At 46.2% G+C, this 143629-nt stretch overlaps 2 protein-coding genes across 3 annotated transcripts; one reads left to right on the top strand and one right to left on the bottom strand.

The window, feature by feature from the left end:
- The first annotated feature begins 475 nt into the window (after positions 1-475).
- Positions 476-54419, top strand: VANGL1 (VANGL planar cell polarity protein 1). 2 transcript variants are annotated; one of them, XM_030869137.2, is made up of 8 exons: positions 476-573; positions 9643-9849; positions 17776-17908; positions 21881-22488; positions 40223-40356; positions 41805-41937; positions 43128-43362; positions 47336-54419. In XM_030869137.2, exons 2-8 carry the CDS (start codon positions 9779-9781, stop codon positions 47594-47596), a joined length of 1575 nt encoding a protein of 524 aa, XP_030724997.1. In that variant the 5' UTR covers positions 476-573; positions 9643-9778; the 3' UTR covers positions 47597-54419. The 2 variants fall into 2 exon arrangements, with proteins under 2 accessions (XP_030724997.1, XP_030724996.1); XM_030869136.2 differs by lacking the exon at positions 476-573 and adding an exon at positions 7781-7866.
- Positions 54420-66848: 12429 nt separating this feature from the next.
- On the bottom strand, positions 66849-130484 carry CASQ2 (calsequestrin 2). Its single transcript, XM_030869352.2, has 11 exons — positions 129967-130484; positions 108643-108727; positions 104860-104960; positions 103291-103402; positions 96237-96310; positions 89951-90081; positions 88510-88555; positions 81763-81817; positions 71206-71306; positions 68862-68936; positions 66849-67891 (listed from the first exon to the last, which is right to left on the bottom strand). The coding sequence occupies exons 1-11, from the start codon at positions 130198-130200 to the stop codon at positions 67682-67684; spliced, it is 1224 nt and encodes a 407-aa protein (XP_030725212.1). The 5' UTR covers positions 130201-130484; the 3' UTR covers positions 66849-67681.
- Positions 130485-143629: the final 13145 nt, after the last annotated feature.

Raw genomic sequence — 143629 nt, 5'->3', positions numbered from 1 at the left:
AGTCCCTGGGCTGCTGGGCAAATGTGTTTTGGGGCTCCATTGGGGGCAGACAGGCTTGAATTTTGTGCATGATTGTGAGTCTGTGTGTGCATGAGTGTGTAAGTTTGAGCGTGCAAGTATGTTGGGGTGCTGGGGGGGTTAATCCCTGACCATGTGTTTGTGATGTGTGGATGAGTGTGTGTGTGGTCAGCCCCTAGGGTCTGTGTGGGTACGAGTGTGCCTGAATAGGTGTGTGAGTCGGTGTGTGTGTTTGAGTGTGTGTGCGTGTGTGTCCGGGGCGCGTTGAGCCTGGGGGTTGGGGGGAGACGCCGGCGGGCCCCGCCCTGCGCTGCAGGTGGGCCGGGCCCTCGGTTGGGCCGGCCGCGCTCGCTGCTCTTGGCTCGCGGCCGCGCCGGGCTCGCAGGGCTGGGCTCGGGCTGCGGGGCGGCGCCGGGACAGGAAGCGGAAAGCAGCAGTGCGGCGGCGGCGGCGGCGGCGGGGCTCTGCCTCTACAGGAGCCCAGTGCAGGCCGCAGAGTCGGGGCCGCTGCGAGCCGAGACCGCGGGCCGCGGAGCCCGCACGGCCGGCGCGGAGGTGAGTCCCGCCGCAGGCCGGGCGCGGCGGGGCGGCGGGCGCGGGGTGCAGACCTCCCGCGGGGAGACGCCCCCACCCGGACCCGCGACCCCGCGAGCCCCTGGGTCCTCCTCCCGCAGCCCCACCCCGGACTCAGACCCCGGTTCACTGCCCTTCTCCCGCCTCTGGTCGGGAGCCTCCCTCCCTCCCGCGGTCCATAGCCCGAGCCGTGCTTCCCGGGACCCCACTCCTCTCCCATCCCCGCGAGGTGCGCCCCTCCCGCCCCGGGGCCGCACTCCCCGCGCACCCCACTTCCTCGGTCCGGGCATTTCCTCCCCACGCCTCGGACGCTCGCTTCTACCGTGCCTGCACTTTGGGGTGCGCGCCCCGGCCGGCAGGGAGTGGCCGAGCGTTCCTGCAGGCACCCGCGCTGAGGCACCGGCCCTGCGGGGCTGGGGCCGGACCGCCCTGCGCACCCCGGGAGCCGGGCGCGCTCCGTGGTTCCCACCCCGCCGTGGGGCTCGACCCGGGAACAGCCCGCGCCCGGGGACCCGCCCGACCCTGGGCCAGAAACCGGCACAGAGCTGGCCTGTGTTCCCACCTCGCTTACAGAAGGGAGCTGGCCCTGGAGGCGGGCGGGGGGCGAGTCCGGTTGCGCATCGGAGAGCGCAACAGGCAGGTAGGAGTTTACTTTCAAAAACGCCGGGGTGGAGCAGCAGGCGTCCGGCTAGTCTCTGCCCGAGGCGTCCCGGGTGGAGGCAATCTCACCGCTTCGGGGCAGCCTTCGCCACGGGCAGGACCTCATTTCCTCCTGCAGGCTTTAAACTGCCCCAAGCAAACGTGTCCGGGGAAGTGTGAAGCTTTATAAAAATTTAAACGCGTCGGTGGCGGAGGCAGGAGTGGGGCGGAGCCGCGGCCTGGCGGCCCGGAGATGAGCTAGTGAGACTTGGAGCCGAGAAGCCTGTGGCTCAGTTTTCACAGCTTCAAACCAGGTATAAAGCCCACCCCGCGAAGGTGTTGTGAGCTCGTTTAGCCGCTTGTTAAGAGATGTTAGAGCTCTTTATTATGATGATTTTGTGGCTGGCACGTGCATTTTGTTAAACCCCTTTTGGGGGGCTGTGATTGGAAATACATGTATTTTTAGACATCTATTCCAAAAGCTAGCGAGCTGTAAAGAATCTGGCATTTTCACTGATGTGTTTATAAATTTTACAGGGTTGCTGGAAAAATATTATAACTTGTGTCACCAATCAACAATGCTAATTAGCGTTCTCCTTCCAGTGGGTGGGTTGTTTGATTACACAGCTCCTAGGCTCTTTAAATGAGATGGCAGAAACTGTCTGAATCCAGGGAGATGTAATTAGTCATTTTATGTAACCACTAATTAGAGTTTTTAGAGTTGAATTAAATCAATGTGATATAGTTGGGGGTTGATTTCTGGGAGGAAACTGTTTATTCTCCAGTTCAAGTAAATAACACTCTTCACCTCTCCATAAGCATTTAGCATTCCCAGACTTTGGTGTCTCTCAATATAATTACTGAAACAGCTAGGGTGAAATTTTCACTGTTACAGTGTTGGCAGCGTGACTTGGTTGCAACTTAATTTGTAAGTAAAATGGGAGAATTTTGAGAATGGCGTGTTTGTAAGGACTGCTTGCCAGGTAACACATTTTCATTGCCTTGTGTACTTGAGCAAAAGGATGAAACCGTAAAGGAAGGTTTCCTGACCAAGAAGCAATGCCAGGTCACCCTGGTCCACTGGAGAATAAACAAATGTTGAGTGAGGAAGGTATTCTCCCCTCCAGCCCCCAACACACACAAACACACACCCTGTTTGTTATCCCAGACCTCAGCAGCATTTGGGTTGAGTGGGCACTTATCACATTGTATTTTAATAGGCAGGTTCTACCTTTAAGCTGTGAGCTCCTTGGAGTTAGAACTATTTCAGATTCATTTCTTTTCTTTTGGACTCCCCACAATGCTTGGGACACTGAACCTGTGAGTAGGAGTTGAAATTGCAGAATTCTTTGTGGATTCTGTGTGGTTTGGGACAATTTGTGATGGTTGCCTCCCCTCCTCCCTGTAAATAAACGAGTTTGGTAATTGCTACATTGTTATATAGTTTCCATAGTCAAGAGCACAGGTTCTGGAATTAGACTCTCAGAGTTCAAGGCCCAGCTCCAGCACTTACCAGGTTTGCCACCTTGGTTTTCTTAACTGTAACGTGAAATTCATATTTTTTCTCCCATATAAGACGTGTTCTGAGGATTAAGTGAGATATTATATGCAAATGACTTAAAACAGTTCCTAATACATATGAAGCACTCGATTAACTGTGAGCCATTAGATTATTATGGTCCTTCTCTCTCTATAAAGTGAACTAGCTGTGGCTAGGGGACTAGCTGTGTATGGGCATCGTGCTGTGCCATTTTCCAGAAGGTGGACAAGGCAGGATTAGGTGGACGTGGGGTTGGACCATGTTTCTAGTAGTGGCTTTGGTCTCACCTGAAGCCTGATGAAAAGGTGCATGTATGTTCAGCTGAGCTCTGTCTCCATTGGTGTCCTTCTGAATACCGCTTTATTGGACAGCAGTCATTGGACCCTGCATCATGGAATTTACAGGGGAGGTAGTATTTTCGAAATTACTTTTCCGAAGCTTAAGAATCTGGCAGGGGACAAGGGGCGGGGGTCACTTGAGAACAAATATACATCGTCAGAACTCCAGACACATTAACCATTCACAGCTTTTGGAAATCTATACCCAGCTGTTAAGGGTGTTTCAGAGGTAATTGATGACTGGAACCAAGAGGAGATATTCTGGGAAGGTGAGTTGAAATCATTGGTAAAATGAGGTTGACATTTTCTTTTCTTATGAATAGTGGCCTGGAATCACTCATTTAGAAGAGCACTGTTGAAAGAATCACTGGGTTTGTTGCAAATGCCACAATCCTTCTGATCCCCACATCAGTGGCCTGGATGATGTGTTATGGTTTATAGACCACAAGTTCAGCAAAATACTTCTTCCCATCCTCCCTTACAGCCCTGAGGTCCTCCAGATAAACCCAATAAAACACACAGAGCTTTCTCTGATACTTCTAAGCTGGGGACAGTAAAAGAAGGCCTGCAAGGAAAAGAATGGAAATCAATAAATTAGTTAACTATAGCTAATGGGATTCATTAAAGTAGACTCACATAGACCAAAAAAAGTACATAAGTTTAATGAAAATGATACATAAGTCATGTGCCTTACAAAGGTATTCTTTCCAATGGAAGGAATTTAACTTTACTAAGTAGTAATAATGCTTACCGTGTGCTAGGCTTTAGTCTGAATGATTATGAATGATCTCATTTAACCCACCTTGAGCCTATAAGGTAAGTAAAATATAATTCTGTTGTTATAATTAGGGAAACAGGCACAGAAGGGTTAAGTAATTAATCTGAGGTCACACAGCTGATAAGTAGCAGAGCCAGGATTTGAACAGTGACAATCTAACTTCAAAACCTGTGCTCATTGCTTGTCCCCTGTAGAAGAAAAGTTGACTAAACAAAATTATCTAAATTATCCTTTTCCCCTTGAGTGCCACGTAATTAAAAACGGGTACCTTGAGAAAAATGTTAGCTTGAAAACAATAAAAATAATAAATGGTGTAAACCCTTTAGAATTATATATATGATAAAAATCAAATATGCAAAGCGATGTGCACAGTATATATAAACACAGTTGCTTCCCTTGGAAGTATATCCACTGCAGAAGGAGTAGAATGGCTCTTTAAATTCAGCGTGTGTCTCTGTACCCCTTGCAAGGTAACTTTCTACCCTCCAACCCAAGTTCACTTAATAGCTCTAGGCAGAGCTGTTGACATTTTTATAATTTCCTTTTCTGAGAAGGTTAGCTTATGTTTACCACAGTCATTACCATAACATATTATTTCCCTCATATGATTTTCTGAACACTGTGTTTTCCTTTCAAGTAGGAGTCAGATATATTTTGTGAGTGAATGTGACTTTAGGGGCGGATTCTCTTCAAGGCCTCTGATCCCCACTTTGCTTTTAATAAAGGTGGGGGCGGGGAGGAGGTTCTCTGACATTTTTGTTGGGGAATTCCAGATTTAAGATGCTGCCACTTAGTCAAAAGTGCTCTTGAACCTGTCTCAACACTGCCCTCTGACCTTCATGAGATGTGATTTGACAAGCTCTAGCCCTATCCTGGTGTTTGCTTGCAGCCCGGAAGGGATAAATGACAGGAGGACAGGGGGAGGCAGAGACTGATGCCAGTTCTTACTGTGTCTGGCATATAACCTTTGCCGCTGAGTAAGACTAGTGCAAGCAGCAGAGCAGCTCCACTCTTGGTGGTTCGGATGTCACTGTGGAATGTAATCGCTGCATCTTTTTCTTCGGTTGTAAAACCGAGGATTTAAAATAGGCGACCTCTAAGGTTTCTTCCACAGTGAACCTATGGGCTCCACGTCCCGACACGTGCCACCTAAACCCTTCCTTCATTCAGCACACATTTACAGAGAGCCTGTTGTGCTCCAGGAGCTGCAGAGAGAGTAATGAAAGAGGCCCCTGCCCTCGTGGAGCTTACTGTCTCTGCAGGAGCCAGTCCCTGTGTAATTGGAAATTGGGATATCAAGAAGTACAGGGAGGTGGGAAAGGGCCAGGTGAGGCCGGAGGACCGGAAAGGCCCTTGAGAGAAGCTGTATTTCAGCTGAGAGGGATGAGTAGGAATTGGGCAAAATGAGGTGGGTGAAGAGTGAGTAGAGCAGATGTACTGAGGCTGCAGAGAGCCGGGTGCCTTAGAGAACCTCGGGTAGAGAAGGAAAGCCCAGCTGGAGAGGTAGGCAGGGCCTGGCAGACCAAGTGAAGGATTTTGAGTTTTATTTGAAGTGCAGCGGAACACCGTGGAGGGGTTTTAAGCAGGGAAGCGACGTCCACGTCGTGATTTGAAAGATCACTCTGGCAGCTGTCCAACCAGAGCCAGGCACAGTCTGGGTCATGTCAGGGGTCAGTGTGATAGATAGATAGTTCCAGATTCCAGGATCCACATTTACACCTTTATGTGACCCTATCCTATTCAAGCCAGTGCAGCAGCCTATCACTTTATTACCCAGAGAACCTGATTCCTTTTCTTTACTTTATTATCTTCCTGATAAGGCCTCCCTCTGACCTTATCTGAGTTCTGCTAATTTCTTGTGCATACAAGGGAACTATCTTGTAAATGTACTGCTGCAATGATAAGCTTCAGGATGTGTTTTTCTGTTAAGGATGTCGAAACCCTTCCATTGGCTTTTGAGATGAGTTCGCTCTGGATTTTGTCCGTCTGCCTCTGGTTGCTGCTTCTTAATCCTCACTGAGATCTGGGACAAGAATTGATAGCTCTGGTAGAGACAGCGTGACGCAGAAGGGGCCCGAACTCTCGAGAGACTGGATTCTGTGAGGAAACCTGCAGGCTTTGGAATAGTTTAGCCCTGTGTCCGTGGAGCCTGGAGGAAGTGGGTGGCCTGAGAACTGGGAGAGTGAGGGGTGGATAACAGGGGACAGAGGGCACTTAGGGACAGTAGAATGTGTGGGCTGAAGCAGGGAGAGAGTTGTGAAAATGGTGCTGGGTTGGCTCTATAGGGTCAGTAGGATGTTTGCATGGCGCCAGTGGAGGAAATTGAAAAGAACAGTCTGGGGCACCGGAGAGCATCGCGGGGGTGATGGGAATCCCAAGCGGAGCAAGAGGCATCTGAGTAGGAAATGTGCATTGGGGATTTATCCTTTCAGTAAGTATTTGTTGGGTACCTCTTACGTTCAGTGTATCCTGGGGTAGGTAAACAGTAGCTTCTGTCTCCATGGAGCTTATCCTAGAGTAAATCCATGGACGGAGGAGAATAATGGGTGAGTTTTGAGTCTTAAAAGATAACTTGATGGGGGAGAGGGAGAGGACTGTTGGAGGAGGAGTAGCACAAACACCATCAAATCGGAGGAGGACAGACAGCAGAGAGCTCCGCGAGGGCAGCCGTGTGCTGTGTGCCATTGTCATTGCTGTAACCTAGCATCGCCTAGCAGGTCTCTCATAGCCCCACTAAACGTGGAGGCAGATGAATGAATACATGGGTTAAGAAGGTCTGGGGGGAAGGAGGACAAGGGTGGGACCTTTGGATTTGGCTCCTGGCAATCTGGCCAACTTAGCGCTGTTTCAATGGAGCATCAAAGATGGAGGATTGGGGTGACAAGAGGGAGGGAATGGCAGCATATGCAAACCACCCCTTTGATAAATATAGTTAGGAATTGTGAGAGAGAAACCAGACAAGGGCAGCTGGTAGAGTGGAGGTAAAGCTTTCCCCCAAACAGCACTTGGGAGCCCATGATTTCCTTTGAGGGGCATGCCTGGAGTTGCCTTAACGGATGGCCGGAGGTTTTAATGAGGACTAAGGATGACGTCCTCTTGCAGTAGGGGAATGAAATTTGCATTAGCATGTGCCAGAGGCTTTATTTTGGGAGCTTCCTTTAACGCCTAAAAGCAACCCTAGGAAGAGATCATATTAAATGGCCTCATTTTACAGAGGTGTCGGGGGCAGGGGTGGGAGGGTGGGGAGATAAGCTCACAGAGGTAAGTGTCTGCCCCTCGGTGTCACGGCCGGGGAGCCTGAATAGGATCAGCCCAGGTCTTCGGGGCCTGGGCCACCTGCCTCTGAGACACCCCAGCAGCATTTAGCCGGAAATAGCTAGAAGCTGGGATGGAAAAGAGAATCGAGAGTTAATGGGTTGGAGGGCAGAAAAAAGTATAAACGTTGTGGATGGTCAATTCTGGGTGTAGAAGACAGCAGTCAGGTTTCTGGGCCAGGCAGCCGGGTGTTGGAACCTGCAGGTCAGCAGAGAGCTGGGTGAAGGACCTTTGGGGAAAGAGGCTCATTCAGGGCAGGTCTGGAGATCTTGGCTCACCTCCTGAGGCTGGCATCTGCCAGGTATGGAGAAGAACAAGCAGCATAGCCCAGAGCAGAAAGGAAGTGAGAGTCTAAGGTGCTGAAAGCTCATTGAAATTGCTAGTGAACATGCTGGGAAGAAGAGTAGGGAGAAAAAAAAAAAGATGAGCTTGTTCTTAAAGTCTTCTAGAAAAGTGGGGGAAGGTCCAAGAGCAAAACTAACATGTTTTTAAAATGCCCACAGTGGGTTTTTTTTTCCACATTTGATGTTTTACAGTCACCCCACGAAATAGGCTGCCTTATTTCCATTTTACGGATGAGGACACCAGAGGCTCCGAGGGGGACGCAGCTAGTTAGCAAGCCCTGGACTGCACTGGGATGCAAGCCCAGCGCTGTCTGGCCGCAGGTGAGCCTCAGGTGGGAAGGCGAGCATGGGCACCCACTCTGTCTTGCTCCTTTCCGTGTCTTTCTCTTACTGAGAGAGACAAGGAGAGCCTCTAGGTTGGGGACTGGTCGCGGGAGTCTTGATAACCCCAAATGCCCCTTCTCCAGCGTATCGGAGCCGGTGCTGGGAGTGGTCACAGTTGTAGCTTGTTTGTTTCTCGCATGAGCCCTTTTATTCACCTTTTACAGATGTGGGTTCAGAGAGATTTAATAATTTGACTGAGGTCGTATAGCTAACAGGTGAGTAAAGCCTGGGATTGGAAGCCAGCTCCTAATACTGTATCAGCTCATATCTCCAGGTCAACCCTGTGAAGTCCATGGCTAGTGGGTTTATCCCCATTTGACAGATGAGGAAATCGAGGCTCAAGAAGGCAGGTGACTTATCCCAGGTGGTACTTGACAGTGAGCAGCCCTGGCTAGACCCCGGGTCTCCCCACTGCTCACCTTGGGCTCATGCAGGAGAGCAGACATGAAATAATGAGTCAGGACATCAGGAAAAGGGAGGCTAGCTAGCCCTAGGTGACAGACCCTAGGGAATGAATGATAAGGGCAAACAACCTAGGTGGTACTGAGGCTCGGACTGTGTTGGCCAGTGGTGGTTTGTGGGTGATTCCCTCCAGGCTGGCAGGTCATTCATTGCTCAGGAGCCTTGGCCTTCTCCCAGTGGGGGTAGAGGTATGGCATCTGCGGCTTCTTTGTTTTTTCTTCACACTGATCTCCCTGGCTCTGTTTGCAGTGTCAGCTTCCAGGGGCGCTGGAAGGAGGAGCCCTGTGGGGTGGAGACCAGCTCCGGGGTGAGGGGTGCAGAACTCCTTTCTCTCGAAGTAAAGGTTTAGCATGTGGGGCTCAGGAATGTACTTGGAAACATTTCCAATTTATTTTTATTGCATAGCAATATTTAATGAAAATGTGGGAAAAGACCCAGGAACCTGCAGCTAATAAATCACCTGCTTTCATTTTCTGATGTTCTGTCATCCTTGTCCTTACGTAAGTGATTGTAATTTCAGTGAGTGATTGTAGATTTCAGCGTCTATCTGCAGTGCTGTATGTAGCCTGCTTTTTAAATTTATCACTATATCATACAAATTTCTGTTCTTCGTAATTATCATTTTAAACAGCTCTATGATATTTCTTTGGGTGAATGAATCATGTTTCCCTGACCTAGTCCTCTGTTTGGGGGGCATTGAGAGTGTTTCTTGCTTTTCACTATTTTAGACAGTGTGCTAATAGTAGTTTTTCGTTTAAAAAAGGAGATTAGTTCCCTGAGATAAATTCTCAGGAGTTTGGATTCCTGGATTAAAGAGATTGAGAACCTTTTTTTTTTTTTTCCCCAGTGGTTTCGGAAACTCTGAGCAAATCCCTGAAAAGCTGCTTCCCTGGGTATTGTTTTGTAACCAGCACACTGGCAGTGGGAGCTGGGCACGGTGTCTAGGACTGGGATGCCAGGAAGGCCGGCTGTGTCTGGGAGATGGCCAAGGGCCAGGTCTCTCCCACCTCCGGATTCCCCGCTGCTGCGGGGCGGGGGTTGGGCTTTGCCCGGCACCACCCGTCCCCCTCCCAGACACCTGGGCAAGCTGGCTGCTGCCTGAGTGGAGCACTTAGCACTCAGGAGCCTCACCCTTGCTCACTTGTTCCATCATAGAGACCCCAGAGAGGAGCTTGCTACTGTCACTTATCTTCTCGCCCCTCGGGTTTGGCTTTGAAGGTTGATATCCTTTTTTTTTTCCTGTTTTCCCAGAATTCGTTCCTGCCGAAGAGTAAGTCCTTGATTCCCAGGCCTTTTGAGGTCTGAGGAGGAATCCAGTAGGTGAGATTCTCTACCTCTAAGGAGAAACAGTACCTGCTCCTTCAGCAAGAGCAAGCTCTCCGTTGCTATGGATACCGAATCCACGTATTCTGGATACTCTTACTATTCTAGTCATTCGAAAAAATCTCACAGACAAGGGTATGTAAGCTACTGCTTGTTCCACTTTTCCTTTGGGGGAAACTTGCAGGTTGCTCAGGCTGCCTGGGCTCACTTTCAAACAGTCCCCCCGCAGGGCAGTGGACGCCGGAGGTTCAGTCCAAGAGCATTTAACGGGCATTGGGAGGAACTACACCACCAATTTACATTTTATAGCCACCATTACAGTTGGTGACTTTTAAGTTCTCACAGTTGATTTTAAATTAAAGTTTCTCCCTTCAGTGGAAATGTTTTTCATTTCTAAGTACTTTTCATAGATGACAGTTCTCTCAAAGCTTTACCAAGAATGCGAGTGAAAGTTCCAAAATAAAAAAAGTGTTAATTTGTTGCTTCTCACCCAAAGCTGCTGACTCATCCATTATGCATTTGCCTGAGGCGTATCCACTGAAGTGGCAGGATTGGCCTAGTGCCTTATTTATTTCTCTCTGACTAGTCTTCCCAGTGCGCAGGCCTGGGTTTTGAAAACTCCAACCTCGGTGATGGGGCCAAATTTCCTCTCCTCTGTGAGGAATGAACAGGTCTGCACTGGTATTCATAAGGCCTGCAGTATTACAGACCTGCAGAACGGTGAGGAGAGAAACGAGGAAATGAATGAATGAAGAGGTGGTACTGTACTGGTGAAGAGTGCAGTTGATGAAATTGCAATGCTGCCTCTTCCTTAGAGCCCTCCTTTGTAAAATGGGTATAGCAGGGCTGTTGAGAGGATTAAATGAGATTATGCTTGTGAAGCATTTAACACAGCACATAGTAGGTCACTAACCAGTGGCTGTATTAATGCTATCAATGGCCTTGGCATTTCAGCACCAGACTCAAAGGCCCACCTGTGGTCACAGCCCTGCCATGGCTGGGAATGGTGATTATAGTGGTGTTTCCCCGACTGAGCAGTTCCCCATACAAGCAGCTGAATGCAGAGCAGGATTTTGTTTTGTAAAACAGCAGTAAGATATGGATATCTAATTGATCTATTCGTTTGTTAGCATGTACGGATGTACACACGCAGAAAGGGGTCTGGAAGGATAGTGTCGGAGCTGCCCAGAGCGGTCATCCACCGGGAAGGGGTCCACACAGGATGGTGACTGATGGGAACTTTCATTTGTGCTTTATCTTTCTGCACTTGTTCAGTCTTTTACAAGTGTGTATCTTGTGATTAAAAGTAGAAATGGAATGAGTGTAAAAGAAGGACTTTCAAAGATTATTTAATGACATGGGAAAATACATATGATGCCACGTTACTAAAAAACAAGATTCAAAACTTTGTACCTATAATGGTTATATACTCTTATGATACAATGAATGGTAACAGATTGACCATGCCTATCTCTAGGTGTGCAACTCTTGGGATTATAGTTGTGTGTGTGTGTGTGTTTAACTTTCCTTATTTTCTAAATTTCATGTATTGCTCGTATAATCATAACAATCTGGGGGAAAGAGGTAAATGAGCTTGTGCTGGAGCCCAGGCAAGGCTTTCTAGTCAGCATGGGAAACAGCAAGGAGGGCTGCTGAGTGAGGCGTAAAGTGACATGCCAGAACCCAGATCCTGAGAAAGTCAGGAACCCTCTGGTGAGAAACATTTAATCACAAATTTCAATCAGTGGGTAAACATATCAGATTTGTTCTAAAATACTAGAAACAGCTGTGTAAAAATGTCCAATCTTTGAACTTAACTGGAAAAAGCAATTCCCTTGTCAGTGTGCCAAGCTTCCCCATCCTACAGTGTGATGAGTGGAGTGGGAATTTGGGGTTCTCTTGGTGCTTGGGGGTGAGTAGAGAGGGACGCCTTGCAGTGTTCAGAGGAGGAACCATCTCTGGCCTCCTTTATCTAGACTCGTGTCCCGACTGTCATTGCTCTGCACTGCTGTTTCCTCAGGCCCCTTGGGGCCCCGAGAAATTGATACTGCAGTGCTCTCGTGGTAACTTTAGGAGACTGTAACTTTCAATGAAAACAGCAGGCAGAACTCTGAGGGCCTTCTTGGACCCCTGCGGAAAGTACTTGGCAAATAATACAAGCTGAGACCTTTAATAATTTAACCAAGGGTGTTGCTGAATGCCTACTCAGAAGAGCTCGGGGTGAGAGATTCAAGATTTATAGGTGAACTTCCTGGCATCTTTAGAAAAGTTGGATTCCCTGACAGGCAGCCCTCTAGGGCATAGTGACTGTGGGGCAGAGGTTGTAATCCATAGAGAGTAGGTGCCGGGAGTCCTTTGTCGGGGTGGGTGCCCTGGACCCAGCAGAGGGTCTCTATCACCGGGAGTGTCCCTGTGAGGGCTGCTTTGCTCAGGGATTTGTTGGGAATTTGAGTGGCAGAGTAGGAAAGGAGAGGGAGCTTGTTTGCTCTTTAGGAATCTTGGTAGAACTGTCAGCGGGGAATAACGAAGGGCAGCAAACTTGATATTCCTGATGACACCGAGATCATCTTTGGAGGACTGGCTGGGTTCTAAGCAGATGACAAGTGACTCTTTTCTAACAAAGAGGTTAGTGGTCTGGTTTTGTGATACCTGCCATCTCCAGAGGGTATCCAGTTAACTTGCTGGGAAAACGGCACAGACTCCAGCCGACCTCGCCTAACCTTTGGGTTTTGGAGTACCAGTTCCCCGAGTTCAATACAGCGGCTGCCAGTACTGTTCATGACCAGTTTGAGAGTGCCTGTTAGGACCCTTGGTCATTATCCCCCATCCTCACAGCAGTCCCAGAACGGTGGGAGGTGGGACCCCCGTTCAACAGGTGATACAATTGAGACTCAGAGAGAGCACTATTTGCCTGAAGTTATGAGGTTGGTAGAGACCCTCAGGTTTAAGGCCCCGTTTAGTCCTCCTCTGGAAGCCGTGCTTTCCTCCCTGGGCTGTGCTGGGTGGAGAGCGGCAGAGTAACTGATAGGGAAGAAAGGGAGTGGAGGGTAAGCCATGTGACTAATGTACTATAAAATGCATTGTCCACAAGAGGCTGCCTGAGCGGTAGGGCGATCTGTGCTTTTGTTCCGAGGCCGCTTCCAAGTCAGTTTGTCCTGTGCCCAGCCCTCGCACCCGAGGCAGTGCCGAGAGGAAGCAGCCAGGCCCCGGCAGTCGCAGTTGGTGGAGAAAGGACAGGTGGTGGGTGGTGGTAGAGAAGGAAAGGGAAGAGTAACCGGTGGGGCTGGCTTTCCCCAAGTAGAAATAGACAAACAACAGAAAGAGGGCAAAATCATCTTCCCAGGAAATGCTGACTGTAAGTGGGAACGGTCTAGGAATCGACGGGGATTCTGGTCAGAGTGAGACGGGCTTTACAGCAGCACCCCCAGGGCTCAGCTCTGGAATCGCCTGAATACAAGCATTTACACACTCACACACGTGCGGGTACAGACACATGCCCAGGCCTCCAGCATGTTACTGCTTGCCCCCGACTCCTGACTTATCTTTACTCATACGGGCACATGATGCATGGAGACAGGCTCAGAGATAAAGATACGAGGATTCCTGTGGCTGGCACACCTGCCCAGCAAAGATGCCTAGGTGATCCAGACAACTCGGGTGGAGTTGGAGAAACACCAAGTGCGCGTGTGTTTGAAAAATCCTTTCAGTGGTTTGGTAGCCTACTCCCTGTCTCCTGTTTCTCTTAGACACCGTGGACTGGTGGTCTTCACCACTGGCGGGCCCTCTCCTGGAGGGTACTTAGCACGTCCTTGACATCACGGCAGTTGGAGCTCTGGGGATGAACGTTTGGGTACCGATGCAGTGAAGCGACAGCCATACTGGGCTCATAGCTCTGCATGCTGGAAAGCACTGGGAAGGCAGCCTTTTTTGTTGGACTTCTCTATGTAGTCCGGGCTCAGACAGTAATTTAGGACCAGTGATTTTTATAAAAGCTGTACAACAGGTCTTTCTCCCTTGACAAGGACCAGCACGACATGCAGCCCACGTTGAGTTGATAGGGTGAGCTTTCTGTCAGCCCCTTACTTGACAGTGAATGGAAAACTTTCCCCCATTGCTTATTGTTTCTCACAGTGAGTCCTTTTGAAGTGGTTGTCTTTGGCAGCCCAGAGTGTTGGGTGCACTGCTTTGTGTTCTCCAAGGTCAGGGTCAAGTCATGACTTCTAGCAGTAGCTTCAAAGGCAGATCTGGGCCTGATGCACGCTGTCCTGAGTCCTGCTCCCAGCCTCATGCACTTAATGCTGTTTTAGTATAGAAGCCACACTGTACACTGCAACATTGTGTAGCTGAGCGCTGCACTCACAGCTCCCATTATCGAGCCCCCGCTGTATACAGGGCATTTTACAAACAGGGAAACTTCTGAGTAGTCGCTCCAACAACCTCCTCCCCCAGGAGCATTTGGGTGGGAGAGCCTTGGGCAGAGTTTCCTGGACCACCTGCCTTCTAATCACCTGGGGTGCTGATGAAAAGGGCGGATTCCTGGTGTCTCTCCTCTCCAGACTATTTCTCTGGGGATGGGGCCAGTGAATCTGTACTTCATCTGCACCCCAGGTGGCTTGTCTGCACATTCACGTGTGAGAAGCAGTGGTTTAGGGTTTTGGGCTTGGAGGATGAGAAACCTTCCTGGAGTTGTCAGGTAGTGGGCTCTTATCTGGTTTACCTCTGATGTTACCAGGGGAACTGTAGAGATCGCGTCTCCTTTGGGGACTGTCGGGCCCTTTAAGGGCCAGGCTGGGCCAGTTGGGGTCGGGTCGAGGAAGGGCTGGCCCCTGAGAGACTGTTTCCAGCCCTGGGTGTTTCCCTACCCGCTCCGGCCCTGGTAGTGTTCAGCCTGCAGGAACTGGCACTCGGTGGAAGAATTTTGATTTCCAGTGGAATTTGTGCTGTCACAGGATTTGACCCGTGGGACTAGTGAAGAGATTGATGGGTTAGGGGAGCACGTGACTTGGCAGATGGCAGGACAGTGATAGATGTGAGAGCAGTTGGGGAAAGTGGAAACACAGTAAGAGGAGCAGTGCCTCCGTCTGGCCTGGCCAAGGTGGGGGTCCTGGGGAACAGTGATTCCAGACTTAGTCTAAACAGCTAAGACTGATCAGACACATGGGAAAACTTTCCCCCATTGCTTATTGTTTCTCACAGTGAGTCCTTTTGAAGTGGTTGTCTTTGGCAGCCCAGAGTGTTGGGTGCACTGCTTTGTGTTCTCCAAGGTCAGGGTCAAGTCATGACTTCTAGCAGTAGCTTCAAAGGCAGATTCCATAGCTCTGGTAAGTTCATCAAGTTCGGGGTGTGGGAATGAGCATAAGGAATACTTATGCTACAAAATCTTCCAGTTGCTCTTCAAATCAGTGCCGCAGAGCGGGTCTGAATCGAGGCAGTCGGTTCACATCCTGCTCTGCCACTTGCTGTGACTTTGGGGAGTCACTTAACCTCTGTGAGCCTCCGTTTCCTCATTTATAAAATGCAGACAATAATACCACATAGGGTCATTGTTAGGATTGAACAAGATTAACATAAGAAAGCACTTGGTAAAGTGCTCTTTAAATTGGGGTGGGCAGTGGAGTGATTGGCAGTGAGACACACCCCTGGATAAACAAACAACATCTCTTTGCTGTTTCCTTAGTTGCCCAGTTAAAACAAAACACCAGAGTTGACCAGAACACATCTATTTCTGGACTCTAATTTAACAATAGATTGTAGTGATAAATTACGCTACAGGGATTAGAGATGGTATCACTGAAAGCGTCTCTGGGACAACTGAAGCCTCCCTGCCCTTTGAAGGAATTAACCAGGGCTTATCCTAGGGAGATATTGATAAAGCAGAAGTTTGACCACAGAAAGTCTGCATGTGGTTTTGTTAGCTAAGTAGTAGGTTAATAGGAGGGATGCTGTGCAGGGGGAGGGGGTTTGATTGTGTGTTAAAAGCTTCTTTTTCATCTGTCTCCGAGGAACACGTACTCTGCTTCACCAAGTCAAGCCACCATTCTTTGCCATGTGTGGGTAGTAATAGCAGTAATAATAGCCACAGTGTATTATTTCACATCCCTGTGTCTATGTGGTGAGATCGTTATCCCCATTGCATAGATGATGAAACTGAGGTTTTTCAGAGGCTTGTCAACTGAAGTAAAACACAACATGAGAGCTGTGAGGTCACTTTTATTTGGGGCTTCCTGAAGACTAAAGCCTGGGAGACAGCCTCTCACATGGCTCTGAGGAACTGCTCTGAAGAGGTAGTGGGGGAGGTCAGCATATATACGACTTGACGAAAGGGGTACATGCAAGCAGGCACACATCTTGGTAGAAGGTTGCTGCTGGTCACGAGGAGCAGACGTCTCCTTTAATGATTTTAGTGCTTTTCTAGGTGTGAGAAGATGGGAGAAATTGGGTTCGTAACATTTTCTCCTGAAAATGTCTAACTGTCTGAAAGGCTGTTCTGCCAGTGTTCCCAGAGCACAGAGTGCCTCCTTCCTGATCTCTGCCCTGAACTCCTTTCAGGGTGTGTCGAAGGTCAGCAACAGCAGGGGCTAGCAACTTCATCCTTTTAGAGCCACTGGTGAGCGACATTCTTTAATTGGCAGGTTCAGTAACGTGTGCAGGCTCACACATCAGGTAGGGGCAGAACCCAAACGTGACCGTCTGTCTCTGTAGTGTGTGTGTGCGCGACGCTTCTGTCCTGCCTGGGAGACCTTGGGGAGGAGGGCGCGTGGGTGAAGGAAGGAGGACTGATGTCAGGGCGGCCTGCGGGACGGAGTTTGAGGGAACTTATTCTTGGCCACTGAGGGGCTCCTTTGGAGGGGCTCCTGGGTTGACTCTTCACAGTTGGGGGTAGGGGTGCCAGTCTCCATAGGTGGTTAATGGCCAGGTCATGACCCCTGGGCTTTGCACAGTGGTTGATTCCTAATTTCAGCATTGACCCACAGCAGGGTGCGCTCATCGTCACCCTGGAAGACCACCCAGGAAGTTCATCTGGGGTAAAATGGTGCAACAGCCTGCTTTCCTTAGGGGGCCTGAAAACGTACACACATGCACACACACACACACCCATGTGTGTACCTCTTGGGGTCATTTGCTCTCACTTTTGCCTGTTTCTGTGGGTGCTTTAAGTTCATCTAGAATCTATGGGAATGACTTAGTTTTGAATTTGTAGTAATGGGAAGTAACTGATTCTCTGTATTGGTTTAGGGTTTCCTTTCTTCTCTTCTTGTCCAAAGGTGTAGGGTGACAGTGTGTCCCAGATTTTTTTGGACAGACCAAAGCTTAAGTATTTTGCTGTGTTGTCCCAATAGAAAAAAGTCCTAGAAAATAAGTTTAGGCGAATTATGATCAACTCAAGTCAGTGATTTTACAATGAAATGTGCCTTAGCTACAGAAATTCTAAAGTTCACAGTATTAGGCTTTGAAAAAATATGATCACTGTTGATAGAGAAGAAATGACAGTCTTTTTTTGGGTCTTGGAGTGGCAGGAAGAAAATAGTAAGTAGGGAGTAAAGATCAGCTTACTCTTTGCCGGGGGGTGGGGTGGGTGTGTGTGTGTGTGTGTGTGTGTGTGTGTGTGTGTGTGTGTGTGTAGAAGTTTCTTAAATTCAAAATGAAATTTATAACATGTTTTTTTTAACAATATTTTTTTTAATTTAATTAATTTATTTTTGGCTGCGTTGGGTCTTCGTTGTTGCACACGGGCTTTCTCTACTTGCGGCGAGCAGGGGTACACTTTGTTGCAGTGCGCAGGCTTTTCATTGCGGTGGCTTCTCGTTGCAGAGCACAGGCTCTAGGTGCACGGGCTTCAGTAGTTGTGGCACGTAGTCTCAGTAGTTGTGGTGCACGGGCTTAGTTGCTCAGCGGTATGTGGGATCTTCCCGGACCAGGGCTTGAACCCGTGTCCCCTGTGTTGGTGGGTGGATTCTTAACCACTGCACCACCAAGGAAGTCCTATAACATGTTTTGATGAGGGTTAATTAACGTGGCATAAATGTGCTAGCGGATTTATCTTTTATTATTTTTTTTCAGGGAAAGAAATAGAGAGAGGCACAAATCACCCCGGAATAAAGATGGCAGAGGGTCAGAAAAATCTGTCACCATTCAAGCTCCCACCGGAGAGCCCTTGTTGGCAAATGATTCTACTCGGACGGAGGAAGCTCAGGTGAGGATCAAAGGCAGTCTGTAAGTACACTGGTACTTGATCAAGCCTCTTTTCTGTAAATGTTTTCCTAAGTCTTGTTGTAATAGGTTCTCTTGGGTTTTTATCTTTATTTTTCTAGCATGTTAATTAGTTTATCTATATCCTGTGGTTTCTTGTTGGTCTAAGGACAGCCTGACCTACCATTGGCTAGCTTGAGGATTCTTCTGAAGTGTGATTGGTTCACCTCCTTTGAATGGTGTTGAAAGGAAGCCAGCAAGGCTGACGACAGAGCAGAGAAGGGAAAGTTGCAGGCTGCAGGCTCTGGGGACTCATTCCAAAGTAGAACAGTGTAAGAGAGAAGGAAACTCGCTCTCCAGAGACCCTAAGTCATGTAGGGAAGAAGAGCTGAGAGGTTAGGACAGCCCAGACGAAGCCTCACTAAACCTGGAGCTGTACACTTAGATGCCTGCTAGGGAAACATAGGTGAGTGAAATAGACCCTGGGTTACACAGAAGAGGCAAAAATATATCAGGCTAGCTTGGGAGTAAATAGCAATCTGTGTGGCATGTCAGTGTCAGGGCTGTGGCATGGAGTGATGGAATCTGGCACCTGGAGAATGCATTTCCTCTGTCAAGGAAGCAACAGGAATGCAGGAATTAAGTGTTCCTGGGTCTTGCAATATTTAAGAAAAGCTGGAAGTTAGGATTTTCTGTGAAATCACCCAATTTTAAAATATGGACTATTAATTTTTTTAAAATATCGTGTGTGTTCTTCTCTCTGGGTCCCAGCTGTCTCACAGTCTACTTGATTTGAATAACCATCTGAGCTATACTCAGAAACATGTTTGCACAGCCCCTTGAAGTATATGCATGTCTAGCCTTAGCCCCAAATAAACTGATGTGTGCCCACACAGCTGTAAAGATATAGATAAGCATGCATCTGTGTGTACCTATGGGTACAGACAGATGTGCATTTATAAGCAGATATATGGACTGAAGTTGGAATTCCTCAGAGCATGCAAGATGCTCGTAGAAGCCAAAGCTGCAGTTGTGGTTGAATGTGGGGTTTGTTCAGTGGTAAGTAAATGCCTTTAGTCCTTACTGTTGCACAGCCTGCCTTGGCTCTGGGGCAGTCATAGGGATGGAGAGCCAGAGGGCCAGAGGAATGGTTGGATGGATGGGGCCAGTCCTAAGACTGGGCCACCCTTAAGTGCTGCAGGGGTCAGTTTCCTCCTGGATGTGAATTCAGAGGTGCTGGTGGCCCACTGTGAAAGCATTTCGTCTGTCATCTTCTCTACATCTTGTAGCTCACTAGGAAGCTACGTTAGGAAGCTGTTGGTGTTTACACCAGGGAAAAGCATTGAAGTGGGCATCTGGAGGCTGTACTTCTCAGCGGCTGTGTGACTTGACTTTGGGCATTCACAACCTTTGTGGGCCTCAGTTTCTTCATTGAAAATCCAGGGGATTGAGATAGAAGATCTAAGATCCTTTCTCTTCTAAGAACCTCAGTCTTGGGAAGATTGTTGGACATCTTCATTTTTTAGGCACAGATGTGCACATATTCTTAAAATGGACAGGGGATTTAGTTAGCAACTCTTTGGCAGGAAAAAGGGTGAGTAGCTAAATCAGCTACATAACAAAATGACCATAATACTAGTGATCATTATTTCAACACTGCTCATCAACTGAATATCAGGCCCAATACAAAACATGGAATCCAATATTTGCCTTCACGAAGAGTGTTACAAAGTAACTTTACTGATCTGTAAACTCACCTTATGTTAAAGCAAGTTGTCCATCTTCGGATGTTTAGCTGTTTCTTCTTGTGCTTATGTTTTTTTCTTTTTCAAAATTGAAGTAAATTCGCACAGAGAAATGAACAGATCTTAAGTGTACAGTTTGAAAAGTTGTAATAGCTGAATAAACCCATATAACCCACACTCCTATCAAGATATATTTCTTTCACTCTAGAAAGTTTTCTTATGCTTTCCCAGTCAATCCCTGCCCCCAAACCCCTGCCCTCTAAGGCAAGCCCTGCTTTGATTTCTATCACTGTAGATTAGTTTTGCCTGTTTTAGAATTTAATATAATTGGAATCATATTCTTTTGTTTTGGACTTTTTTTCACTCAGCATAATAACTTTGAGATTCATCCATGTTTTGCTCTGTTTCAGCAATTCATTCTTTTTTATTTTTGCTGAGTAGTGTTCTAGTGTATGAATATACCACAATTTGTTATCCATTCTCCCGGTGGATAGACATTTGGGTTGCATCGTTTTTGGCATGAAAATAAAGATGTTAAGAACATTCTGGTTCAAATCTTTTTGTGGACATATGTTTTCATTTATTTGGGGTAAAAATCTGGGAGTAGAATTGCTGGGCCATACAGTTAAGTGTAAATCTACATTTATATGAAACTACCAGACCAGTTTTCACGAGTGATTGTACCATTTTAAACTTCTACCAGCAGTGAGAGTAGCGGTTGCTTCTGGCTGTTATCTTAACCAGTAATTTCCCTCATAGTACTTGATACTTGTAACTTTCCGAGTTGAAGACCTATTGTTCGCAGGTCGAGACCTTCCTTGCCGCCACCACTATTTCTTGTCATAGCTTATACGTTTCATGAATCCTAATTTTTTTGATTGTTACTAGATTTGAGGTTATCGTTTGGCTGTGAGATCTCTATCTTGCTGATTCAGCTATTAACTTAGATTTTTCTAAATTGGTATCTTACGCATTAATTGCACCCAACTTACCACCGTGGCTGACTGTTTTTTCCGAGTTAAGTCACGTACACAAATTTCTGAGGCAAAAACCTCTTTGGACCCAATGTGGCTTTTCATTGTCTTCTCGGTCTGTTGTTGCTTTGGAACGACATCGTAGTTGCTAGAGAAGTAAAGAAATTGTTTAAAACACTGGCAACCGGATCATGTTAAATGAAGAGACAATCACTCCAAACTACCTCAGACTTTAAAAAGCAAGAGAAAGTGAGACAGTGAAAGTAAGAATGTAAAAGGCACACATTTTAGTAATCTCAGTTTTTTGTTTTTTGGTGATTTTTTTTTTTGCGGTACGCGGGCCTCTCACTGTTGTGGCCTCTCCCGTTGCGGAGCACAGGCTTCCAGACGCGCAGGCTCAGCGGCCATGGCTCACGGGCCCAGCCGCTCCGCGGCATGTGGGATCTTCCCGGACCGGGGCACGCACCCGTGTCCCCTGCATCGGCAGGCGGACTCTCAACCACTGCGCCACCAGGGAAGCCCAATCTCAGTATTTTTATGCTCTTGATGTTTAGTTTGCCATGAGGACATGTGTTTAGGGAGGAATGTTTGAGCTCTCCTGGCCAGAGATACTTGCATCTGCTTAGCTTGTTCAACGAGAAATGTTGTCAGATTGCTTGATACTTACGGAAGACATCATGGAGTTTTACAAAATGTGCGTACGAACTACAGGTGGCTTTTGATATGTATGTAGCCATGTAAGTTTCCCTCCTGTGCAAGATCTTCCCTCCTCAGAGCTCCTGGAGGGCGTAGTAATGCTCCCCACTCAGGGGTTGGGCTTTAAAGTAAGCCTTTATCGCCCAGCCATGAATCAAGAAGGAAGCGCAAAGGGTTCTCTCCTTAGGCGGTAGGTGCGCTCGCACACGTTAGTCTGACAGCAGGATTTGTCTATCCCCGAGCCTCTCAGGGACGCCAACACAGTGGATGATAATCACTGTTGTAGTCACGAATCACCCAAACACACAAACAGGTCAAATTATGTTTTCTCTGTTTGAAAAGGTAGATATATAATACATTTTGAAAAATTTCAGTGAAAATTGTTAAAGTTAAAAAATTCCTCTATTTGAAGAGCTAAGCCTCCATTTCCCAGGAAGCCCGCTCATGTGGGTTGGTTGAAGGAGGTGGGCCCTCCCTGTCCCCCGTGCCCCCGCGGGCTTTGTGGCTTTCACACGTGACCTGCCATGTGGCTCTTCATCCTCACTGTTCTCTCCCTGTCAGGATGACAACTGGGGGGAGACCACCACGGCCATCACAGGCACGTCGGAGCACAGCATCTCGCAGGAGGACATCGCCCGCATCAGCAAGGACATGGAGGACAGCGTGGGGCTGGACTGCAGGCGCTACCTGGGCCTCACCGTCGCCACGGTGCTCGGACTCCTGGTCTTCCTCACCCCCATCGCCTTCATCCTGCTGCCGCCCATCCTGTGGCGGGAGGAGCTGGAGCCTTGTGGCACCATCTGCGAGGGACTCTTCATCTCCATGGCGTTCAAGCTCCTGATTCTGCTCATCGGGACCTGGGCGCTGTTCTTCCGCAAGCAGAGAGCCGACGTGCCGCGGATCCTCGTGTTCCGTGCGCTCTTGCTGGTCCTCATCTTCCTCTTCGTGGTCTCCTATTGGCTTTTTTACGGGGTCCGCATTTTGGACTCTCGGGACCGAAATTACCAGGGCATCGTGCAATACGCCGTCTCCCTCGTGGACGCCCTCCTCTTCATCCACTACCTGGCCGTTGTCCTGCTGGAGCTCAGACAGCTGCAGCCCATGTTCACGCTGCAGGTGGTCCGCTCCACTGATGGCGAGTCCCGCTTCTACAGCTTTGGACACCTGAGGTGAGGGGGATCGTCTCGGTGCAGAAGGACCCCAGATGTCTTGCTAGAAGACAGCTAGTCTTCAACAAGTGAGGGGTGACGGCAGGTGCCAAGAGCCAGGACCGGGCTCTGAGTCTTTTTTTCAGGTTTTGGGAGGGGTGTGTGTGTGTGTGTGTGGCTGTGTGTGGCTGTGTGTGTGTGTGTCTGTGTGTATGGCAGGGTGGAGGTGGGGTTGTTCGTGTGCATTGACTTTCCTGATGTTTACATGGGGTGGCACAGGTACTGGCTCTCTTCCAGCTTGGAGTTGTGTTGGGCCTATTTCCAAAGTTGTTGGCAGCTCTTAAAAATGATGGAGAAAGGAAGCCTTAGTGACGGCTGCTGACCTTGCCCCGGAAATTGGCCTATGAACGATAGAGTCATCAGCGGTTCCATTTTGTTCATAATGGTACATCTGGTTTACCCCATTGTCCCAGTGGAATTATTAATCATTCCTTTTCTCCCCACTCTCAGAAGTGTCCTGGTTTGGGCAATAACTTACATGGTCACCTTAGTGATCCTCCAGGAAAGACTCAAAGTACAGATTTGGAAGAGTTGAGTGTTTTAAAAGTGTATGCGTGTGAGAAGAAGTTAGAAATACATTAAGATGTCATATTTTAAATCTGTGCATAAAATCGGTTATTTTGTGGTTAAACGAAAAGAGTGATCATCATTATTTATTTTATTTTGTTTTTATTTACCCCGAGGTAAGCACTGTATAGATTGTCTTCACAGAACTCTTTGGGGTGGGTACTATTAATCCCTATATTACAGATGAAGAGATGGGGGTTTAGGGAATTTAAGTAATTTATACAAAAGAACATGACTAGCTTTGTTCAGGATCCACTAGATGCCATGAAGCCAGACCTAAGTTAATGCCCCCATTATGGCATCTCTCACTTGGTGTCATTGGCCTATTTTTCTGTGTTTTCTTCCACGAACTGTGGGCTCCCTGAGGACAGGTGCTGTGTCTTACTCTTCTTTGCATCTTCAGTGCCTGGCCTAGAGCCTAGCACATGGTGGGCACTCAGATGGTTACCGGATGAGAGAATGACCTGGGATGTGTGACACTGTCCTCTCCTAGGGCTCTCCTCCCTCCTCTGCATCAACATGTACGTCGACGCGTGTAACCTGCTTGGCGTATGGTAAGCACTTTGTTGGTTGTAGCTATTACTGCTGTGATACTGCAAAGCAGCCAGGATGGCAAGGGCACCTTAGTGGGCTTTGTCATATTTTTGGCTGGGGCCCGGGGAGGTGGCCCAACCCCGGTTTGGAGTCAGTGATACTGCCAAACCATCTCGGTGTTGGCACGAATCTTCTTTCGTTCCTCTGGCTCAGATGTACCGCCTGAGGACTGGGTGGTTTAGCATTCAAGGCCTGTGCCACTTTGACCGATCCTTGGAGGGAATCAGCATCTGATTCACAGGCTCTACGCAGTGAAATCAGATGTATTGAGTCCTTTGCAGAGATGCCAGAGGGGCTGTGAAGGCAGGTAAGTCTCTGCTGCTTATTCATCTCAGGCAGCTTTCTTTCCCCATATTTTACATTGGAGAATGACCAGCAGACTTGTATTAAACGTCTGCTGCGTACAGAGCCCGGACCTGGGGGCTCCAGAGACACAGCGTGGCTGCCTCCAAAGCTGTATCCCAGAACTCCTTGCGGGGGGACCATTGCCACACTGTGCAGTGCACAGTTGCAGACACAGGCCTTGGAATGGGCGACGGGAACACAGGAGGACGGGGTGGACTTCAGGCAGTGACAGAGATAAAGCCCGGCCACACATCTATCTCAGGACTGGACAGGTTTTGCTAAAGGTCAGGAGGGTGGAGAGAAATCCAGCTCTGGTCACGGAGAGATGAGTGACATTTGGGACTCAGTAAATGTAAGTAGTTAATACACTGGCCCGTAGCGAGGCCTGCCGTGGTTTTGTGTTTTGGCTCAGCTCTAGTTGTGTGAATCCCACCTGCAGAGGTGGAAAAGGGAAGGGAGTCTTCCCACTTTAGGTAGTCCAGGCAGTGGGGCTGACTCCCTCCGTGGGCTCCCGTGTCCCTCCTCCCTCTAGGACTGCTTGCTCCGCGTGCTGGATCAGGGTGGAGGTGGGGAGGGGACACACAAAACAGCCCCAGGGCAGTGTGCCACGGTATGTTCAGAAAATTGTGGGTCATCCCGGTTCCTCACCATATGGCTGCACCAGCCAGGGGTAGACCTGGGCAGGAGACGCAGGGCCCACAGTGCCGTGTGGCCCAGGGTTTGCCGCGGACCCCTCGGGGTTGTCCTCACCGTGACCAAACAGCTGCGTAGTCCTTAACTTGCTGTCCCTGAAGCCACTCACCCTAGCTCCCCAGGGAGACGGAAGGCGTCCCGGGGGTGGCCCCATCTCTTCCTTCCAGCCCCTCTGCAGGACCATTTGTTTTCCTCCTCTCCTGCCTTCATAAGGCCCCTCTTGCCCCTCACATGGAGACCCTGGTTGTGGGATGGAAAGATGGCCAGGGAAGGAGAGGTGCCTTTACTCCCAGAGCCCTCGGGCAGGGCCAGCCACCCATGCGACAGCCAGGCTGCGAGATCTGGGACGGGCTCGGGATCCACCTCTCCCTGCTGGCCCCCGTAGGCCTGTCGCCCGCCGAGCCTTGGGCTAATTCTGGTCTAAATCCATCGGTGGCTGGAAGAGTCGCTGGATCGGAAATAGAACTTCTAAGCCCTTTTGTAAAATTGGAATAGACACAAAGCAGGTCCCGGGGATCAGAAGAGCAGGTCATCCCCAGACCCTCCCAGAATCAGGCCAGTCTACTCTCCCGTTATGTAAGGCCCTCCCCGGAGCAGCAGCCTACTGGGCTGAGATGCAGAGCGATGGCGAGTTCTTTTGTTGTTTTGTTTTCAAAGGTGATTTTATAAAGTCAACTGAGCTATTTTTGAGAATAGTCAGAAAAATATCTATTCTTTAGTGTCTTAAAATACGTTTTTCCTTAGCTCTCATAAAAGGTACTTGCAGGGACCTTGCTTGTTGGCAGGAATGGGAGTTTGGGCTTATTTGAAAACTTTCAGAAATGTAAAAGGTTCCAGTTGTACAAAGTGAGACCCCAAAGTAGATTAAGATACATCGTAACCTTTGCCCAGTGCCGTAGGGATTACCAGGGCTCTTAGGGATGTCTCCCTTTCCCCTCCTCGCTGCTGTCAGGGGTGGGGGCAGGTGCTGTAGTGGTGTCGCCCCTTTACCATTGAGGGCCCCGAGCCATAGGTTCAGGGACCTGCTTGAGACCGCAAGGAACCAGCGCCTTCCTGTGCATCACACTCCGTCCCTGTGTTCTCCGCAGCATCCTGGGGTCTCGGCACATTGGGTTCGTAATTCTCCACACATACCTCGTGTGTCACTTTTCTTGGCCAAGTTCTCGCAATGAGTTGCTAACTTTTCCAGGATTTCACCAAGCACTAGGTTTTGATCTGATTGTATCTGGGGAGAAACCCAGAAGAAAAAAGAGACTTAAAATGACATTTAATGATCCTCATTAATAATTTCTCAGTTTTGAAATCTTTAAAGGTAAATCCTGTAAATATTGGAGCATAGCAGCCAGTGTAATTGACTGACTGAATCCAAGATGCAGAACAAAGCAACAACAATGGAAACCTTACCAGTTAACACTGACGTAGACCTTAACACGTGCCAGGCACCTTCTAAGCTCTTAGTATGTAGCTCATTGAATCATCACAGCAATCCTGTGAGGTAGGCACTGTTACCTTCATTTTCAGGTGAGGAAACTGAGGCTTGGAGGAGTTATGTAGGTTGTCTATGGCCACACAGTTTGTAATTGTGGGAGCCAGGATCTGAGCCCAGGCTGGTTCCAGAATGATCTTAACCGTTTCACCATGGTGCCCCTGAACAGATGTGTTCATGTTCATGTCACTGCTTTAAGAACGCATGAGTGGACTTGTAAGCAATTTTTGAGCGCTTACCATGAACCAGGCTGGGTGCTAGATATTTTTGTACACTTTATTCTATCTCATTTAAATCATAGCTTCAGGGCTGGAAAGGAGTGTGTGAAGAGGATTTTCAGAGATGGCTGGCTCCCACTCTACGGTCGTTCCTTAGCTCCATTGGCTCTTTTATTCAGTCGCTCAGCAAACAAAGCCTCTGCCTTATAACCACAGTAGTAAGTAGGTTTGAGCCTTTGCCTGGTCAAACTTTTTTTTCTTAATTTATTTTTGGCTGCGTTGGGTCTTCATTGCTGCACGCAGGCTTTCTCTAGTTGCGGCGAGCGGGGGCTAGTCTTTGTTGCGGTGCAGGGGCTTCCTGTTGCGGTGGCTTCTCTTGTGGAGCACGGACTCTAGGCACACAGGCTTCAGTAGTTGTGGCGCGCGGGCTTAGTAGTTGTGGCGCGCAGGCTCTAGAGCACAGGCTCAGTAGTTGTGGCGCATGGGCTGAGTTGCTCTGTGGCATGTGGGATCTTCCCATACCAGGGCTTGAACCTGTGTCCCCTGCATTGGCAGGCGGATTCTTAACCACTGTGCCACCAGGGAAGTCCCCTGGTCAAACATTTTTAACTTTCTGTTTGTCACATGTCCTGAAGAATAGTGGTCCCCAACCTTTTTGGCACCAGGGACCGGTTTCATGGAAGACAATTTTTCCACGGATGTGAGCAGTCGTGGGGGGGGGAGGTGGTCAGGAGGTAATGCGAACAATGGGGAGCGATGGGGAGCAGCAGATGGAGCTTTGCTCGTTCGTCCGCTGCTCACCTCCTGCTGTGTGGCCCGGTTCCTAACAGGCCAAGGACCGCTACTGGTCCGTGGCCTGGGGGTTGGGGGCCCCTGCCAAAGAAGACCTCTTTTAACTATGGCTGTTAAAACCACCCCAAAACTTAGTAGTTAGGGCAACATTATTATCATTTCTCATGGTTCTGTGGGCTGGGCTCAGCTGGGAGGTTCTTTGGCTGGTCTGGCCAGTGGTCCCTGTGCAGTCATGTGGTGAATCCGCTGGGATTTCGCTGCTTTCTTGTCCAAGGTATTCTGTGGTTCTCTCCTTCCCCAGAGGGCCTTCCCTCTGGGGGAGTAGTGTCTTCATTAGTGTAGCTAGACAACTTCTCAGGACTCCTAAGAACACACAAGCAGAGCTCTCAAAGCTCTCTTTTAAGGCTTAGGCCTGCAACTCGCCCAGTACTGCTTGCACTGCATCCTCTTCTTAGAGCAAGTCAGAGCCCCAGCCCAGATTTAAGGGGCAAAGACTGCACCGGGGGGGGGGGGATATTGGAAGCATTGGTTCATTGGGGTTCACTGTGTGGCAGGCTCCCACAACAACCTCAGGCCCTCATTCTCAGAGCCTGCATATTCTTATAGTTCTAAAAAATTTAATTATTGACTTTGAGATCTCCAAGAGTCCAGAAGTAACATATTTCAAGTCAAGGAAAGAGCTGCTCTTAAGGAGGTACATGAACATCAATGAAGGGTGATAGCTGGTAGTCATCAGCAAGGACACAAACCACAAAAGCAGATTTAACTCTCGTCTCAGTCCTCTGGGAAACTTGTCTATTCACAGTGACCCATCCTGTAAGATACTCATATTGCTGAAGCTCCACTGTACCTAATTCAGCCAGCAGGTTTTTTAACTCAATGCTTCATTCATTGAGACTAAAAGTATCTTACAAATTGGCATTGACTGTGGACCATTTAATCAAAGTTCTGATTACTGATCACAGAACCACCCATGCTTTAGAAGAAATGATTCTTGGATTGCTTTTCAAACAGTGGAAATTTATGATCATGTATGATTGTAGCATTGTGTTGAAAAGGAACTAATACAGACCGAATGTGTTCCTTGAAAAATTCATAGCTAGAAATGAGGAAACAAGGAACATGTTATTGGATGATGGAGAAAAGGTGACCTTTGTAATAAAATGGCAAAGAACTTGGTGGGATTATGTTTTGCAGGAAGGACATGAATTTGGGGGGAACCAGAGGTGGAATGTTACCCCAAATTCATTGGTTGAAGCTCTAAACCCCAGTGTGGCGATGTTTGGATATAGGACCTCTAAAGAAGTAATTAAGGTTAAGGGAGTTCATAGATCTTCTAAAATTAGTGGCCTTGGAAGGAGAGACACCAGAGAGCTTGCCTGCACGCTCTCTCCCCTGGTGCACACGCACTGGGGAAATACCATGTGAGGGCACAGTGAGAAGGCAGCCGTCTGCAAGCCAGGGAGAGAGTCCTCAGCAGAGACTGAGCTGGCCAGACCTTGGGCTTGGACTTCTAGGCTCCAGAACTGTAGGAAAAGTCGCTTCTGTTGTTAAAACCACTCAGTCTCTGGTATTTTGTTATGGCAGCCCGAGCTAAGACAGGAACGTTAGGCACCCTGGTGACCTTTGACCCTGAAGCCCCAGGAAACCACGGATCAATGAACGGAGCTTAACCCCATGAAACAGAGCTCCTATTGTCCTGTCTCCAGCTCTGGCCTGCACCTTCCCAGCTTGAGTGGGGGCCTTGTTTCTCTCAATGGCACTTTGGTTTCCTAGTTAGAAGTGAGAAAAGGAGAGTCTCCTGGGGAGGTTAAGGTTACGCCAGTAACGCCAGGATATATCCAGCTCCACTGGAAATCTTGCGTCTGTGATTCTGGGTCAAATGATATCAAAGCTGGTGACTACCCCACTGATCAGGCTTGGCTGTCACGCTGGGCTGTGGGCCCCTCCCTCCCACGTTCAAGACCGGCACCAACTGTCGCGGGAGGGCCTGGCTCCATCGCCTGCGAAGTGAGGGCGTGTTTTAAAATGACCGCCAAAGGTCTCGGTTCATGTTTTTTATGATCGTGGTTTCCCATGCAGTCTCAGCTTTGGAAATGTGCCTTCTTGCGTAGCTGCTTTTCAGTAAAGATATTAGCAGTCCCCACCCCCACTCCCTAAGGAAACAAAGGATGAAAATGAGTAAGAGCTAAAGAGGAGCGTGTGCAGAGTTTTGCTCAGGCTCTGCTCTCCTGTGGGAGAATTTCGAAGGCGGGCTCAGAGCTGCCGTTTGTGGTTTGGCCCCGTGGTCCCTGTTAAAAGTGGCTTTAATGAGAGTGGAAGGTGCCGGACACTGCGGGCCTGTGTTTGCTCAGCTGCCTACTGGCAGCAGCCACAGCTAGGAAGGCTGCCCTCGCACGGCGTCTGCCCACAGACCCTCTCTCCGAGGCAGAGAGTACGGGACGGAGCCCTGGACGTGAACCTGGTTTCCATGGTGCCGTCCCCACAGCCCCGCCCCTGGCGGCGGGCGGGTGGTGGATGCGCACTGGAGTGGTGTGTGGTCTGTTTTCCCAAGGACTCGCCCCTCAGCCTGCCTGGCTTTCTGCACGCTCCCGCACGGATTGATGGGTGTGATTTGGTTCAGTGTGTGTGGTACACTAACACTCAAGAGGGCAAGTGAACAGGGTCCCCTTTCCCTGTCCTGCCCCGTATTGGCCTCACTTGGTCTCTGTGAGCAGAGATCCGTTGGCTAGACTGGTTGCCCTTGGCCTCCAGACCTTTCCATTTGGGTGCCTGCGGTTCCTCCCAGGGCCAGAGGTACCCGCGTCGAGAGGATGTGAGGCTGGATAAGAGCAGGCCAGCCGAGCATCTTGGGTGGGTCTGGGGCTGCTCTTGGTCCCGATCTAAATCTGCTTTTCAAGGCACCCAGAGCAGGTGGTTGTCTTTGATGTTCATCTGGTGTGATTTAGTTCAGTGATTTAAAGCTTGGAAGGCCGATTTCCCATTGCAGGCATGGCAGGTGCAGCCCAGGTTGGATCCTGTGGGAGGGGCCCGTGCCCTGGCCTGGAAGTGGGCTGCGAGCTCTCTGGGCAGATGTGGCCGTAGCCAAACCTGCCACTTGAGGGGAAGCACATCTCGTAGGTCCCCCCAGTGCAAGGGGTCTGCCACATCTTTCTGTTATGGGACAGCCAGCTATGACTGGATCATCCCCTAGGTGGGGGCTTTCTCATCAGTGTCGTCAGCGCGCTCAGAACCACCCAGTGGTCTCTCCGTGTTGCAGCCTAGAGGAATGACACACCTCTCGTTGTTCAGTTGCTGCGACCAGGAGGACCAGGGCGTTGCATGTAGCTGTTGGCCACTTCTGTGCTCACAGACTCCTGGTGCTGGCAACGTGGTCTCCTCCCAGTGTGACTTTGCTTGTTTTATTAGAGAGGGTGTTTCCCAGGTTACACTTTCTTAGCAGGAACTTAAAGCGGGACAGCAAAGGGCCTGGAGAAGTTCCCTGTGTGCCCCGCCAGACAGCACATTTCACCTCCTTCCCCCATAGGACTATGCGGCTTCTGGTCTCAGTTTGCTATCTTTCAATGGGGATCCCCTGCAGCGCTTGTCTGCAGCTGGTGTTCAAAGCCTCGTCCAGGGAGACCTGCCAGTTTTCGAATCTCGATTCAGAGAACTTGTTCGCTGAAGCTGAGGAGCCGGCACGCCTGGGTCCCTGGAGAATCCATGTGGCCTGGAGAAGGGCCTCCCCAGCAGGACAGGGACGCTGGCCACTGTCGCCTCTCAGGATGGGCGTCGCATCTCAAGATCTCAGGCAGCCACGTGTCCCCCCCACCCCGCCCCAGTCTGTCAGGAGAAGGTCCCGGAACATCCTGCCTTCCTCCCAGATCTTCCTGCATCCTAACCAGACCTGTCAGTAAACGGGAGCCGATTCCAGTTTTTGCCACTCCCTGTCCTCAGGTTCCCAGGTGATCACTGCCTGTTATCTATGCGGGACTTGTGTAAGCTACTGCCCCCAATGCAGCTGTGACACAAACATTTTGACTGAAGGACAGGAGGGCCAGGAGGTATGAACACTCGTGTGTCCGGTTCTCAGCAGAGGAGGTGGCAGCAACGTTCAGGGCCTAATTATATGTGCGTCTCTGGGACTCACACGCATGTTACTGCAAATGCTCCTGACTCTCGGTCACAAAGTCAGTTTATCTCCAAGTCCAGGGAGCAGTGAAGCCCACACATTCAGGAAGATGTAACCCTTGTTGACTCTCCTGGAGAGAAGTAGCAGTCAGGTGAAACCTAGGGCATCAAGCTCTCTCCCAGGGTGGGAATTTTCCCAAGAAGCTGAGTCAACTTTCATTTTGGATCCTGCATTTTCAAGTTGTCTCAAAGACCTGGGTTCCAGCCTAAAATTCACCTACTGGGTAGGCATGCCTTAAAGAGCAAGAGATGCGGTGGCCGTGGTACCCCGGCTCCTTTACGGCCGTTGTCCTCTGGGTCTTCTCAGCTGGCTCACCCTCTCTGCTACCCCCCATGCCCCCACCGACCTTTCCCTCCCTCGTCCTCTCTCCTCACCCTCTCCCCTTTGCCATTCATGCAGTGCCTCGGCCACCTAACCTTAGCTCAGCCTTGCCCTCTACCTGCCTCCATCCTGCTTTCCCTAAATACAAGTGTATTCTCTTCCTGCAGCTGCTGGCAAAGGACCACAAACTGAGTGACTTGAACCAATTTTCTGAGTTTTGAAGGTTAGAAGTCCGAAATCTAAGGCTTCCCTGGTGGCGCAGTGGTTGAGAGTCCACCTGCCAATGCAGGGGACACGGGTTCGTGCCCCGGTCCAGGAAGATCCCTCATGCGGTGGAGCAGCTGGGCCCGTGAGCCATGGCCGCTGAGCCTGCGCGTCCGGAGCCTGTGCTCCGCAACGGGAGAGGCCGCAACAGCGAGAGGCCCGCGTACCGCAAAGAAGTCTGAAATCTAGGTGTTGGTAGGGCCGTGTTCCCTTGCTCCTCCTTGCTTCTGGCCACTGCCTGCAATCCTTGGGGCTCCTTGGCTTGTAGCCGCATCCCTCCAATCTCAGCTCCGTCATCACACGGCCTTCTCTGTGTGTCCTATTTTCTTCTTATATAGACACCAGTATGACCTTCTCTTACTAACTAATTGTAATTACATCTGCAAAGACCAATAAGGTCACATTCTGAGTTTCTGGGTAGATGCAGATTTTGGGGAGATGCTCCTCAACCCACCCCATCAGGGTTCTCAGAGCTGTCCTAGGACTCAGCACTGTGACCCCCATTGCTCTTGTTGTAACCATTTAGGTGGATTGTTGAACACCAGCCTGTGTCTGCCTACGTTGCTTCCTCTGCCTGGAATTGGCTTTATAGGCTGTCGTCCACATGGTGTGACCATCATTCATCTTTTGAGACTCAGCTTTGCCTCCACTTTGGATCTTCACCTGAAGCTCCCCACCCCCACTCACATGCCCTGTCTTGGCCCCCAGGTCACTCAGCTGTACTTCCCTGTTTGGGTGGTTGTCACCGACGGGAGTCTGAGCCCCTTGTGGTGTCATTCACATCCATCCCAGCACTTGGGACTTAGCAGGACTTAGCAGGTGCTCCTAATTCCTACTTGCCTTTGGATGGAGTGGTCAAGGCTGGTCATTAGAATCTTTCTGAATGTTGGCATCCTTAGTTGACTGGCAGGATAATGAACACTAACCCTGAAGGGGGGCCTTTGCAGATTTCATTCTGTGACCAGCACACGGTCTCTCCAGAGCTTTCCTGTCAGCACATACCCGGGCCGTCAGAATAAAGGCAGCTAGCTAGTGTTTATGTGGGGCTTGGGTATGTAGGAAATGCTCGCTCATTTTTCACACAGTGGGAAAGCCGTTTTTCTTGACAGAGCTCAAGGGCTCAATTAACATTTGAAAAGAAGTGGCTAAAACCTGAACGAGGCTTCCCCACCTGGCCCTATCTCACCTTTTCTCCCTGCTCTGGGAGAACTTAAAGCTGCGGAGTGTGAGGCCTCTGACTGGGTGAGCTCCTACAGCCTTAATATTTCTGATTTTAATAGCATGTGCTAGTTTAATTGCAGAAGCCACAATCGGATCCGAGGAAAGTGAATGAATAGGAAATAAACAACTCTGTATGGGGGGGCGGGGTGGTGTGCACATACTTTTTTAGGCCTCGGGGCTCTTATCTGCAAAATAGGAAGGTTAAAAGGGAGGAGGTTTATGTCCACAGTTGTTTTCTCCAAGTATATGATGGGCTTTCACAAGAAAGAGGGGCTTGGTGCAGAAGGAAGCTGTGGGTGGACCAATGGGTAGAACTTAAAATAAGGTCATTTCAGTACAAAGTGAGAGCATATTTTCTTTTCAAGCAGAGGCTGAATGATTTCTGGGGTGTTTTAAAGAGTTGGTGCTTGGATTGCGAGTTGGGACTAGATGGACTCTGATTGCTTCTTGAGTCTATGCTTGGGAGAACACTAAAACTCTCTTCATTTCAAGAATTTTCTGATTTAATATAAGTGAAGGGACTTCCCTGGTGGCACAGTGGTTAAGAATCCGCCTGCCGATGCAGGGGACTCGGGTTCGAGCCCTGGTCCGGGAAGATCCCACATGCCGCGGGGCAGCCAAGCCCGTGCGCCACAACTACTGAGCCTGCGCTGTAGAGCCCGCAAGCCACAACTACTGAGCCTGTGTGCCACAACTACTGAAGCCCGCACGCCTAGAGCCCATGCTCTGCAACAAGAGAAGCCACCCAAGTGAGAAGCCTGCACATCGCAACGAAGAGTAGCGCCTGCTTGCCGCAACCAGAGAAGAGCCCGTGCGCAGCAACGAAGACCCAACGCAGCCAAAAATAAAATAAATTAATTTTTTTTTAAAAAAAAATATATATATATAAGTGGAGATTGGGTCATGCTTCTATGTCCAGGAACTCTGAATATCTTAGCCAACAACCAACCCCATCCCTTGCTACAAAATGCTCAGACGCGTTAGTAATGTGATACTATTTTATATTTGTATAATCCTGTAAGTTTATAAATGTTTTCACTGGCAGTATTTCATTTGCTCTTCTCGACAACCAGATGCAGTAGTTGGTATTCCCTCTCTATCATCAGCCAAGACACAGGGCCCAGAAAGGGGAAGTAACTTATATGGTTTACAGAGTAGCAGGAATCCAGGCCTTCTGACTCCAAGGCAGTGCTTTTTCTACTTTTTGTACCACAGATGCCTCTCGGTAGCTACAGGTTTGATTTTTCAGGAGGCTGAGAGTTGGCAGCAAATACTGCATAAAAACAGAGAGTAGCATGACTTTATGGTCTAAGTCCCTAAGGAAAGCAATGATCCTGGCTCATTTCCTGTAGTAGTTCCCTCGTGGTAGCCCTTGGTGGGGAGGGCAGTACAGGTACACATAGGGGACAGATTGGCCTCCCCAACAGACACAGATGCGTAAGCTCACGGTGCTACCATTCATAAGCCATTTGCTTTGGGTCAGACACTTTAAAATATATTACCTCATTTAATCTTTAACAAAAACCTAAACCAGGCAGGCAGCTTCTCCTTGGGAAATAGGAAGTAGAGGGTGGACTCCTGAGTCTCCAGTATTTTTCCTGGCCTCAGTGCCAACTGTTGAAGTCTCAGAAAGTCATTGAATTTGGAATTGTCCCCATTAACATTTAAGCTCATGAGACAACTACCACGGGTGACTCAGACCTCAGCCCAAACCTGTATATTTGGGTCTTGCAGTCTGTCACTAGATTTTCTGACCAGCTACCTGCACCGGGCTGGCCCAAGTCACTTCATTAACCTTTTAGTAGTACATTTATACAGCTGACTCTTTTGAAGCCCACTTACCGTGTTATAGCAGGGTTTTCTGTGTTGTTATATTCTCATCTTACAGATGAAGAATCTGAGCTTTGGAGAAATGAGTTAACTCGTTCAAGGTCAGAGAATAAATGGAAGAGTCAAGGGTCATGCTCTCTGAGCCCTGAGCCTGCACCATTTACAGTGTGCATCCTAAACCCACAGTCAGAGAGAGTGGAGAGGCTGTGGGGGTCCACATACGTAGGGCATTAGTTTGGTTTTGTTTTTCAGAATTTATTTTTCAAAGACACATCTTTCAGAGTTTTATGAACTAAAATTTGAACTGTGTTCAGAGGTGCTTCTCTCCAAATGTGTTTTAGAAATGTAGCACGAGGGTGAGCCCTCTCCTCCATTGCCATGGCAGTTTTGTATGACAGTTGTCACTGACCCTGGAAGATGTTTTGTAGCTGATTAGACGTAGCATTTCACATTGCACCCTCTTTGTCCTGAAAAGAAAATAGACCAGTAAGGCAACATGGTCAAGGGTGCGTTTCAGATTCAGCCGTGGCTGTTGAATTCCCTCAGACATTTGTGCTGATCCATTGCTGCCCTGTCTCATCCACGAGCTCAAGTTTGGACCAAGTAGAGTTGAGGGGGTTACTTTCCCACTGGGAACAGCATCAACTTCTTCTGGTCCTGATCGTGGCTAGTCCATCATCCATGTTGTCCTTTTCTAGGCGTATCTGGGATTCCTATACTTGTGTTTTTATGTGCAGGTCTCAAGTGAATTTCTGTTATGAGCTATGCGTATCCATGCGCTGTTTTCCACAAATATATGTGGTCTGTGAAAAGGGCTATTTCCCTGGGAGGGTGTAATTATTGAGCTCAGAGTTCCGTATCTTGGGAAAGTGCTCCTCGCATGGGTTTTTGGTGTGGCCATGTCCACAATCGGTCTGGACATCAGGCTCCGCCTGCCTGTATACGGGGTTTCTGCATGAGGACCGTTTAGTCAGGTTACTGTCTTTTGTCTATGACTGTGGTAGTCATAAGAGAGGCAGCAAATGTCTCACCAGCTCAGTTTTTCTTGCCTCCCTCCTTCCCCAGAGGCAGTCTGGTCCGGAGACTGGGGCTAGTTGAAGGGTTTGCTTTTGTTCATCTCTGAGGCCCCTCTGCCTCTGAAACTCCATGGTTTTAGGAAATACGTGCTCAGAACTGATCCTATACTTGTGACAATTACTAGGGTTTCCTAAATGGGCAGGTTGAGCCAACGAGTACTGTGCACCGTGGGAAGCCACCGCAGGTGTCCCCGTGCGTGGGGGACTTTCCCGGGGCTTGTTGGAGAGCGAGCCTCGCCCGTGTGACTCCCCTGACAGGTCAGTGGGGACCGGAGGGTTGGAAAAGGCTTCCTGAAAGAAATCAGCCCTGCTTTGGCCCTGTGAGATGCCATATTTGGAAGATGCCAAGGAGCAGAGGCAGGGGGCTTCTGAACCCCAACACTGGCTGAGGACAGGGGTGCTCCTGCATCCTGGCATTGTGGAGCCGTAACTTAGGCTGATGCTAGGGTGCCCTGCAGGGTGGGGTCCCCTCAGTAGATGCCAAATGATATAGTAGTTGTAGATTTCTTTTATCCTGAAGTTATCTAACAAACTCAGCCAGTCCAGAGCATGAATCAGGAGCCAGAATGGAAATGAGAAAGCCCTTAGACTTGGGATTGAAATGGACATCGGACTGCCGTACTGGAGCGGATATCACTTAGCCCAAGCAGAGTGCCTCACTCCGGTGCCGCAAAGCCCATTTTCTCTATTTATACCAGGGTTGAAGATGTACAAGAACAGAGGATCATTGCCTGAGGCAGCGAGGTTGACAGCAGCTAGGAATGACTTCGGTAGCCAGTAGTGAAAGAGAACATGGTGAAGAATGAGAAGAAACGGCTGTGAGTACCCAAGGTGACTGCAGCATGGGCGCCAGGAGGAAGCCCGGCCGCCTAAGGGCTCTGACACCCCCCTCTGATGCATACGAAGCACAGCGCAGTCCCTGATTGGGGCTGGTGATCACCCTGACTCACCAGCAAGACTTACGTCATGTATTACAGTCTGCTCTCTTCAGAAAGGTGAAGAGGCCTTCCCCGGTGGCACAGTGGTTGAGAGTCCGCCTGCCGATGCAGGGGACACGGGTTCGTGCCCCGGTCCGGGAGGATCCCATATGCCGCGGAGCGGCTGGGCCCGTGAGCCATGGCCGCTGAGCCTGCGCGTCCGGAGCCTGTGCTCCGCAACGGGAGAGGCCACGACAGTGAGAGGCCCGAATACAGCAAAAAAATTAAAAAAAGTTGAAGAAAGGCAGATTGGATTTTAATCCAAATCTCAACTTTTTTTTATTATTATTTTTTTTAGCTCCTGTGTTAGCTTGTCAGCCTGTGGAGGCGGGCAGGTCCACAGCTGATTCTGGGGCTTTCTGGTGCCTCTCTGTTGAGATGGGGCTGAAGGAAGAAAACATCACCCGAGCCCTGCCCCTTGTTTGGTTTTCTGAGCAAAGGCTCCCGAGCCTGGGGAGGCTCCTGTCCAGTCCTTGAGCCCTCCCCAGGCCGCCCAGGGCTCTGGCATCATGCTGACTGTGGACTTGCCCAGTTTGGAGAGCAAGGCTCCTGCCAGAGCTGGGTGTGGACAGACACCCCTTCTCTGGGCAGCATGGTGGCTTTGGGGGTAGAGAGGTTGGGAAACAGGGCCGCCAGGCTCCGGTCCAGCCGTTCCCTCTCTGCCTTGCAGGCCCCGGCCGAGGTAGTGTGGTGCCCTGGGCCCCTCCTTGCGGGCTGGCTGAACAGAAAAGCCAAACCCCACAACCACAAGAGGGTTTGCTTTGAAGATGGGCCTGAGCATAACCTCTGAGTTGCCTTTTTAAGTTTTAAATCTTGATCAGGGAAATACTTCTCTGCTGGAATCCAGGCCCCTTGAGATGTGTCCATGTCAGCACAGGAGCCTGGGATGAAGTAGCCTGCGTGCGGCAAGTCTGTGCACATGAACAGACCTCCTTCTGTGTAGAGAGGCTCCTCATCTCCAAGAAGCCCAGAGACTTTGGAAAAGCAGTGCCTGGGCAGGCGGGTGGAGGTGCGTAGGAGGGAGCGTTCGTGTGTGATCAGCGAGCAGGCAGAGGCCGCCGTCAGCCTCAGGATGGAGCAGGAGGTGGAGAAGCAGCACGTGCCCCGCCCGTGGGAGAATGTCACGGACACAGGGACAGAGCCGAGGCTGGCCATGCTGAGCCGGGGTCCGCCGGGCAGGGTGTCTGTGGAAGCCAAGAGGACTTCTGCACAAAGATCTATGACACACAGATCTCAACTCAAGGGCCACTTCACTTCCTCAGGAAGCTGCTCTTATGCCTACCCAAGTCCTAGATGCTTAGAAGCCCCCCTCTGCGCTTCCTCAGCCCCTGCGTATTCCAGTTCGTGGTCACAGAGCTTCTGTTCCACATAACGCCGGCAAGGAGAAGCTCCTCCCACCCTATCTTTGCATTCCCAGAACTTGGCTGACATAGGTTCTTAAATATGAGGGTGGTGAGTGGGCGACTGGAAGACTAAATGACTAGGGCTTTTGAATGTGAATTTGCTCTTAGGAATCTTACACTTCTGTTATTGGAAGTTGGTCTTCCCAGATTTCCCCAGCCCCGCATGAGTGTGCATATCTAGGTTGATTCTAAGCCCCAACTGAATGCGGATCACGGATCGAGGCACTGCGGGGATATGAGTAAGAAAGCATTGCCATGACTCTGCTCTCAAGGAGATGAGCTGATTGACTTCTAGATTGTTTTTCGACTCCATGTTAAACTCTGGGGGCACAGCTGCAAGGGGAGCTGAGGACTGGGTTGGCAGAGTGTCAAGCTGATGGGTTAGCGGCTGTCTTGTCTTGGTGTGAAGAACCCTGAGCCACTCGGTGAGCTGTAGAAGGCAGTGTGGTCATCCAGGAATCGAAGGCAGCCCTATCCTGGTGCCCAGGCTATTGTAAATAATCCTTATAAGCTCACCTACTTAGCAGGGAAACAGGAAGAAAAATATAAAGGGCAAGATCCAAATAACCATGTGGAGTTTAGCCGACTGGTGGTTGGTGAACATCTAAGAGACCTGGAGAGGTCGGTGCATACGTACACTGTCCTACAGTGGCCACACATCTGGGAGGAGGAACAGATTGGAGTTCCAGCTCTGCTGTTTGGTAGATGTGTCCTGTTTGCAGGTCATAGATTTTTGAGCCTTGGTTTTCTTCCCTTGAACGATTGTGAGGGTCAGATGAGATGAGGTATGTAAAATCCCTGGCTGTGTTATGACAGGTCACTCTTTGAAGTGGTGAGTGTCCCGTATCTGTGCCCAAGAGCATGTTCTTTTGCGACCAATACTGAGTATGGGTGCCCCCTTCACCCACCCTGCTACCTCTTCTCTGCTCCTCTGCTGCTCTCAGAGGGGCCAAGCTGGTGACAGGTTAAAGATCGTAGGACACTGGCAAGTGGAGTCCTCTTCACACACCCCTGCGGAGGACTGGAAACAGCAACCCACGGAGCAGGAGGCCTTGTAGACCGAGAAAGAGTGAGGTCTCAGCTGAGGCCTCAGGGGGCTCAGGGAAAAGGATCTTGTTTCCTCTGAAAGAGGGAGCTCTCGCTGGCCTGGGATGGATGGGATGAAGAGTAGGAATCAGGATTAACTAGTGTTTGCAGCCAGTATTTTTCCAGTGCACTTTGCCCCTTGTGGGTGTTGTTTTGACCTACAGAAAACTGAAAACCCTACATTCCTTCCATCAGGGGCAATGAGGTGTAGGTAGAAACGCTGCTCTAGGACCTGACAAACCTGAATCTACACTTCGTTGTTTCACTCAGTAGCTCTGCAGCCATCTGTTAGTCCTTGACCTTTTTGGGGTCCTCAATTTGCTCTTCCGTAAACTGAGAAAACGAGGAACGTTCTGTGTAGCCTAAGCAAATCTAAATTAGAAGGTATAACATTCCTTTCTCGCGTATTGGCTAGATGGGATGTGGCTAATGATGTAGCCTGGGAGAAGGCACAGAAGCCACTGAACGATGGGACCTGAGTTTCATCTTTAAATTCTTGTTTTGTTCACCACAAAAGATGTGGTGAAACCCAGGAGCCTTCTATGTGCGGTTATCCTTGGTGACCCGTTATTTTACCTGACTCCAAAAGAGGATTTTTTTCACATAGAACCTGCTTGGAAAAACTGCATTAATTTTGCCTTCTTTTCTCAGTATCCAGCGAGCAGCATTGGTGGTTCTGGAAAATTACTATAAAGATTTCACCATCTATAACCCCAACCTCCTAACAGCCTCCAAATTCCGAGCAGCCAAGCACATGGCCGGGCTGAAAGTCTACAACGTAGATGGTACGTGCCTTGAAGTGGTGTCTCTGGTGGGTGCAGGGAGCAGTTGGCCAACCCAGTACTTAGATTAAACTGTATGTTCCATTTGGTTCTGCCCCTCTCAGGGTCTGCCTTTATGGTACATTCTCATTTCAGAACAATTTTTCCTTTTTTCTTTTTCTTTTGTCTTTTCTTCCTTTCTTTCCTTTCCTTTTTTTTTTTTTTTCCTGACAAAGATATTTTTAGAGAAATGTTGATTGATCGTCTGCATATGTGGGAGACTCATTCATTTGAGGATTTTATGAAAACTACATGAAACAAGAGTGATGTGGGTTTCCTGCCTCCTGTTGTGAACATCTTACATTGAAAGCTCATAGGAAAAGGCTGCTTTTCAAAATTTGGATAAATTACCGAAGATTCAGCTACCCCAATCCATTAAGTCTATAATTCAGGCCTCTGGTGAGATTCTTACAGGCATTTGTCAGTCCTGGCTGAGAACCAGAGTTGAGTGGGTGGCTGGAGGCCGGAGGCCAGGCTGGGGACATCAGAGCTGTGTTTCGGGCTATCAGATGGTTAAGTGCAAGAAACAGGACACGGTGTCATTTCTTGCCAGGTACCTTGGGTCAGGGCAAGAGCTTTGCAAAGCCTAGAAGAGGATCATATTGTTAACAAGTCAAGTGATTTATAGGCGGTGTCAGTTTTAGTGACAATATCCTCCCCCTTTTTTTGTTTTTGGCTCTATGAGATGTGCAGTCGCTTGTGAATCCTAAAGGGTTGGTAAATTTCACAAACCTAGTGCAGAATCCCACTAGCAAGCCAGGCCATTAAGTAGATGCTACGTAAGAAAGCATACAGTCTGCCTCGTCCTTCTAAAAAGTTAAGGCAGTCCATGGTCAGGGGAACGAGACCAGGAGTTCTAGATGTGTATTAATAAACATGACATTTTGCAAGACCCCAAGCATGGGTATTTTCTGTAAAAGTTGTGGCTACCATGACCCTCCAGCACATGTGTGGTTAATATCTCCGTGGCCATTGACTCTCTTTTTCCTCTGTCCTGTTCCCCCCATCCCTCTCATTCTCTCCCATTGTCTTGTCGCTGAAATGAATGTTCCAGCTGCCCTTATGGCCAAAATGGAACTTTATGTAACAGATGGTAAGTAACATCTTCAGCACAGTCTGTGCTATTTTTGGCCAGCATTTTAATTGTCAAGCATTCTTCATCTCCTTCGGAGTTCTTTTTCCATTTCCACTCATCAAGTTGGGGTTTTGGGAGATTTCCCTCTTCTTGTGAGCATTTTGAACGCAGAGCAGGGGTCCTGTTCACCCTTCTGGGAAGTTACTTTTGGGATTTGTGTATGTGCTTCACAGGGGATGGGCAGACGGTACTGACAGACTGTGGACTAGTTTTCTGTTCTGTTTCGCTGCCCCAAGGCATTAAAACTGTCCTTCCTCCATCGTCCTTTCCCCCAAAGGCCCCAGTAATAACGCCACTGGTCAGTCCCGGGCAATGATCGCCGCAGCTGCTCGGCGCAGGGACTCGAGCCACAACGAGTTGTATTATGAGGAGGCGGAACATGAACGGCGGGTGAAGAAGCGGAGAGCAAGGTACACTGCCCACCCCCCAACACTAGCATGCCTGTAACACACTTTTCTTTTGAATGGCATACTAACACTCTTTTTCAAAAATTTATTTTATCGAAGTGTAGTCGATTTACAATGTGTTCATTTCTACTATACAGCAAAATGACTCAGTTATACATATACATACATTCTTTTTCGTATTCTTTTCCATTATGGTTTATTACAGGATATTGAATACAGTTCCCTGTGCTATACAGTAGGATCTTGTTGTTTATCCATCTTATGTATATAACAGCTTGCATCTGCTAATCCCAAACTCCCACTCCTTCCCTCCCCCAACCCCCTCCCCCTTGGCAACCCACAGTCTGTTCTCTGTAAGACTTTTTTTTAACCAGAAGGAAATTTCAGTTTATAAACATGACCTGCTTGGGCCTTTGGAGGGAATCTTGCTCCAGTGTTTCTCAAACTTTAGCATTCAAAAGCATCACCAGGAGGACTCGTTAAAACACAGATCTCAGCTTCTGGGCCCTACCGGCAACGGATACTTAACTTTTCAGAAGGTCTAGAGTGGGGCCCACCCAAGAATTTGCATTTCTTTAAAATTCCCAACTGATGATGAAGCTGCTGGCCGGCAGCCCGCACTTTGAGTGGCCCGCCCTATATCCCCAGGCTCTTGCTGATTTTCAAGATCGGATCACATTAGCCGAAGTGGACAGAGATGGTTTTCATCATGTGTGCTGCGCCCCTTCCTTCTTTTCTCCCAGGGGCTGCTGGTACGGGCAGCTGGATCCGGGGATACAGCTCTGGCTCTCTGTAAGGCTGCTTCCGCACCACCAGCCACCTCTCAGTGCAAGCAGAGCCTTTTGTAGCCAGAGTCTGAGGGGCCTTAAAACTCTTTTCATCTAACCCTTCATTGTAAAGATGAAAGGGACTGAACTGAGTCTCCCGAGTAAATTAGTGGCAGAATTGAGAACAGAAGTCATCTCCGACCCCCAGCCTCCTTCCTCCTCACCCTGGAGCCCCCATTCCACGTATTATTTTTGCCTTTGCCTTCCTTTCCCCTTCCCTCCTCTCCCAACCATCTGGAGTGTCAGCTAAGGACTGGAGCCTTGGGTGAGCTGGTGGCAGACTGGGAGGAGTCATCCCACATTCAGTGTGACTCTGTTCTCAAGCCCTGCACCACGGTCCTGACTGCTGCGTTTCATCGCCTGCAGGCTGGTGGTTGCAGTGGAGGAGGCCTTCGTCCACATCCAGCGTCTCCAGGCTGAGGAGCAGCAGAAAGCCCCAGGGGAGGTGATGGACCCCAGGGAGGCCGCCCAGGCCATCTTCCCCTCCATGGCCCGGGCTCTGCAGAAGTACCTGCGCACCACCCGGCAGCAGCACTACCACAGCATGGAGAGCATCCTGCAGCACCTGGCCTTCTGCATCACCAACAGCATGACCCCAAAGGTGCGACTTGTCACCGAGCTTGGAAAGTCCCATTTTAGGGTATTACCGGGAATGATAAAATCAAAGGCTTCTCTAAAGCACCAACTAATAAGAATTAATGATTCTCACTTATTTTATGTTGTTTTGATACCGTCGTTTTTAAAATGTGCCTTTGAAGGCCTCTAGATTCAAGCAGAGGAAAGACTTTCACTTAGAGACAGTCCAGGTAGTAGTTCAGGTTACTCTGCGGATTCTGGGGCCAAGTTGACTTACTCTAACCTGGCACCTCCACCGACTAGTGGGAAACCTTGGGCCAAGAGCCTAATGGCTCTGTGCCTCAGTTTGCTAGTCTGTAAATTGGGGATAATACTAATATCTACCTCATTGGGTTGTCATGAGAACTAAGAGAGTCCATTCTTATGAAGTGCTTAAAACAGCGTCTGTCATAATATAAGGACCAAATAAATAGCCATTATTATCAACCATAGAAAACGTGCCATCACTTTGGTGTTTTGGCTCTTAGGGGGTTAGTTTTACTGAATGCTCTCTGGGATTATGACGTGAGCACACTTTTGGGGCTGTTACAAGAAACAACCATGCATCTAATAGAGGGGCTGTGGCCAAGGAGGCAAAGTAGAGGAAGGGTTCAGCAAAGGACCTCTCTTCAAACAGAAGTGGGTTCAGATCCTGGCTCCACCACCTAATTGGTTTGTGACTTGGCCTAAGTTACTCTTCACTTGTTTCCTCTTTTATAAAATGGGGATAATAGTAGTATCTACCTGATAGGATTGTTGTATGAGAATTATATTAAATATGGCAGCATGACATGTAAATCATGAGGTAGAAAGTAAATGAGCTTGCATATAGTACACAGATAACACACGGTAGTGATATTATTAGTATAAGGACCTGTGTTCATACATTGCCTTGTAATATACAACTGCTGGTTGCATTGTCACTAACCAGTAACGATCCTTAGAAAAGCAATATGGAAATATTCATTAAGAAGCCATAATGTTTCCCATATTCTTTGACTCACTAATCCCTCTCCTAGAAAAAGTACTCAGCACAGTCAGCTATACTCATGAATATATATGCACGTGATTTTTGCAAAATAATCTGTATTAACTCCAAACTGGAGTTAAAAATAGAACAGTGGCTTACATAGTACAGTATTTCACCTGTTAAAACATGGAAGAATCTTTGTTAGAATATTAAGTTACAAAAAACAGAATGCAAAAAGCTTTGAACACTGTGGTTACAAGTGAGTACAATATGTCTGCATGTGCAAAGTGATAGCTCGTACCACGTAGAATGGAAGTGGTGGTTTTCCTTTTTCAAGGTTTTTTTCTTTTTTTTTAAGTTTCCTGGTTGCTTTCTTTTTCATTTAAAAAAAGTATACTTTTCTGAATTAAAACTAATAATCTTTGTATAAAAATCCGAACATTAAAGTATAATGTACAAAGCGAAGTTTTCATTCCCCTAACCCAGACAGTTCTTACTGATATAAAGAGTAGGGGTATATTCTTTCAGGTGTTTGTGGGTGTGTGTTTTTAAAGCAGAAATGGATAAAAAAAAGAAAAACAGAAATGGGATCTCATACCATATAAGTAAAGTTTGGACACTTGCTTTTTTCACTTAAAGCTGTCTCTTGGCTATATTTCCATGTCAGTACTTCGCAATCTCCGTTATACAGATCTGACTCATTCCCTGTAATAGCTGAGTCTTATTCCGCTGAATACCATGGTTTGTTTAATGGATTGCCTACTGAGGCACATTTAGATTAAGATCTTTCATTAGTCTAAACCAGGGGTTGGTGGTTTTTGTTAATCGAGTTTTATTGGGACACAGCTACACCCTTTTGTTTACAGATTGTCTACGGCTGCTTTCTCTCTACTACAGCAGAGTTGAGTAGTTGTGACAGTGTGTGCCTTTGCAACACCAAAACTATTTATATTTAAAGAAAAGTTTGCCAATCCCTGGTCTAAACAGTGTTGCAGTGAATATCTCTTTTTTACATATGTGTTTGTACGTTTATGCAAGTATTTCTGAAGGATAAATTTCTAGTAGAGGAACAGCTGGATCAAAGGTACAGATCCTGCCAAATTGTCCTTCTAAGGGGTGTTACTGTTTCACACTTTTGCCTTTAGGATATGAGACCGTTCATTTCCCCCTTACCCTTGCCAGCATTGGGTGTTATCATTCTTTTTGATCATTGCCCATCTAAGAGGAGGGAAATAGATTTTTATTATTTGAAGTCATATTGAACTATTAATGTGATAGAACATCTTTTCATATCTTAATTTTCTATTCTTTTATAAATTGTCTTATTAATTTCATTTATCTAACTATTGAGCTGTTTCTTTTCCTTATGATTCATAAGAGTTGTATTTTTTTTTTTTTTTTTGGCCATGCCTCGTGGCTTGCAGGGTCTTAATTCCCCAATCAGGGATTGAACCTGGGCCCCAGCAGTGAAAGCGCTGAGTCCTAACCATTGGGCCGCCAGGAATTGCCCACATAGGAGTTATTTTTATATGAGTGAGTGTTGTGGTAGAGGCACAACTCTCCCTTCTGCCTTAGAATATATGCTTATAGATGAGAAATAATGTACCTGGCAGCAGCAGTGAGGTGTGGTTGGAGGATACCACTTAGAAACCATCTGTGACCTGTGTTTAGGACCAGAATGTTTTATCCTAATATTTTCTATCTGGATCCCTGTTTCATTCTTTCTTCTTCTTTCTCAAAGCTAAATCGATGTATTTATTGATGTAACACACACGCTGTTGAGCCCCCCAGCATATGCCAGGCACATGGAAAATCCGAATTTAAAAAATAGTTCCTGGGCTCCCCTGGTGGCGCAGTGATTGAGAGTCCGCCTGCCGATGCAGGGGACACACGGGTTCGTGCCCCGGTCCGGGAAGATCCCACATGCCGCGGAGCGGCTGGGCCCGTGAGCCATGGCCGCTGAGCCTGCGCATCCAGAGCCTGTGCTCCGCAACGGGAGAGGCCACAACAGTGAGAGGCCTGCATACCGCAAAAAAAGAAAAAAAAAAAAAGTAGTTCCTGCCTTCCAGGAGAGTATAGTGTAGTATAGGCCTCAGACAAGCAAGTTGGCAGTAATTGTTCAGAAAGTAAAATGTCACACGGGAGTCATGCCATGATTAGAGGCCCTTAAAGGAGGACATGTTCGCCTGTCTGAGAGGTTCAGGGAGTGGTGTGAGAAGATTTAAAGGGCCAGGAGGAGTTTGCTGAAGGACGACATCCAGCAGGAGGAACAGCACATGTCGAGGGGAATGTCGAGGAACCCACGGAGCTCAGCCCTGCTAGAGCCGAGAGAGAGGGAGGTGGACGTGGGGCCCGGCTATCCCCCGGACTTGCCACGCGCACACCCCATCCCCCATAAAACAGCCTTGCACCGTGAGACGGTTAGAGTCAACCACTTCGTCCTCACAGCAGCCCTGTGCGTTAGCGCTGTCATCTCCTCCACCCGCAGAGAGGTTAAACGGCTCATCCAGAGGCACACAGCAGCAAGGGCAGAGCATGCGTTTTTGTGTGTGCAGGTATATCCCTGTATTTCTTCTGCTCACGTTCCCAGAGTGCTTTTCCGTGCTTGGCACTTGCCCCGAGGAATGGGAGGAGGCCGACCTATGAACAGGTACAAGCCGTGGCCTGGGCCATGGGACCCAGGCCCTTAGAGGCGGCTGGTGCCTCAGCCACGGCTTCTGGGCAGACGTGGGTACCAGCCACCCTGCCTTCCTCGCCTCTCTGCTTACCACCGTTGGCACCCTCTGGTTGGAGAGTGAGAAAGTAGGGGAGCCTTCCCTCCCCAGCAGGGACTCCGTGGGGCAGTCCTGATGGAATTGGGTGTGATCTGCGGGCCCATCCTGGTTTGTTGGGAGGACATGTTTTCCCAGGAGTGAGAGCAGGCAGCCCCCAGCAGCACCGCCTGGAGCGGGTGCTCCCTCCCTAATAGCATCTCCGCTTGTCCTTGCAGGCCTTCCTCGAGCGGTACCTCAGCACGGGTCCCACGCTGCAGTACGACCGGGAGCGCTGGCTCGCCATGCAGTGGCGGCTCGTCAGTGATGAGGCCGTGACCAGCGGGCTGCGGGATGGACTCGTTTTTGTCCTCAAATGCTTGGACTTCAGCCTCGTAGTCAATGTGAAGAAAATTCCGTTCATCATGCTCTCGGAAGAGTTCATAGACCCCAAGTCTCACAAATTTGTCCTTCGCTTACAGTCTGAGACGTCAGTTTAAAAGTTCTATATTTGTGGCTTTATTAAAAAAAAAAAGAATATATAGAGAGATATATATGTATACCAGAGGGGCATCTTTGTTTTTATTATTCTTCATTGCTGACTGAACTGGCAGATGAGAGACCAGGGTCCTTTGACCATCTGCACTTTATTTGGAAGGAAGCAGAAGATGTCCGTCCTGGAAAAAAGTGACTGATGACATCTGACTTGGGGATGGGACGTCTCTCGAGAAGCCGTTCCTTGGCGTTTCTGTGACAGCTGCAAACCAAAGCGGAGCTGGGGGTTCTTGGGAACCTCGCCTTACGACTCGTCCCTGCCTTTCGTCCAGCACCCAGCCCTGCCCTGGCTTCTGGCCATCCCACTCGTGGGCCTCTGGGGACACGTCTTTGTCCTGTTTCAGGGAACCAGACAGGACATGTCCACACGTGTTTGTATATGTAAACATCCGGCACCATGGGAGCCACGGGCCATTCACGAAACGCCTGCCTTCGTCTTTGTTCTCTGTTGCCTTAGGTTCTGCAGAGAAAGATCACAATGACAAACGTGCACTGTCAGTTTACAGCTCTTAATGATTTTATTTTTTTCCCCAAAGAGAGAATCTACCTGCCCCGGTTTTGACCTGCTTGCCTACCAGCTTGAGCAGGTAGCTCTTTCCTAACCCAGTGATGGCCTACCTGACCCCGCTCCATCCCACCCCCACCCTCCCAAAACACACCACACCCTACCTGGCTGGCAGCCCTGGCCAGGGAGCCCAGCCTTCAGAGCCGCCCAGGACCTGGCTCTTCACGTGTGCCCTCGGGCTCCATGCACAGCCCCCACGGATTGTTTGTTTACGTAGGGAAGGGTGAAGTACCCCCCAGGGAGGTCCCAGGGAGGGCATGCCAGCTAGGATGTCCCTTTCAGGCTGCGGCAGGAGCCCCTCCCCCCACTGCTCCACACCCACCAGGGGGAGACCCACGCTGTGACTCAGGGACTGGCAAGTTCAGCTCAGAGCCTCCATTTCCCTGGAGGTACGTCCTCACAAAGCTCTATAGCAAGCTGTCCTGCCAATGGACAACTGCGGCGTCCAGCCCCTGACTCTGACCACCGTCACTGTGCGCTCATCACCTCTGCCCCTTACCACCCGTGCAGGGGCTCCTTTAGGCCCTGGTGCTAAATCACTCGTAGTTGGCAGTAAAGTGAGGAGAGGGAATGGGCAAGCTGCAGCATCTGGGGAAAGGAAAGGAGGGAGCCGAGCTTGCGATCCAGGACGATGCCAGCCTGGTCTGTTTCTTAGATGCTTTCAGTGGGCTTGCCTGGGCCTGGGCCCAGGGGAGCAGCCGGGCTGGGCGAGCGGAGGCGCCAACGGGCAGAGCCCTGCAGCGGCCTTCAGTTCCTCCATCTGCCTTCCTGTATCCACAGCAAACCTTTGCAAAGTGTTCACTCTCGCTTTTCCCCAGTGTTTAGGGTAACCAGTCACCTTGCTATAGCCAAGGATGACACTGTCAAATGCTCTTTGTGTATGTGTTCGCATGTACCCTTTCTGGCTTATGCATTCCACACGTGGTGCAGTGTTTGTTATTACTGTCTTAAACCAAAATTGGCTTTTGATGTTTGTCACACACCTGTACCTGAAAAAGTAAACAGCGTCTTTGAATCCACAGCCTTCAGGTCAACAAGAAGATGTGTTGGAAAAGCAGGAAGGAGAAACCAGTCGGTATGGTGTGAAGCCAAGACATACTATTTAACTACATGGTTTCCGTTTATGAAAAACACATACCATGTAACCATGGTGCTTTTGTTCTTCTTAGTTTTTGCCTTTGGGTCCCTTCAAGCCGGACATTCCTTTTGATGTCTTTCTCAGGAATATATTTTGGGAGACTGGGCAAGGGATGGTGAATGTATAAGAGACTTTGGCTGCATAAAGGTTATACTGTCCCAGACTAAATGTATCAGAGGCTGCTGCATCAGAAACCCAGCAACAGAAGTACCACACGTGTATATTCATATGGTTAATCATGACACTATCCATCAGCATTCTAAGAAACTGTGCTTACAACCCTGTCTTCAGTTACCAGTCCAGAAGGGGTTAAGTTGGATTCATGGCTTTGGTGCCTGCTTTCCCAGCAGGGTGAAGAAAGGTTTAAATTAAGGAATTTCTTTTCTCTCTCTCCCAGTCTTTGCATAGGAGAATGTCAGACTTTGTGAAATTATTGTTTCTGTTTTAAATTGAATATTGATTTTTTTACACTGACTTTGTATTGAGTCCTTTTCGAAAGAACAACGTAATAAAATGCAGGATCTTTGTATCAAGGCTTTGCACTTGCAAACTCTTAATAGCTTGAGTTACTGGTGCAGTGGGAACAATGTAAATGGCATTTTTTGAAAAATGTAAGTTTTCAGAAAAGCTGTATCATACAATCGAACACAGTCCTTTTCAGTTCTTGCGGTCAATAAGCTCTTCTTTTGAAAAGGAGTAAACTGTGCCCTGGGCTAGTAGAATTAGAAGATAAGTTCACATTACAGGATACAAGATTTTGTTTGCCTGAAATGTTTATAGATTTTCTATAACTTTCAACCTGTTATTAAAATGTGAACGTTAAACAGTAAGGAGTAGAAAAACTTAATGAGGAGTATATGTCTGAGGTTGTTCTCTTCCCTGGTGATGTTTTAACCAGTAGATAGTTTCTGTTCTTAAGTGTGTACTTTTGAAGATAATGACCATTTTTAATCGTCCATGAACTAAACATTGAAGTCTGCATTCTTAGAGCTGGAAGGGATTTTAAGGTTTTGTGATCGATCCATCCTTTGCATTATCAGTTAAGTCAAAACGTGTAACGGTTTTGCGAAAGTTTTTAAAGTAAGCCCTGGAGAAAATGCTTGACCATTTTTTGCCCAGCTGTCATCATCTCCCTTCCTTCCTCTCTGTCCTCTGTCTACGCACAGGACAAATTCTGTACAGCCAATGGATAGAGGAAAGTGGCCGCAGTATATGTGTATGTGTGTGCTGTGCTGCGGCTCATTGCCAGAGCTCGGACCTCCTTTGCAGTGGGGAGATGGTGGCTGTCCGGGTGTGTGTTGGGTGGGCATGAGGTGCTCCGCTGTCTTCACCATAGTTGGTGGTAGTCGAGTACTCTCTTTCTTGTGTCTCCTGGTCACTTTGGTGTGCATGTATATAGATAAGGCTGTAGCCCTGTGGGAAGCCATGAGCCTGTTAGGCTGACAGAAACTGATGACCCTGCCCCTCCTTACTTTTTCCCGGGAGAGTGAGTGTAGCAGCCGCTCAATGAAATCAGCAAAATCAAGTCCTTGTTTACTCTCGTCTCTGTGAACCCTGCTATGGAAGGCTCCGTACACTGGGACGCACATTTGTTTGTGGGTGTGTGTTTCTATATATGTGAGCATTTCTCTGAGTGTAATTACCAGATGGACGGCATGTTTATGTTAGCCATCTGAACATCTGTGTTATCTGTAACAGATGGGTGTGTATCTCAGCAAATAACTTGTGGATGTGTTTATATAGATGAGTGTGTGAAAGTCCATGTGTTTCTACGTATGCCCTGTGTTTGAGAGATACCCTAACAGCACCCATCTTCTGGGAGGTTACTCTAAAGCCAGATACTTCTCCCTCCTCTCCTTTACTCCTTCCCCTGGGTTACACTGGCTTCTCCCCAGGAGTAAATGGCTTTAGCACAGCAGTGTCTTCTGGAGAGCCTGCTGTCCTGTAGGCAAGTCCATTAGACTGTCTTGCTTCAGGACCTTATGACCTGAAAACAGCAAGAAACAAAGAAAGAAAGGTCAAGCTCCATGATAATGACTGCTCCAACTTCACTACCCCGGAAGCCTTACCATAGATTCCTCAATATAACTTAAAAATTGAGCTTCATTTTAAAAAAAAGATTGATTACCAAAAGCAGCACAGAAATGGTGCCGTGATATTCAAAGAGTCCAGCAGAGACCCTGCAGTTGTAAAGTGGTGTAAGTATTTCTGGGTAGTGTTTGTGCTTTGCGAGTCTTGTTTTACAAAAACTAAATCACTACTGTGAATTTACTGCTATGTAACCTTGTGGTCATAATCCATTATAAATAAAATAAGAGTTATTCTTAAGCCCATAGCACAGTTTTTGAATGGTATTCAGTGCAGTAGTGAATAAGGTACCTTAGGCACTACATTGAAATCTCCATACTGAGCTTTAACCAAGTGGATGCCTAGAAAATGAGATTTGGGGTCACATTTTTGACAAAATATATTTTGGTCAAAGAAGGAAGAGAAGGGTAATAAGATGTATCTATCAGGTATCGAATGTTAGGCGTTGTCTTAGAACGTGAATTCCTTTAAGGTAGGCGCTATCTGAATTTTACAGGTAAGAAAAGGGATGAGCAGAGAGGGAGGAACTTGCTTCAAGTCTCATGGCTAATAAATGAAATTTCAAATCTAATGTTTGATTCCAATCCCTCAGTCGCTACCTTGAAGTATTACCTAAATAATCTGGCATTTTCTGGATGTGGAGGAGAGACCTGAGGATACTTAACCTTGAATCAAAAGCTGGGATTGGGGGTTCGTTGGAGGTGGAATCACATCTGTTCTTTGACCTCGGGTTTGCATCGGAGCTGTGGCTCCAGGGAAGGCTGCTCTGCCGTGCTAGCAGATTTCTCAGGAATTTTGATGGAAAGAACTTGAGGATCCTCCTTCCCTTAGGAAAACCAGCCCTGCTAGCGCTGCACCTGCTATAGGACTCAGGTGCTATTGTTCTGGTAGCCACCCTTTGCTTCTGTCCCCGCCCCCTCCACTCCCACCCTGCTGGCTTGGGCGGGTGTGCACCTTGGGGAAGTGTGCAGGGGCTGACCTGGCCTCCCTCTGATCTGAGGAGGCCTCTTCCTGGTGCATTGTCAACATTATGCCCCAACAGCTTCCACTGGTTGGGGTGGGAGAGGGACTGCCTGCAGCCCAGCCTAGGGAGGTTTGGGACTGGAGCCCCTGGCCTCCATCCTTGACTTCATGTTCTCAGCAAGCACTTTGCATCCCACTGTTTTCCCCACATTTGCCCTCTAGAGTTTTAATCACTAGACATAAAACAGGACTCTGAGCACACCGTTTTTCTCTATTCCAATGTCTTGAGGTTTTGGTTTAGTTGTGCATAAACTACCTTCTCTCCTGCTGTTTGCTTTCAGTAGAGGATAGGAAAGGAAAGATAACACACCTCTCAGCATTGCTGCTTATTAGGAACGAGTAGGACACAGTTTCAGAGGGTAAATAGGGAATGTATAACTACTGAATAAAATTAGATTTTAGTACTCTGTGTCCCTCTTACCAGGCCTGTCCCATTTCTACTTAGATAACCCAATTTGTTTTGTTTCGCCTGTAACATAAATCTCTTCAATGGGTTGTTTTAGAGTCTCCCCAACACAACAACAGGTTTCCGACACCTGAAGCAGCACAGTGAAAAGTTACTCCCAATATGGTACCAGGAATCTACAATTGATATGTCTCTCAGCTTGAAAACATCAGTGTTTTGTCCTTGTTTTAGTGGGATAAAAACACTCTTAAGCCTTGGGGACAAATGTGACCAATTCCCAGGCTTTTATCTTGAGTGTCTTTGGCACTTCTTTTGGCACTGAAATAATACTTGGATAAAAATATTTGTGCAGTGTCTGGTTTTGTATTTGCTTGTATTTATCTCAGCTTTCCCTTGTGCACGTGAGCTTTCATTCTGAAGGAGGTCATCCTTTAGGAGTTTTTAAACCCCCAGAAGCCCTCACCTTGGGAAAGCTTCATGCCTGAGGCCAGAGACTCTTGCTCAGGGAATTAGTAGTAGGACCCGGGCATCTGATCTGCGGGTGTCAAGTCTAGTTCAATTCATGTTGTAGCGAATTTAAACAGTTAATACACCATCACCATTCCAGGGGCCAGGTGGAGAGAGGTGGCGGTCGCTTTCCATTGGCCAGCGCCCCTCAGTTATAGAAATAATGGAATATTCACTTAGTGTTGATCATCATTCAAAAAAACAATCCAAACTTTGCTGATAAGTCCTTATTTTTATAATGGATTCACGGTAGGCTTTAACTAAATAGCAAAGTCCTCTGGGACTCCTAAATTATGACACGTTTAAAAAACTTGACTTCCAAGCAGTTGTTTATGACAACTATTGCATAGAGTGCAGGACACCAGCCAGGATGAGGGCAGTGGTGGATACTGGCTCACTGGGGTGGTGAATTAACTCATGTTGTGATGACCACTTCCTCAACAAAGATGCTTGGGAGAAGACCAGAGAGGCTGGGGCCAGGTCTTACTCAAGGGAAGTTTATTTGACCATCGCTTTTGTGTTGAAAGGACTTTACATTTCTGGATTTAGAATCCAGTATCAACCCAGCAACTTCAGTGACAAAACCATCTGTCTATCTGATGGGGCCATAACTGTTTGTGCAAAGATGTGGCCAGGGGTCTTTTTCATTCTCCCTTATTAGTTAATACTGCACTTTGTAACCAGAAGGGGAAGTTTTGCTGGTTAGCAAAATGCACAATCACTAGATATGTATGACAAAGTCTGAGTGTGACTTCCTGCATAAACTGGGTGGTGGGCTTTATTGAGACATTGCAAACATTTGAATGAATGAATTACACTACCAGCAACCATCTGCCCAAGTACATTTACATATATTCATAAGATGTATGCAGTGAAGCCTCTTTTCATTGTAACATCAGTAACAATGTTAGAGTCTATGAGGGGCATAGTGTACCTGGCATCCAAGTTATTTTGTTCTCTTTTGGGTCCCCTATTCCAATTAATTGTAAAACATTTTACATGTTACATTTTTTATACTGTAAAACTCGGAAAATAAACTGAAATCCCAAATTACATTTTGTTACTTTTTTTTCACGTGATTACTTCAATCTAAAAAGTTTTATTTTATTTATTTTTTTTTATTGAGGTATAGTTGATGTACAATGTTGTGTTAGTTTCAGGTGTACAGCAAAGTGATTCAGTTATACATATTATTTTTTTTTCAGGTTATTTTCCCTTATAGGTTATTACATAATACTGAGTATAGTGCCCTGTGCTATACAGTAGGTCCTTGTTGGCTATCTATATATTTCATATATAGTAGTGTATATATGTTAATCCCAAACCCCTAATTTATCCCTCCCCCCTTCCCCTTTGGTAACCATAAGTGTTTTCTACTTTTTAAGGAACACTTTCACTCTTGAATAATTTTGATACCTTCTTAAATATAACCTGTCAAGTTTCTCTGAAAACCAAGATAATTGTAATGATAGATTGAACGGGAAAGTGGAATTGCCATTGTAAGAAAAACTACAGGTTGCAATCATTTTATGGTCAAGAGAATGTTTTAAATGAATAGATTACTGAAAATTAAATCCTTAGGCTCTAAAACTTGGAGGTGAAACAGGCCTTTTGAGTAAATCAGCAAGTGAAAAAAGATCTTTGAGTCAAGTAAGGAGGGAGGAAAATGTCAGACCCTGGAATTGTGAGGAGAGTGAATGAATGTTGGATTGTTTTTGCAAATGGCTTGCTAATTCAGTTTAAATTATTGACTTATTTTCGATAGGTCTATTTAAAGGGAACTTGATTATTTGACAAAGAAATATTGGAGCTTGCCTTCTGCTACTCTCAGCTATCTTACTGAATGCTGGTAGCACATAGTCAGATTCTTACCTGTTGCATGGATAAGGATCAGAGAAAGTAATTGATTTGATGATATTCATTGTATAGATTATTGATAAACTCTGTTTCTCTGGGCCAAGATGGGCACAATTTACACCTGCACAAGCAAAACCTACTAGAGAAAAGATTAAAAGTGTATGCAAACATAAACCAAAGACTTCTCTTTTTCATTCATTACCCATAATACAGATATAGAATTTTGGAAGAGTTTCGAGAATGTCAGATGATAAACTGAGATTATGGAAGTGGAATGAGGGATATCAGGATGGCATCAGCTACAGCCACTGCCTGCTTGCCCAGTGCAAGAGACAAGACCCACCAGTTGTAGTGTGGGAATGGGCAGTATACCTGCACAAGAGAGACTTGGTAATTCCCTACTGGTGTCATGCAGCATCTTCTAGTTATGCAGGCTAATGCTGACATGGAAAATCAAAACTGTATTTGCCTTCTGGATGTGTTTTCTATATTTACATCTGAACGTGTTTCTGCAGTTCTGAGAATTCATAATGTCTCAGACAAAATGATGATGCATTTGTAGAACTGACACGGGGGCTTTAAACATGTTTCCTTGCTCAACTCTCCCATCTTACCCACTCAGTTTTGCCTTCTGTGATCCACATGTGGTAACCAGCTTTATGGGTCCATTGAATGAATATTGGAATGAGTGAATGAATGAATGAGAACATGGCAGCACACTCAATGCTAAAACTACTGGGTGTAACCTAATCATCAGTGACTAGGGTGATCATTAAGAATTCTGGTCATCACTGCTCCAAAGAGTTCTGATCAATGAAATACCAGGTTAATTTGAAAAAGGTCCTTAATTCACCTTGCAACCATTTGGGTCTGAAGGTGCATTAAAATAAATGCATGGACACTTAGGTGGCTGTGGGCATTCCATGCCCAGAGAATGGGGCCTGGGACCACTGCTATCATCCCCATGCTGCTTTGCTTCCCATCATGATGGCTATATTGCTGGGGGACTTTGCTAACCTGAGGAAAGAGAACATCCCCCATTGGAAACCTTCTTATTGAGCCAAGGAGATAGTTTTCCTATTTCTTCAGCAATTGGCTATCCTCAGCAAACCTGAACAGATGACACCGTGTTGCCAAAAACTTCTTGGGATAAGATAGACTTTCGAGAATCAATAGCACATTCTTAATGGTGCTAATAGCTGTTAAATTAGCTTTGCATTGGGGCTTAGAGAATATTTAGTCAAACAAGATTAAGTACCAAGATCACTGAGATTGGTTCAAGATGGCAGAGTAGAAGGACGTGCTGTCACTCTCTCTTGCAAGAACACCAGAATCACAACTAACTGCTGAAAAATCATTGACAGGAAGACACTGGAACTCACCAAAATGATACCCCACATCCAAAGACAAAGGAGAAGCCACAATGAGATGGTACGAGGGGCGCAACCACAATAAAATCAAATCCCATAACTGCTGGGTAGGTGACTCACAAACTGGAGAACACTTATACCACAGAAGTCCACCCACTGGAGTGAAGGTTCTGAGCCCCATGTCAGTCTTCCAAATCTGGGGGTCTGGCAATGGGAGGAGGAATTCCTAGAGAATAGGACTTTGAAGTCTAGTGGGATTTGTTTGCAGGACTTTGACAGGACTGGGGGAAACAGAGACTCCAATCTTGGAGGGCACACACAAAGTAGTGTGCACATCAGGACTCAGGGGGAGAGAGCAGTGACCCCATAGGAGACTGAACCAGACCTACGTGCTATTGTTGGAGGGTCTCCTGCAGAGTTGGGGGGTGGCTGTGCCTCACTGTGAGGTCAAGGACACTGACAGCAGAAGTTCTGGGAAGTACTCCTTGGCATGAGCCCTCCCAGAGTACACCATTAGCCTCACCAAAGAGCCAGGTAGACTCCAGTGCTGGGTCACCTCAGGGCACACAACCAACAAGGAGGGAAGCCAGCCCCACCCATCAGCAGACAAGCAGATTAAAGTTTTACTGAGCTCTGCCCACCAAAGCAACAGCCAGAACTACCCACCTCGAGTCCCTCCCATCAGGAAACTTGCAGAAGCCTCTTAGATAACCTCATTGGCCAGAGGGCACACAGGAGAAGCAAGAAGAACTACAATCCTGCAGCCTGTGAAACAAAAACCACATTCACAGAAAGACAGACAAAATGAAAAGGCAGACAACTATGTACAAGATGAAGGAACAAGATAAAACCCCAGAAAAACAACTAAATGAAGTGGACATAGGCAACCTTCCAGAAAAAAAATTCAGAATAATGATAGTGAAGATGATCCAGGACCTCAGAAAAAGAATGGAGGCAAAGATTGAGAAGATGCAAGAAATGTTTAACAAAGATCTAGAAGAATTAAAGAACAAACAAACAGAGATGAACAACACAATAACTGAAATGAAAACTACACTACAAGGAATCAATAGCAGAATAACTGATGCAAAAGAACGGATAAGTGACTTGGAAGACAGAATGGTGGGATTCACTGCTGCAGAACACAATAAAGAAAAAAGAATGAAAAGAAATGAACCAGCCTAGGAGACCTCTGGGACAATATTAAATGCAATAACATTCGCATTATACGGGTCTCCGAAGGAAAAGAGAGAGAGAAAGCACCCGAGAAAATATTTGAAGAGACTATAGTCGAAAACTTGCCTAACATGGGAAAGGAAATAGCCACCCAAGTCCAGGAAGTGCGGAGAGTCCCATACAGGATAAACCCAAGGAGAAACATGCGGAGACACATATTAATCAAACTGGCAAAAATTAAAGACAAAGAAAAATTATTGAAAGCAGCAAGGGATAAATGACAAATAACATACAAGGGAACTCTTATAAGGTTAACAGCTGCTTTCTCAGCAGAAACTCTACAAGCCAGAAGGGAGTGGCATGAAATACTTAAAGTGATGAAAGGGAAGAAACTACAAACAAGATTACTCTACCTGGCAAGGATCTCATGCAAATTTGATGGAGAAATCAAAAGCTTTACAGAAAGCAAAAGCTAAGAGAATTCAGCACCACCAAACCAGCTCTACAGCAAATGCTAAAGGAACTTCTCTAAGTGGGAAACACAAGAGAAGGAAAGGACCTACAAAAAAAACCCCAAAACAATTAAGAAAATGGTCATAGGAACATACATACCGATAATTACCTTAAACGTGAATGGCTTAAATGTTCCAACCAAAAGACACAGGCTTGCTGAATGGATAAAGAAACAAGACCCATATATATGCTGTCTACAAGAGACCCACTTCAGACCTAGAGACACATACACACTGAAGGTAAGGGGATGGAAAAAGATATTCCATGCAAATGGGAATCAAAAGAAAGCTGGAGTAGCAATACTCATATCAGATAAAATAGACTTTAAAATAAAGACTATTACAAGAGACAAAGAAGGACACTACATAATGATCAAGGGATCAATCCAAGAAGAAGATATAACAATTATAAATATATATGCACCCAACAAAGGAGCACCTCAATACATAGGGCAAATGCTAACATGTATAAAAGAAAGAATTGACAGTAACACAATAATAGTGGGGGACTTTAACACCTCACTTACACCAATAGACAGATCATTCAGACAGAAAATTAATAAGGAAACACAGGCTTTAAATGACACAATAGACCAGATAGATTTGACTGATATTTATAGGACATTCCATCCAAAAACAGTAGATTACACTTTCTTCTGAAGTGCGCATGGAACATTCTCCAGGATAGATCACATCTTGGGTCACAAATCAAGCTTCAGTAAATTTAAGAAAACTGAAATCATATCAAGCATCTTTTCTGACCACAACGCTATGAGATTAGAAATCAATTACAGGGAAAAAAACATAAAAAACACAAACACATGGAGACTGAACAATACATTACTAAATAACCAAGAGATCACTGAAGAAATCAAAGAGGAAATCAAAAAAAATACCTAGAGGCAAATGACAATGAAAACACGACAATCTAAAACCTATGGGATGCAGCAAAAGCTGTTCTAAGAGGGAAGTTTATAGCTATACAAGCCTACCTCAAGAAACAAGAAAAATCTCAAATAAACATTCTAACCTTACATCTAAGGGAACTAGAGAAAGAAAAACAAACAAACCCTAAGTTAACAGAATGAAAGAAATCATAAAGATCAGAGCAGAAATAAATGAAATAGAAACAAAGAAAACAATAGCAAAGATCAATAAAACTAATAGCTGGTTCTTTGAGAAGATAAACAAAATTGATAAATCATTAGCCAGACTCATCAAGAAAAAGAGGGAGAGGACTCAAATCAATAAAATTAGAAATGAAATAGGAGAAGTTACAATGGACACCGCAGAAATACAAAGCATCCTAAGAGACTACAACAAGCAACTCTATGCCAATTAAAAGGACAACCTGGAAAAAAAGGACAAATTCTTAGAAAAGTATAACCTCCCAAGACTGAACCAGGAAGAAATAGAAAATATGAACAGACCAATCACAAGTAATGAAATTGAAACTGTGATTAAACATCTTCCAACAAACAAAAGTCCAAGACCAGATGGCTTCACAGGTGAATTCTATCCACATTTAGAGAAGAGCTAGCACCCATCCTTCTCAAACTCTTCCAAAAAATTGCAGAGGAAGGAACACTCCCAAACACATTCTATGAGGCCACCATCACCCTGATAGCAAAAGCAGACAAAGATACTACAAAAAAAGAAAATTACAGACCAATATCACTGATGAATATAGATTCAAAAATCCTCAACAGAATACTAGCAAACAGAATCCAACAGCACATGAAAAGGATCATACACCATGATCCAGTGGGATTTATCCCAGGGATGCAAGGATTCTTCAATATACGCAAATCAATCAATATGATACGCCATATTAACAAACTGAAGAAGAAAAACCATATGATCATCTCAATAGATGCAGAAAAAGCTTTTGACAAAATTCAACACCTATTTATGATAAAAACTCTCCAGAAAGTGGGCATAGAGGGAACCTACCTCAACATAATAAAGGCCATATACAACAACCCACAGCAAACATCATTCTCAACGGTGAAAAACTGAAAGCATTTCCTCTAAGATCAGGAAAAAGACAAGGATGTCCACTCTTGCCACTATTGTTCAACATAGTTTTGGAAGTCCTAGCTACGGCAATGAGAGAAGAAAAAGAAATAAAAGGAATACAAATTGGAAAAGAAGAAATAAAACTGTCACTGTTTGCAGATGACATGATACTATACATAGAGAATCCTAAAGATGCCATCAGAAAACTACTAGAGTTAATCAATGAATTTGGTAAAGTTGCAGGATACAAAATTAATGCACAGAAACCTCTTGCATTCCTATACACTAATGATGAAAAATATGAAAGAGAAATTAAGGAAACACTCCTATTTACCATTGCAACAAAAAGAATAAAATACCTAGGAATAAACCTTCCTAGGGAGACAGAAGACCTGTATGCAGAAAACTATAAGGCACTGTTGAAAGAAATGAAAGATGATACCAACAGATGGAGAGATATACCATGTTCTTGGATTGGAAGAATCAATCCTGTGAAAATGACTATACTACCCAAAGCAATCTACAGATTCAATGCAATCCCTATCAAATTACCAATGGCATTTTTTACAGAACTAGAACAAAAAATCTTAAAATTTGTATGGAGACACAAAAGACCCCAAATAGCCAAAGCAGTCTTGAGGGGAAAAAAATAGAGCTGGAGGAATCAGACTCCCTGACTTCAGACTATACTACAAAGCTACAGTAATCAAGACAATATGGTACTGGCACAAAAACAGAAATATAGATCAATGGAACAAGATAGAAAGCCCAGAGATAAACCCAAGCACCTATGGTCAACTAATGTATGACAAAGAAGGCAAGGATACACAACAGAGAAAAGACAGTCTCTTCAATAAGTGGTGGTGGGAAAACTGGACAGCTACATGTAAAAGAATGAAATTAGAACACTCCCTAACACCAGACACAAAAATAAACTCAAAATGGATTAAAGACCTAAATGTAAGACTGGACACTATGAAACTCTTAGAGGAAAACATAGGAAGAACACTGTTTGACATAAATCACCGCAAGAACTTTTCTGATCCACCTCCTAGAGTAATGGAAATAAAAACAAAAATAAACAAATGGGACCTAATGAAACTTAAAAGCTTTTGCACAGCAAAGGAAACAAGACAAAAAGACAACCCTCAGAATGGGGGAAGATATTTGCAAATGAATCAACAGGCAAAGGATTAATCTCCAAAATATAGAAGCAGCTCATGCAGCTCATTATTAAAAAAACAAGCAACCAATTAAAAAAATGGGCAGAAGACCTAAATAGACATTTCTCCAAAGAGGACGTACACATGGCCAAGAAGCACATGAAAAGCTGCTCAACATCACTAATTATTAGAGAAATGCAAATCAAAACTACAATGAGGTATCACCTCACACCAGTTAGAATGGGCATCATCAGAAAATCTACAAACAACAAATGCTGGAGAGGGTGTGGAGAAAAGAGAACCCTCTTGCACTGTTGGTGGGAATGTAAATTGATACAGCCACTATGGAGAACAGTATGGAGGTTCCTTAAAGAACTAAAAAGAGAATTACCATATGACCCAGCAATCCCACTACTGGGCATATACCCAGAGAAAACCATAATTCAAAAAGACACATGCACCCCAATGTTCATTGCAGCACTATTTACAATAGCCAGGTCATGGAAGCAACCTAAATGCCCATCGACAGACGAATGGATAAAGAAGATGTGGTATATATACACAATGGAATATTACTCAGCCACGAAAAGGAATGAAACTGGGTCATTTGTAGAGACGTGGATGAATCTAGAGACTGTCATATAGAGTGAAGTAAGTCAGAAAGAGAAAAACAAGTATCGCATATTAACACATATATATGGAACCTACAAAAATGGTACAGATGAACCAATTTGCAGGGCAGAAATTGAGACACAGATGTAGAGAACAAACCTATGGACACCAAGGGGGGGAAGCGGCAGGGGGTGGGTGTGATGAATTGGGAGATTGGGATTGACATGTATACACTGATGTGTATAAAGTGGATGACTAATAAGAACCTGCTGTATAAAAAAAAAAAAATTAAATAAAAAAGATTAAGTACCAATCCGAGTTTAGGCACTGAGGATAGAACAGAATCAGCGAAAGTCTTTTCCCTAAGGTTGCTTTCAGACTAATGGCCGGGGGTGGGGGTGGGGAGACACACACTTAATAGTACAATACATTGCAGGTTCTGTAAGAGGCCTCCACGGGGTGCAGCTAGGCCTCAGCAGAGGAGGTGGTCCTTTTGCCTGGGGCGTGACTGGAAGTGTCACAGAGTGTTTCTCTATAGGAGTTTGCCAGGCGGGCACCGATGGGGAAGAACAGGCTTTCCAGTAGGTGGAACAGCATAAGCCAAGGCTTGGAGGTGTTAAACAGCCACGCAGCTTCGGCCAAATTCAGGTTCTAAGGGTAGAGGGGCAAAGGGGCAGATGGTTGGGAGGTGTCATGAGACATGAGGATGGTAAGGTAGACGAGAGACACTTCACATAGACCGCCGGTGTCCTGTAAAGGAAATCAGTTTTTACCCCATGACAAAGCTGGTCCTGGCCCCTTAGCTCGTTGGCAGTGGTACTGACCCCACTTCTGCTTCAATAACAACTGGGTGCTATAATCCAGATGAGGCATTTGGACGCCATCATTCCAAGATGGCGCTCCACACTTGCAGCATGGATCACCCCAGCTAGGCCAGTGCTCTCCTCATCCCTGAGCCCAGATATCCCCAGCGTCAACACTACTCAGACTTCGCTTTCCTCTTGTGGAGGAGAGACTCTTCAAGGACTTTTAGTTTTACAAGCCCTACCTCATTGTTCCTCCCCAACCTCATGCCCCACAGTCTAGACTCCACGTTTGGCCGTCAGAAAACTTTCCATTCATTACCTGCCCTTTGGCCTCATCATCTTTAAAAACAACAACAACAACAACAAATTTTAAGCACCTATTGGGAATAGAGAACCTCTGAAGAATTTTAAGCATGTGTGTGACATGATCAGTTTTTCATTTTCAAAAGATCGTTTGATTGCAGTGTGCACGGCTGGAGATGGAAGTACAGTCAGAAACTGGTGGTCACCCAGCTGAGAGATTGTAAAGCCCCAATTACACAGTAAGAGCGAGTGAAGAGAAGAGGACTGGACTTGCTCCCTACTGGATGCGAAAGTGGGAGACAACAAAATGGCTCTAAGGTTTCTGGCTGGGACGTTGTCAGAGGGGGATGCCTCTTCCCCACTCCCCTGCTTCTGTGAAGGACTTTCCCCAAAACACTGCTGGCCTTTTGTCCAGTCCTTGTTCCCGTCCTGAGATGGCGTGAGTTACCTGGTTAATGGGCGGTAGCCATTTGTCCATGTTTCTTAGAGTGAAGTGCTTAGGGTGCAGTTAGTGTGAGGGCTCCACTCCTTTTCTCCTGCCTCTCCATCCTTGAGCGCTGAGAGCACTGGTCCTCTCTGCACACCTGGATGACCTGCACTTGAAGGCTGGAAGCTGGCAAGCCCATTCTCCTAATCTCTAGTCTCCAAATTACTGCTTCTCTGTAATCAGGGCGACATTTTGGACTGCTGACTTTTGGAGCTAATTTCTCAGTTGGTTCAGATCTCAGTCAGGAAAAGAGAGCTATCAATACTTTTTAAGGGCACTCCCCCCTTAAGCCCCAAAGCTGTGTTGGTCTAAGGTGCCTATGGGACATCCAGGTGATGCTGTCCAGGGGAGACGGCTGGAACGAGGGGTTTGGAACTCAGGAGAGGCCTGGCTAGAGACAGAGTTGGAAGCTGTAGCTGGATGAGATGACTGGGGGGAGTGGCAAGAGCAGTGGTCAGTGCTGACTTGCATCCATCCCCAGTGACTCTTGTTAAAATGGAGAGGGTCGGGCTTCCCTGGTGGCGCAGTGTTTGAGTGTCCGCCTGCCGATGCAGGGGACACGGGTTCGTGCCCCGGTCCGGGAAGATCCCACATACCGTGGAGCGGCTGGGCCCGTGAGCCATGGCCGCTGAGCCTGTGCATCCGGAGCCTGTGCTCCGCAACGGGAGAGGCCACAACAGTGAGAGGCCCGCGTACCGCAAAAAAAAAAAAAAAATGGAGAGGGTCAGGCCCCAACTCTGGAGACGGTATATCAGTAAGTCTGGGCTGGTGACAGGAGTCTGTGTTTTCTAAAATAAGCTCAGACATGATTCTGACGCTCACTGAGCAGGGTTGAGGAGCCCTGGTGAGAGTGGGAAGTTTGAAGACAGGCCATAGGACCCACTCAAGGGATGTGTGTGTCTGGGTGTAGCAGGGATTATTGATCAAAAGCTATTCGATAATGACCTGTGACTGGTGACATCATTAACAGAAAGGGCTTCCTGGGCAATATAAACTAGGGCCTGGACAGTACACAACCTTGTTACAGAAGAGACAAGCTCATTTCAACTATGAGATGATGTTCTAAAGAAATATATCTAAATGATTGTGCATTCTTGATAACACAATGATTTTTTGTTTTATTTTGTTTTCTAGCAGGATGGCCAGATCTCACACTTCTAATTAGCCTACATTTCTAGTACTGTATAATCGATTACTTGCCTCCAGAATGAAAGGGGAAAGGGCATCTTGGCTTAAGCAGTGAAAAGGATTACGAGAAATTCACTTGAGTCCATCTTGGGACACCATCTGAAGAAAAGAAATGGAATCCTTTGATTGCTTAATTTAAGGAATTAAATATAGTTTAAATCCTTGATTTAGCTATAAAAATGGGGTTATATTTACACTCCTTTAAAGTATTTGTGTGACCCTGGGAAAATTACTCGAGGCCTCTGTGCCTCCTTCAGTTTCCTCATCTGTAAAATGGGGAAAATAACAAAACTCATCTCATAAGATCTTTGGAAGGATTAAACGAGACAATACACGTGAAGCATCTAGCATAGTGCACTGGGCACATACCAAACATTCAATAAATAACAGCTGAGAAAGTTTTAGACCAATAACTAAACAGCACTACTACTTACAGATAGTACTAGTTTAACACTCAGTGCTTCCAGCACAGGAGCAGCATAGCATGATTTAAACTTCATGCATATTACTCAGGCCTGTAAGAACCAGGGAATTTTCCTGGGCTGGGAAATAGACCACCTTCATGACAGAGCACATTCCTTGGCTCTTTGAAAGGTTAGCTTCAAAGATCACTTTGAAAACTCACCTCGCCAGGAACTTATTTGGGCCTGTCTGGATGGCAACATAGCCCAGCTTGGGAAGCATCTGCCTTGTTTTGGGAGGCGAAGGGATAAAACTAAGGAGGCCTTGGAAGCACTGTGATCCAACAGTGCTGATCAAACAATTATTCACCCATCAGTTCAATAAATGAGTATCTACTTCACGCTGAGCAAAGTGCTAGGTGTTGGGGATACAACAGTAAATAAATTCCTTGTCTCCAAGGAGCCTGTGTTTTAGTGAAAGGACAGACATACAAATACGTGCTACCATTTAAATGACGAGTGCCAGGATTGGGGGTATACACAAAATGCCATGGGAGCAGAGGGGAAGGGGACCCCTTCGGACCACCCAGGCAGTTGGACAGATGGTGATATTAATCATTTGAACTGGGGCTCCAAGAAGAGGAGGAGGAGACATTTAGGGGAGAAGGTAATGAGTTTGGCTTTTGTGATGTTGTCTGAAGCACTTGTGCAACGTCCAAACCAAGATGTCCAGAAGCAGTTGAATGAGTGAGTCTAAAGCTAAGGAGAGAGGTCAAGGTTAGAGACCCAGACTTGGAAGTTATTAGCTGATGGGCATGGACGATAAACTGTCTTGGAAGAATGTTAGAGCTGAGTGATACTGTGGAAGACTAACATTTCAAGGGCAGGCAGAGGAAGAGGGGCCAGAAAGGAAAACGAAGAAAGAATAGAGAGGAAGAACAGGCGCCCAGAGATAATGAGCAGAAACAAAAACTCAGGAGAGGATGTTCAAGACAGTCTCAGTATTTTCAAAATATAACTTTAATGACAGAGTTAGTTAGCTACTATTCCATAAAGGATTGCCCTATTTTCAAAGAATTTGCAGTGTCTTACACGTGTGTTAAAAGATTGAGAAAATAAATTAGAACATTATAATGCACACTTAACACTAAAACTACCGAGCACAATATAACTTTTAGATAGTTCGGAAGGCACTGAGGGATTTTTTTCAGTGCCTCAGGGTATCATTATGAACTCTAATTATTATTGTTCTGTTCAACTGTGGCAGCACTGATAGATGGAGAGTTAATTGCCCTCTGGTTAAACCAACTTTGACTCTGAATGGGAAGCCTGACTAGGAGCAAAAGAGGGGATATGGGGGCTTCCCTGGTGGCGCAGTGGTTGAGAGTCCGCCTGCCGATGCGGGGGACGCGGGTTCGTGCCCCGGTCCGGGAAGATCCCACATGCCGCGGAGCGGCTGGGCCCGTGAGCCATGGCCGCTGAGCCTGCGCGTCCGGAGCCTGTGCTCCGCAACGGGAGAGGCCACAACAGTGAGAGGCCCGCGTACCACAAAAAAAAAAAAAAAAGAGGGGGGTTATCAGGATCCCAGCTCAGGCTAGGATGCCAGCTGACCCAATCAGAGACCTAAAGCCATCAGAAAGAATTAAAACAAACCCCTGTGTGTCTATGCAAGACGGTCACCTAGAGGGAAGTTCAGAGAGCAAATCAACCTCCCATCCCAGTATCCTAATATACTAGAAATGATGGTGACATCAGTACACATGTTTTTCAAGACCTGCCTCTCAATAGCCATCCAAAGGTTTGGATGTGAGTTCATAATGGTCTGACCTACACTTAAAATAAGTTTAACAGAAGCAAGAGAAGCTGATTTATAAACTTGTTTCCAAGCCTGAGGCTTCCCTAAGAGGGATCCTCTTGGCTTTAGGAGGGATCCTAACTGACGTTGTAGGCATGGGGGCTACGTGGATTGTGTGTCTTCCCCGGGCTCTGGTTATAAGGTCACACCACGCTTGTGAGTTAGCAAGCTGTGAATTCTGTTACCGCCATAGTCAAAGACAACAGGTAAATTTGAGTCAAGGTGTTTGGGGATTGCTCTCCCCAGACTGCCAGATTCGGGCACTGCCATGGCCACTGATGAACAGGCAAAGAACGAGAGTTTTTTCATAACAGTCCAGACCGTCGACATGGGAAAAATTCCCCACTGTTCTTGCTGAGTGGGATTGCTGGATTTAGAAAGGCATTTGCTGAGTTGCACATCTCCTGGTGAGAAGGAAGTGGGAAAAGAGATGTTGGAAAAGGGAAAGGAGCTGGCTGGACGTGGGCCAGGGCTGCTTGCGGCTACCTTGTGCTGTCTGCATGGGGGTGGGTAGCTGTGCTTCTGTTTTCATGAAAATCAGCTGGAGTTGGGGGCTAGTCCTCATCGTCATCACTGTCATCATCCTCTTCGTCAGAATTGTCATTGTCATCATCGTCGTCGTCATCCTCTTCATCATCTTCATCTTCGCCGTCATCATCCTCAGTGTTTATCTTCCCAGAAAGCACATCCTCAATCCAGTCTTCCAGCTCCTCAGCTGTGGGCAGGTCATCACCATCTGGAATCTCCATCCAGACACTGTCAGCCTGCAGCCAGAGACAGAATGAGTGAGTGAGTGAGTGCACGAAGGGTCAGCAAGGCCAGGGGGCGCCAAGCAGCTGTGCTGAGTGGGCTCCAGGTCACTTACACTTGTCAGGAATATGTGCACACTGTTAAATGGAAATGCTTAGCTGCAGAATGGCGTGTGTAGTAGCCTGTTTGTGCAACCTAAAAGGAAAGGTGCATTCCATTGCATATAGATATATTTTTTTCTATTGTATGTATCTATGGCCAGTTAGCAATGTCCTTTTATCCTGTTGGTAGATGTTCAGTCACCTGGGAAATTCTACATTTCTTTAGTTTGTAAACTACTTTTAAGATTAATAATAATAATAAATAATAATAATTTAAAATTCTGCTTAAGTTAAAACATTTTAAAACAGAACAGTAGGATACAGGTGAAAAGCAAAAGTATTTCTGGCTGCCCTGACCCCATCCCTAGTCTCATTGGTGGTAGTTTCATGGCTGTCCTACCAGAAGTTTCATATAGATCCTATATATCATATATTCATGAACATACACACACACACACACACACACACACACATACACACACACACAATGGTGATTGCCTCCATGGGCTTCTGGGCCACAGCTTCCCCATCACCCATTGAGCAATAACAACTCCCTTGTGCAAAGAGACCTTGTTGGGCTTTGGAAGAAAATATAGGAGAGTTTACTTGTGTGGAAAGTTCTAAATAGTCAGTGAACCAGGTTAGGCTGGCTCCCAAAGCAAGGAAATGTGCCCATGGAAGAGAACCATGGAACAATAGGCTGGGACTGGCTCAGACTAGGATTGGGCCACACTGGCAAGTCTCCTGAGCTTTGGCAAGGCCAAGGGTCCTGCTCATTTCACATGGGGCCAGGCTCCTATACGTGATCTCATAGTCTGGGCTGCATGGCAGAAACCAGGGCAGGCTGAGGGCACCCGAGCAAACTTTCACGAGGTATACTCACATCTGTAACATTCACCACTCCAATCTGTGGCTTGAATAGGTCAATCTTGAAAGTCTTTTCCCAATAGGCAACAAGCTGTATCCACAAAAAATAAAATTAGACAGCAGGCAGAAGGCATTCCCTGTTAAAGCCACTTTTTGTGGCTGGACCCACCTGCCATCCCATCACAGTAATTAGGTCACCATTGGTTACAGGTCTCCAAAACAGCTGTGGGCACTGAGGAAATTGAAGACTTGGCCCCAGCGTTCAGCACTTTAAATAAACACGAAAAAAAAAAGTCATAACACAAACTGTGAAAGCATGTAATATAAAAGCTTCTACAGCTGTAAGGAAGAATATTACAGAGATAGTCCAAAGCTGATTCCCAAGTCACTTGTGGCTTTTTACAGTTTATGTGTGGTGAATGAGCCATTTCCCTCCACCTCTCTCTCAATGTCTCACTTAAAAATCCCTTACCTTGCACCACTCTGCTCGTGAGATGCCCGGGAAAGCAGTGGTGTGCTGTAAGTGGGCACACGAGTAAGAAGAGGGCTTCTTCATTCATCCAGACTTGGGTTCCATGAGGACTAATCTCTGACTAGGGCAGGACTAAAAAAGTAAGGGGCCATGGGGCTAAGAAAATGGAGATATTCAGTGGTAGAAAGTCTCCCAAACATGGGACTTCCCTGGGGGTCCAGTGGTGAAGAATCCGCCTTCCAATGCAGAGGGCGCAGGTTCAATCCCTGGTCGGGGAACTAAGATCCCACATGCTGCAGGGCAACTGGGCCCTTGTGCCACAACTACTGAGCTCTCACGCCTCAACGAGAGAGCCCGCGTGCCGCAAAACTGCAGAGCCCTCGCGCTCTGGAGCCCGTGCGCCACAACTAGAGAGAGAAAAACCTGCACACCACAACTAGAGAGAAGCCCACTAGAGAAGAAGATCGTGTGCCGCAACTGTAGAGAAGCCCACACACTGCAAGGAAAAGATCCCGCATGCCTCAGTGTAGATCCTGCATGCTGCAACTAAGACCCAACACAGCCAAAAAAAGAAAGAAAGAAAGAAAAAAAAGTCTCCCAAACAAATATATGGTCTCATGGGGACTGGAAGAGTATATCTACCACTTACAGCTTTAACCTCTCCAGCTGTCATTCTTTTCACCTGTAAGATAGGGATTATAGGGCTTCCCTGGTGGCACAGTGGTTGAGAGTCCGCCTGCCGATGCAGGGGACACGGGTTCGTGCCCCGGTCCGGGAAGATCCCACATACCGCGGAGCGGGTGAGTCCGTGAGCCATGGCCGCTGAGCGGGGGCGTCCGGAGCCTGTGCTCCGCAACGGGAGAGGCCACAACAGTGAGAGGCCCGCGTACCGCAAAAAAAAAAAAAAAAAAAAAAGGGATTATAATAGTCTGTACTTCACAGGGTTGTTTGGAGGATTGGATGAGATGATGCATGGAAAGAATTTACCATAGTTCTAGGCAGATAGTCTATTAGCCACCCTCACTATCATTACCACTGGGCTCATGTATTGTACAAATTCTGTTTATTCTCTTTAAAACAAAGCATAAGCAAGGCTTTCTGGCCATTGATCACTGACCCAGCAAGAGTTTGGGCTTTAAGGACCTGGGAGAACATGCTGAACGAGACAGGCAGGGTCTCTGCCCTCCCTGAGGGTTTTTTTTTTTTTTTCCTGGCTGCGAGGCTTGCGGGGTCTTAGTTCCCCCACCAGGGATTGAACCCGTGCACCCTGCAGAGGAAGTGCAGAGTCCTAACCGCTGGACTGCCAGGGAACTTCCAGCAGAGGTTGTTCTTAACTCTATGCAAAATGTTCATCTCTGCACATTTATTACTTAGTAACTCAGGTTGCCTCACAGCGATGGTCTCCACCCAGAAAATGAAAGAGGTTATAGTAAGGGGTGGTGTGGTGGTGGGGTGAAGGGCAGCTGTGGAACTGCTGGCAGAAGAATTTCACCCAACACCCTTGAGTGGGCCCTGCAGAAGGACTTCTGGCCTCTAGGGGGTGAGAACAATAATAATAATAATTATTATTATTATAATAACAACAATAATAATAATATTATTATATTAACAATAATAATAATGATAATAACAATAATACAATAATAATAATTATTAATAATATTATTAACAATAATAATAATAATAACCATGTCGGGTGGGCACCAGGCCCTAAGTTCAATGTTGCCCCAGGGGCTAAGATCTCCCACAGCAGGTGGGGACAGCCACTGAGCTTCTGCAAGTGCCCCTTCTATTTCACATCCTCCTTCGTGCATCCAGGTCTCACACTAAACACAAACATGAGGCTGTGAAGGTGGCCAGGGACGGGGCCCCACTCTGAGGCACTCACCAGAGGAAAGTCGTCTGGGTCGATCCACACGATGCTCAGGTCAGGGTTGTCCGTGTTGTCCCGAGCAACCTGCTTCAGGATCTCCAGGAACTCATAGCCATCTGAAGCGGGATTCAAGGAGGGTGAGTAAGCCCTGTGCATAGCTTCTAATGTGGAGAGCAGAGTGCCGTTACTCCACAAGTGTTTCTTAGGCCATTTGGTGCATACCCTCAATTATAGGATTATCCTATAAAATGAGTCAGATGAGAACTCCAGCCACAAAGCAGCTTCTTCAAAGGAAACAATAAACATTTTGAATGAAGAAATTGAAAGTTTCCCAGGGAAGTGTCTGGTTGTAACGGAAAACGAAATTGCATATGAAAATTGACCAGCCTTGTGTCAGAAAGTGCAACCTCAGAACAGAGAAACTCCTGTCTGGTCCTCAGTGCTCTGTGCCATCTCTTAAAACTGATAATTTATCGATACTATCCCTGAGAGTTCCCCATAGCATTTGCTCTATGGAGCAAAACTGTTTAGCCTGGATCCTTAGTTTTCTACAACCTGGAGTTCCCACAACCTTCAGACTAAGTGGGCTTCTGACTGACAGTTGGTTTCAAAGCTTTGAGATAGTAAATAGGGTTCCCTCCCCTCGTCACCATTTCCCTGCATGCTCTGCCTTCCCTTTATTCAATTCGAAGCATTCATTGCCCCCCAGGGGAGCGATGATTCATAAGAAAAGCAGAGACAAGCCTCAAAGGACAAACTCATAGCTTCAAGAGCACAGAAAGCCTAAATCTTGAAGAAATGAGAAAGATGAACTTTATATCATAGACAAAAATTTTGGAAGAATGTCTAGTAAGAGAAAGGACAGCCTAAACCCTCAGCATCTCTGCCCCACTCCAAGGTAGAAACAAAGAGTTTAGCTTCTGGCAAGTCCCTGAGAATAAGCTCTGTGCCTGTGTGTATGTGTTTGTGTGTACATGTGCACGTGCGCGAAAGCGAGCCCATGTAGAGAAACTCCACACTTTCAGGGAGTCCCAGAGTACAGGGGATTCGTGCTTTGTTCTAAAACTCATGAAAATGGAAAGACCTCAGATTCTCTTGGCGAATCCTCTGGTGCAGGAAGACTAGGGCAGAGAAGAGTGTGAGGAGGCCCCACCGAGTTCTCTGTGGTTTTGAGGAACACGGACAAGGCTAGTGGAGGGGGCAGATCTGAAGAAGTCCAGCAGTTGGGATGAAGGGGACCAGTGGTGACCCTGGCATAAAGCTAGAGTCCAGACAGAATGACGGACTTCTCTGCAGATGCCAGCATGGATAGGTGATGATGATAACTCTGACCAGATGCACACTTCACACATCATACCTGAGAACCAGAAGACGCCGGATCCCGAGGGACGGTGGGTGGGGGAGGGGAGACCATTCATTGTCAGACCCAGTTTCCACCATCCAGTGGTAAAGTCTAGGTTCAGTTCTAGAAAATACAGTTGTATCTCTTGCATAGATGAATTTGTGGCCTGAAATTTGCCTTCTGTATAAGCAACTAGCTCACCCACTACTTAGAAATTCAGTACGGCCACCGCTCTTTCTTTGTAAAAGCTTCCTTCTTTTGTTGGGGGCCCCAGCCATTCTAAGCCCCTCTCTGTGGCCTCTGTTGAACACACCTCTCCTCTCTCCGGCAACCTAGCCTTTGTTTGGCTACCTGGGGCCTCTTGGGAAAGGTTTTTCTCTGCACTTCCTCATAGTTAACATATTCTAGGCAAAATGCACACTCTTCTTAGGAGCTCCGCTTTGAGTGGGTGTAGTCTCTTTAACTGTAGCTAGATCACACTAAAGATTCCGACTCGGCCCCCTCAGGCCTTGTTACCTGGAAGGCAGAGCTACCCTGCTAGTAGAGAAGAGGGTCGTTATGGCCCGCCGCCCTCTCCAGCAGAGATCCGGGTGGCCGAGGTGATTTTTCCACCTATGCTCTGAACTATATGACAAATTAGATCGTATGACAGACACTTGGGATGGATGGGGCCTTGTGTTTCAGCGCTCATTATCTATTACTGTAGGGGTTGGGGTGGAGATGGGGGTGGAGGTAGGGATACTCTTCTTGCTGCCTGATGTGTGGCCGAGAAAGTCAAATCCCTCCAGAGTGCCACTGGCTGCTGCTACTTGGACACTACGGATCTTCCTTCTCTGGGTGTGTCGCCGTGTCACAGGACGGGGACTATGGTGCCACCTGGGTTATCTGCGGATGTATAAGTATCATTATACACAGACTGCAACAGGGGACTTCTCCTCAACAGATTCAGTGACTGCTTTGAGCAGCCGAGAAGAGATGAATGGCAATAAATAAGGTGATGTTGCCAGTACTCTGGAAGAGGAGAATCACAGGTGACAAATCAGAAATTCACAAAGAGGATGAAACTCAACCACACAGACCCGAATTCAGGTAGAAAGTAAACTTGAAGGGCAAAAGACTAACTCACATAAAGGGCAGGCAGAAACTGTCTAGGCACAGGGTTGTAGAGGGAGAAGATCTGAACGGAAGCCGAACACACAAGATGGCACTGTGGTTTTCTGATGGAAAAACCCACATAACGGGATTTATGAATAAGAATGTACATACAGGGATCGTTTCTATGTTTTAGAGCAGGTTTGGAGATAAAAAGAGAAAGATTGAAGGAACGAAAACTGGGTCCTGCAAGAAAAATCAAATGGATTGGAGTTTTTACATAAACAAGAGAAGTCAAAATTGTGGCTTAATGCCTATGTTCAAGAATACAAAAAGTTTTTGTGAGGAGGATGTTCTTTCTGTCTATGGAGGAGCAAAGCTCAAAAGACATGCCCAGAATAAATTAATAATTGAGTTGACAAAAGCTGGGGAAGTTTCTTCCGGAGTCAAGGGCAGCTTTTTGGGGTTCAGGATGATGGATTTTATAATGGGCATCATCCTTCTGCATCCCTGAATATTTCCAAGAACAGAACAGAACCTGTTCTTTAGGGAGGGAGCCCAGCATGATGTTTCAACACAAAGGACACTTGGGGCAAACAGTCCAAATCCTGGGTCTGCCATTTAGAGTGTGACTTAGGGCAAGTTATTTAATGTCTTGGTTTCTCAACTGTAAAACGGGGATGATAATAATAGTACCTATTTCATAGAATGACTGTTAGTTAAATGTGTTAGTGTCTCTATGGTACTTAGATGGTGCCTGGCACATAGTAAGGTTTAGCCATTATTCTTCTGAAATGCTCTGACAATCTTCTGCTTGAATACAAGGAACCTGGCCACTCATCTGTTCGTTCAATGCATATGTCTTAAGTGCAATGATCTGGGCACAAGGGGGCGGCTAGACACAGTCTCGGCCCCGTGTGTCAGAGAAGACGTACTCCCAAGCAGTTACACCAGGAGGTGGTGTATCATGGAGCTATTCCTTCCGGGCCCTGTTGCTGACTCAGTGACTGAAGTCTGCAGGGGTGGCCGTACCAGGCGGTATGACTATGAGTACCTCGCCTCAGTACGTGGTTAAAGCACGGTTTAATTACTTTGTTTTAAAGTCATTAAGCTAATTTGGATATTCCTGATCCAAGGCTCACAAGCCCCATACCTTTCCCCCCATTATTCCCCAGCCTTGAATATAGACCTGTTGGAATGGATTCTCATTCATCTGGGAAAGCGGAATTAAGGCAGTCGCACTGGCCTCGCAGGGATTCAGTCGCTAACATTTTAAGTTAGAAGTTCAGTTTCCTCTTAGGGACAGTAACTATTTCTTTGTAAAACAGGTGAGCTGGAAAAGGGACGCGTCCACTGTGGATCCTCCCTTTTTGACCAGGAAGACAGGTGTAGGAAGCCACATTTCGCTTTTGTAATTCAGTGTGAAGCAGAAGACAGCTCACAGTTGCAATTATATGAATGAATGAATGAGTTTGAAATTAATGACTGTTTCCTTTATCAGTGATATACCCAGCTAAGAGGCCTTTTAAGATTGTGGCCATGTAGCTCTCAAAAGGAGTAGCCCATAATTTTTTTCAGAGGTAGGTTAAGAAAAAAGAGGAAATATTATTTTGAAATTTGTAGGCTAGCAATTATTTCACCATTGAAACTAGAGGACAATTCTCTGCGGTCATTAGTTAGAGAAGCAGCCATTTTCAAAGCCAGAAGGGACTCCCAAACATCCCACAGATTCAGGCAGGTGTATATAGCCCCACCCAGAACATTTGTCTGTCTTCTCTCTTGAATGTTTCCAGGGCTGAGCCCCTCGGACCTCCCTAGAGGTCCACTATAGGTCAATAACCCAGACAGACAAGAGTCGTTTTCTTGCATCCAGCTGAAATCTCCTTTTTTCTCAAGAAGTTCGTCTCCCAACTTCTTCCTTTATGAACACAGGACATTGTTCTTTACATGCAGGAAGTCTGCGATCATGTAGCCCAACTTTGACTTTATGAGTATTTCTTGAGCATTTACTGGCTACTGAGTCCTTTTGTATTTAATCTTCACATCTAGTCCTGATGGAGGTTAGGAAGATGTTTTTATCTCCATTTTAAAGAGGATGAAGTTGAGACACAGGGAGAGTACCTGACTTGCCCAGCACGACACGCCAGCAAGTGGCAGAGCCAGGATTCTAACTCAGGTCTTTGGTCTGCAGGTCAAGAGCCGTTTCCACAATCCACCTGTGGTCTCCACATTCCTACCAAAACTGCTGCATCTTCTTGCTCGAATTTGTGCTTGAGAGCCCAGTGCCCAGTGTAAGAGCTTCAATGTGAGGGAAGCAAGGGCAGGGGCATGAGGAGACACCTGGGTGCAGAGGGGGGCTGGTGGCCGGCCCCTGCCCTCCCCCGGAGTAATCAGGGTTCCTTCCCCTCCTTCTAACCTGCCGCTAAGCCACACACTCCCCAGCTACAGCCTGTTAGGTTGGCTGTCTCAGCGATTTCCCTGAGTGCGCCTGGAATCTCAGAGGTGGCGCTAACTAAAGAAGAGGGGCCCGGTGCTGTGAAAGCTGTGACTCTGTCCCTGCCACACAGGCCTGGACCCTGAGATCCCACGACCCGGGGTCGAGGGCTCAGGATGGGCCAGGTTTCCCACGGCGAGCCAGAGACCTCTGGGAATCACATCCTGTGGGAGGGGAAGCCGGTGATTATGCTCTCCTCCTTTCCAGGCAGAGAGAGCCTGGTGGGAATGAGGCTGCACAAGCCCTGGGGGACCAGTTCCAGGCCAGTCGCAGCCATGGCAGGAACCAAGGCCTGTTTGGCAGAGACACGTGTGTCTCAGACCAAGCAGTGGCCCCAAAGTAACAGGCCCAGGCCCTCAGCGTGCTGCCCACCCGGCTCTCACACCATCCTCTGGACCCAACCTCGGGGACTGGCGGTGCTCATTCCATAGAGTCACTGAAAGACCCTCCCTGCCGCCACACCGTGTGCAGTTACGGGACTCGGGGTCTCGCCCCTGGAGACAGGCCTAGGCTTGGGAAGCCGGGCTGTTTGGCCCAATCCTGTGGCTATTGCTTCTACAGCAGACGACACAGATAAGCAGGCATCACGCAGCTTGGAGGTTGTGTCTGGAGTTTGAAGACCCTGCACAGGTCACTTAACCTCTCTGGGGCTTCCATCTTATCATCTGAGGATGGAGAAAACAGCTCCCTTATTACCTTGGGGGCTCATTGATAATAATGATACCGCTGTTATCATGTGTGGCATTTGCAGAAGGAACTGCAAAGATTTTCTGTCTTTCTTTCCCACTCCATCAACATTTAATTCATTTCAAGTGTTAATGGGAGGGATTCATTTTTCATCGGGCAGGTATGTTCTGAGTGCCCACATGTATTAGACCCAGGGCCAGGTGCTGGGACACACAGGTGTGGAGGGCAGTCACCTGCGAGGTCCCCTCGCAGAAAGGCCCACTCAGGAAGTGTGGAAGTCTCAGAAAGCTGCGGCAGGGCATCTGAAGCTGGGCCCTTTGGGAGCCTAGGGAGGACAAGGAGAGCACCTCCCAGACAAGGCGAGTCGCCCAGTCACCTGTTAGAGTGAGACATCCGCTCAGAACCGGGGGACATCGTGTGGGCCCCATGGTTCCGAGATGGCACCTGCGACATCAGAACACCCTGACACTCCTTACTACAGCCCTCCTTCTCCGCTCTGTCTCCTAGCTCTCGGGGCCCAGCATTGGTGGAAAAGTCCAGCGGTACAGCTTTGCTATACAGAGGAGCGTAGGTGGTAGTTACAGAGCTTGGGCTTAGGGCTGGACTGCCTGGGCTGGAATCCCAGTTCTACCGCTGATTAGTCACGTGACCTGGGGACGCTACTTAACTTCTCCATGCCTTTGTTTCCCTATCCGCATATCGGGGAAGATGATAGTGACGGTACCTACTGCGTACAGTAGGGCTGCTGTGAAGATTAAATGTGTTGATATTTAAGGGCCGGAACTACATTTAGCAAGAACCGAATTTTAAATTTGACAAATCAAATTTAAATTTAGAAGCTCAGTTAAGCAGTTGCCTATCTGAGGCAACAGGTGTCAAAAACGAAACCGAGGCTGTTGAAACTCGGTTGGAACAAGGGCTTGGAGACTTTGATTCGGGGCCCCTCACTGGTTGTGTTCCGCAGGCGCAGACGGCAGCCGGTTCGCGCATTTCCAGCTTGTTAGTGCTAATATTGCCAGTGCCCTTGGAGGATATCCATCCAGCATGCGCTCACGTAGAAACGCCGCTTTGTGAACCGTTCATCGACTGTTCTAAAGAAGATGTCAGCCTGATGCAGACACATCTGGGGGCGGCCGGGGAGACTAGTTCATTTTCAAACCTGTCACACAGTAGCTCTGGCGGCATTCTGAGCGCAGGAGCTGAGAGGAGGCTGTGAAAGAGGAAGCCGGGCCGCACCACAGGGCACCGGGCAAGACCAGAGAGCCGGAAATGTCCTTCCCAGCCAGGCCCGCCTGCAGGGGCAACGAGGATGAGAGCTCACCGCAGAAGAGACCTAGCGATTACGCTCGGGGCCGGAGAGCAGTCACTGCAATCCCCGAACACAAGCTCTCGGCTGCGAATGTCAGAACCGCTGTGAGAGCCCCTGGGAGACCCGGGTCACTCAGACCTTTGTTATTGCTGCTGCTGAAAAATCGTAGATTCCAAATTTGGAAACATCAGTAGGGAGGAAGTTTGACTTTTCTTCATTGATCGGGCGCTCAAGCTTCCAGATGGCTCCGCTCGCTCCCCTCACTCCCTCTTCTTTCTCGTGCGCTCTCGGCTCCCTCCGCCCCCATTCCTTGCAGCGGCTTTGCGCATGCCCAGAGCCTGCAGCTGGCTGGGAAGTCCTGGACACGGCAGTGTGGTCAGATGGACAGTGACCAGAGGAGCCAACCAGAAATCTAAGCTTCTGTGTCCGCTGTGCCTCTAACCGTGTGATCTCAAGCGCGTCGTTGAACGTCTCTGGGTCTTTCAAATGTTGGAGGTGCAGGGGGTGGTAAAGGACAGCAGAGAGGAAGGAGGGCGGGCTAAATGGTCACCCAGACGTCCTCAGGGGTAGTAACTCCGAAGGGCCGGCAGACACAAGGCGGGGCCTTGTGGTTCAGGGTGCGGCTGGGGAGCCAGACAGCTCTGAGCTTAATTCCCGCTCCACTGCTTCCCAGCAAGTCAGCTGCTCTGGGCCTCAGCTTCATCAGTTGTAAAGTGGAAATAAAAGTAGCACCTCCCACGTGGGGTTGCTCTGTCACCTAAGCATACAGTAAGTCACCACCATCATCACCTTCTTCCTCAGAATCAGAATGAATTCAGAGGTCAAGAAAGCCTGATAGAATTTGAATCTTGGCTTAGATACATCGAGTGATCTGGGCGAGTCATTTAACCCTTAAGAATCACTTTTCTCATCTGACGCTGGGATGATAATTATTATGCATATATCACAGGGTGGCTTTAGGGACCAAATAGGACCACCTCCATAAAGCTCACAGCACAGTTCCTCCAGACTGTGAGCTCTTTAAGGAGAGCTGTATTATTTTCCTGGATGTATGACCCGTTTTCTTTGGCGAGGGGTTTGGTTGGCGCGGTGGGCCCCATGTAGCTTGTTAGCAAAAGCAAGGTATATGAGGAAGTACTGTCTGGGTAGGAATGAAATTCCTAGTCCTGCAGCCAGGCCCCTCTGGCCCGGTTACACATCAGTGACCTGAGAGTAATGACTGACTAGTCGCAGACTCGGGGACTTTCACAGAAAAGCCTTTCCCTTTCCCAGCCCTGAGCAGGCCAGGCCCCCCGCCCCCCCGCCCCCGCCCCCACCCCCCCACCAAGGAAAGATGCTGTGAGCTCCTCCCCCGCCCCCCACCCCCAGCACATTTCTTCCAGCTTCCCGGTAACAAGCCCCAGCTTGGGCTCCTTTGGGGCGAGACGCAGCTTCGGGCCCAGGGGTGTTTGTGCAGGGAGGAGGTGGAAGTAGTTTCTGGAGCCTGATTCATTACAGCGGCAATCTCGGTCAAACAGGTTCCTGCAACCTCGCGGAGGCCTCTTTGTTCCATTGTTCCCGAAAGCCAGACAGGCCTCCCCGTAATCCTGGGAGGGGGAGGGGGGGGAGAGGGCGGGGGAGGAAGCCCCCTGGAGTCTGGCCAGCAGGCTGCTGCGGATGGCGATCTCATCTCTGTTCACACACCACCAGGGGATCCCATTCTGTTTGATTATAGCTTGTAAACCTTGGGCAACTGGCTTTCTTTGCTATTTTCTTCTCCAGGGGCTGAGGGGTGGCCAGAATCTGTGGAAAAAAGCTGGAAGCATACTGGTATATTTTTTTTTGGATGCAGGCTAGATTTTCTTGAAGAGTTTTTCCAAATCTGCAAGTCAATGATAGGAAAACTGGGATATCAATGGACATTCAAAAAAATTAATGGAAAAAAAAGGGGGAAGGAAGCTTTCAGATAATTTGCAGCATAAATTTGTTTTTCATACAATGGAATATTATTTGGCCCTAAAAAGGAATGAATTATTGATACATACTACATACAGATGAATACTGAAAACATTATGCTGAGTGAAAGATGCCAAGCACAAAAGGCCACGTATTACATGGTTCCATTTATATAAAAGATCTAGAACAGTCAAATCCATAGCGACAGAAAGTACATTAAGTGGTTGCCAGGGGGTGGGGGAGAAGAGAATAGGAAAGGCTGCTAATGGGTATGGGATTTTTCTGAGGTGATGAAAATGTTCTGGAATTAGAGAGTGGTGATGTTTGCACAATTTTCTGAACGTACTGAAACTGCTGAATTGCACACTTTAAAAAGGTGAATCTTATGGTATGTGGATTATATCTCAATTTTAAAAATTGCGTGATAAAACATTTGGGTTTCAGCCTGTAAGAAACTATGGAGGCTGATAGTGTGTTATCAAAAATCAAAACAAAACCCAAAAAACTACTGGTCAGACAGTGAAGAATCGGGCTCAGTCTCAGTCAGTCATCTGCCTATCTAATCAACTGCCCACAGGCATTTATTGAGCACTTTCTATGTGCCAAGGCATGGGCGAGAACCAGGTATATATTGATGAATGAGACAATCTGTCCCTCCTTCATGGCCTCCCTCTAGCTCATTGTGCCCTCTTGGGTAGTTTGTTGAACTTCTCTGACCCTCTGTTTCCTCATCTGTCCCTATGAATGTATAAGAGGCTGAGGTCCTAGGAAAATACGACACAATTGTATCTTACCTGGAACAGTGGTTCCCAACCCCACGGTGCATCAGCACTTGCCTCAGAGCCCCGTGAACTGACAGGTGTCTGAAGGTCCTGTTTCAGTCAGCCCCAGGTGGCTTTGTGGCACTATCAGGTTGGGAATCCCTGCCCAGGCACCTCATAGTCCAAAGCCTGACTGCTTAGCCATCCCAAAGGAAGTTCCCTGCCTTCTCTGGTTACATTCTGGATTGCCCCAGGTCTTCCAAAACACACTTCAGAATCACCACTGACACCTCCCTTTGGGGACCCTTTATTCACAGAGCACTGCTGAAGGGACCCGGCATTTTACCACCTGCAAAATTAATTTTTCCTGCACTTCACCTTCCACTGGTGTTAAAAAGAGTGAAACCAGGAAAAAGTTCCAAAATAAAACAAAATTACCTATCCATTTATAGGGTCATTTTGTACTTTAGAAATAAGCTGCTCGTTTTGCCCAGTTCTGATTATTTGGGGGAATATGTTCTATGAAGTCTCCTAAGCACAGACAATATTTTTCAGACCAAAGGGTACATGATTGTTATTTTAAGGTAGGATTGTGATTCACATAGGCTAGGTCACAACATTGGTAAATGAACTTTAAATGTGAACAGACGTTTACACACACACACACACACACACACACACACACATCCTTAAAGCTAGGACGTTTTAATATCCTCAACCTCAGTACTTGGTGCTTCTTCCTAGTTGGACAGGTAGGCAGAATGAGGTTCAACGTTCTGTTAGCTGTGTGCACATTTGAAGGTGGAGTCGTCCCTAACAGGCGACCACCAGGGGGCGCCCGATACCTTGCGGTTGCGAAAACCCGGAAGTGACGGAAGAGAGGATGAGGGCTGACAAAGGTGAGAGGTCAGTCAGGCTTAAGGTGTACAGGAGCAGACAGGGGGCTTCCTACCTGGATCACTCCTCTCCGCAAAGGCCACAATGTGGATCCCGTTCAAATCATCTTCCTATGGGAGAAAAGAATCAAAGTTACTCTCCTGGGTAGAGGGGTACCAAGGACAGACTCAGAGACTGGAATGGAAATGGGAGGTGGTGGAGGGGGGTGGACGCAGGGGCACAGAAGAGCCGAGCAGGGCATGCATTCAGGACAGGAATACTGATGAGCCCCTGGGAGGAATGTGTGGAGTTTGATCAGTGGGTTTGCAAGACAGGGAAACACCAACTGCACACAGACATTAGCACTAAAGGGGCCTCACCCCGGTGGGCTGGTGGGTCCAGGAGAGCAGCAGTAAAAGGCAAAATGAGGAAGAATGTGAGTCTGGTTTATCAGGAGCTCTGAGGGCAACAAGCATTCTGGACACAGCTCAGTGAGTGCGCACGTCCGTCTGTGTTCTCAAGAATTCACCTCCAGCAAATATAATCGGCGATATACCAGATTGTGGAAACTTCCGAATGCTGCTGACAGATCCTGAAGCTGTCCCCAAACAGGCAGCGGACAGGACCCTATGCAGTAAATTAGGATGTGAATCTGTTTTGGTCACACGAGGATCATATGCAAGTGTAGTGCTTCCCTGTTAAGACATCTCTTATTGAAGGAGCAGAACCTGTGTGGTCAGTAGGGGACGCCTTGCTGACTGTGACCTCCAGGCTGTTTCCTTGGGGTCCTTTCTGCTCTGGAACCCAAGCTTGCCAAAGCAGGATAGGCCTCTAAAACATGTCATGAAAGTGGGAGGCTACAGGGAGAGTCTGGAATTTGGAGTTAGGGAAGGTTGAGGGTGTGACAGTAAAAGTGTGTGTGGATGTGAAGGCTGGGACGAGGTAAAGAATCTAGAGAGAGTATTTCAAATCCATGGACAAGCAAGTGGCATTCCATGTTTCTATGTCCTGGGCAGAAACGACCATATATATGTGCCTTGTGTCTCCTCTGCATTGATTATTCCTGCAGAAGGAGAAGCGAGAGCTTAGAGGGACCCCTCTTTGGGAAATGTGATCCTCAGAAGACCTGGAGAGGAAGTTGTGTGAGAACGAGACACCGGGGACAAACCCAAGTGAATATGATTATCACTGACACCAGCAGAGGGATTCACTGGATGCCCTGAATGTGTCATATCAGAATCATCCTAGGGAAAAAAAAAAAACTCCAGGCATCTCAACCCTCCCATGATCTCTGTTTCCATTTCAATTGATTTTAATGCTGGTGCAATCCTATCTAAATGCTAATTTTTCCCCTTTGAGTTTGGAATGGACAAAAACCTCCAAATAGTCTAAGAGAGATTAAATGGAAAATATTATTATTAAAAACAAGAGAGTAGGCACTGCCATGGTCAGACTCTCTGGGGAATTGAATTTTACAGATAACGTGTGTGTGTGCGTGCGCGCGTGCACGAGTGCAGGTTTATTACACAAATCCGACAGCAACCAGAAGGGGAGTCTGAGGTTTCACTATTTTACATTTGCTATTATCGCCAGACAGAATATCTTGATCAGTTCTCATTAGGCTGCCCCGTGTCTCTGTCTCCTGCCATCAGTTGGAAGTAAGCAGTGTTAATTCTGTTCATTTCTGTGTGCCCTTCTAGAATGCATTTGGAAATTGGTTTTAGAATTAAGAATCCATATTCGTTTGCTAAGAGGCTGCTTATAATACAGCTGTCACTCCCCACGCCTGAGGTGGTCCCTGGATGGAGAGCCATACGTAACCCAAAGAAAGAGCCTCTCTCTCTGTGGGTCTCAAAGATTCAGCCCACAAACCTGTATTGAACACCTGCAAAGAGGCAGGCGCTGCTTAGTGCCAGGTGTTTTCAGTATTTTCAGTAATAAACTCACAGAGCAAGAATCCACGGACAAGCCAGTAAGTCAGGGTTACTCGATGCGAATCCAACGTGCATGGGGGGAGGAAGAGCCGAGCTGACCACCCACGGGCCTGAGAATACCCCAGGGGCTTTCTCTGAACCCCACAGCCTTTGCTGCCCAGATCACCCATTTAGTCATCACCTTGCCTTGGAAATAACCTTTTTTTTTTTTTTTTTTTGTGATACGCGGGCCTCTCACTGTTGTGGCCTCTCCCGTTGCAGAGCACAGGCTCCAAACGCGCAGGCTCAGCGGTCATCTTCCCGGACCGGGGCACGAACCCGTGTCCCCTGCATCGGCAGGCAGACTCTCAACCACTGCGCCACGAGGGAAGCCCAGAAATAACCTTTTTAATTGCACAAATCTCTTCTCAACCAGATGGCAAGCTCTCTGAGGGAAGGCATTATGGCTTAAAATGGTAATGATGATGAAAATGGAGACAATAATATTTGCCACCCTCTGTATCAGTACTTTGTAAATACATCGCAAATCAAAGTCTCATTCCTATTCAATGCTTCAAGAATTAAGTGACTTACCTTAAGGCATGAGATGGTACGTGACACAACTGGGATTCAAGCCAGTTCCGTCTGGCCCCAAAGCCCATGCTCCTTCTCACTGAAGGGGTCCAGAATAAGCCACTGTGGCATAAAAACTATTTTGGCTGAAGGCATTTGAATTCCTGAAATCTTTTATCTGCCTAAAAGTAGAGCCTCCCCAAAGAACTTGTCATCACTCTAATTTTCTTTTCTCAGATAGACATTATCACAAAACTATCATATCTGCCATCTCATCTCCTAAGGGCCCATTTATCTTTCCAAAAAGTCATTTCGTTCTCCCAGAAGTGCTCCTCTGCCCCTACCCGCCCCCCATTCCCCATTAAGATGGTATATAAGCCCCTCCTTGAATCTCGTTTGTGAACTCGCATGCATAAATAGCTAATTAAATCTTTTTTTTTTTTTCTCTCTTGCCAATCTGTCTTTTGTCAGGTTAATTTGTAGGCCGTAAGAAATGAACCTAAGAGGGTAGAGGAAAGATTTTCCTCCCTGACATTATGAACAACAGCAGAATGGGCTCCTTAAATCTATTGTCTCTCCACGGGCTTTGCAGAAGATGTTGCAAACTCTGGTCAGTGGCTCTTACTTAAGTTGAAAGAGGCCAAGAAGGGGCTTTTATACAAAGTGGCTGAGCACCAGATCCCCCAAAGAAGTGGAAATTTGGGAGTTACTTTGGTGAATACCTTACTCTAGATTCCCTAGCACTTTGTATGTCCCTTTGTCTTGGCGGCAAGCATACTGGGCTAGTGTTGTATTATTGCAACTGTTTCATCTACTTAACCTCGAATTCCTAAGGACAGGACAGCAAGGCTTATTTTTATAACCTCCGTACTTAGCACAATGTAATAGGTTCTTCTTAATGTTTATTGACTTAAAAAAAAGAATATAGTGATAAAAATCTTACATACCGCTTGAAGAAAATTAGCAAATATTAGAGATACCAAGGAGAAATGAAACATCAATTACCCACCAATCAATTACCATTGTTCATATTTAACTCTGTTTCTTTCCAGTCTTGGTTGAATGTTTGCTCTCATGTTGAATGAAGAGATGCAAAGGAAAAAAAGAAGCAGTTAAAACTGTCAGACTCCCTAACTAAGGGGCAGTGAAGTGGTGCAGGGGCTCATCTGGAGGAGCTCTCTGCCCCCCTCTGGGGATTACTTGCCTATTGCAACCAAGGGAAGATTCTTTTAGAAAGAACTGCTGACTCCCATTTCTGTGGGCTTTTGCTAAGGACCCTGGCTGGCCATTTGCTAGGATGGAGAGCTGGTGGGAAGGTGGAGTCTCAAAGAGGAAGGACAGGTCAGCATTGGGTCTGGACCGCCCTGCTCTACCTCGACATTCTTTGAGTATTCTAAATAAATAAATAAATAGCTGTCTGGGGCTTCCCTGGTGGCACAGTGGTTGACAGTCCGCCTGCCGATGCAGGGGACGCGGGTTCATGCCCCGGTCCGGGAAGATCCCACATGCCGCGGAGCGGCTGGTCCCGTGAGCCATGGCCGCTGAGCCTGCGTGTCCGCAGCCTGTGCTCCGCAACGGGAGAGGCCACAGCAGTGAGAAGCCCGCATACCGCAAAAAAAAAAAAAAAAAAATAGCTGTCTGATTTTTCACACAGCAAATATTACTAGGCATAATGTTTTTAGGAATAATAAGTTATGTGTTTTCTATGATTTGCTGCTTTAAAAACCTGTAGAGTTTGGGAGAGAAGAAAGTCAATAGTTGCTTTAGCTCTACCTAGTTTTACTATTTTATTTAAATATCTTGCAATGTCTAAGGAAGTGGGTATTGAAGATAAAGACTTTAAAGTTCATGAGCTGGTCACTTTCCCCAACATGTGGGGTTTAAGTTGCTATGGCCAAGTAGCCCAGGAAGATGCTGCTTTGGGGGTGGGTACATGTGGATGGGTTGGGGATAGGCAGAGGGGTTCCCCAAAGAGCCTTCTGACAGACTGATTTCTGCTCCTCCTTTTTCAGGATGTGAAGATAACCCTGGATGGCCTGTCTTGCCCTCCCTCCCTAGTTGGAGACTTGGATGAGGGGCTGACTAGGTCTGGCTAGGGCTTCTGGGGAATCACGTAGGTATTCCATGATGAGGTGTTGGAAAGGAGTAAACCAGTCTGGTTGCCCTTTTCTCTACCTGGTTAACTTCAATACGCAGCCCTTTCCCAACTAGAAAACAATTGAATATATAATAATGTGAGCCATCACTGTTACCTTATAGTATAGCAACAGCTGTATCTTACTAAGTGAAAAGAAAGCAGAGAATGGGTTCCAGTGAAGCCAGGCAGTGAACTTTCTTTCTGAACATCTACCTCCGATATGGGAGAGAGAGCATTTCTTCAGGGCAGTGTGGAGGATTAGGGGTGTCTGTGAAGGAGGGGACAGGACCTCTCCTGCTATGGTGTGGTGGTTCGGGATGTGATACTGCTATGTCAGTGAGGAAAGGCCTGAGAGAAGGGTTCTAGTTTTGCAGTGTCTCCCTTCCAGGAGCCTAGAGACTTATCTCTTAAGAATGAACAAAGTAAGAAGAAGAAGTAAAGATAAAGGCATAGCAGAACGGAACAGTAATAATCACTCTCGATTTAAAATGGTACCTTGTGTCATGAAAGACAAAAACCAATGACCTCTTCCAGATTAAAGGCAACTGAAGTAACATAACAACCAAACATAAGCCTGTGATCCAGGATTGGATCCTGGGCCAGGAAAAAACAAATGTTTTCTCTTGCTATAAAGGATATTAGTGACAACTGGTCAATTTAAACATGGAATTGTATTAGTATTAATTTCCTGATTTTGATAAGCATACCATGATTATATAAGAGAAAGTTCTTGTTTTTAGACAACTTCTGAAGTATATAGGAGCAAAGGGGAATTGGGTCTGCTACTTAGTCTCAGACAGTTCAGGAAAAAATCTGTATATCTATCAAGAGAGTGTGTGATAAAGCAAAAGGAGTAAAATGTTAACATTTGGGGAATCTGGGTAAAGGGATCATGGAATTCTTTGCACTATTTTTTATAAGTCTGAAATTGTTTTAGGTGAAAAGCAAAAATAATTTAAAAAGGAATCTTATTTTCAAAGCACTGTTATATGCTTTTTGTTATTTTTAAATCTAATAATGAGACCTCCTAAAGGTTAAATTTTTGAAAGGTTTAAATGTTAGGAAAAGATGTTTCTATTGTGCTGTGTTGCTCTTCTATAGTTCTCTCCTCAGGACCAGATCATTTGCCTTCGGTGTGAAATGTTTGTTCTACCTTCAGACATCCAAAGAAGTTACATGCCAGTAAAACAGAGGGTGTCAAGTTACTCCACGGTTCTGTTCATCTGTCACTTTAGACTCTGAGTTAGAGAGTAAATATATGCTTCCATGTTAATCCTTTTCTGCCCCCTCCCCGCTAGAATGTTGCCTTATGGGGACGTGGCCCACTCTAGGAGGTATACTGGAGAAATGAGATTTGGCCCCAGGTGGTCTAAATTTAAGTCCCAAGATCTAATGCTTATTAGTTATGTATCCGTGGGTAATTAATCTAATCTGTATGATTGTCAGTTTCCCCAGGAAGCTAAAATAATACTTGTTCTATATCACTTTCTAGAACTGTTGAGAGATCCAAGTAAAAAGATGCATGAAATGCTTTGAAAAATGCTCCATAGACTTTGGTTGTTACTGTTTACAGAATTTTGTATAAAGCTGGGGGGTGGGGTGGGGGGAGTGTATCTCCAAGGCCCTCTTTCTAATGCAATTTGACCCACCTTACGTCTTGTCTGTGACACAGACCTAGGGGACAGTCTGACTCAGCATTTTCCAGTGCCTTGAGTTGATATTTACAAAAACAGCTACCATGCATGAATGGAGTGCCCCCTATGTCTGGGTTCTTCACACCTTTCATACTTACAAAAAGTCTGATTTTAGATACAGAAATTAAAGCTCAGAAAGACCACGTGACTTGATCTACGATGCAAAGCTACTAGGTGGCAGACTGTGGCCTTGAGCTCAAGTCTGTATGTAACTCATGGTCTGAGCTCCTTCTACCATGTGACCTTGGGTCTCTGGTGGCCAGTGAATGAAAGCCAGTAGAAACTCTAGGAAATGAACTCAGAGACAGAGTAATTTTGCCTACTGGCCAGCCCAGAAGAACTGGGTTGTAACTCAGTGTGATATTGTCCACATTTCAAATTCTCCACCATCCAGACATCCACTCCAGGCAAATAAGACTTGGTTTGAGTTTGGGAACTCAAAGGGGTATTCCTCCTGGGGAATATACCCATCTCTACAAAGCAGAAAGAGTTTGCCACTTTCTTACCCATGTTTCAAACATATCTTCTGGGCGCAAGCGACGTAGAGTGGGTCTGAAAAAAAAAAAAAAAAAAAGATGAGCTTTGTTGAGTAGGGATTACCTTGGCTGACACCCAAAGCCTCAGCACAGTGAAATGTAGAATGAGATATTAGTCCATTTTCAAGAGTGTCTACGTACCTGTTGTCTCCCCTAAGCAGACAGAGCAGATTGACCCTGTTGTGTCACACACAGAGCTGGGCCTAAAGCTCTCAGCCTTTTCATGGGCCCATTTGATCCAAGGATTATAAAATCTATTACAAATCATAGGTCAGAGGGCACGGAGTCAGCTCACTCCCAGGCCAAGAAGCCATTTCCCTCCTCACATACAGCTGCCACTCCTGAGAACCCAGAGCAGGCCCAGAATGAGGAGACCCAGGAGAGGAAACAGCCCAGAACTACAGTTGTTTTAGCACCAGGGTCATCCATCAAAAGCCCTTTAGGGAGGAGCAGGTCGGATCTATCTTTTGCTCATGGTTTCATTTCTTTTTGAATGTTGACAAATACTGTTAGACATGTTGATATTTGTTCCTCCAGGTGCTGCATCCCTGGAGGGACCAAGCTGACTGAGTGATGGAATCATGATGCTCCAGGTTCAACGAACCTATGTGAGCATGTGGAGGGGAGGGTGGGTGGGTGAGAGGGTGAACCACCACCATATTCCATGTTCCAGTATTGTCCCTCCCTTAAGAGCTGGGGTCAGCAAACTACAGCTGGTGGGTCAAATCCAGCCAATGGCTCCTGTTTTTATAAATAAACTCCCTTTGGGACACAGCCACACCCATTTGTTTACATATGGCCCGCGACTGCTTGCACACTATAACGACAGAATTGAGTGTTTGCAACAGAGACCACCTGGCTCATAGAGCCTGAAATATTTATTATCTGGCCCTTTGTAGAAAAAGCTTGCTGATCCATGCTAGAGCTGATGGTATCAACGATTCCCCTCCCAGAAGTTCTAGGCATAAAATGTTCATCCTTGACTAAGTTACTCAACTACCCTGAGCCCAATTCCTTGATCTGTAAAATTAGGATGATAATAATTACCCCATAATGTTGAAGAGTCGGTAATATAGTTTCCAAAAGCACCTAACATAGTACTTTAGGAGGCTGTCACTAAATCATTATCATTGTAGAATTTACTTACATCCTACTGTATGAGGTGATTTCCTCACTGCAGGGAGGTGGTCTAACCTTGTTTGCAAGTGTAGACCCATATTCAGAAAATATAGCAACATCCCTGCCGCTGATCAATGACCAACAAAGCCACACTACTGAGTTCAGTTCTGCTCGGTTACTAACTCCAGGTTGTTGCCCTTGGGGGTCTGAAATGGTAGGACTAAGAGGCTTTTCTCCATCTCCCAGGCCTTGAATCCCCCCTGCCCCCACCCCTGCATGCCATCTGGGACACCTTTGGTGCTCCTTCACAAACTCCACAAGCTCCTCTTCTGTGTAGGGTTTGTCAGGGATGGCAATGGGCTCGTCCATAAATGGCTCATAGAAGTCAACCTCATTCATCTTCAAGGACAATTTCTTTGCAACCTGTAACAGTTAGAAGTAAGACAATAGTTTCCTTGAACACTAGTCTAGAGTGGCAATGGGTTGTCCGGCTACAAGTGTGTGTGTTCTCTGCAAAAGACATGAAAGTGTATGCATGGTTTTTACTTAAACATTGAAATGATAGGAACTCATCACCTAACTCATCGGTCCATCTGGCTGGACCGATCTACTTTTGTGATCAAAGGACAGATAGAAAAAAACTTCCCTGGCAAATGAGATCCAATCAGGGCCAGAGAGCAGTCAGAATGAAAGGTGGGAAATTTAATTCCATTATCACCACCACTCTACTGTATTTGCCAGGGGCTGGAGGAGGAAGCAAATGTCAACAGATCATGTTCAGTGTCCTGGGATGTATGGATTTAATTGAATCAGTTTTGATAGAACAGGCAATTGACAGAAACCATTTAAAGCATACAGGTACTCAGAATCAGAGGCCAACTCAGGAACCTGTCCTCGATCAGCTCATAAACCCTAATTGCTATTTTGGTTGAAGCATTGGCCCAAGGGTTGTCTCTCAGTCCTGGGCTTGTTTTATGGTTTCTCAGGCTCTGGGAACTGCCTGGTTAGTTACCTGTCAGAAGGTGACCCACCATCCTGGTTTGTCCAGAGTGGAGGGGTTTCCCAGGATTCAGACTTTCAGTGCTAACACTGGGTTAGTACCCAGCAAGCTGGGATGAGTTGCTCACGCTGTACCAAATAAAAAGCATGGGGAGCCAGCCCATAGCCTGGGAGCCATCTGCGCTCTTCATTAACTTGGCCACGCGGTCTGGTCAGGGCAGAATGGTTGCTGTGTTCGCCTGCAGAGCTGCTGAACTCTCATCTCCTTTTGTGAAATGATTTGAGAGGCCTGGAATGTGCAACGCTCTGTAGAAAACCAAATGTCATTCTTTTCTAGTTCAAAGCTGTGGTCCAAGAAAGCACAGGGATGAACAGTGGTTCCCTTGAAAATAAAGAGGAATTGCCTAAGAGCTGACGCCCTGTGGTGGTAACCAACAGCGTGGAGGCCCAGGGCAGCCGTGACTAATTGGTGACGAGGAGGAACTGGGTATTACATAAGCTGTTACACAAGGAGGTCCATTCTGAGCACACACTGGTATCCCTATGGCTTTTGTCATCAATTGCTATTCATCCAGGTCACTCTATTCCAAAAGACATTTCTTAAGGACCTAAGGGAAAGAAATACCAACATCCTACTCAGAGCTAACGAAAACAAGCTGTGTTAAGAGCCGCAGTCAAAGAGATTTAATGGTCATGCTGATTTGGTTTTAAAGGACAAGAAGGTGTGGGTTTTTTTTCTTACTTTCTACCCTCTTCAGTGGGGTGGGGGTGAGGAGTGTGGTTGGAGGAGGGGAGGAAAGAGCAACTCTACAACCACTGTTTGGGTTTACGCACAGTTCTTCACAAAGCTGGGCCCATCATAGAAGGGGCTTGAAAATGACATTGGATTCTGGTTTTCTGAGTTCACGTACTACATATTCTAGGAACCAGAAAACTGTGTTTATATGAAGTAGGAAGTGAGCAGATGAGCAAAAACTAATAATAGCAAACATATGGAGTGCTTATTATGTGCCAGGCACTGCTGCAGTGTTTTCAGTTGATTACTTTATGAATCCCCACTTTGACTGTATGAGGTAAGAAATATTATTATACTTATTTTACAAATGACAGACCTGAGGCACAATTTGAGTTCTCAAATTGTTCTCAACTAACAATTTGCCTCCGTTCCAACTTTCCTCTCATCTGAAAATTACCTTCTTCTTGACACTGTACAGAAAGGAATTTATGTCCCTTTAAATATTGCCTTGACACTGCGCATGTCACAGTGAGAGGTTTCCTTCTACCTCTTGTAACATGCTCTCATCAGTTCATCCCTAGCACAGTCTGCTAGAACGAAGGCTTCCTGAAGGTGAAAAGGAGCTCATCAGGCCCTCCATTGAGGTAAGCAGTGGAGACGCACCTATGCACTTGAGTGTGCATGTGTTTATGTGTGTGTATGTTAGGGTCTGTAGTGTTAAGACCATGAATGTAAAGTTGGATTATGATGTTCGTAAGTTTAAGTCTTTGGAACCCTGAGCAAAATTTTCCAGAGACCTGTTCACTATATCCCCATCAATACCATAGATTTTCCTCCTTTTGAATCTCAGAGAATTCCATTCTTTTAATTGTATCTTGGATGGTAAAGACTGAAGGAGATTTGATTGATTGAGGCATTGATTCTTTCATTCCTTCAATAAATATTTAGTGGGGTCTACTATATCCAAGGTTCTGTTCTGGGAGGAGACCTGTTTCATGGATGGTAAGAATGGATTTTGCTATTAAAAACTCAAGAGGTCCGTATAATGAATTCTTTTGTACTTAAAAAAAAATAGTTGGAGTGGAGTATGCCAAAGACAAGAAAGTTACAAAGTACAATTTTTTTTGCCATTTGCATGTGTATGAATTTTGATAACAGATGTTTTTCTACAAGTTAGCAAGCCATTTTGGTTGTTGCAGATGAAAACAACTCAATGAATTTAGGTTTTCTCAACATCTGTCTTGCCCATCAACTTTCTTTAGAGAATCACAGCTTCTTTTGGACCAATATGGTTCAAAAAATGATTTTGCTTCTCACTGTTCACTCCAAGAAAAGAACAGGCCGGTGGGAGATAGCATGAGATGATTAGAACTGACATTTTTCAGGCTGCGAGGTGCCACAGAGTGGACACCATCCTTAGCCCTCTCACTCTTGCTCCATTTGCTTCAGGGAGGTTAGGCCCTTGTGTGGCTTGATGTAGGATCAAGATCCACAGATCAGTGCTGGTCCCAAACCTGTGTGCCAGGTAAAATCTCTCAGGGAGCTTTTAGAAAAATGCATATTTCTGGGCCTGGTCGCAATGCTAGAAAAATCCAAATTTCCCAGATGGGACTCAAGAATCCTTGCTTTTAAAAGCTCCTTGGGGCATACCAACATGGACAGTGGTTGGAAACTACTGAACTCCCAAATCTACATCAGCGGCCCTGATAGCTCGTCCTCTTGACAGTTCTCTAACTCATATAATACATTTACTATAATATATTTATTGGGTTGTTTACTTACTTTCTGTCTTCCCGTCTTTTCCTTTCCCAGACCTTACCCACCAATCCCATATACTAAACTCTAAATTCTACAAGGATAGGAATCTGTTTTGCTCAACGTTGTGTCCCTGGCATCTGGAAGAGTGCCTGGCACATAACAGACACTCAATAAATGCTTGCTAAGTGAGTGAATGAATCAATAAATGAAAGATCCTTCCAGTTGAATGTCTTCCCAGCTTGTAGAGATTAGAGCTCATCACCCCATCTTATGTTCCTATATATAGATTCTTCTTCCTAGATTTCCTAATGTTTTCAGTAGCTTTACAATCTTTGCTGTCTTGAAGCAGAGACTTGGGATCTTAAGTTATTGGTGTGTCTTCTTTCGTCTTTCTCTCCTTCATGTCAACAGAGGCCAGGTCCTCTAGTCATCTCAACCTCTGACAGTTAGTTTGTCATCTTTGGGACTGTATTAGGGCTTCCCGGGCCCTTGCCTCTCCTGACTTCAAACGTCTAGAAAGCACCTCCCCTTCCCCAGGTCCCTCTGGGATTCCCTAGGATGTGTCTCACAACCAGGTCCTTCCACCCACCTCTTCTGCTCTAGCGCCCCCTGCTGGACACCACTGAGGCTTGGACTGGGGACAGCCATGGCTTCTGGACACCACCGTTTCCCCCACCCCGCAACTGATGAGTGCAGGTTCTCAAGTCCCAAATGGCACGATCCGGTCCGCTCAGTGAAACAGCTCTTCCTTCTGTGTTCTCTATAGAGGTAGAGAGTGCAGGTCTATAGAGGTAGAGAGTGCAGCTCTCTCCTTATAAATGTTCTAAAATCCCACAAGTCTCTATGAACAAGGGCACTTATGACTTAGTGTCTTACAGAGTTTTTAGTGAAGAACCTTCTGAGTGTTTGATTATAGCCCGACCTCACCTTCTTCATGGTCCACAGATATGAAGCCATATGGTCGGGCCGGGAGGCACACCTAAAAACAGACACTACCCTGAACTCAGCATTGGACCAGCCTTCTAAGAACTGAGGCTTTCTTGCTTGGCCTGGCTTGCCCACCTGACTCTCTCTTTCCTCAGACTCTCTCTTTCCTCAGAAGCCACCTTATTCACTCCTGGCCCATCGTAACCAAACGCCAGCGATGAATTTCCTTTAGGCTCCTCTGGACCTCCCCTTCTCTACTAATATCCCCTCCCAACCTCCATCCTCCTGGGCTTAGAGGACTGCCTCTTCTTAGCAATAGTACTGGCTAACATTTACTGAGTGCTTACTACGTGCCAGGCGGCAGCTAATCATTTGACACGTAGTGTTTCTCTCTCTGGGGTGCAGCAGTACAGAGCAGTTGACTTTGAAGTCAGCCTAACCTACTCACTGTGTGACCCTGAGCAAATCACAGCTCACTTCATCTCTCGGTGCCTTGGTTTCAGCTTCTGTAGGCTGAGAATCCTAATCCCTCTTGTACAGGGGTGTTGAGAGGATTAAATGAGAAAACCTGTGTAAAGCTCTTAGCACACAGCCTGACACATAAAAAGTACTTAATAAATGATAGTTATTATTCCCTTTGATATTCTTGTTCAAGCTCTCTCCCAACTCTAATCCAAACCATTAGGGTAAACTTTCTTCAAGTTTAGATTACATTACTTAGATTATAGAGCTCCCGTCTGGATTATAGGCTTGTAGAGTGGGGTCAGATCCATAGAAGTGGTTATGTCTATATATTTAATGCAATCTCTTTTCACCATACTCCTTCCCTGCTCCAGCACCTACAGGCTGCCTCTTGTTTTTCACAGAAAACTTGAACTCCTCAAAGTAGCAAGGCCCATGAGCACTGTTCTTCAATGCCTTACTCCTCAGTAGGAGTAACTTTTACCTTTTTTTACTTTCAACTTTTACCACTTGGATTTGATCAGGATTTAGTTTGTCCTAGATTTATTTGTTCTAGTAAACGTTGTGATTTAGGGCTTTAGTTGGGGTACGTATGTGTAGGAGGGCGTGGATGTAAGTTTGAATGTATGTGCACTGGGAGTGTTATATATGTGTGGGTGTGAGTGTGATTGTGTGAGGAGGTATGTGTTATGCTTGTATGTTGTGTGAGTGTGTGTACTGTGTGTGGTTATATGGGTGTTGTGTATGTGTGTTCTGTGTGTGTTGTGTGGATGTGAGTATGAATGTGGGTGTGTGGGTGTGCACCCTGAATCTCAAGGGCAGATACAGAGTTTTCTGCTTAATGGTGTGGTACAGAAGAAATGGCATGAGTTTTAGGTAAAGATTGTCCTAAATTGTGATCTCAGCACTACTACTAATTCGCTGGAGACCTTGGATACTACTTAACCTTGCTAAATCGTTTTTCTCATCTGGGAAACAGGGTATTTTACTTTTCAGAGTTGTTGTGGAGTTGTTTAAAGGATTAGAAATAGTATAGATGCAATATATCAAATTGTGCCCAACACACAGAAAATACTTAATAAGTAGCCATCTTAGTAGTAACTGGAGCCAGAATGGAGTACTGCAACCTTAGTAGACCCCAGATAAATTACCCATTGATTCAAGATCCCTCTATCTCTGCTGTTCTTTGGCTTAAAAAAGAACTTGCCACATGCAGAAAATATAGATCCATTGAATTACAGACAAGTACATCAATAGCTTCTCTTGAGGATGAAAGTAACTTTCTGAAGCACCAGGGCTTCAGATGGTCAGTGCTCCTCTCCACTTCATCCCCCATCCTGACCCAGTAGAGGGGGAAGTATGCAACCCCAGGAAGGCAGAGGATGGCCCTAAACAAAAAGGAAGCAGTGACCAGTGTCCTGGCACACTCTGGGCTCACACACTTCCCATTCTTAGTGTTGAAGGTGATAAAGAGTGGTTCATCTCTCTTTATTGGATGCTTTCAGAAATACCCTTATAGAGATTCTGAATTAATCATCTTCATACTCATCTCTTATTCACTGCCATATTTACTGCCATATTTCTAACACTTCTGGAGAAAGTGTTAATGGATAGAGGATGGTTAATGTGACCAAAAGAAAAGTGGTGGGAAGTTCAATCTTTAAAGCGGTTAAAGTGGGGTTTCATAGGTACTTACCCCTTTGTCGAAAGTAGCAAAAAATTTGATGTACGGCTGGAAATGTTCAGCTGCCTCTTCAAAAGCCTTGTAATCTAAGAGGAAGAAGATAAAACGGAGAGACATTTTCAAGATACACACTGCATCAGAAATTTCTCTTTTTAAATAACGTAGAGAAAGTGGGAAACCAATTAATTCTGACTGGATAGTTATTTAGTAGCCATTATTTAGATAGATAATTATTTGATACTATTTTAAACCCCAAGGAATTTGAACTGACTGGCATTCTATCACCCAAAAGAGGAACTCTTTATCACACTTTTCTGTGTTTTAGGAAATTGGGTGACAGAAAGGAGAAAACAGAAGAAACAAAGAGAGGACAAGGGAGAGAAAAACCAAAAGAAATTTTTTCACTCAAACTCACTGCTAGTTACGTGTGCCCGCTAAAGAGTACTGCTGTATAAGTGAGCACTGAGTAAGAAGAAAACCCACTTAGTATGCAAAGCAACTCAATCAAAAATGACATCACAGAAGAATTTTAAACTTCTTAACAGGAGTACTTCTTTGGGTAACTCCTAGTTTTTCTTTCCCTCTTTTTAAATTTTCTTTTTTCATTCTGATCTCCTGAGAGATGACTTAAAATTAACCAAGCCCAGGGACTTCCCTGGTGGTCCAGTGGTAAAGACTCCACATCGCAATGTAGGGGACACGGGTTCAATCCCTGTTCAGGGGACTAAGATCCCACATGACGCAGGGCAACTAAGCTCGCTCGCCACAACTACTGAGCTCGCACACCTCAGCTAGAGATCTCATGCCCCAAACTACAGATCCCACGCACTCCGGAACCCACACACCGCAACTACAGAGCCCACATGCCCTGGAGCCTGCGTGCCACAACTAGAGAAGAGAAAACCTGCACGCCACAGCTAGAGAGAAGCCCGTGTACCACAACGAAGAGCCCGAGTGACACAACAAAGATCCCGTGTACCGCAACTAAGGTACGATGCAGACAAAAAAAAAAAAAAAAAAATTAACCAAGCCCTTGCTTGATTCTGGCCCCAAACTTGAATCTAAACTGGTCAAGATAAGCATGAGACCACATGAGTGTGGCCATGCTGTGCCTCACTACACCTAGATAGTTATTGTTTGGTAAAGACATTCGTATTCCTGTCTGATATGTGAGGGTGATGGTAATGGTGTTGGTGTTGGTGTTGGTGTTGGTGGTTGTTCTGCATAAAGTCTATAATCCTGAGAGTAAATGAACCTATGATTCATTCTTAACAAGATTACCTTTTTTTCCATTTCATGGAATTTCATATCTCTTAATCATCAGAGGCATAAATTTTAGCTAGAATCCCAGGAGCAGGCAGAATTTTCTAATATTCAATGAAAAACATTTCAAGAATCATGCTGACTCAGGGGACACCAAGACGAGTAAGACAAGGACACTGATCTCAAAGGCTCACAGCCAAGGAGGGTTATGGGCCCTTAAAGAACCACAATGCAAGTGATAGCTGCTAGAATGGAGGAAAGCACAATAAACACAGGCGAGACAGGGGTTGAAAAATTTACAAGAACAGCTGTACAAACTGATACACGTTTACACAAACTCATTCCTCATAAAAGTAGTTGTGTCATCAGAAAATATATCATAGGGCTTCCCTGGTGGCGCAGTGGTTGAGAGTCCGCCTGCCGATGCAGGGGACACGGGTTCGTGCCCCGGTCCGGGAAGATCCCACATGCCGCGGAGCGGCTGGGCCCGTGAGCCATGGCCGCTGAGCCTGCGCGTCCGGAGCCTGTGCTCCATAACGGGAGAGGCCACAACAGTGAGAGGCCCGCGTACCGCAAAAAAAAAAAGAAAATATATCACAAAACCTGAGAGTTGGGATAGAGGATTAGGTGGAGGGGAAGAAGATGGGTGAGAGATGTGGAGAATGAATAGAGAGACAGTGGGAGAGTATAGAAAGTGGAGTGGTTATAGCCGTACGTGTTATTTACGTCTCTCTAAGGCAGCAGTGGGCTCCATGAGAATCCTCTGTCCCCTCTTCCCAGACCCCCTCTTCCGGGTGAACCTCTCCCCACCTCCATGACCCCCTATCGTCATAGAAAGAATGGCCCTGATCTGTGTCCAGAGATCTCTCTTCTTCACTTGAGGAGCCAATCTACATCCCTTTCAAGATGAAGAAGGGTAGAGAAAGGTAATTCTCCAAGTTGGTGCTTCAAACTGTGGTTGAGCCTTTAGCCTTGCCCAAACAACAGCTGTCTTCCAGGAAACCCGGTCTAGTCTTCTGCTCTATTGATCTCATGTGATTCCCTAGATTTTTCCTGCCCTCGTGTCCTGTTTTTGTTTGTTTGTTTCCTCATTCTCCTCTGGAATGGGCTCCTGAACATCCAGCCTTCAACCTCCAGCTTATTGCAGACGTGTCTTAGCATTTTCTCACCTTTCTTGCCCATCCCTCCGGGTTTTCCGTACTGGGTATTGACCCTTTAGCTCCACATTTCCCCCAGGTTGGCATTCTTAACCATCAGCTGAGTTCCCCTAGGAAGTTCTTGTCACGCTCGCTCAACGCTAGCATCCATAGCTACACGCTCAAGCTGGAGATGGACTTTCATGCCCAACCTCCCTGGAAGATATAGCCTCCCAGTTCTTCCAGGTCCTTTCTAATCCGGTACCAAATCTCTTAGGCAGCCTTTTCTGCTAAGCCTATTCCAGTCTACTTATGTTTTAAATCCTTCCAGTTTCTCCACTGCCTCCATTGTTCTTGTTCTACAGAAAAGCTTGGGACCGTTTGCAAAGCCAATGCCTTCTGTTCCATTAAACTTTCCTGACCAATCACCCTCAAACTACAGCAGAAGTATAGGACTCTCAACAACTGCTTCCCTGGGTGCCTTATCCACTCCTAGCTTCCCCACCCACTGACCTTGGCCTCTTTTGAAAGGCAAGAAGAAACAGACAGAGAGATGGGAATGCCAAGTAGAACATCCTGATGCTTTCAGCCAGTGTGTGATGGCCACGGGTATGTTACAAGGAGCTTGATAGACATAAATTTTTTTGGTGATAAATCTTTCTAGGTGTTTTCTACAGCCATTCAGACTTTACGGTAGTTAATATTATATTTGAAAACAATGGCTCCCTCTATAAATGTTCTGTTTCAATAACAATTATTTTGTGCCTAAGACTAGCGAGCATCACAGCTAGAGAGAGGCTGCTCCCCCGTCTTCCCCACTGGATCTTCTCGGTGTGATTGTTACTTTAGTCCAAGGTTGTTTATCATCAGTGAAGTTTTTTGGTTTGTGAGACTCTAAAGTATTTAATTTTTTTCTTTTGATTTAATTTACTGTAATGTTCATATTTTTCTACTAACACCGATGGAATGCATGATTGCTATCTGTTTATTAGGTTAGTAATCATCGTAATCAGTATTATCAACAAAATATGGCATTAGGTATTCCTAAAGAGGACAAAACTGATTTTCTTAATTTTCTGAATTATTCAATTTATCCCTTCCTTCCTACCATCCTTTCTTCCTACCTTCCTTCTTTCTTTTTTCTAATGCCTGTAAATATTAACAATTAGCCAATCTAATTCTAGATGGAGTTTTCATAATGTATTGTTTGTCTTTGTAAATTAAAAATATTTCTTTCAAAAATAATAATTGGACATAATATAATTAATTGATTCATTAAAGAGGACTGTAGGCCTTTGGCTTCAGAACTGATAGTGAGGCTGTAATGACAAGAAGGTGTAACGACTGTGTTGTCAAGTTCATTCTGAAAATCTTGATATTCAAGCAGGATTTATTCACAGAAATTCTTTGTTATATAAACTTCACCTATTGGTCTGAATTCCACATGTAAGATTGTTATTAAACAGGTGATCCTGGTAACAACCAAATCTTGATAGCCCCTTCTCTTCTTAGCTCTAGGTGAAGAAATGGGTTCAGAAGACCTGTCTCTGCTGTTTCACACTAAAGCAGTCTAACTGTCCCAGGGGAATTTTACTAAGAGTTTATGAGCTAAGAGGTGAATTGAAAAAACTGAATTATGTTAAAAACTCTTCAAAGCATAAATTATTGGCTTCAAAACATGCCGGACCTTGCTGAGATCCTGAATGAAGTTAACTGAAAATTCCAAGGACCGTGTGAAATACACAGTGTACTGACAAAGTTTGTCAATTTAAAAGCAAAAATTTAACCTTAAAAAGGAGGTTAAAATGACTCACTAGTAATTTTATTATTTAAATCTTAAGAAAAAGTGTAAGACCAGTAGAGCGATAATTGCATATTCCTAAGGAAATGCTTCATTCTTATTTTGAAATATATAATATGAAAGAGCCGGGCTTCCCTGGTGACGCAGTGGTTGAGAGTCCGCCTGCCGATGCAGGGGACACGGGCTCGTGCCCTTGTCCGGGAAGATCCCACATGCCGCAGAGCGGCTGGGCCCGTGAGCCATGGCCGCTGAGCCTGCGCGTCCGGAGCCTGTGCTCCACAACGGGAGAGGCCACAACAGTGAGAGGCCCGCGTACCGCAAAAAAAAAAAAAAAGAGCTCAGTTGGATTTGAAATCTATTCAAATGATCATAAGAAATATTAACACTACATTTGTCATTGAAAAGGAAAGTAATAGCTGTTAGATGGAAAGAATGCTCACATTCCTGAAGGACAATTTAGAGATTAGATTATCTAAATTCTGTTCAATGGCAAGAAAAGATGGTTCATCAATCAAAGAAAAAGCAGTGAATGTTGTCCTGTCATTTGCCACCATCCACATGTGCCAGCAAAGTCTCTGGTCAAGGGTGACTATCCAGAATTTAAAGAGATCATTTAAAACCTTGATCAGGGGTTTCCGTGGTGGCGCAGTGGTTGAGAGTCTGCCTGCCGATGCAGGGGACACGGGTTCGTGCCCCGGTCTGGGAAGATCCCACATGCCGCGGAGCGGCTGGGCCCGTGAGCCACGGCCACTGAGCCTGCGCGTCTGGAGCTTGTGCTCCACAATGGGAGAGGCCACAACAGTGAGAGGCCCGCATACCGCAAAAAAAAAAAAAAAAAAAAAAAAAACCTTGATCAGGAACGGTATGTTGCTATTTCAAGCATAAAACCTAATTTCAAAAGCTGTATTCTTAGAAACAAGCACAAGATTTTCATTCAAAATCTAAAAATATTTTACTTGGAAGTTTTATACAATGTAATATTTGATATCTTTCCTATTATTTTGTATATTATTATATTAAGAAGGTAAATTTTTTTTTTTTTGCTAAGCCCAAGTAAATCTCTTCCAGTTTACCACTATGTGTCTTACAAACATGGTCACATTTCATGTGTGCCATGACCCGACAAAGCTGTGAAGTCTTGAAAGTGCAGCCCAGTAGTTCAGTGTATGAGCATTAAAGTCAGATGTCTGGGGTGTAAACTTTGGCTTTACCATTTATTTGCTAGCTGTGTGATACTGGGTGAGTTCACTCAACCCTTCTGTTCCTTCATTTCCTCATCATTAAAATGCTGATAATGATGGTAACTGCCTTACAGGCTAGTTGTGAGAATGAAACTAAGGCGTCTACAGAAAGCTCCTTGCATGGGCCCTGGCATAGGATATATGTTAGTTAAATGGAGCTATTATTGTTATTCATTTAGGGTGGGGGAAGGTATAAACTGGAAGATGTGTTTTGTTTTGTTTTTTGCCACACTGTGCGGCCTGTGGGATCTTAGTTCCCACACCAGGGATCGAATCCTGGCCCTCGGCAGTGAGAGCACAGAGTTCTAATCACTGAACCACCAGGGAATTCCCTGGAAGATGTGTTTCTTATCCCAATCTTGGCCTCGTCTCCCTCCCTATACGCTATCCTGAGCTTAATGGAGGAAGAGAGAGAAACAGAAGGATGGAAATGGATAGAAACAATTGAGGGGGTCGGGGAAGGCAGAAAAAGATTAAGGGAAATAGAAGGAAGTGAAATAAAGAGGAGAAGGTAGAAGGGGTCAGGAGAAGCACCCCGGAGTAGTCAGCATCTATATAGGAATGTGAACATTGAAATAAAGTCACCTAAAGAACTTGGTTGAAACTTCCTGGCTAGGCTCCTTCCCACAAACACACCCTTAAGGAGGGTGAATAGAGGCTTTTATGTAGCAAGTGAGAAGACAGCTGGGTCATGAGAGAGAGAAAATAGGTGGGTTGTTGATGAGATGACTAAGGATGCCAGTTGGCCGATGGGGTACAGAAACGGCTTTACAAATAATTTCAAAATATTTTGAAGTTTCCAGAAATAGTCACGAGCAGCCCTTATTTGCACCTCCCACACGTACGAATGCTACCAGATTCTCTTTCATAGTTATGCCCACTCCTTCTAACACTGTCCCTCTCTCCAAGGCTCAGACACCAGAAAAAGCCTTAAGTCATATAGGGCCCTTGTTGCCAAAGCAGTTTAAAAAAGTGTCCTCAGGTAGTTGGCCTTCCTGGTTCCTTCTCTTCCTGACTCTTCCTGACTCCCACTCGCTACGCCGATCACCCCTGTGTGGGTTGTGGTGATGTCTGATATGTTCCTCTGCCCACCCCAAAGCTGGCCACAAAGCTTTCCAAGGGAGTGTACCAAAGGGCGTGGCTGTGCCGTTGCAGGCAGCCTTGGTGGTCAAGGGGGGCTGGCCAGCAGTCTTCCACATTGTGCTGTAGCTCCCAAGCCCATCCCTACCCAGATTTTCCTCTAATGCTGTCCAAGTAACTGAGAAGCTCTCCAACTGCTGACCACAGGAGCTGCCGATGTCAGAGAGACAGCCCACTCTCTGCCCCATCTGGGGTTGGTGGGCAGGTGGAAAAGGCGGAGGAAGGGCTTTTCTCTCTTCTATCAAATACTCGGCCCCCTTCAAGGTCAGCAAACAAGACCCAACCTTAATGTTCTTTCAGCTCCCCTGCCTGTTTTGCATAATTTCTGCTCATTTGTCCCATTCCATAGGGTGCAAGGAAGATTCTCCCTCTATGCTACCTAGCACGTGATGTGCTAATGGCTCATCTTCTTTCTGGATAATCTAACACACCTTGTTGGGAAAAGAGCCTTTAGAGTGACAGGCTGGGGCTGACAGACAACTTACACTCTGAGTCCTCACTCTTGAAAAAGCCGATGAGTTTGATATGGTCCTCAATGCGCTCAAAGGCTTGGACTTCCAGTTTGCTGTTGATGATCTCCACGGGGTCTTCAATGAGCTGGAATGCCACACACACGACACAAAAGCTGTTCAAATAAGAGAACTTCTCCCTCCCCAGAGGGGAAATCAGGAACATGTATAGAGGGCTTTGGAGGGAAGTTGTGGACTAGGTCCTGGTGCTTCAATGGCCACCCCACCTTCCCCCGTGAGCACAGTTCTCTTCTTAGAGGAACTGACCTTACCTCAAGGGGTAGGCTGATCGGTCTGGGGGCAACTCCATTTCTCTTGCCGGTTATTGATTCAGGAATGGCATGTGACCCAATCCTGGCCAATGAATCTCCAGGGTAGATAAGCCTGAAGGCCTGGGGAAAGTTCTACTATCCTTTTAAGAGAGCAACGGGAGGCCCGATTTCCCTCCCCCCCTCAGTGGATACGAATGAGGAAATGTGATATATCAGCTCCTGCTTCTGGCTATCTTATAACCAACTTGAGAACAGTCAGCCTGAGGACAAAGCCAACACCCCGAAAAGAGCATTATCTGTGATTTACAGAGAAAAACAGAGCTACAGCCCTGACTCATCAAGCCTAAAATCTGCCCTCGTCCTGGTCTTCCATTTGTGTGGGTCAATGACGCTGCTTCTTCTTTAAGGTACTTGCATCTAAAAGCCCCGTCCTGGTTGACAGAGCCAGAGCAGGGCCATGGGGCCCACAGTTATCCTGTTGCCTCCCTCAGCTTTTTTGAGGGCTTATAGGTATGGGTTAGCGAGAGGGCCAAGCAGAGCCTATGCGCACTTTTTTGTAGGAAGTAACCTCCAACTTACTTCCGACCCTCTCTCTGGGTTTCTGAGGCAGTGGGGAAAAGGCAATAGGCCACTGTATTCCAGCTGGTAGATAAGGAACCACCATTATGGATGATCTATATCTGCACAGGCGCCTGTGTTCAAAAGAACTTGACTTCACAGCTGTTATTGAAAGTGTGAGTTTATCTATGGAAAAATATTTTTATAATGTTTGTTGCTCTGTTTGCCTGAGCACGTGGACCCCAGGGTGTTGGACCTCCATGGCTGAGAGGGAGTGTGATATTGGGTGTCTCATTAGCCCTGCCTCTTTTCATCCTGCCTGAGGGGTCACTCAGCAGACTGTTACCCCTCTCCCTACCCCATCTTCCAGGGACTATCCAACTCTCTCTCCTACACTTTTCTTCAGAAGCCCTGGAACAAAGCCAAGGGGATTCTGGGGATGTTTGTGTATACTTGCTAAGAGAATTAACATCTTACTACTACACAGTCCCAATTTGTGACCCTAAAAAATAGTTTCTGAGGTGATGGAAGGGCCAGCTTCCCAGTAGACGTATTGCCGTGATATAGACATGCTTTAGTTTTTTGTGAAGCTTGAGATATCTTTCTTAGACCAGGTCAGTTTATTCACCTTCTCTGTTCTTACTTTGGGCTTTTACTTCCCCCTGTATTTGAACCCAAACAGCGCCATGCAGGGCCACTGTGCATAAATGCTTACGTCCAAGAGAAACTCCACCAAGACATCAGCTGCAAACTCGCCATCAAACTCAATTGTGCGATCACCCTTAAGAACATACAGACTTCCTTCTTCATCAAAACCTGAAAAAGAAACAAAGAGTTCCCCAAATAAAGTCATTTCAATGTAGGAAGAGCCATCCTATTGGCCACGGTCTGGCTCAGGGTCCCTGGGTGACATGAGGTCAGGCTCAGTGGAACTAGCATGAACCCTAGGATCAGTTCCCTTGCAGCCACACCTCTGAAGGGCTCCCAGAGTGGAAACTCAAAATGAACTAGTCAAGAACCAAAAATCTAATCTCCACTCCACCACTGCTTTAATTTTCCAAAAGTATTGCTGACCCCATTCTTCTTATCAAAAAGTTTTCATGCCCACTGCCTACCTGGCTTTTTAGCCTGACATTCAAGCCCTTCCACAACCTAGTGCCAGCCCTATCCTTTATATCCTCCCTTGGGTGGACCCGTGCTCCCTTGAGAACTGCACTCCTCATCCCTGTGCAACTCCCTTGGCTTTTTGTCCAAGAGCTGCTGTGAAAGGGAACATGAAGGAAAAATCACAGCACATGATTCTCTGCACAGATGTTCTCCTTGGGCCTAGAGTGACCTTCACCACCACCACCACCCCCTTGCCCATCTCGGTCAACTCCTTTGGGTCTCAGCTTACGACTCATTTTTCCAGAGAAGGCCGCTCCAATCTCCCTTGCCATTATAGATCTGCTCTCAGCTCCATTTAGAGGTATTCGCTATAACAGCGAGCCCTCTATAAGGGTAGGGCTGCTGTCCTCTTGGGATCCCAGCGCCTCGAATGGAGTCTGGACACACTGGGCCCCCCATAAATGTTTGCAGCCAGAATGAACAGCTTGCTTTTCTATTGTAACTGAATTCTGCACATCTTTTCCCAGTCTGCTGATAACGCTGCAAGGGCAGGTTCTGCATCTTCTTTCCTACCCTCCATCACTCTCAGCGTAATGCTGTGTACTTTCACAGATGCTTGCTGGAGAACTGCATTTCCCCCCGGGGATGCTAAATAGCTGAGGCTGGCCTTAAGTCCAATGGCATGGCATCCTTAATTCCTTAGATTAATTGCTTTCAAACTCTCGGATTAGCTGAAGGATGCCTTCTCCAGATGAACTCTTCTGCAGAACCTCTAGGAAAGGGAGGCTGCCCACCGTGTCCCAGGGCACTTCTGAAGAACCCGTGGCACACCACGGAGCACCGTCTGTAAACCTAAAGGAGCAATGGGCCAGGTATCCCTGAAGCAGACAGTGACTGATCACAAAGGGTGCCATGGGGAACCTCAGCCAGTGTCCCGCTGTTAGATTTTTCTCTGAGTGAAACCAGTTAGGAGGTTGTTGCACCAGTCCAGAGACCAAACTCGGGCACATGGAAATGGGGATGGAGATCACGGAGCAGGTTCACAAAATACAACTGTCCTGTAAACTCCGAGGATCGAATAGTCAGAAAGAACCCGCCCCATTTCATTTAGAGGTTCATTTAGACATTTAAACCCCCATCACATCCTCCATGGGGAGGATATCCACCAGTCCATTCTTATGAATATTTACCCAGCTTGTCCTCCGTAAATTTTTAGATTTCTGGAACACCAGCGTTTTCCTCTAACTAAATTTACTGGAAATTCTCCCAAATTCAACTTCTCATTAAAACAGTGGGAAGGGAGGGCTTCCCTGGTGGCGCAGTGGTTGAGAGTCCGCCTGCTGATGCCGGGGACATGGGTTCGTGCCCCGGTCTGGGAAGATCTCACATGTCGCGGAGCGGCTGGGCCCGTGAGCCATGGCCACTGAGCCTGCGCGTCCAGAGCCTGTGCTCCGCAACGGGAGAGGCCACAGCAGTGAGAGGCCCGCGTACCGCAAAAAAAAAAAAAAAAAAAAAAACAGTGGGAAGGGAGAAGACTAGGGTATCAAGAGGCGCTGGATAGCTCATCAACTTGCTTTTGACTAGGGAAAGAGTTGAACATGCTTTGTTCCCCTGCTCAAGGGAAAAAACTTCTTAATTTATCTCCAGGGAAAGAGATACCCCAGGCATTCTTAATAATTCATTATTATTTTATAGTCATGAGTTCTTCCTTGTAGCTAACCCTAAATATTGTTTCTTTTTTTTAAATATTGTTTCTTACAATTTAAATCTTTCTTTAAAAAAGCTATTCTTGAACATAAAATAGAAAACAGTTGTTTGAAATTCTCTAAGATAATGCACTTTCGTGTGCCTGAAGGTATTTACTGAACCACCACTAATCTTTTTTTTTTTTTTTTTTTTTTTTTTTTTTTTTTTGCGGTACGCGGGCCTCTCACTGTTGTGGCCTCTCCCGTTGCGGAGCACAGGCTCCGGACGCGCAGGCTCAGCGGCCATGGCTCACGGGCCCAGCCGCTCCGCGGCATGTTGGATCTTCCCAGACCGGGGCACGAACCCGTGTCCCCTGCATCGGCAGGCGGACTCTCAACCACTGCGCCACCAGGGAAGCCCGACCACTAATCTTTTTTATCCTGTGCTTACTACTCCAAATCCAATTAACCTTTCTTCAAAGGTCCTGTTTTATAACCTCCTGCTCTCTTTTAATAGCCATCCTTCACTGGTCATGCAGAAAAAGTGAAATGGGCAATACACATCTGGGGGTGTTTCAACACAGCAGAGTAACCTATATTCTCTCTCCTTGGGATTAGAGGTGTAAGAATCTTGAAGTGCACTTGCACTTAACCATGACATATTGACACAAGAGATTACAACTTGCACTGTGCAGTCGCTTGCTTAACCATACCTCATCTAAATCCTCCCTTTCATCCTTGGTGACAATGCCCAGCTGGGCTTTGGACTTAAATTTAGAAACCACTGGGACCCTAGAGTCACTACTATTAATGACATTCTTTGTTGGCTGCTTCAGCCAAGAGGTCAGGAAATAATAGGTGTTGGAAAAAGAGATTTGATCTCCCTCAAAGAGATCACCATGTCAGGGAGATAGAGAGGTTAGGCTTTTTTTTTTTAATTGACGTATATTTGATTTACAATGTTGTGTTAGTTTCATATGTACAGCAAAGTGATTCAGTTATACATGCATATATATTTGGTTTTTTTAGACTCTTTTCCCATATAGGTTATTACAGAATATTGAGTATAGTTCCCTGTGCTATACAGTAGGTCCTTGTTGTTTATCTATTTTATTTATAGTAGTGTGTATATGTTACTTCCAAATTCCTAACTTATAGTTCCCAACGCCATCGAGAAGCTAGCCTTTTAACATGATCTAGAAGCTGGAAATAAAGGTTTGAATCTTTTTTTTTTTTTTTGCGGTACGCGGGCCTCTCACTGCTGTAGCCTCTCCCATTGAGGAGCACAGGCTCCAGACGCGCAGGCTCAGCAGCCATGGCTCGCGGGCCCAGCCGCTCCGCGGCATGTGGGATCCTCCCGGACCGGGGCACGAACCCGTGTCCCCTGCATCGGCAGGCGGACTCTCAAGCACTCCGCCACCAGGGAAGCCCAAGGTTTGAATCTTTAGTGTCCATTTCTCCAGGAAGAAACCCTCTTCCTTGTACTGATACAAAGATATATTAGATGACTAATGTGAAATTATTTAATTCAGACCTGTATTTACTTTTGTGAGACTCTTCCCCAAGCCAAGACTAAGGTATGCAGGATCTTTTTAAATCTATTCAAAAATAGTCTAGTTATCATGCAAGAAAAAATGACCGTACTTTTTTTTTTGGCAAGACACATTTGTTTCTTCATGATATATCTCAAAGAAAATCACACTTACCCAGTTTCTTGGCAAGCTTGGCTTCTTTCTTGGCATCCACCATCACAAAGCCTATATCTTTATGTTCCAGGACTTGGGCCACAAGCTGAAGGGAGAGACAAGTGGGAGAGTAAGTGAATCAAGATCAGAAAGACTGTAGAAAATACCACGGGATACTATGTTGATATGTTGACAAGAGGATTTTCCTCCATACTTCCTGTTACTCTGTGACCAGTTCAAGCAGCAATGTAGGGGTTCTATGCTTATGCCCTCAGGAGAAGGATGATTCAGTAGAATTCTGAGAAGGAAGGAGAGAAAAGTGTAAGGACCAGATCTAAGGTATAAGATTTGGAAGACCTTGTCGCACACCCTTCTCTGCCCTCAGGGTAGATAACATTTGAATTGGGAGACAGCAGGATCAGAAAGGAAGCAAAAAGTACTAGATACCCACAGATACCTAACATGGGGCCTGGAGCCCATCGCAGCTACCAAATGAACCTTGGGTTCGGTGGGGTCTCAAAAGATGCCGGATAGGCTGAGGGACCTTAGGACAAAGGAGACCTGTGACCCCAGTACCCAAGATAATCCTCAAGTCCCTCCACCCCGTGGGCTTGAGGAGTAAGAATGCCCATTGAGTGTATCTGGTAAAAAGACCAGAGACAGCCTCTGAAGTTTTCCTGCTTCCAGTTGAGAAGAAGAACTATCAGAGTACCTGGGTGGAAGTATAGCCCCGAAGGTGAAGAGGATACAACAGTGTCAGGTGGACAGATGGCTGTAAACTACTCTGGGTGGACACCAGCCTAGATGATGACACCAAGCACAAGACTGACATCGTGTTAAGCTCCCTGAAACTTAGATATAAGGAAGTAGGGAGACCCTCAGTTGCCTTAGATCTAATTCCTGCCATCAGGCTGAATGGAAGCTTAAAATAGAATAGAGTGGAGAAGCTACCAAAAAGATCATGTAATACTAATATTACATTTCTTTATTTACAATTAAAAAAAAATAATTGTAGATTAACATGCAGTTGTAAGAAATAATACAGAGAGATCCCTCATACATTTTACCCAGTTTGCTCCAAAGTAACGTCTTGGAAAACTATAATACAATATCAAAACTGCATATTGGCATTTATATAGTAAAGATGCAGAACGTAACCAAGAGGATCCCTCATGTTGTCCTTTTATAGTCACATCCACTTGCTTCCACCTTCATCCCTTCCCTAACCCTTGGCAACCACACCTTCATCTCTTCCCTCACCTTTGGCAACCACTAATCTGTTCCCCATTTCTTTTCATTTCAAGAATGTTATATAAGTTGAATCATATAATATGTAACCTTTTGTGTTGGTCTTTTTTTACTCATCATATTGCTTTGGAGATTCATCCAGATTCTCGTGTATATTAATAGATCATTCTTTTGTATTACTGAGCAGTATTTCCGTGGTACGGAGGTACCACAGTTTCTTCAATTATTCACCCATTGGAGGACATCTGGGCTGTTTCAAGCTTTTGGCTATTATGAATAAAGCTGCTATAAACATTCATGTACAGTTTTTTGTGTGAAGGTTAGTATTAATTTCTTTACGATAAATGCTCAGGAGTGAAATTGCTGGGTTGTATCATAATTGCATAGTTTTTAAAGAAACTGCTGATTGTTTTCCCGAGTGGCTGTACCACTTTACATTCCCAACAGCAATGTAGTGATGAGAGATCCAGTTTTTCTGCATCCTTACCAACATTTGCTATCGTCACTAATTTTTATTTTAGCTGTTCTAATAGATGTGTGGTGATATCTCGTTACAGTTTTAATGCATTTTGCTAATGGCTAATGATGATGAACTTATTTGCCATCAGTAAACTGTCTTCCATGAAATACCTGTTCACGTCTCTTGTCTATTTTCCAAATAGATTACTTTTGGTAGTTGAGTTTTGAGAGCTCTTTAAATATTAGTCCTTTGTTGGATATGTGGTTTACAAATATTTTCTCCCACTCTGTAGCTTATCTTTTCACCCTCCTAATAGGGTCTTTCACAGAACAAAAGTTTTTAATTTTGATGAAGTCATATTTATCAGTTTTTCCATTTACGGATTGTGCTTTTGGTGTTAAGTCTAAGAACTCTTTGCCTAATCCCGTATCCTGAAATTTTTTTCTAATTTTTTCCTAAAAGTTTTAGAGTTTTTTGTTTGTTTGTTTGTTTGTTTTGTTTTGTTTCCCATGGCTTTCAGGATCTTAGTTCCCTGACCAGGGATTGAACCTGGGCCATGACAGTGAAAGTGCTGAGTCCTAACCACTAGCATTCCAGGGAACTCCCTAAAAGTTTTAGAGTTTTAAGTTCCTCTAAGGCTAAGGATATTGGGCGGAAGCGCAGACAGCTGCTCTGTGGAGTGCCTCTGGTGATGGCGGGGGTGGGGGGGGTGGACACGACACAGATAACAAATGACACCCGCACCCCTCAGGCGGTTTTCTCTTCTTTCTTAGATTTTGACTGAGACTAGGAAAGGCTCAGGATGAAAGACATCATCAGTGTTTAGATTATGACTCATCTTGAGTGTCCCTGTAATGCTTAAACAGGTCTTTCTGCGAAGTCGCTTGGCTTTAGTCTATTGCATTCAATTTATTAGACAAGGTTATTTTTGAATGAGTTTTCTGGTTTTCAGTGTAAGCCACTCTGTCCTATTTAGTGCTATCAAAACCTTAACTTAAATGCTCCCTTTCTATCATTAAAAATTAATGATGATGAGACCTGATGGCTTTGTGATATTAGTAAGTTTCCCAACTCCTAAAGCATGAGCCTCTAACAGTGGTTCTTAAACTTCTGTGTGCATAAGAATCACCTGGAGCACTGGTTAAAATGGGGCTTCCCGGGCTTCAGCACCGGAAAGTAGAGAATAGAGCTGGGGTGGAGCTCAAGTGTCTACATTTTCATAAACCACACTACCAAGCCCCATGATTCTGACGCAGCAGGTCCCGTACCACACTCCGGAAAACTGCTATAAATGCTGGTCAGTTCATCCAAAAGTGCTTGGCATAATATTTTCCAGCTGTGACCCACGGGCCATGCTTAGCCCTGTTGGCCACTTCACCTTAAGTGTAGGAGAGAAATATTAATAATAGTAAGAATATTAGAGATTAACTGAGAATTAAACAGAGAATTTAACTCTGACCTCTCCTAGACATACATCACCACATTTTATTGGTTTCTTAGGTAGATGCCAATGTGTGCCTTTCCTAGGCTTGTAAAGCATGCCCTTCTCATTACCTTATTGGTATTTATATGTGACATTTGAAGATTTATGAGTAGAAGGTGCTAGCTCAGGCAAACTCAGTTCTGTTTTTCGGCTTTTCTGTTTAAGCACAGCCAATTATCATCCTAGGCATGGATGGATAGACAGAGCTGGCAGTCACAGATGGCCCAGGGACCTGTGCTAGCTGACACCTGCCCACCTTCTCCTTGGTACCCTTACACACAATCCCTGCGGCGTCCTGTCACTCTCGCCTCCCACGGCGATTAGGCCCAAAGCCTGCCCACTTGAGCTCTGTCATCACTTCCATCAGCCCTAGCAAGCACCCTTCTTGGGCCTAGGTCAAGGGTGGCCAGGGCTGGCAGCCACCCGAGAGAGAGCAGTGAGATGGATGGGGGAGAAGGGCTGTGGCGAAAGACTGGGAACTTCTGGGCTGACTCCTAACATGACCATTCTCTCCAGGATCAAGAACCCCTGCTGGGCTGATGGGGCTGGCCAGACACTGTCTGCCTCTCCCCCTTGGCTTCATCTCCACCTTTGCTCTGGTCCTAGATCTCCAGCTCATAGTTTCCATTCTCTTGCACCACTATCCCACCGGGCTCACTCCAGTTGCTGCCAGCCTGGCCTTGGATGCAAAGCCCAGCTCCAGACTCATCTTTGAGTCCAGCCTCGTTTTTGTGAATTCCAATAGCCCATTACAGGGACACAGCACTCTGGCTCTTATTCTGCAATCACTAGGGTTCTGTATTGGGCATCTTCCCTCCCTAAGGAGAAAAAGCCCATTTTGTGCTTCTTTTGTATCTCATATCGTTCCTTAGAGACACTCAGCATACTTTGGATGAATGAATGGACTGGCCCAAGTACTTCAAAAGTTTAAGAGTCTTTTGAGCCAAAGGGCGAAGAGGAAATTGTTACCAATTACAGTGATTAAAATTTACAACCATGAGGAGGAGAAAAGATAGAGTCAATATGTTTCCTAAATTCCCAGGAAACTGGAATACTCTTTTCAGATCGGACTCCAGTTTTCTCCTGTTGACTTATAATCTTTCCCCTGCTGGTTTTGTCTGTTTGGTTGGTTGGTTGGTTGGTTGGTTACTTCTCGGATGGTCTTGCCTCTTGTCCATCCTAGAGAATGGGGTTGTCTCATCAGTTGGTACATGCAGCCGCTGGGCATTGGTGCAGTGCTCATTCTTTCCAAGAACATTAGGATTTGCTTTGACCATTGCTGATTCCTTTGAGTACAAAAATAACTTTATATAAAAAAGTTATATTAAATAATATGCATAACTCAGTAGTAAAAATGTGGATAGTCATAGTATGTCCTTTCTCTTTTTTTTAATAAATTTATTTATTTATTTATTATTTTTTGGCTGTGTTGGGTCTTCTTTGTTGTGCATGGGCTTTCTCTAGTTGCAGCGAGCAGGGACTACTCTTTGCTGCGGCTCACAGGCTTCTCATTGTGGTGGCTTCTCTTGTTGTGGAGCACGGGCTCTAGGCATGCGGGCTTCAGTAGTTGTGGCTCGCGGGCTGTAGAGTGCAGGCTCAGTAGTTGTGGCACCCGGGCTTAGCTGCTCCGCGGCATGTGGGATCTTCCGGGACCAGGGCTCGAACCCGTGTCCCCTGCATTGGCAGGTGGATTCTCAACCACTGTACCACCAGGGAAGCCCCCTGTCCTTTCTCTTTTTAAATTTTGCATTGTATAGGTATTTATTGTACCATTGTTACCTCTGTAATGATGTGGTAGAAATAGATCTCAGCTTTAAATGAATAAATGACCCAGGAATCCTAGTGGTTAAGAGTACACAGCTTGGCATCAGAGACCTGGATTCCTGACTTGGTCATAAGTGCTCACTCTTCTGTAAAATATGGACAATACCAATATCTATTTCATAAGGCTGTTTTGAAGAAGATTAAACGAGATAATGTGTAAAGTTCTTGACACAGTTTTTGGCATGCAGTAAGTGCTTAATAAGTGTTATATTTTCTTCTTACTATTCTGACAGCTGGATAGGGTTCTGAACCTTGTACTAATTCAGAAATACCAAAGCCTAACATATTGGGATGGAAAAAGAACAATAATTATTAATTGAGGACCTACCGTGATCAAGGTTCCATGCTAAACAAAAGTGTAAGACACATTCCAGAGTCAAGGACCTTGTGATTTCATTAGGGAGGAAGCTAATGAAAAATTAGCTGGTAAGTGTTAAAGGACTAGGACAGAAAATAAGGGCTATGGAGACAGAGCAAGAGAGCTCGTGGGCAGGGAGGTCAAATCCTACAGAGCTTCATAAGCTGTGATAAGGAGTATAGATTTAATTTCTATGCACTCAAGATGAAATCCAAAATCCCTAACATAGCCAGCAATGCCCTGCACGGTTTGGCCTGCCTGCCTCTCCAGCCTCATTTGGGGCCACTCTGCCTCTTACTTAACACACTCGTCTTCGGCTGCTCAAAACAGCAAATTCTTTCCTGAATCAGGAAGTCTTTGCACAGGATCACCTCGTTCAGCTCCCATGTCCTAGACCAAGACATGGGCCGCAGCTGCCCACAGGGATGCCTGGTTGTATTCACACAAAGACACTCAACATGCTCTGCTTCTGTGCATGCCCTTCCCTCTTCCTAAAAGATCTTTCCCTCCACTCTTTGCCAACTCCTATCTCTCCTTGAAGTCTGCACATAATGTCAGTTGCTCAAAAGGCGTTTCCTGACTCCCAGTCTGAATTGGGTGCCCTTTCTGCACTTGTCCATAGTGCCCTGTGCTTCCCCTTCACAGCCCTTTCTCAGTTTGTAAGTACACGTGCACTTATACGATCATTTGTCTATCAACTGTCCACGTGCGAGCCTGTAAGCTCCATGTCCCTGTCTGCTTTTCTCCATATACTATCTCCAGCACCCAGTACAGTACCTGAGCAGAGGAGAGCTCACAAATATTAGTTTATTAAATAAATGAATGGAAGAAAGAGGGGAGACCAGCTAGACCTTGAAACAGGAGGAGTGTCTGGATAAGCGGAGGAGAGCAGCAAAGACATCCAAGGAAGAAAAAGCAGCAGAAATAGGTGAAGGTTTGGAGGGGCAGATGCACAGTGTGAGTGTAAGAGAAGAGGCTTCTGTCCTCGAGCAGAGGGCTTCTCAGGGGAGCTGAAAGGCGTCGTGTATTTAAGGCATGTTAGAAAAAGGGCACATAGGACTTGGAATATGGGGACTAGCGGTTCCGATCTGGGAGATGTTTGAGTAGAAGAACAATATGGCTAATTTGAGTTCGGAGAGGGTTGATCTAAGGGCGTAGACCAGACAGATAGAAAGGAGAGTAGAATCGAAGGCGACCGGTTGGGAGACTGAGGGGGAGAAGACTGGTCTCCAGCTAAGGCAGCCCATGCAGTAACTTGTGAGGTAATGTTAGAGGTTGAGAATCATTCAGACCTGGTAACTATTTCATGACTTTGGGGAAGCTGCGGGGAACCAAGGAGAGAAGGAGGCAAGATGATTCCAGGGTCTCCAGCCAGGGAACAGAGTGAAGGGCAAACAGAGATGTCAGGAGGGCATGCCAGGACCACGAGCCAGCTTCTCAGCTTGGATTTAGATGCAATGAGTTCACGGCCATGGAGATCCAGCCAAGAGCTGGAGGTGCCAACCTGGAGCTTAGGGGAGAGCTCCTGAAGGCACTGTGCAAGTGAGGGGTGAAGGAGTGAGGACAGTGTATGAGAAAACCACAGGGTCCAGGACTGGCCGCCTTGTAGGAGGTGAGAGAAGGAGGCTGTGTGGAGGCCGAGAGGTCTGTGGGAGAAGTAGGAGAGCAAGGAACACAGTCTCGTGACTCCGAAGTCATGAGAAGCTTGAGAAAGAGCAGGTGGTCAGATCAAGTGTTGCAGGGAGTCACAGAGATGGGACCACTGTGAGGTCTCTCCTTTCAGGATAGTAAGACATGGGTGACCTTTAGCGAGGAGCTGGGACAGAAGCCAAAGCAGTGAGAGTGTGGCCGACGAGTGGGTGGCAAGGACACATTAGAGCAGATGTGGATCACTTGGTCAAAAAGTTTGCCACGAAGGGAAGGGGATACTAACACAGCAGCGCCAGGGGACACGTTCCCTTTGGCCTCAGAGGACAGGACATGCAAGATGCCCTCTCTGTCTATGTGTGTCCCTCCAAGTCCAGTCCCTTTGTGGGACATCTCAGCCCTAAACCAAGGACGGACAGGAAGAAAGATACATTTGTACCACTTCCCAAGAATGGTCTTCCTGGAGGAGAAAGACTGATTTGTTTCATGGTCAGAGGAAGCTGGGGAGGCATGCGGTAGCAGAGACAAGGGAGTGTTTACTTATTAAAGGGAGCTGAGGGGGGGGTTACTTTCTGCAGGGCCAAGAATCTGAAAAAAATCAAGGGCTGAGAAATTTGGGGGAAAATGTCACAGATCTTTGCTCCAAGTGAATGTCCCTCAGGCCAGTCATTAAAAATACCCTGGCTGCAACCCTGGTCTTTCCACGTAAGCCAAGAGCCAAACAGCTCTTTTCACCCACTGTCCCTGATACCATCTGGCCACACGTCAAGCAATTCAACTACTGTTTGTGTCCTCCCCTGAAACCGGAGAGCTGACGTTCATCTCTCGTAATCTGTCACTTTCCACTGCCCTCAGATGAGGCCCAGGCTATGTATAGCTGGGGGTTGGCACATGATGTGTCCATGCTAGAGGCAGGCAAGGGAATGGAACAGCTATTTTATGAGATTCAAGTGAACATTGGGGCCTCTTGGGGCTGGACTGGGAGGCTTCTAAAAGAGCCTTGAGGGAAAGGGAGGCTGTTGATTGTTTTTATTAGCACTTTGGGGCTATCACCTTGGTCAAGGCCAAGGAAAAGACCCAGAGGTCATTGCTATGTGTTCTTTCCACTCCACCACATTGAGAAGCAGTATAACAACAACAATAAAAATAGCGTCTATTGAGTGCTTGCTACATGCCAGATACTGCTCCAACACCTTACATGAATTATCTTATCGAATCTTCACAAAACCCACATGAAGTAGAAGTTTGAGATGAGGAAATAGAGGCACAGAGAGGTTAACCAACTTGCCTGGGCACACAGCCACACAGCGTTTAAGTGACACAGCTGGGATTCCAACCCTGACACTCTGGCTCCAGGGCCCAAGCTTTCATCCATTACATTACATTCCCTTCATCTGGGCCTCAGAGGGACCTGGGCCCGAATCCTGGCTCTGCCACTTATCAGGTATGAGATTCTGGGCAGGTCACAACTTCTCTGATTTCAATTTTCTAATCTGAAAATGCGAGATCTAATTCTTGCAGGAGTAACATGTATGCAAAAGCTTATGAATGTTTGTTCCCTAGAAATTCACTATAGGGCAACCTCATTACCCAAGCCGGTGGTTCTTGAATCTGAGCCCGCGTCAGCATTACCTGGAGGGAAGCCTTGTAAAAACCCAGATTGCTGGGTCCAACCCAGAATTCCTAATTCGGCAGGCCTGGGATGGGACCTACAAGTGTGCATGTCTGACTAGGTCTCAGGAGATGCTCATGCTGTGGGTCCTGGGTCCACACCCTGAGAACCACCACCTTACAACTGTCTCTAACATATAAACACGATCTCCCTGGGTAGCATTTTGTAATGTCCAAAATGACTGACTGAGGGAGGCTGTTCCTGGAGTCCAGGGGGTTTTTTTGTTTTCTGTTTTTCATACTAAAAATATTATTGCAATGGGATTTGCGGGGGGAAATGGATTTGACTGACATGGGGGTGAGGCCATGCCCTTTTCCAATTTTTTCTCAGCAGAGTTCTGTTCCTGAGAGCCTGTGAAAATGCAGTCTGGTAGCCCAAATGCCGACACCCCTTGGTAACCCCCTTCCTGGGAAGAGTCCCACACATTATCCACCGCGTTCCTGCAGCCAGAGAGAGACTCTCCCTTTTCTAACGAGACTTTCCATAGGTTGGCGCACTTCCTCAAAAAAAAGAAAAAGAAAATCAGAGGGAAGGACGGAGGCTGTAGCTGGGAGAGCCCTTCTAAATGTAAAATGATGGCAGACAGGCCTCTTTGCTGCATCTCCCCCATAGCGCACATTAAAAAGTGGAAGAGAAACCTGCTGCTGCTTGACTGAACTTTACGAAATGTCTGACTAGTGCTTATTTTGATAACATTTGCTAATGACAACAAACGCCATGTATAACTAACCTGAGAGTTAGTTTTCAATGTACTTTCACATACACAATACATTCGAGAATAGTCCTTTCCTGAGCACCAGACGTGGGCCGTTCACGTTACACACACCCCTCTTTTCTCTTCAGAGGAACCCTAGGACAAGGGGTTGGTGGTCTGTCTTTTACAAAGGAAGGGGCTCAGCCTTGAGCAACTCAGTGACCTGCCAACTGTCTGGACAGTGTAAGGACTCAGACCCACGGGGTCTCCCTCCTCAGTGTACGCTTCTTGCGTTGCTGGACCACGGTGCGGGGCTGCTGTTCATGGGTTGTATTCACTCTTTCCTCTGGGTTCAGGAAATGCTCTCAGTTCCTTCACAGGGAAGCTGGGTGTGTGTGGCCAGGCTAAGGAATGGCTTGGGGTGCTGAGCCAGGGCAGGGTAAGGTAGAGGCAGGTGAGCGTGTGAAGGAGTATCTGCTGGCCCGTCTCCCTGCCCAGCACACGGCAGATGGTGAGGAGAGCTCTGCCTGGCTTGGGGCACCGGGCAGCAGGCGGGCGCTCCTGGAACAGGCTCTCTGGGCACTGAGAAGTGGCTCTGGCCTGCCCAGCCCATCGCACGGCAAGATGGTGCTCTGGCCATGTTCCTACATGTCTTTCCAAACAGAAAGGGCTTATCTGGATCAAACCTCACTCAGTCTACAGAAGAGGGAACCTCAGAGGCTTCCTTGGACAGATGCAGTACTTTGTGGGGACTGGCTTTTTTAATGGAACAAGTTATTATTATTTTTTTTTGGCAATACATCCTATTTTTATTTTTTAAAATTGAAGTAGAATTGATTTACAGTGTTGTGTTAGTTTCAGGTGTACAGCAAAGTGATTCAGTTGTACAGGTATATGATATATAATATATATAACATATATATATAATGTATATATATCCTTTTTCAGATTCTTTGGAACAAGTCATTTTAGATGCTAAGGCTGAGCTGATAATTATGCAAAAATACTCCACGCCAATCAGTGAAGCTCAAACTGCAATAGGGCTGCTGCTTTTAAAGAAAAATCTTGTGATTTTGAAACAGATTTTGTTTGTTTCTATTTTGCTACTTTACACTACAATTATCCTTATAATACTTTTATCACAGTGACTTTTTTGGTCTCTCATATCTCCATTTAGAAATGTATAACTTTGGGAGGAGGTCTGCCTCAAGGATACGATGACTAGATATCCTATTTGGGCTTGAATATTATCGAGGGCTTTTGCGGGTGGGAGGAGTGAGAAAAGAAGGTTCCAATGGTCTAAAAGCTTCTGGATCAACACTGTATTTGCCATTTTGTAAAATCTCTATTTCCGTATTAATTCTGTGTATGGAAGAGAACATTTAACTGTAATCAACTCAATCCACACTCTTACCATAGCGCTTCTTGTCTTTTCACCATCTCACCCCAGGCTCTAGTTTTATTACTGAGAAGTGCAGAGCAAACACGCATCCAACAGTTCAGTGGCACGTGGGCTCCAAGGAGAAGTGCAACTGAAGAGTGAGCCTGGGCGCTCATCTTCTGAGAGCACTGGCTCTACGCGAGGATTTAGTCTCAAAGCCAAAACAAAATAAGCCTGACCTCATCTGAATATTCCGAGTGCAGCAGGTGCGAGTTTGGAGAATCCCATCTTTGGGCAGTGAGCAGTTGGAAGAAATACCTGAATCCTGTGTGTGTTGCGATTCTCTGCCCAGTGTTCCCACATCATCCCATCTGTGGATTCACTTGCCTCCCAAAATTTCATTTTGCCTTCCTCTCTTGAGGTTTGGAAATGCAACCACTGGGACATTTTCCAGTGCTAAATAGGTTTGAAGACAGCATCAGCCTTAGAGAACCCAGAGGTTTCTGCCCATACTGTGTATGTATTTTGGACTGAGAGTCCCATGGTTAAAAAAAATCTGTTTTACCCATATTTCAGCAGGATTAAGCAGGGATGACAAACAGTTCCCTGAATCTGACAGATTCAGTTTAATTTTTCACATTTCCACTCAATTCTTTTTTGAAAACTGATTTAATTTTTTAAAGATATCAAGGAGAAATATATTTCCGATGTAGGCAATGAATCTGTAATTCCATTCTTTTTTCTTTTCTCTCCATCCATCCTTCTACCCACCCACCCAACATTTATTAAATACCAAGTAGGTGGTGCTAAGCATTAGTCCCTCTACTCACACCAGTCACTTTAGTTCCACACATAGTCCAGTTGTGAAATTAAACACTGCTTAAGTGTGGGTGAAAATCCAGAATTCAAACTAGAGACACTTGTCCTTTTGTAAGTTGGCCCTGCTTACAAACAGGAAGCGATCCAATTCAGCAGTCCCAGTTCCTTGGTGTAGTGGAAGGAACATGATGTTTGGAAACAAGTAGACGTGGGTTCAAATCCTGCTTCATGCTGTGCCATTCTGTAGCTTTGTGACTTTGGGCAATTTCTACTCAACTCTATGGAATCATCTCTTTGTACATAATGTGAGACTACGTTGTAAGAGTTCAACAGAATGACATATGCAAAGCACCCATATTGGACATGTTTTATGGTAAGTTCATAATAAGTGCCATTTCCATACCCCTCCATCCTCATCTGTTCATTTAACATTCATTCAGCAAACACCGTTGAGAGCCCACTGTGAATCAGACACTGATCTAGGTGCTGGAGTACAGCAATGAAGAGAACAAAGTCCTTGTCTCTGTGGGTTTTACACTCTACAGCACTGTAGAAGAATATGCACTACGTCAGCCAAGGGCTATGGAGAAGAATAAAGTAAGGTTGAAGGGATAAGGGGATGCTTGGACAGTGTGATTTATATAGGTGGTCAGGATGACTTCTTTCATGAGATGACACTTAAGCATAGACCTAAAGGAAGTGAGTTCTCATCATCAACAAAAGAAGACCAACTCCTTAGCTACCAGGGACCATGTCATCTGCATTTTCTAAGTAAGCAGTGCATGAATATTTGACAAATAAATGAAAGAATGAATATTTCTATTTGGATGTTCACAAGTCTTAGTTCCACGTTATAGAACACTCACCAGTTTTCTCTGAGCAGCTTCCCTGTACTCTTCTGTTAAACATGCTAACATGTTAGTATCCCATATTCATATACCCCCAGGGTTCTCAGATTTTTTGTCATCTCTTTTGGAGAAAAGGGAAGTGTGCCATGGCAACCAAATAGATGCTTTTCCTCCCCTTCTGAAGGTAAATCCTGGACCCTGATCTAAGATCCTTTAAGGCACCTTCTGATCTGGCCTTAGAAACCCCTGTAATTCCACTGGAAACCTCTCAAGGAGGGGGAGGCTTCCCATGGGCCCAGATCTTCCCTTTCTTAGGAAGTCCAAAGTATTAATCACTGACTGTGTGAGCGAGGGCACCGTGGGAGAAGACTGGGAGACCTGGCAGAGTCCCTAGAGCAGACCTGAATCCCTGCAGCCCCCAAACCAACTTCACGTCTCAGCAGTTTTCCAAATCAGAGGAATGTTGACAGGTCCATTGTCATTCAGGAGAGTCAACAGACCAAAGGTCAAGCAGGTGCAACATGATTATGGTCATCTGGAAAATTTCTCCAACCCAACAGACCAGTATAGTGCTTTGCAAACTTTAACATGCCTACGAATCACCTGTGGATCCTGTTTAAATGGAACAAGCACCCTGGTTATACCATTGCCGCTGGTGTGGTTCGCCGTCCACATTTTGAGCATCAAGCCTCAAGTGGTCCCCAAACTTGGCCGCACGTTAGAATCACCCAGGGAGGTTTTAAAAACTGTAGCACCTGGATCTCATCCCTTCCCCTACGACCAGTTAAATCAGTGCTGGTGGGGGGCGGGGGGGTGGGAAAGACCCAGGCATAGGTGTTTTTTAAAACTCCATAGGTGAGTCCCACGTGCAGCCAAGGTTGAGGACTACTGCAACTGGCCAAGAACAGGGGCTACCTTTCAAGCGACAGGTGAAGGGAATTAGCATTGGATAAGCACCAGCTGTATTTCAGGGACTCAGCAGGCTACCTAGTTCCTAAGTAGTAAACAACATAACAAAGTAATAACACCTGACACTTGTCCAGCTTCTTATACTCTTATGAGAAATTTTTTTTTTTTTTTTTTTTTTTTTTTTTTTGCAGTATGCGGGCCTCTCACTGCTGTGGCCTCTCCCGTTGCAGAGCACAGGCTCCAGACGTGCAGGCTCAGCGGCCATGGCTCACGGGCCCAGCTGCTCCACGGCATGTGGGATCTTCCCGGACCGGGGCATGAACCCATGTCCCCTGCATCGGCAGGCGGACTCTCAACCACTGCGCCACCAGGGAAGCCCCTCTTATGAGAAATTTTATTCGCCTGTTTTCATTGAATTCTCTTAATTCACTGAGGTAGAAAGCACACAGTTGATGTTTTAGATGAATAAAATGCGATGCATATTTGTGACTTGCCCAGGAGCAAATAGTAGATGAAAGAGAAATTCAGTTACTCTGACCCGCAGCTGTCTGTTTTGCCCAAGCACTGCGACCTCACCTGAAGTTGGATACACGAGGATGGCTGTGCACAAAAGTCATGTCGACGACACTGGGCATATGGCAGAACCTAAAGAGGCTGCAGTCACCCCACCAAAGATTTCTCACTGATATATAGATTGATTAGGAAACTGAGACCTGAATACAGAAGGGAGCTCGGTCTGTTGTGGGCTTTGGCAGACTGAGAACAGCGGCGTTAGGACACTTAGCAGAACCCAGAAGCCTGCAATGCACGGGATTCAGATTCTTAGTTCTGCCATAGATGATGGAACAAGCCTCCTCCTCCCCTGTAGGGCCTAATGGATGATCTGTTCTGGAATCACCATCTAAAAAGTATTGGGAAATAACCTGCTTACCAGCCCTGGACAATCAGTCAAAACAATAACCCTCCCTGCTGGTGGACAGGCCATTTCCAATAATTTTTAGGTAGTGATCTTGCCATTTGATATCCAAGAGGGCTCGGGAGAGAGCCCCTGGGCAGGTCATGTGTGGGGATGGCAGTGGCTTTTTTGTGGTGAGCGAAGTGGGACCTCCTTAAGCAGGAAGAGCAGAAGGCCCTGCAGAGGGGATCCTCTGGGGAAGCATCAGAGGGGATTCAGAGGGGAAGCAGCCTCGGACCTCCCGAGAAACGACAGGTGCAGCTGGTCAACCTGGCGGGCAACTACCGGAGTGATGTGGCTATTTCTGTGCCAGGACCCCAGGTTGCCAGCCAATCCCAGGGACCAGTCACCCTAAACAAATGAAGTGATATTTACTGTTCACAGTGTGGAAAGCATTGCTTGTTCACCACCTATTCAGTGACTCATTCATTCATGCTATGATTCCTGAGAGTCCCACTAAGAGCAAAAGATATTTGACGAATGAATATTTCTATTCAAGGATTCACAGTACGTATTTTCATGTTATGAAACACTCACTAACTTGCCTGAGAAAAATCCCCTGTAGTTTTTCCTAATCCTGTAAATGTATATTGGTTACAGGTTGGTGTGTTTAGTTGCTCCCATAGGACATACATACACAGTGCACAGCCTCAACTCTGGAGATGAATGTGATCAGAGTGCCCAGCGATTCCAACACTGAGGTCTCCTTTCTCCTTTCCCTCTAGAGATGCTTAAGTGGCCATGAAATCATTTCTCCGTACGCATGAAGCTCACTAGGAAAAGTTTTCACCTTTTCCTTCCTTCTTTTTCAGGTTGGAATGCTGGTTTCCTAGAGGTGGAGTGGTGTAGAGGAAAGGAAATGGGCCTTGGACTGGGGGATAAGATCTGTGTGAAGGTAGGAGGGGAAGAGGAAGAAGTAAATGGTTCCCCAAACCTGGCCTAGGCATTTGGCAGGACCATGACACCGTTTCCAGCGAGCTCAGGAACTCACGATGTGGACAGCATACTGCTGGGGTTCCTTCTGACATCAAGGCATCCTCTGTCACATGACCAGGTCATTCATTCAGTTGTGTTTTTGGTTCACAAGCAGTTTTTTTGTCCTTGTCCATAGGAACTTGATTCCATCTCTTTTTTTTTTTTAAACTTTCCCCCCTCACCAAGTTTGCTTTGAATTCAGTTGCCTTCAGGAAGCTTCCAATCTAGGGAGAGAACTCCAACATATGTCTCCAAGGAGAGAAAGAGTGAGTTAGAAGGAGCCTGAAGGGAATGGAAGAACTTCTTAAATGCAAGGAGGCTGCAGTGTGACTGAAAATGTGGAAGGGGCCTAATTTAAGAACTGACGCTGATGATGTTGTGGAATCTATCAGACACAGGCTCCGTAAGCCTTGGCGATCAGAGGGAGAGGGTCTGTGATCAGGAAAAGTCACTCCACCTTTCTGGGCGTGGCTGGCTGTGAATAAGCAACATGGCATCACATCACCAGTCCTGAGCTCTCTGAAAGTGGCCTGGGGTCCTCAGTCTCTAAAGTGACGGGTTAGGCTGGGCTGTATCTAAAATCCCAACTGAAAGGGGGTGAGGGCTGAAAGGAGTCAGCATTTTTCCAGTACCTTCTGTGTGCCAGAAGCTGAGCTCTTGCCATCCTGCCTCACTGAATCCTCACACCATCTCCAGCATCTCACATCACAAGTAAGGAACCTGAACACAGACAGACTTCCTTGGGAATTAAACCCAGGTCTGTCTGATTTGGAAGCCCACGTTAGAGCACACCACCTCTCAAGCATTTCAACCTGAGAGAGGTCAGTGATGTCGAATGTGGGAGGACTTTCTCTGGCAATATTTATAGAACATGATAGGCATAGCACTTGCACTGCAGTTTCAAGGCGAAGGTGGAAGCAGGCAACAAGGGAGTAAGGAAGAATCAAATTCAGTGCCCGTATCCTCCTCTTGTGTCTCTGAGTCTTGCGGTACTAACAGGATTCAGCCATTGTGGTATGACTACATTTGCTGACTTGGCCAAAGCTGAAGGAAATAGTATACAAAATTGCAACTCCCTTTATAATCTGAGTTGACACCTCAATAGAAAAAATGGGGAAAAGACATAGAAAAATAAGAAAAAATGTAAATGGCAAATAATTTTATGAAAAATTCAGCCTAGTTAGAAATCAAAGAATGTCCATTAAAACAACAATAAAAATATAAATAGACAAAGGTTTTTAAAACCCTGAAAATTTTGTGTCAGTGTCCAAAAAGAGAGAAATTCTGTAATGGCCTATATGGGAAAAGAATCTAAAAAAGAGTGAATATATGTATACGTATAACTGATTCACTATGCTGTACACCTAAAACTAACACAACATTGTAAATCAACTATACTCCAATAAAATTTTTTTAAAAAATTAAAAGAAAAAAAACAGAGAAATTATCTTAAAAATATGTATGATCATACAATGGAATACTATGCCAGCATTAACATTATGTTTGTCAAGAATTTAAAGCTATTTAGTGACATAGGAACACTCACAATATACTGAAACGAAATAAGCAGGAAACAAAACTATAAAAATGGTATATGGGCTTCCCTGGTGGCGCGGTGGTTGAGAGTCCGCCTGCCGATGCAGGAGACATGGGTTCGTGCCCCGGTCCGGGAAGACCCCACATGCAGCGGAACGGCTGGGCCCGTGAGCCATGGCCGCTGAGCTTGCGCGTCCAGAGCCTGTGCTCCGCAACGGGAGAGGCCACAACAGTGAGAGGCCCGCGTACCGCAAAAAAAAAAAAAAAAGGTATAAACCTAATTGGAAAACGTGATTTTATGCATAGAAAAAAATACTGGAAAGAACTCTATCAGAACATTAACCATGTTTAGCTCTGGGTGGCAGTTCTTATTGCCTGCTTTGTCTTTTCCACATAGTCTAACATATTCTTACACTAGTGTGTTGTTATTTTGTGGATGAAATGCCCAACCAAGAATCAGGATTACCAGCTGTGTAAGTCACAACACTGTAAGGCCGCATGTATGACGTGAGAGGTTCAGAAAAATCTAGATGGTTCACAAGGTTCTTCTGAGCTCTAACACTTCACTCATTCACTCAACAAGCATTTACAGAACATCTGTATAGAGCTACGTACAATGCACCAACACTAGGGTCCCCCAGAATTAGACCCCAACCAAACGCAAAGCAAAGTTTGAATGTGATGCCTCCCGGTGCCATTTGACTTAGCCTTTTTCTGCCTAAGCTTTTAATGGCCTCATATTCTTCCCTTTCTCCTCTTCCCCTTATCAAACCCTGCTCTCAACATAAAACTCAAACTTGATCCGATGGAAGTGTAAATGGATAGCAATGTCTTAAAAGATGGCTTCTCCCAGATGGCTTGACTAAGTAGGGATAAAAATTTTACCTAAAGGAACGAGGCCCTCGTGGCCAAATTTTAGGAAAAAGCTAGTGGAGTGGAAAAAGATTTGGGAGCTATCAGAACCTTAGCTCTTGGGGTTCCCTCCCCGACCCTCGCTTATTTGTCTGGTAAATTCTACTCATTTTCACAAATCAATTCTTCCTTGTCATGCCTTCCACATCTCTCCCAGAGGGCGGGGTGCTTCCTCTTTCCTCTGCGCTCCCAGAGGACCTTATATTGCCCTACTGTTACAGTGACCCCGTTGCACTGTGGCTTTTCATTTGTATTGCACTATAATTTCCACATCAGGCTATGAGCCACCTGAGTGCCTCACGTTCCCGGTATCCACGGCGCGCACCCCAAGGCCCAACCTAGAGTAAGTGACAGATGTATGACTAAATGATATGCATTTCAAGGCCCCAAGTCAGGCAGTGACCTCCTTACCCTGTGGATGGGACTGTTTCTGGGTGTTTCAACGTCAGTCCTTACAGCAGCAGACAAAACATTGACCATAGTACCTTTGGATTTTTTTTATCAGAATGGGATGGCCTTTATGTGACGAGTTTTGAACTTCTAATTCCTAACTTTCTAACCCTTAGAAATTCCCTGGGTTTTCAACCTGAGGATGGCAACTCATCACTGGAGAGGGAAATCAATTTAATAGGTTGGGATTAGTATTTTTTTAATGAAATACAATAGAAGAATAGAAAATAACAATAAAATAGGAGACAAAAGTATTTTAAATCCAAGTATTCCCCAAATAATAATGTGTTGTCCTATGAAACTGTTGTTTCACCTGTGTATGTGTCTGTACACATTAGGTCATAGTGAGTTATGATAAAAAACATGGACAGCCAAGCCACCTTCCCTGGGTGGGTGGTGGTGGGATGAATTGGGAGATTGGGATTGACATATATATACACTAATATGTATAAAACAGATAACTAATAAGAACCAGCTGTATAAAAAGTAAATAAAATAAAATTCAAAAAGAAGAAAGAAAGCCACCTTCCCAAACTATTGGGAGGGAAGGAGCCCGCCCCTTCCTGTGCTGTCTGCCCAGGGCTGAGATTTCACTGTCTCCTCCCTTCCTTCTATCCCAAACAGACACAGCTCTGGGATGGGCAGGATATTTTCCTTAGTGTAGGTTTGGAGTCCAGGGAATTAAGAGGACAAAATAGGCTTTTCTGACCACAAAAATAATTTACAGGTTCACATCTACCCTCTCTTATCAGTCATGGGATTCCTGGAACCAGTCTTGTCCTGGATTCTGAGGAACAGCTGGCACCTGACAGGTATCTCAACAAAGGCCCACCCCTCCCCTCCCCGACCCACGTGGAGGGAGCCCTACCTCCCCCAGGGTTTGGACATTTGCATGAGCAGCGCCTCTGGGGCTCCGTGCCTTTCAGCTGATACAGATGATACAGCTGGCATCACCAGGCCCGGGCTCACAGGCTGAGTACTCTATTTAAGGAAGACTCTTGAAATAATACTGAACAGGGTATCCACCAACTCCTTGTACATCGTCTCATCTGATTTCAGCAGTAACGCAGTACAGGGGCTAAAGCTGCCTTCACCCGCACGAGTAGAGTGATCTTGGGCAACTTAGCCTCTCTGTGCCTCAGTTTCCCCATCTGTAAAAGGGGGATAGTAACTGTATCTACATCAGAGAAGTACTGTAAAGATCAAACCAGCTACCACATACAATCCCCGCACGCAGGAAGCATTCAATAAATGCTGATTATTATTATTTAATCATCTCATAAGCCTGTATGATAGTTATTTTTTTCATTTATAGATAAGAATATGAGGCTCAGAGAAATTAAGTAACCTGCCCTATGTCATGCGTCCAGTAGAGGCAAAGCCAGAATATAAATCAGGAACTCCTGACTCCAGGTTCTGTGATCTCTTTCCCTTAGTGATTTAGGAGTCCGTGGGGCATCAGACTACCTCCTGTGCTCAACTTCCTCCTTGTCAGTCTCTGCCGGGCACTCTTGGATCAAAGGTGGCTGGAAGGATGGTAAGTCCAGGGCAAAGCTCCTTCTCAGGATTTTCCTCGGGAGTACAGAATTCATCTTTGGGAGAGACAGATTCTTGGGGGAGTTTGTGTGTGAGTGTGTGTGTGTGTGTGTGTGTGCATGTGTGTTAATATAACAGGGAATCAGAAATGGGGTCACTGCTTGCACTGGCATTCTTTTTGATTTCTAGGCTAAGTGGATAGATACAAGCAGATATGGTAGAATCCTTATACCTTCAATTAACTTTTCATAAATATGTCTCTATAATTGAGTAGGGCAGTTTGAGATGGAGATAATCATGTGAGTGAGGATTTCATGGGCTGAGCAGCAGCTGTGCTGTATGTCCTGGTTTTTTCCAGCCTGTAATTTTCCCGTATATATAGTACAAAGACCTAATAACGGTCCCTGCTTTTTCCTCACTTGTAACCCACAGAGGTTTCTTGTCCACCAGAGCTCTCTGTAATGAACACACTGTCGTATATAAATCCTCTGAAAATAGATACGTGTGTGATGATCGGGACACACAGGATTCTGCAATACTTTTTTAATTATCAAAGATATTTTGATGTGTTTGGGGTGGTTTTCCTGGATTTTATTACAGCCACTTTTTCTTGAGAATTAAAATCCACGTGGGTTTTACATGGTACTTCTGTTCATCAGAGTCTTTGATTATAAAGTATGTCAGTTATGTCTCAATAACACTGGAAAAAAAGAAAGAAAAAAAGGCATCTGATTGAGCTGAGCTTTCTGGCTGTGCCAGTTAATAAACTGCTGTAGTTCTCCAGGAGTCCTTTTCACAGATTTGTGCCTGGGCTGAGCCCGACCTGGGGACTGATAAGGGATCTTGGTGCCTATTAGAATTCTTGGCACTCACAGGTGTTCCTGAGTGTAAGCGATCTGAAACTGTCCAGGAGGAACTGTGGGAGGAGTTCCTGGGGCACTCACACAGGATTAGAGAACGGGTCCCAGCGCCAGGTTTACGGACAGACCATGTAATGCAGATGAAATAAGAACTGACTTCAGCATCTTCCCTGAACTCACACCAAGAACTTTCTGAGAAAGAGAAATATTCCCATTAATGAACGCGCAGCTTAAATCTTCCCACGTCTACACTGTGCAATGTTGACTAAAACCACGTCACAGGAGAGGCTCATCGCTTAGTGATATTCCCCATCTGACCCACGAGGACAGGCAAGGTCAAATGACTCCTGCTTCATCAGGATCATGGGGAGACTTAAGGGAACAAAGAGTAGGAAATTAGCACGCCGAAGGAAACCTGCAAATAATCCTGGATTTCATTTCAGTCAGGCTTTTTAACAATAGCTTTAACATTCTCTGAGAAAGAGTCGCTGGAACTATTACTCTTGAGAAATCAAGAGGACCATCAGATGACAGACTTTACATCTTTACAGACTATTATGCACCATGCAGCACGTTCAATTGTCCCATCCTAAGAGTCTGGACCCACCCCTGTTTTTCACACATCCCAGCTTTGCAACAAGAATATCTTCAGATTTGCCTGAGACTGAAATGCGGCAAGACTTGAGGATATACTCTCAGCGACCTCAGGTCCTCCCATGCCGACCACTGGCCACCTCCCGCTCCCTTGGGCCACGTGGTCTGGGGGCCCCCCACTCACCTCCAGCACGATTTCTTTCAGTTGGAACTGTTTCTGCGCGACTTTATCTGAAGACACGGGCTCATGGTAGTAGAGACAGAGCAGGTCGTATTTCTTCAAAACCTGCTTGAAGTTCTTCTCGGTTAGACTGACCACGCGGTCCTTGCCGTCATAGGTGGGGAAGTTCAGCCCCTCCTCTGCCCTGCAGGAGGACAGCAGGTAGACCGCCACCACGAACAGGTGGGTTCTCTTCATCTGGGCAAAGTTTTGTTTTTCTTTCCCAGAGACACCGTGCGTAGGAAAGAGGCTGGTGCCTTAGAGGACTTGCTGGGAGCAGTGGGGAGCAGAGAGGCCGATCTCGTCTCTCTCCTTGGCCCTTCCTGGGCCCGAGAACCCCCTCTTCACCTTCTCTGGCTGCTGACTGTAATCGTGGGCTTGGGACGAAGCGTGCAGAGGCTCACACCCATGCATGTGTAGAACCAGAGCCAGGCTAGGCGGCCCAGCCCCAGATACCTCGCATAGCTCTGCCCAGCCCCTGTCTCATCAGGAACTCCATTTTTAGGATGCAGTTGTTTCAGGCTAAAAATAAATCATGCAATGAATTAAAAAGTTAGATATGGCACTGTTGAGGGATTCGCTGATACAGTTTGTCAGGCCGGTGGAGGAGGAGGTGGGAGGGAGACAGGGGGGAACGTGTGCACATGAAATTGGGAGGGTGGGAAGGTCAGAGGAGAGAAGTTCACTCAAGAGGGAGGAGGAGAAAAGGAGAGGAGAGGGACGTGGCACTGGATGTGCACAGGGCCACTCAGACGCCATTGAATCGGTCTATTACCCCAGGGAACTATTTCAGTCTGTTCCTTCCTGGCAGGCTGCTCATCCCCTACCTACTCACTGCTGACCTGGGGACCAGCCGGACCCCCAGGTGGACTTGATGTTCTGCACCTGCCTTTTCCCTGGCTGGCCATTGCGCCGTGTCCCCGTGGCTCTGCTGGTCACTGGGCGAGGAATGTAGGGTCACCCTTTCTCCACAGAAAGCATGGAGTTTTCCAGGAGTCCAGCCCACCCGGGGTCACAGTTCCTCTCCTTCTGCCCCGGCTCACCGCTGAACGCTGCTGACACCAGGAGATCCTGCCCCATTATAAAATTAAATAAAATAAAAGTTCAACAGTCTTCCTCAGAAGCCCTCTTAGGCTTTTCGCTATCATCCCCGTCATCTTTCTTTTTTAACATTAACCCCCAATGTATCATTTTTGCCCTTTTCCTCTTCATTAGAGACAGACTGCTGTAGAGAGTCCAGGAGCCGGACAGATCCGAGTTCAAAGCCGTGCTCTGCCTCTTAATGGCTGAATAGACTATGGAGGGTCACTCACCCTCTCTGATTCTCAACCTCTCCGCCCCATCACCACGCCCACCATGTAAAATGGGGATAATTACGACTATATTGTAAGGCTTGGAACACAGAGATGGGAAGGCATGGTACAAAACAGTTACCCAAACACGGCAGCTATTATAGTTACTTCATTCTTCCTGGAGATGGTGGAACGTAGGTTATTGTAATAATTACTTCTCAGTTTCTAATAGTAATGGTTTGTGAACGCTTTTCTCTCTGCCTTCTTGAATCCAGCAGGCAACTGGGGCAGACGTGATTAGGGCTCATTGCACAGGGGAGCTCAGCACCCTGGCAGAGATCGCGTCATCAACTGCCTGAGTGAGGGTTCAGCTCTGCCTTGGAGCCTGGTGCTCCTGGGTGCTTTCACTCTGATGGGGCAATTCCCCCACAGACACTTCTTTTCTTGAGTGGCTTCATCTTTTCTGGTCAAACAACTGTCCACCCCTGTCTTTCCGCTCTTTAGAGTAGTCTAATGGCTCTCATGATTTAGGCCAAATTCTTCTTCTTCTGGTTGGAAAATCAGCTTTGGAAATAGCAAGGACTCTGTCCCATACAAACTTTGCAGGGAACAGAAGGAGAAAAGAAGTTCAGTGGCCTGCATGAGTGAAAGCAGGCCCCTCCACTGCAGCCAGAGGTCCTGATGCTGACAGTCAGGCTGACGGGAGTTGTCTTCAGGACAGGTTCATGTCCAGGAAGCCAGGACCTTGGGGAACACCTCGCTGAAACCCATGACAGCATTCAGTTCTTTCTGATGGTGAATTCTCTAGGCTTTTAAAGATAGAACCAAGAGGGCTTCCCTGGTGGCGCAGTGGTTGAGAGTCCGCCTGCCGATCAGGGGACACGGGTTCGTGCCCCGGTCCGCGAAGATCCCACATGCCGCGGAGCAGCTGGGCCCGTGAACCATGGCCACTGAGCCTGCGCGTCCGGAGCCTGTGCTCCGCAATGGGAGAGGCCACAGCAGTGAGAGGCCCACGTACCGCAAAAAAAAAAAAAAAAAATAGAGCCAAGAATAGCCGTTCTAAGATGTGGTTAGCTTTTCAGGTCACTTGCAAGTGTGCAAGATCTCTGCTCTCTTTAGAAAATTTAAGGGGAAAATGATTTTTGAGTGAAACAATGTATGTCTTGTCTTTTCAAGGTCAGCTTCCCAAAACTGTTCCCAGTTGTCTCAATCTCACTGGCTTATCTTTATTTAGAATTTGCTCCACTTCTCTTAATATATGCTTTTTTTTAATGTTACCAAAAAACTGAGAGATGTTTAAAGTCAGAGTCTTTGAATTTCCCACTGACTTGCAACTGATGAAAAGTACCAGGGTAAAGGGATAATTTAAAAAAATTCAGTTTAGCCCTCAAGTCTGGCTTATGACCAACTGTGTATTAACAGAAAAAAAGCTCCAGTGTGGAAAGTTCCTGTCCCTAAATCCTGGCTCAGTTTGGGGCCTCAAAGCCCAGCCCTGAGGACGGCACGGCTACTCACACGTGTTGTGGTGATCAGGTTTCCCACTGGCCACCCACACCGGGACCCGGGGGGTGAAATGCATGTCCCCCTCTTAGGAAGGTTAGGTTTGCATGATCGACTTTTTATGTCCCAGCCATTTTTTTCTGACTGCTTTTTATTGTGTTTGTTTTTCCTTTGCTTTCTTGCCCACCAACCTTAATGTATTTATTTTTTATTATTTTTGTGTGTGTTAGTTTCTGCTTTATGACAAAGTGAATCAGTTATACATATACATATGTTCCCATATCTCTTCCCTCTTGCGTCTCCCTCCCTCCCAATGTATTTATTTTGTAAACAAGGGATGCTTCTGACATGTCTGAGTCAATGTGGCATCTAGCAAATCAGCTTTTCATTCCAGTTTTAGCAGCTACCCAGGTCAGGGTGTCACCTGCACATGCCTGGTTTATGTGACTTTGCTGAATTGTACGTGTGTCTTTATGTGCCATTAGCAGGTATTTTTTGTCTTTGTTTTTAAACAAGAAAGGATAAAACAAAGGAAGGAAATCAGTATAAATGTACGTTAACTATTGTCACGATATATGACATAGGCCCCTTGTTTTTGCTAACAATTTCCAGTCCCTCACTCCAGTGGCCACTCCCTAGAATCCCATATTCTAACCTCCCCCTTTCATTTGTTTACCCTTGACAGGTGGCAGGACCATTTTGCATATATTATTTAACTGGATCTTCACAATAACTCGTTTTACAGATGAATCAGGATTTGAAGCCATGATCTTTCATTTATTTGTTAATTAAATACATTTTTATGGGGCACCTTCTATGTACCAGACGCTCTACTGGGTACTGGGGTTGGACACATTATTCATCTGAACTCGCTGAGTTTACATCCGAGAGGGGAGATGAGCAGTAAATAGTCAATGTACTTAAGGGGTATATGTGTGTGCACCCGTGTAAAATAGGACTTCAAATAGAGGCACGTGCTCTAAAGAGCAGTTGAGAAGGACAAGGGAGAGCCTGCGACAGTGGGTGGGAGGTGGCCCTTTTGGACCGGGGGTGAAGGAAAGCATCTTCAAGGAGGGAACCTAGGAGCAGCAGGGAGGGCAGGGCTGAGGCAGAGAGCATGCTTCTTCAGGGAGAAGAGGTAGGTGCCTCCGCACTGAGACCTACGGGGATTCCACCACTAGGGGGCGTTGCATCCACCTCCGATGGAAGCATCAGTTTTCTCTCTCAGACTTTTTTGTCTGTTAATAAGACATATGGGCTCACACCTACATGGGTGGGTCCACAGGGTAGGGAACCTATCTGAACGACTCGGAGGCAGCTCAGAGAGAGCTGTGACCCGGAAGCCAGGACACCTGGATCCTGGGCTGGTGTGACACAGCTCAACCCAGCTGTGTGACCTTGGTGAGTCTCCTCACCTCTCGGCCCTCACATTTCTAATTTGTGGAAAAGAGGGTCAGACTCACTGGTCTCCCATGGCCGCTTTCTGGCTCTAAACTTCTAGAATTTGTTCTGCCCATAGAATCTTTTCTTTCCCAGGATAGGCCCTGGCACAGGCCACAGGTTTGAGGAAGTTCGTTGACTGTTACCCGCGGAAGAGGGTTTCATGGGCGTGACTCTCACAAGTCCAAGCTTGCCTCTCCTCCAAGGCAGAGGTCTAGGACTTCACTGCCTCCAAAAGCCCCTTCTTTGGCTAAAATACTCCACCCAGTGGACAAAGTGGAGTATGGCATCTTTCTTTCTTTGAGCCCATTCCTCCCATTCCGCTGCGCCAAGGGCCAGGGGAGTCAGCATGCTGGCCTGGAAGAGAAAGTCCCAGAAATGCCTGAGTCTACAGCCGGGTGCCCGAGGCTTCCTCTGGTCAAATCAGAACAGTCCTGTCCGCAACCCCAGGGCCTTCCTTTTCCTCTTGACTCTGAATATCAGGGAGCCCCAGGAGCCTTCCCTGGTCCCCAGCACCAGAAAACTCCTAAATAGAGCCGAGCAGAGAAAGATCAATGCTAGGTTTAAAAAGAGCAAGGTTGGGGGCTTCCCTGGTGGTGCAGTGGTTGGGAGTCCGCCTGCCGATGCAGGTGACACGGGTTCGTGTCCCGGTCCGGGAGGATCCCATATGCCGCGGAGTGGCTGGGCCCGTGAACCATGGCCGCTGAGCCTGCGCGTCTGGAGCCTGTGCTCCGCAACGCAACGGGAGAGGCCACAACAGTGAGAGGTCCGCATAAAAAAGAGCAAGGTTGTAAAACCGTCCAGATCTTAACGAATGTCACTTCCTCAGGGAGGCCCTCAGGGTAGACCAGGAGCTGACATTCACTCCCCTTAGGTACCAACCATACTTCTCCTTGGGAACATCCCTCCCATTGGGGATTCTTTTTTCCCCAGCTAGACTGAGCCTTATAGGAGCCGGCACGGCATCTGTTCAAAGTATTCCTTGAAACCGGCCTTGCCAATAGTAGTTCTCATTAAATATTTGTTAAATAAATGTGAAGCACTAACTTTGTACCAGGTCTTATTTTAAGTACTTTACAAAATTTAACTTATTCTTAAAAACCCAGGAGGTTGATAGTTTTAGTATTCCCAGATGGGTAAGCAGAGGTACAGAGAGGTTAACTAACTTGCACAGGGTCACGTGGCTAGTCATAGCAGAGCTGGGGTTTGAACCCAGAAGGTGGACTTTGTGCTTTGTTTCTGTTTTCTCTACCACTTGTAACCACAGCTAGATGCCTCTCACGGGGGGCTCATGAAGTCACTTGGACAAGCCAGAAATTGCTTCAGAACAATAGATGGCTGCCCACAATGTGAGACTGCTCATTTGTGGACATGTTCTGGGTTTGGCCCTGTACTGAGTCACCTCCTGTGCTTTCTTGTGTGTATAAGAGGAAAAGCAAGAAGGGAACTAATGTTTTCAGTGCTTGCTATGAGTCGGTCATTGGGCTCATTACATCTTATACATCATCTCATTTAAAATTCAAAATCAAGCTAAGTATTATTCCTTCTGTTTCACAGATGAGGAGACTGGGATTCAAGATCAAGTACTCTACCAAATTAATACAGCTGATAAGTAGCAGAGACTGGATTTGGACCCTGTTCTGTCTGGCTTGTCATGATCCCAGGCTATTCTGCATAAGGAGGGGGACCCTTCTCTGTCTCTTTCAGGAAAAAACAAAAATAGAAAAACTTAGAGAAAATTTAAAGGACAAGAAAATAAAAGAAATCAGCTTTTTTTTTTTACAAGAGAGAAAAGAGGAACAATTGGAAAAAAGAGAAGAAAGAAAATGAGAAATTTAGTTCAGAAAAAAATGTACATGAGAGCAGATACAAGGAAAGCTTACGGTTTATTTGTCCTGGAACTACAAGGAAATATAGACTTCTCAGGGAAAGCAGTAAAAGAACAGAAAACCAAAACCCAAAATCACCTGGTTAGAGAGGTTACGTCAAAGTGTCCAAATGGAGATTGTGACGGGCAGAATACTGCCCCCTCGATCCACTCCCCAAGATGTCCAGTTCCTCACATTTCCATGTGAACTTCAGAATCAGGTCATCAAGTTAAAAAAAAAAAAAAGTCCATTGAGATTCTGGTTGTGTTTAATATGTAAACCAATGTGGGGAGAATTGACATCTTCACAACACTGAGCTTTCTCAAACATCAAAAGGCATATACCTCTCCACAGATTTACGTCTTTTTTGATTTCTTCTGGCAGTTTTTTGTAGTTTTCAGTATCCAGGTCTCATAATATCTTTTGTCAGATTTATCTGATAGCATTTCATTTTTAAAAACTAATTAATTAATTGATTGATGGGTTGATTGATTTTTGCTGTGTTGGGTCTCCGTTTCTGTGCGAGGACTTTCTCCAGTTGCAGCCAGCGGGGGCCACTCCTCATCGCGGTGCGCGGGCCTCTCACTATCGCGGCCTCTCTTGTTGCAGAGCACAGGCTCCAGACGCGCAGGCTCAGTAGTTGTGGCTCACGGGCTTAGTTGTTTCGCGGCATGTGGGATCTTCCCAGACCAGGGCTCGAACCCATGTCCCCTGCATTGGCAGGCGGATTCTTAACCACTGCACCACCAGGGAAGCCCCATTTCATATTTTTGATGGTATTAAAATGATAGGTTTTTTAATTTTTGATTTCCATTTGTTTGTTGATAGTGTATAGAGGTACAACTGATTGTTATATGTTGATCTTGTATCCTGTAAACTTGCTAAATGCACTTATTCTAGAAGATTTTTGGAGATTCCACTGGATTTTCTGCATAGGTAGTTATGTCATCTGCAAACAAAGATCGAAGGTTTTCTTTCTTCATTTGAAATTAGGACACCTTTCGTTTCTTTTGCTTGCCTTACTGCACTGACTAGGACCTTCTGCACATTGTTGATGGTCATGGGAAGGGTGGACATCCTTGCCTTGTCTCTGATTTTAGGAGAGGATCCAGGCTTTCACTACTAGGTATGATAGTAGCTGTAGGTTTTTTTATGGATGCCCTTTATGAGGTTGAGGAAAGTTCACTTCCTTTCCTAGTTGGCTGAGAATTTTGATCAGAAATGGGTATTGAATTTACTTTTGAGAATGGGTGTTGAAAATACTTTTTCTACATCTATTGAGATGACCATATGGTTTCTCTTTTTACTTTGTTGATTTGGTGAATTACCAGATTGATTGGCTGATTGACTTGACTTTTTTTTTGTGTGTGGTACGCGGGCCTCTCACTGTTGTGTCCTCTCCCGTTGCAGAGCACAGGCTCCGGACGCACAGGCTCCGGATGCGCAGGCTCAGCGGCCATGGCTCACGGGCCTAGCCACTCCGCGGCATGTGGGATCTTCTCGGACCAGGGCACGAACCCGTGTCCCCTGCATCGGCAGGCGGACTCTCAACCACTGCGCCACCAGGGAAGCCCCTGATTGACTTTTGAAAGGTAATTCAACTTTGAATTTCTAAGATAAAGCCCATTTGGTCATGATATGTTATCCTTTTCATAAATTTTGGATTAAATTTACTAAAATTTTGTTTAAAATTTGTACCTTTGTTCATGAAAGATATTGGTCTGTAGTGCCTTGTGAAGCTCCAGATTGCCATCCGGTATTTTCCTTCCACCGAGAGGACTTGCTTTAACATTGCTTGTGGTGCAGGTCTGTTGACGATTCTCGTAGCTTTTGTTTGTCTTAAAATGTTTTCATTTTGCTTTTGTTTTTGAAAAATATTTTCACTGGATAAAAGTTCCAGGCTAACAGTTGTTTCTTTTTTCTCTTAAACTCGTTGTTCTACTGTCATCTTGCTTGCATTGTTCCTTACAAGCAATTGCTGTCATCCTTATCTTTGTTCCATTGTATATAAATGTTCTTTTTCCCTGTGGTTGAATAAAAAAGATGTTCTTTTCATTCATAGATTTTTAACAATCTGATTTTTAGCCTTGGTTTAGTGGCTTGGTTTTCTTCATGTTTCTTGTGCTTGGGGTTTGTTGTGCTCCTTGGAACTACGGGTTTATAGTTTTCATTCAATTTGTTAAATGTTTGACCATTATTTTTTCAAATGTTTTATCTGTCTCCTCTCCCTCTTAAGAACTCCACCTACACATATAATGAGTCACTTGGGGTTGCCTCACAGCTCACTGATGCTCTTTTCATTTTCTAAAATTCTTTTTCCCTCTCTGTGTTTCATTTTGGATAGTTTCTATGGCTAAGTTTTCAGGTTCACTAGTTTTTTCTTCTTCAACATACAATCTTCTGTTAATCCCAGCCAGTGTATTTTTCATCTCAGACATTATAGTTTTCATCTCTAAAAGTCTGATTAGGTCTTTCTATATCTTCCTTGAGTTAAATTTTTGAAGATATGGAATAAAATTATAATAACTATCTTAAGATCCTTGTCTGCTAATTCTAACATCTGTGTCGATTCTGGGTCAGTTTCAATTATTATTATTCTCGTCATTATGGGTTGTATTTTCTTGCTTCTTTGAATGCTTGATAATATTTGATTGGCTGCCAGACTTTGTGAATTATTTTTAAAATTTTTATAAATCTTCATTTATAAATAAAGTGCTTTATTTTTAAATTTCGTATAAGTCTTCTTCAACTTTGTTCTGCTATGAAGTTAATTTTTTGGAAACAGTTTAATCCATTCTGGTCTTAATTTTAAGTTTTGTGGGGGTTTTTTTTGGCAGGACCAGAGCAGCAATTAGCCTAAGACTAATTATTCTCCATGGCTGAGACAAGACTCTTCTGAGCAGTCTACCCAGCGTCCCATGAATTATGAGGTTTTTCAGTCCGGCTGGTGGAAACAGGCCCTCTTAGTGGCTCTATATGAGCAGAGAATACCCTTGTGCAGCTCTCTACTCTGGTTCTATGGCCTGTGAACTTTAGCTTTTTGGTCTCCCTAGACCCTCAGCTCCTTCTGCTCAACACAGGGACTCTGTCTTGGTTAGCACTTTCTGTTCTACTACCTAGAGGCTCTCTCCAGGCAGTATGCTGGGGCAACTGTAGGGCTTAAATCCTTTGTTTCCTCTCTCTCAGGGATCATGGTCTTTTGCTGCCTAATGTGCAGTGTCTTAAAAACTGTTATTTCAAATGTTTTTCTAGGTTTTTTTTTCCTTGTTTCAGATGGGAGAGTATTGGCTAGAAGCAGAAATCTTTGAAAATTAAAATTTAGCTATGGATTATACAAGCAAAACTAGACAACAACTGCTTTTATTATAAAGACGTGGGTCATTCTTGTAGATTGCACTTATCTCAACAAATTCATGTTTATAATTTTTTTAGTTTATTTCTAAAGAATTATAAAAGCTAAAGGTATAGCAGTGAGATTATGCTATGTTGCAAGTAACAAAAAGCCCAGGCGAGCTGGCTTAGCTTGTATCACTGGAGGCAGGGAAGGCTGTAGGGTTGGTTTGATTCATCTGCTTGACGGTGTCATCAGAATCTTTTCTGGTTTCATCTCTCTGCTCTGCCTTCTCTTGTCTTAAATCCTCATCATATAATTGGCTGTGCCTGGTTGTTGTTAGCTGACTGCAAACCACTCTTGGGCTTCATGATTTCTCTTCCACTCCCAGGAAGACAGTGTGGGTATTTTTCCCAGAAACCACCAGCAACCATCTTCTTTAGTCTCCTGAGCTAAGAGTAGGTCACAGGCCCACCTCTGAAAACTAGAGCCCGGGGGTTCGCTTACAGTGAATCACTGGGACACGGGTGGGGTCAGCTTCCCTCAAAGCCCTGGGCTGCCAGGAAGGGGTGGGATACCCAAACAACACTCAGCGTCAGAGGGATGAGGGGAAGCCATCACAGTATCCACCTGGGTAGGCGGCGGGCTATTTATAAGTACTCTGGAACAAATAATACAGCATAGGTATGAGTCGTCTATTCCTAATAAATAAAAACCCCAATTCGTTATAATTATGATAGTATTTTTTGGATTCCAACTTTAGAAATTTTGGATATGTAAATTAGGATTTGGGTCAGATAAATTAATGGGGAGTTATATATATAGATCACCTCCAGATGCATTTACAGAATTAATGAATACTTGTATGCTTCCTCTTAATGTGTGTTTCAGCACCAACGTCCCTTGTATTTCTTGCCTTTGTACAATAGTGCATTATAGGCACAAATTTGAAGGCGATGACTAAGAATAAAGATGACTGAAAGCTCTACAATCGCCAAGACCACGGTGGCAGCTGAGGGATACTCTGAGTGCCTGAGTCAGGAGCTGGCTTGTCTGACCCCGCTAAGGGGCATGTACACTGATATGTAATTGGAGGCTCCCAAGCAGTTTTATTTTAGGTGGCAAGATTTTAATTTAGTATTTTAGGTACGTAAAAGAACAAAATTGAAAAAGCAGTCTTAATGCCATCATATCACGAGCACTTTGAAGAGTGTCATAGCCCCCAGCTGAGAAGTGCTAGCATAGGTCACCTCTAGGGCTCACCACATGCCAAGTACTGTGGGAGCACTTTACACGTAACTGCAAATACATAGTCTCAGATACCCTGTGAGGTTGTTCCTCTGGTTATCCACAGTTTACAGATAAAGAAACTGAGGCACAAAGCGATGCAAGTCCCTTGCCCAATGCCACCCAACAATAAGTGGTGAAGCTGGGATCGGAGCAGCTGGGATTCTTGCTGTAGAGTATGTATAATTAACCACTACACTGTAAGCCTCTGTGAAGTGCTTGGGGCAAATTTTTACACAAATAATGGCTGTTGGCTTCACAGCTATAAGTAAACCCACATAAGAGGTCCCTGTATTTCACACCAAGCTCTTGTCTCAGGAAATATTATTGCAAGCGCTAGCAGTTCTTCTGAGGCTTAAGTCCAGACGGCCCAATCAGTGATTCTCAGCCAAAGATGATTTGAAGACCCGGGAGACATTTGGCAATGCCAGGAAACATTTTCAGTTGTCGCTACTCTGGCGGAGGGCTTTGGGGTGTTCCTGGTACCTAGTGGCTAGAAGCCAGTGGTGCACTAAACTTTCAATGCACAAGACATCTCCTCACAGCAAGGAATTGTCTGATCCCCAAATGCCACTAGTGTTGGGGTGGAACCTGACATGGAGACCACGATGGGCTGGTTGACAGTCTCCTCTGCGGACCCTCCCTCGTGTTTTGATCTTTGTGACTTGTGTAGCAGTGATCTTAACCCTGCGCACAGGACCTGAAGAGGATGTGACACACTCATTCCTTGTTTGTGCAAGGGCAGTGGCTTTGCCTGCATCTCTAGCCCCGGCTGTAGAGCTTGTTGCTCTTCACAGCTCTGTCTCTTTGCCTCCTGGGCCACAGGATAGGTTTCGATTGGGAAGGACACTCTATTCTTAGCTGTTCCAAGATGAGTCATCACAGCCTACGTGATCCTTTTGCTCTTCCCAGGGTTATCCTTTAATATGGTCCTCTGATTACTCTTTCTGCCTGTCCTGTTTGCTGAGTCCTGTGATGGTAGCTACCCACTGCCTGCAACACCCTGATCGTCCATCCTCAGCACATGAACAGCCTGATGGAGTGGAGGTACTCAAGGTCCTGTGGGATTGTGTCCTGTGGCAGAGTTCTCAGGCCTAACGAGGCATGGACACACGACCAAACTAGGGCAGGGGCAGATCAGTGACACCCTGAGACATGGGGGCTTTACAGCAGGGATGATCCCCTCTAGACCATCATGTCAGCAATGTTCCAGGAATAGCTGCTCTATCTGGCAATGGGTGGTCTGGGTTTGTGACGTCCAGAAACATTCCTTTGTCACTCCTTCCAAGGGCAGAAGGACGGCTAATCCTCCCTCTGACTCATAACTAAAACCAGCTTCCAAACTGGTGAGGTTGTACAGCTTGACGGAGGGGCCCCCTGGCCACAAATAATCTCCTCCACCTGTTTGCTGCCCCAACACATTCCTACACATTCATTTAATGTTATCACTTACTCCAATTTTACAGATGAGAATCCTTAAACTCGGAGAAATTAAGTGGCTTTCCTGAGGTGACACAACTCATGAGCTAGATGATCCCTAGGTATATATTTCAGACTCCCTACTCTTCGCTAGGTTATTCCAAGGGGCCTCCTGGCTGGAGTGAAGGTTGTGTGCAGCCTTCATGAGCAATAATGCTGTGAACATACATGGGACCCAGACTGAGCAAAGCTGTGAATGTCAAGTGCAGTGGACGTCTGCTCTTTTTCTTGTCCCTTCCTCTTTCCCCCTTCTTCTCATAACAGTCTTCCATTGGACCCAGCCACGTGGTTCTAATGGATTCTGCCCACCACAGAGCATACTCTACTCTTCTGGCCACAGAAATAGGTCCCAAGGAGCACTGATAAACTTCACTTTCCTGGCTGGGCATGAAGACATGCCTGAAACCTGGTGCACAGAGCCCTGCCTTGCTGGTCAGAATGACTAGTGATACTTATGGAGGCTTGCCTTGCTGATGGCAAGTCAACTGGAAGCATCTTGGTCCAGGATATAAACACACTGTATCCAGCATGCTGGAGTCCGACACATCATGCACACTGCACGGATCTGTTTTCTTATAAAATCAAACCATAGAACCCTCCAAGGGGTAAGCAGAGAAGAAGGCTGGGGGGAGGGGCTGTGAACAAGAATTGTCAGAAACAGTTCCCCTGAGTTTCACCTCCTGCTTGGGATTTTCACCAGAGGGGACATCAGTTTCCATTTAAACTCAGGCTCGAGGGTGGACAAAATTGTTTCCCTTGGTTCTTCACAGCACAGCTGAGACAATCTGACATTTTCAAAAAGAATTTAACTAAATACTAAGGGAGAACAAAAAGGAAATAATAGCAGACAATACAAATAGCGAGTTTCCAGAGCACAAGTTTTCTAATGCTAAGATAACCAAACACTGGCCTTAAGGATGGGGTAATCATTTGGATTATGGTTCAGAAAATATTCATTCCCTACACCCTCGCACTGTGGACGGAATATACATCCTGTCCCATTGATATTGACCTTGGCTGTGTGGCTTTCTTTGACCACTGAAGTGTTAACAGGTGCAGCATGAGCAGAGGCCTTAAATGGGCTGGCATGGATGATTTTTGCATCCAGCGATCAGCCACAAGAAGAACATGCCTTGGGTAGCATTGCCTCTTCAGCCTGGACCCTAGAATGACACATGGAATAGACCTGAACCCCTCCTGAAGCCAGGAGCCTTGCCTAGCTGACCCACAGCAGAGCCTCTCAGGCAACCCATTCTAGATCAGCCGAACTGCAGAAAAACTACAGACCATGAGCACAAGCATAAATTCGGGTGTGGTGACTCACTGAGTGCCGGACTGACTTGTTTTTCAGCAGCATCGTGACAAAAGCTGACTGATACAGACGATCCAATGTCACAGGCCCTGTCGAAATCCCTCCCTTAGAGCAAGTC

The sequence above is a fragment of the Globicephala melas genome, chromosome 1 (assembly GCF_963455315.2).
Source record: "Globicephala melas chromosome 1, mGloMel1.2, whole genome shotgun sequence".
NCBI lineage: Eukaryota > Metazoa > Chordata > Mammalia > Artiodactyla > Delphinidae > Globicephala > Globicephala melas.
The sequence above is the reverse complement of the archived record's forward strand: the minus strand, read 5'-3'. Positions and strand labels throughout refer to the sequence as shown.

Coding starts and splice junctions, on each gene's coding strand:
- VANGL1 (XM_030869137.2), top strand. CDS start 9,779: ATGGATACCGAATCCACGTATTCTGGATACTCTTACTATTCTAGTCAT. Junction 22,489..40,222: donor TACAGCTTTGGACACCTGAG/GTGAGGGGGATC, acceptor TTCTTTTCTCAG/TATCCAGCGAGCAGCATTGG. Junction 41,938..43,127: donor GTGAAGAAGCGGAGAGCAAG/GTACACTGCCCA, acceptor CATCGCCTGCAG/GCTGGTGGTTGCAGTGGAGG.
- CASQ2 (XM_030869352.2), bottom strand. CDS start 130,200: ATGAAGAGAACCCACCTGTTCGTGGTGGCGGTCTACCTGCTGTCCTCC. Junction 90,082..96,236: donor TTGCTACTTTCGACAAAGGG/GTAAGTACCTAT, acceptor TAACTGTTACAG/GTTGCAAAGAAATTGTCCTT. Junction 67,892..68,861: donor GAGTGGTGAATGTTACAGAT/GTGAGTATACCT, acceptor CTCTGGCTGCAG/GCTGACAGTGTCTGGATGGA.